Below are 144,179 nucleotides of genomic sequence, written 5' to 3'. Positions count from 1 at the left end.
TCTCCCCTTCTTATCTTTCTGACCTTCTAATTCATTCTTTTTTTTTCCTCTCTATTTTGTTTTTTGTTTCATTTTCTCTATTCCATCTTTTTTATTCTCATTCTTTTGTATTTTTTATGATTTTTTACTCATATTACTTATTTACTTTGCTAATTTTTATACAGTTCCTCTTCTACCTTTTCTTTTTATTATTACTACAATTCTTTTTCTCTTCTCTCTAATCCTAATTTTTTTTCAAGAGAACACAGACAACTGCAAGAATAGAGAATAAGAGGAACCAAGTGTCAAAAAGGAAACTTACCACACACACACACACACCAATATAAAATCCTAGAGGAGGATTGTGGGAAGATGATGACAGCTAACTGGTAGAGCTGAATGCCCTCACAAAAACAACAGAGAAAGAGCCAAAGCTGTCTAAGGGATCTGCTTTGGGGGTCAGTAGACCAGGACAGTGCTACATAACTCCCAGGAGGGTAAGGGACAGAGAGACAAAGAAGCCAAAATGACAGAGTGAGTTACCAAGTCCCCATGGCAGCCAGGAAGGGCTTCCCTCCCCCATGCCCAAGATATTAAGTTGGGTAAAACCCCTGGATCATTGCAGCCAGCTGAGAGGGGAACAGATGTCTTCCTCCCTGTCAGCTATTTTAAGGAAAAAGGGAGGGGAAGTTGAGGTGCTTTTCTTCAGTGAATTTGGCCATCAGAGCTCACTTTGAATCTCTAGAGATTCAACACAGGAACATAGGAGAAACACCTCCTTGGAAAGGTGCTCTGACTAGTGCCATCTGCTGGTTGGTCTGTAAATTGCATGAATAAAATCTCCACACTGTGTATCCAACTCCTAGGTGAAAATCTGCATCCCACTAGTGAATCCCTGGCCTGGTTTTGAAAACTTAAGCAGTGTAATTTTAAAGACTGAGAATAAGTTGAACCAAATATCAAAGAAGAGCTGTGGGGAAAACAAAACAAACAAACAAACAAAAACAATAGGCAAGAGAAAGAAATTAGCCATCAGAGTAAATTCACCAACACATTCAGATTCCTAGACATCAGCAAAAAATTACAAGCCATACTAGGAAACAGGAAGAGATGGGCCAGTCAAAAGAACAAAACTAAATATCCTGAAAAGAATACAGGATTTAATATAATTAATCAATGAGAATCACACAAGTCTCCTAAATCACTTCAAAGAATTTAAAGAAAATATCACCCCCCCCCCCAAAAAAAAGGGTATTGAGAAAACAATGAGGGGAAGCAGTTGTGGCTCAACTGATAGAGTGTCCACCTACCATATGGAGGGTCCAGGGTTCAATATCCAGGGCCTTCTGACCTATGTGGTAAGCTGGCCCATGTGTGGTGCTGCCATGCACAAGGAGCGCTGTGCCATGCAGGGGTGTCCCCTGAATAGGGGTGCCCCACACACAAAGAGTGCACCCCACAAGGAGAGCCACCCCATGCTAAAAAAGTGCAGCCCACCCAGGAGTGGCACCACACACACCGAGAGCTGATGCAGCAAGATGATACAACAAAAAAAGCAACAGTTTCCTGGTGCTGCATGACAAGAACGCAAGTGGACACAGAATAACACACAGCAAATGGACACAGTGAGCAGACAATGGGGGGGGGAGAGAAATAAAGAAAATAAATCTTTAAAAATTAAAAAAAAAAGAGAAGACAATGGGAGAGCATAAAGAACTACTTGAAAGCCTGCAAAGAAAAATGACAGACCTTATGGGAATGAAAAACACGGTGGATGAGATTAAAAATACATTAGAGGCACATAAGAGCAGATTTAAATTGCTTGAAGACAGAATTAGTGATTTTGAGGACAGAACATATGAACTGGAAAAGACAGGAGAACAGAAAGAGGAGAGAATGGTAAGAATGGAACAGAGTCTTAGGGAATTGAATGACAATGCAAAACGCACAAACGTTCACATTATTGGTGTCCCAGAAGGAAAAGAGAATGGAAAAGGGGCAGAAAGAATATGAGGAAATAATCACCAAAAACTTCCCAATCCTTATAAAGGACATAAATATCAATTTCCAAGAAGGACAATGCACTCCAGAAGGACAGAATAAATCCAGAAAGACCTACCCTGAGACACCTACTATTCAGAACAGCAACTATCAGAGATAAAGAGAAAATTCTGAAAGCAGCAAGAGAAAAGCAAAGCATCATATACAAGGGAAACTCTATATAATTATGTCTCAACCTCTCACCAGAAACCAAGGAGGAGAAAAGAAAGTGGTATGATGTAGTTAAGGTGCTAAAAAAGGAAAAACTGCCAGCCAAGACAGTATCTGGCAAAGCCGTACTTCAAAAATGAGGGTGAGTTCTAAGCCTTCACAGACAAACAAAAACCAATAGAATATGTTACCAAAAGACCAGATTTGCAATAGATACTAAAGGGGGTGCTGTGGCCTGAAAAGAAAAAACAAGGGTGAAATATTTGGAGAAGAGTTTAGAAATGAAGATTATTAGGAAGGGTAAACTAAAGGCCAAGAAGACAGACAATAGGTGGTGGACTTGGCCCACGTGGTTAGGGCATCCATTTACCACATGGGAGGTCTGCGGTTCAAACCCCGGGCCTCCTTGACCCATGTGGATCTGGCCCATGCACAGTGCTGATGTGCGCAAGGAGTGCTGTGCCACGCAGGGGTGTCCCCTGTGTAGGGGAGCCCCATGCACAAGGAGTGTGCCCGTAAGGAGAGCCACCCAGCGCAAAAGAAAGTGCAGCCTGCCCAGGAATGGTGCTGCACACACAGAGAGCTGACACAACAAGATGATGCAACAAAAAGAAACAAAGATTCCCATGCTGCTGACAACAACAGAAGTGGACAAAGAAGACACAGCAAATAGACACAGAGAACAGACAACAGGGGTGGGGGCGGGGGGAGGGGAGAGAAATAAATAAATACATCTTTTTTTAAAAAAAAGCAGACAATAAAATGATATGACAAAAGTGAGCCGAAGGACAAAATGGGTGAAGTAAGTAATGCCTTTACAGTAATAGCACTGAGTATTAATGGATTGAACCCTCCAATCAAAAGATATAGACTGATAGAATGGATAAAAAAATATGACCTGTCTGTATGTTGCTACAAGAGACCTCTTCAGATGTTAAGGACACAATTAGGTTAAAAGTGAAAGGTTGGAAAAAGGTATTCCATTATGATAGTAACCCAAAGAAGAGCAGGAGTAGACTAGATAAATGCAAAATAACAATATAGTATTTGAAGAAAAATTACTCAGTGCAATTGGCAAATTGTTCCTGTGATAAGTATTCTGTAATTTTTTTTCATACAAAATAAAACACTTGGGAAGCAGACTTGGCACAATGGATAGGGCGTCTGCCTACCACACGGGAGGTCTGTGGTTCAAACCCTGGGCCCCCTTGACCAGTGTGGAGCTAGCCCACGTGCAGTGCTGATGTGTGCAAGGAGTGCCTGCCATGCAGGGGTGTCCCCCGCGTAGGGGAGCCCCACGCACAAGGAGTGCACTCCATAAGGAGAGCTGACCATTGCGGAAGAAAGTGCAGCCTGCCCAAGAATGCACACTGCACACACAGAGAGCTGACACAACAAGATGACCCAACAAAAAGAAACACAGACTCCTGGTGCTGCTGATAAGGATAGAAGCAGTCACAGAAGAACACACAGTAAATGGACACAGAAAGCAGACAACTGGGGGGGGGGAAGTGGGGGGAGAAATAAATAAAAAATAAATCTTAAAAAAAATAAAACAAAACACGTGCTTTTAATTGAGGAGGGCTGGAGAAGAGATACATTTTTGGATACTTCATTTTTCTTTAATGCTTTCTTATTCATATTCTTTAATTAAAATCATCTATCTAGGTCAATAATGATTTAGCATGACTACTGTTGAACAAGATTTTGAGGTTTTCTGCCTCATAAAATTATGAGTTGGCAAATTGTTATCTACTCTAATTCATTCCGAGATGTGAAGAATTCCCAAATAGGAATTTGATTATCTAGAAAGAATTATGGCCTAAATGGAAATTAAATAAATAAACCAATAATTTATTTTATTTTTAGAGATTATTATATCCAATGGTTAGAGCTGTAATATAAAAATTAGAGTTGTTATAATTAATTTCTATTATATTTGAATTATTTACATTTACAAATGTTCATTGTTATGCTATCTATTTATTATTATTATTATTTTTTAAAGATTTATTTCTCTCCCCTTCCCCCCCACCCCAGTTGTCTGTTCTCTGTGTCTATTTGCTGCATCTTCTTTGTCCGCTTCTGTTGTTCTCAGTGGCACAGGAATTTGTGTTTCTTTTTGTTGCATCATCTTGTTGTGTCAGCTCTCCTTGTGTGCAGCAGCATTCCTGGGCAGGCTGCACTTTGTTTTGTGCTGGGCGGCTCTCCTTATGGGGCACACTCCTTGTGCGTGGGGCTCCCCTACGTGGGGGACCCCTGCATGGCAGGCACTCCTTGCGTGCATCAGCACTGCACATGGGCTAGCTCCACACTGGTCAAGGAGGCCCAGGGTTTGAACCGTGGACCTCCCATGTGGTAGACAGACGCCCTAACCACTGGGCCAAATTTTCAGCCATTATTTCTTCCAATACTCCTTTTGTTCCCTTTCCCTTCTTCTCTCCCTCTGGAATGCCTTTAATGCATATGTTTGTGCATTTCATGTTGTCATTCAAATCCCTGCTGGATTTTTTCCTATCTTTTTATCCATCTGTTCTACTATCTGATTTCAGATGTACTGTCTTCAACATCACTGATTCTTTCCTCTGCCTATTCAAATCTGCTGTTATATGCTTCTGTATATTGTTTATTTCTTGCATTGTGCCATTCAGCACCATCAGATTCATTATCTTTTTATGTATGTTTACAATTTCTTTGGTATGTAGTCCAGTGTCTTCTTAATATCCTTTATCTCTTCTTTTACCTCATTAAGTTGATTCATGATATTTGTTTGGACATCCTTGATTAGTTGTTCCATATTCTGCATCTCCTCCTGTTTTTTAGTTTGTTCATTAGACTGGGCCACATCTTCCTGTTTCTTAATATGGCTTGTAATTTTTTGTTGGTGTCTAGGAATCTCTTTATCCTGATAGGGTTATTCAGTTGCTTAACTTCTCTTTGTACTCCAGGGTTTTATTTTTTTAAAAGAGCACATCATTTTTATTAATACATATTAATAAAGCATACAATTTATTGAAAGTGTACAATCAATGGTATTTGTTATAATCACATAGCTGTGCTTTCATCACATCAATTATTATCAAAGCATTTTCATTATTTCAACAACAACAACAATAATAATAGACAGATAAACAAGAAAATTGCTCAATTATCAATCTCTCATTTCCCCTGCTCTATATAGCTGCTATTTTTTGGCTATTCTTGCACAATTACTTATTTGTTTATTAAGCAGTTTTACTGAGATATATTCATATACCATATGATGTATCCAAAGTGTATAATCAGTATGTGAGTGCAATCTGGCTGCAACATCTGTCACCCCATTGACTGCCAGGGCTGATTCCGTTGATTTGGCTGCCTAGGCAGGTGTCTCCTTCCTCCCTCACCACTACATGTGCATCCCTCCTAAAGTTGCACACTCAGTCAAAGAGGATGACCTTCCCTGCTAGAGGAGGACTGTTCTTCAGTTCAAGGGTATACAAGCAGCTGCACTCCCCTGCTAGAACCTCTGAACAAGCTCTCAAAGTGTATAATCAATGGTGGGGTTTTTTTAGCTGTTAAAAAATCCTTTATTACCTAAATATAAGAGCCAAGACCATAAAAACCTTAGAAAGCAGTGTAGGGAAACATCTACAGGACCTTGTAATAGGAAATGGATTTATGAATATCTCACCAAAAGCACGAGCAGCAAAAGAACTAATAGATAAATGGGACTTCCTCAAAATTAAAGCCTTCTGCACCTCAAAGGAGTTTGTCAAGAAAGTAAAAAGGGAGCCCACACAGTGGGAGAAAATATTTGGCAATCATATATCTGATAAGAAACTTATAACTTGCATATATAAAGAACTCCTATATCTTGAAAATAAAAAGATAAACAACCCATTTAAAAAATGGGAAAAAGACTTAAACAGACACTTCTCCGAAGAAGAAATACAAATGGCAAGAAAGCACATGAAAAAATGTTCCAAATCTCTAGCTATCAGGGAAATGCAGATCAAAACTACAATGAGATACCATCTTACACCCATAAGATTGGCAGCTATGAAAAAAACAGAAGAATACAAGTGCTGGAGAGGATGTGAAGGAAGGGGAACACTCATCCACTGCTGGTGGGAATGCAGAAGGATCCAACCATTCTGGAGAACAGTATGGCGGTTTCTCAAAAAACTAGCCATAGATTTGCCATATGACCCAGCAATAACACTGCTGGGTATATACCCAGCAGAACTGAAAACAAGGACACAAACCGATATATGTACACCAATGTTCATAGCAGCATTGTTCACTATCGCCAAAAGTTGGAATCAACCCAAATGCCCATCAACAGACGAGTGGATCAATAAAATGTGGTATATACACACAATGGAATACTACTCGGCTGTAAGAACAAACACACTACAAACACATGTGATAACATGGATGAATCTTGAGAACCTTATGTTGAGTGAAGCAACCCAGACATTGAAGGACAAATACTACATGACCTCAATGATATGAAATAAACAAGCTGCCCTAGATAGCAAGAGACTGAACGATAGGCTTACAGGAAATCGGAGGGTGGAGGAAGGATATGGCCGATGTCTGCAGGGGTGGAATTTAAGACGAGATGGTGGTAAGTATGAACACAAAGAAGAGATAAAAGGGGGGCAAGGGGTTGCCTTTGGTTGGGGCTTTGCGGGTTTGAGGGTGGCTGGGGAGGGACGGATGGGTAACGTTGCCCAAAAGTGGGGGGAGGGAGGGGTAGCATACGAACACAGGAGAGGGTCAAGTGTTGGTGGAGAGTAAAATGCCGAGAAAATCATATCAAAATATAATAAAGAGGGTTACCTGTTTAGAATGCTCGGAGGGGAGGGTCTGATGCAGGACGGGCTCCTGGGGAATGTCTAAATGCTCATTCTGGGAAACGGACTTTGGCCCAGTGGTTAGGGCGTCCGTCTACCATATGGGAGGTCCGCGGTTCAAACCCCGGCCTCCTTGACCCGTGTGGAGCTGGCCATGCGCAGTGCTGATGCGCGCAAGGAGTGCCGTGCCACGCAAGGGTGTCCCCCGCGTGGGGGAGCCCCACGCGCAAGGAGTGCGCCCGTGAGGAAAGCCGCCCAGCGTGAAAAGAAAGTGCAGCCTGCCGAGGAATGGCGCCGCCCACACTTCCCATGCCGCTGACGACAACAGAAGCGGACAAAGAAACAAGACGCAGCAAATAGACACCAAGAACAGACAACCAGGGGAGGGGGGGGGGAATTAAATAAATAAATAAATCTTTAAAAAAAAATAAATAAATAAATGCTCATTCTGCCAGAGTGGGTGACACCATGGGGTAGAAACCCAAGTAGTGAGAGTGGGGGTGGACCCACATCCTGGGGAGGACTAATGCCATCAAATAGAGGGAACTGTATCCCTCAAGAGAAAGGGTGGCTCCCAGGGCATTGGGGCAGTTGAGCAAGTTAGGCCCTGAACACTATTCCATCTATCTCTGGAAGTGGCTCCTCAAGAAACGGAGGTTGGCTGTCACTGTGGGCACCAAGGTGGAAGGGAAAATGGACGTTAAATGTGTGGAACCAAAGTAAATAGGGGGTAAGAGAGGAGTTTCTTGAGAGTACACAAGGATGGATATAAAACATGTAATATTACACCATAACATATAGGAGATGACAGACTGATAATGTAAACCATAATGTAAAACATAGGATAACTAAAAATGTAAAGAACTGTGTATCCTAAAGTATGCACCACAATGTAAGCACAGATGTCACCTTGTTAGAAAGCTAATGTCTCAGACTCTGTACATCACTTTAAGTAAATATGATATGAATAGGTCGTAAGAGTATCACTGTGGAAGGGAAAAGGTTTTCTGGTGGATGTGTGGGAGTGCTGTATATTATATATATACATTGCTGTGGTCTAGGACTCCTGTGAAGAAAAGCTGAATAATTAGGGGGGGGGGGGGGGAAAAAAAAGATAGGATGTGGAATTTTTTCAAGTCAACATTCTTTATCTAAGTTCTTTATCTAACTTTATCCAAGTTCTTTATCTATCCTTTAAACCCATCGCTATATGCCATTCCCTAGTAAGGGACCATGACATTATATTGGGCTTCAAATTTCGGGGAGTTCTGGATCACAGAGTGTTTCAACAATGGCAATGGAGGGATACTGGTATGGGATACCAATGACAGGTGATATATGGCTGACAGGGAGCTCTACAGAACATATGTCCAGGGTGCATGGTAATGTATGGATATACTCATAGTGGCAACAATTAAAAACCACAGTAGGGGGGGTACTGGGTTCCTGGCCAGTGGTGCTCTGTTGTGGTCCCTAGGGGAGCAGCGACAGTCTCCCAGGTACAGTGGCGGGGACCGGGAAGGAGTGAGGGTTCAACAGTGAGCCCCTGATGCTAATGACTATGCTTGTGAGCTGATAAACCTAAAATAAGAACAAGGCCTAGAGCAACATTGTGCCTGGGAATTCCCTCCTGTCAGCCTTCATGTTACTCAAATGTGGCCAGTCTCGAAGCCAAACTCAGCATGTAAATGCAATGCCTTCCCCCCAGCGTGGGACATGACACCCGGGGATGAGCCTCCCTGGCACCGAGGGACCACTATCAACTACCAACTGATGATGCAACTGGAAAATGACCTTATACGGAAGGTTCAATGCGGATCGGCAGAATATCCATGTCTACATAAAATACCATGACTTTAAAATGCTGTTTGACCTAAAGTAAGGGGGAAATGGAAAGGAGAAATGAGTTTATATGGCTACGAGTTTCTAAAAAAGAGTCTGGAGGCTGGCAGAAGGATTGCCCTCATGCACAACTGAGCAGAGTCAGAGAGACAGATAAAGCAGATACAACCCCCAGATATTGGTTCCTGTGAGGGCTAAAGAGACCCATGGGAGTTATGGTCATGGCCAATGGGGTTAACTACCAGGGCAGATGGCCCCTCTTTGGAAATGGTGTTTATGTGTGATGAACCTGGACTCAGATGGGATCTCCCTTCATAAGACTTTCATGCTAATGTGCTGGAGGTGCAGTTAATGTTGGGGTTTAAGATATATTTAGGGGATTTGAATCTCTGGACTGACAATGTGATAGCCAGGTCCTGAGCCTCAACAGACTCCAGCACCTACAATCTGATCTATTGGACTTACCACACTCAGCTAAGATGGAGTTGAAGAAGGACAACCACCACACCATGGAGCCTAGAGTGATTACAACTGAAAATGGGAGGACTGCATCCAGCATCCATGTGGAATCTGAGCCTCCTCTTGACATAGAGGTGCAATGGACACAACCAATCCAATGTCCACATAGAAGAGGTGGCATTGGATTGGGAAAAGTGGACATGGTGGACGATGGGTATGGGGAAAGGCAGGAAGAGATGAGAGGTGGAGGCGTCTTTGGGACATGGAGCTGCCCTGGATGGTGCTTCAGAGGTAATCACCGGACATTGTAAATCCTCACAGGGCCCACTGGATGGAATGGAGGAGAGTATGGGCCATGATGTGGACCATTGACTATGAGGTGCAGAGGTACCCAAAGATGTACTTACCAAATCCAATGGATGTGTCATGATGATGGGAACGAGTGTTGTTGGGGGGGGGGAGAGGGGGGGGTGGGGGGTGGGGCTGAATGGGACCTCACATATATATTTTTAATGTAATATTATTACAAAGTCAATAAAAAAAATCCTTTATTGTAAAAATGTAAAATAAATAGAAAGATAGATTGAAAGAAATTACAAATTTTAAACAAGAGTGCAAGACCAGGTTAGATTTAATATAATCAATAATAAGAAATAGAGGGCGGTGGACTTGGCCCAGTGGTTAGGGCGTCCGTCTACCACATGGGAGGTCTACGGTTCAAACCCCAGGCCTCCTTGACCCGTGTGGAGCTGGCCCATATGCAGTGCTGATATGCGCAAGGAGTGCCATGCCTCGCAGGGTGTCCCCTGCATAGGGGAGCCCCACGCGCAAGGAGTGCGCCCCGTAAGGAGAGCCACCCAGTGTGAAAGAAAGTGCAGCCTGCCTAAGAATGGTGCCACTCACACGGAGAACTGACACAGCAAGATGACCTGACAAGACAACACGATAAAAAGAGACACAGATTCCTGTGCTGCTGACAACAGAAGCAGACAAAGAAACAAGATGCAGCAAATAGACACAGAGAACAGACAACGGGCTGGGGGACAGGGAGGGGAGAGAAATAAATAAATAAATAAATCTTTTTAAAAAAAGAGAAATACTAAAGGGAGTTCTGCAGGTTGAAAGGGGGAAAAAAAGGAAAGAGGGGGTTGGAAGAGAGTGTAGGAAGGAAGATTATTGGTAAGAATAACTAAAAAGATAAAAATAAAAACAACATATGACATATATAAACCTAAAGAAAATATGTAATGTACGTAATGGCTTAAACAGTAATAACATTGAATGTTAATGAATTAAACTCTCCAATCAAGAGACAGATTGGCAGAATGAATAAGGAAATATGACCCATCTATATGCTGTTTACAAGAAACTCACCTTAGACTCAGGGACACAAGGAGGCTGCAAGTAAATGGTTGGAAAATGATTTTACATGCAAACAATAATAACAAAAAAAGGCATGAGTAGCTTATACTAATATCAGGCAAAATAGATAACTGCAAAACTACTGTAAGAGACAAAGAAGGACAATATATATTAAGAAAAGGGGAAAGCTATCAAGAAGAAAAATCATAAACATTTATGCAACTAATCAGGGCAACTCCAAATACATGAGGCAAACACTGGAAAAACTAAGTGGAGAAAAAAATACCTCTGCAATTATAGTGTGGGACTTTAATATACCATTATCACCATTAGGCAGAACATCTCAACAGATCAATAAGAAACAGAGACTTTGAATAATATGTTAGAGGATTTAGACCTAATAAACATATAGAGAACATTACACCCAAATACAGTGGAATATACATTCTTCTTGAGTGCACATGGATCATACTCCAGGATAGACCATATGCTAGGCCACAGAACAACTCTCAATGAATTCAGAAAGACTGAAATTATACTAAGTAGTTTATCGTACCACAATGGAATGAAGCTGGAAATCAGTAAGAGTCAGAGAACTAGATATGGAATTTAAACAACACATTGTTAGACAACCAGTGGGTCAAGGAAGAAATTGCAAAAGAAATCCGTAACTATCTTGAAACAAATGAAAATGAGAACACAACATATCAAAACCTATCGGATGCAGCAAAAGCAGCAATAGGAGGGAAATTTATAGCCATAAATGCCTATATTAAAAAAATAAGTAAGTGCTAAAATCAAAGACCTACCTGCACACCTGAAGGAATTAGAAAAAGAACAAAAAACTAATCCCAAAGCAAATGGAAAGAAGGAAATAACAAAGATTAGAGCAGAGCTAAATGAAATTGAAAATAAGAAAGCACTAGAAAAAATAAATGAACTCAAAAGCTGGTTCTTTGAGAAGATTAATAAAATTGACAAACGCTTAGCTAGACCAGCAAAGAAAAAAAGAGAGAAGATGCAAATACATAAAACAAGAAATGAGGAAGGGGATCTCACCACTGATTACACAAATAAAGAGTATCATAAGAAGATACTTTGAAATATTATATGCCAACAAGATGGATAATTTAGATGAAATAGACAAATTTCTAGAAACACGCAAGCAGCCTACATTGATGAAAGAATTGATGAACTCAACAGTCAAATCATAAGTAAAGAGATTGAATTAGTCAACAAAAACTTTTTAACTAAGAAGAACCCAGGACAAGATGGCTTCACAGATGAATTCTAACAATTATTCCAGAAAGAACTAATACCAATTCTGCTTAAACTCTTCTAAAAAATAGAAGTGGAGTGCCTAACTCATTCTATGATGCCAACATCACTCAAATACCAAATACCACACCACAAGAAAGGAAAACTACAGATCAATCTCTCCAATGAACCTGGATGCTAAAATCCTCAACAAAATTCTTGCTAATCATATTCAACAACACATGAAATGAATTATACACCATGACCAAGTGGGTTTCATCCTTGGTATGCAAGGATGGTTCAACATAAGCAAATAAATCAATGTAATACACCACACAAACAGATTGAAAAAAAAAACCCATGATCATTTCTATTGATGCAGAAAAAGCATTCAATAAAATACAGCACCCTTTTTTGATAACAATACTCCAATAGATAGGAATAGAAGGAAACTTCCTCAACACGATAAAGGGTGTTTATGAAAAATGCATAACTAACATATTCAATGCAGAAACGCTGAATGCTCTTCCTCTAAGATCTGGAACAAGACAAGGATGCCCACTGTCAGGGTTCTTATTTAACATGTTAGAAGTATTTGCTTGAGCACTTAGGCAAGAAACAGATATAAAATGTATCCAAATTGGAAAGGAAGAAGTAAAAATTTCACTATTTACAGATGACATGATCCTATATATATAAAGCCCTGAGAAATCTACAACAAAGCTTCTAGACCTGATAAGTGAGTTCAGTAAAGAGGAAGGATGTAAGATCAACATGCAAAAATAGTAGCATTTCTGTACACCAATAATGAGCAATCTGAGGAGGAAATCAAGAAAAAAATCTACTTACAAGAGAAACTAAAAGAATCAAATACCTTAGAATAAACTAAAGATATAAAGGACTTGGATGCAGAAAACTATACAACATTGCTAAAGGAGATCAAAGAAGTCTTAAATAAAAGAATATTCCCTGTTCATGGATTAGAAGACTAAACATCATTAAAATACCTGTTCTACTCAAATTGATTTACAGATTTAATGCAATCCCAATAAAAATTACAACAGCATTTTTAATGAACTGGAAAAGCTAATTATGAAATATATTTGGGAGGGCAAGGGGCCCTGAATAGCCAAAGACATATTGAAAAAGAAAAAGAAAAATGAAATTGGAGGAATCACACTACTTGACTTTAAAACACACTTCATAGGGAGCAGAGGTGGCTCATGTAATTAGGCACCTCCCCCCCACTTGGAAAATCCTGGGTTCAGTTCAGTTCCCATTGTGTCCTAGAAAGAGAAGAACAGCACACAACAAATGGACACAGCAAATGCAAATAATGAAGGGGTGGAAAGAAATAAAGAAATTAAAAAAATACTACAAAGCTACAGTGGTCAAAACTGCATGGTTTTAGAAGCCTACAACATACCTATCAATGGAGTCCCAGAAGAACAAGAGAGACGGAAAGGGGCAGAAAAATTATTTGAAGAAATAATGGTAGAAAAAATTCTCCAACTTGATGAAAGACCTATATATACCCATCCAGGAATTTCAATGAACTCCAAGCAGGGTAGACTCTAAGAGATCTAAAACAAGATACATAACAGCAAAATTATCAAAATCCAAAGGCAAAGAGAAGATTTTGAAAGCCAAAAGAGAGAAGTGACTTGTCACATACAAAGGATTTCCAACAAGACTTTCTGTTGATTTCAATCAGAAACCATGGAAGCAAGAAGACATTGGGATGGGATTTTTTAAGTTCTTAAAGAAAAACTCAATCAGGAATTCTATATCTCCAAAGTGTACAATCAGTGGTATGTGGTATAATCACACCAGTTGTGCATTCATCACTTCAATCATAATTACAGAATTTTCATTATTCCAATAATAATAAAAATAAACCCAAAAAATGACAAAACAATGAAACAAAAAATGTATCGCTTCTCAATCTCTCTATGCTTCTTTTGCTGTACATAGCTGCTATTTCCGGCTATACTTGCACATTTATGTATTTTTAAAGCAGTTCTATTGAGATATATTCACATACCATACTATCGACCCAAAAGTATAGTTTAATCACAATGTTGTACATTCATCACCACAAATTTTTTAAAATTTCATTACTCCAAAAAGAAAAACTCCACAACTCTTAATAGTCACCTCTCAATCCCTCTATTCTTACTCAGCCCTACATAACCACTAATCTAATTTAGCCTTTATAAATTGATTTATATGTACATTTTACATAAGTGGAATCATACTTTGTGTCTGGTTTCTTTCACTGAGTGTAATGTGGGTTTTTTTGGATATTAACATCTTGTAACATTAACACACATTTGTTCAGTTTCAAAGAAAAACAGCCTTGTATATGTAATATTACCCATATTCATACTTTACATGAGGTTTTACTATGCTATACAGGCCTATGTTACATTTTTTAGTGTTCCTTTTAGTAATATACATGGCCTTAGACTTTCCCTTTAAACCACTGTTCTACTTATACAATATAGTACCACTAGTTACAAACATTGTGTTGTGCTTTCACCTTTTCTATTTATTTCCAAAGATTAACACACATCCTTTTTACCAATACTGCATGAGTTAACTCTCAGCTTTCCATTCTCTAACCTCATTCTATTTTCAGGTGACCAATATTTACATTATTAACTCCGTGAGATTACACAATATATTTAGTTCCTAAAGGTGCAATCACACATTACTTGTCCTTTTGTGTCTGGCTTGTTTCATTCCATATAATGCCCTCCAGGTTCATCCATGTTGTCATATGCTTTACAACTTCATTTCTTCTAACAGCTGCATAATATTCCATTGTATGTTTATACCACAGTTTGTTTATCCATTTATCCATTGACAGATGCCTGGGTTGTTTCCATCTTTTGGCAATCGTGAGTAAAGGTGCCATGACCATCAGTGTACAGATGTCTGTTCATGTCATTGCTCTCAGTTCTTCTTGGTATATACCCAGCAGTGGAATTGCAGGTTCACGTGGCAAGTCTATATTCAGCTTCCTTAGGGACTGCCAAACAATCTTCCACAGTGGCTGTACTATTCTGCATTCCCACCAACAGTGAATAAGTTTTGTCTGGTTAACAGGAACTTGGGAGTTTTGTCAAAAACCAGTTGGCCATAGAGGTGAGGATTTATTTCTGGACTATCAATTCCATTCCACTGATCAATGTGTCTATTTTTATGCCAATACCATGCTGTTTTGACCACTGTAGCTTTGTAATCAGGCAGGGAAAGTCCTCTCACATCACTATTCTTGTTTAGAATGCTTTTGGCTATTCGGGTACATTTTTCTTTCCAAATGAATTTGGTAATTGCCTTTTCTGTTTCTGTAAAGTAGGCTGTTGGAATTTTGATTGGTATTGGTATTGCATTGAATCTATAAATCAGTTTGGGTAAGACTGACATCTTCATGAATTTAGTCTTCCAATTTCTGAACACAGAATGTGTATAAGTCTTCCGATATGCAGTTGGATTCTGTTTGCAAGTGTTTTGTTGAGAAATTTTGCATTTATGTTCATTGGAGAGATTGGTCTGTACTTTTCTTTTATTGCAGGTTTTTAAAAAAAGATTTATTTATCCCCCTCCCCACCCCCCACCCCCGCCCCCATTGTCTGCGCTCTGTGTCCATTTGCTGTGTGTTCTTTGTGTCTGCTTGTATTCTCATTAGGCAGCTCGGGGAACCAATCCTGGGACCTTCCGGAGTGGGAGAGAGGCGATGATTCTCTTATACCACCTCAGCTCCCTGTTCTGCTATGTCTTCTTATTGTGTCTCCTCTGTGTCTCTTGTTGTGTCATCTTGCTGTGCCAGCTCTCCGTGTTGGCTGGCACTCCTGCATGGGGCAGCATTCCCATGTGGGCCGGCATTCCATGTGGGCCAGCTTGCCTTCACCAGGAGGCCCTGGGCATCAAACCCTGGACCTCCTGTATAGTAAACAGGAGCTTAACTGCTTGAGCCACATCCATTTCCTGTAGTGTTTTTATCTGATTTTGGTATTAGTGTGATGTTGCTTTCATAAAATGTGTTGGGTAATCTTCCGTCCTCTTCCATCTTTTGGAAGAGTTTAAACAGGATGGGTGTTAATTCTTCTCAAAATGCTTGAAAGAATTCACCTCTGAAGCCATCTGATCCATGACTTTTCTTTGCTGGGAGATTTTTGATGACTGATTCAATCTCTTGAAATGTGATTTTTTTGTTAAGTTCTTGTATTTCTTGTAGCATCCGTGTAGGTTGTGCACTTCAAGGAATTCGTCCATTTCATCTAGGTTGTCTAGGTTGTTGGCGTACAGTTTCTCTTATCTTCTTATGATCCTTTTTATTTATGTGGTTTATTTCTGATTTTATTTATTTGTATCTTCTCTCTTTATTCCCTTTGGTAGTCTAGTTAAGGGTTTGTCAATTTTATTGATCTTCTCAAAGAACCAGCTTGTGTTTATTTTCTCTATTGTTTCTTGTTGTCAATTCCATTTATTTCTGCTCTAATCTTTATTATTTCTTTCCTTCTGCTTGCTTTGGGAATGGCTTGCTGTTCTTTTTCTAGTTTCTCAGTTGTTCAATTAGAGTTTTTTAGTTCTTTCTTCTTTTTTTTTTTTTTTTTCCTGTTGCCAGTAAACAGCCTGCCTGGGTGCTTTTCTTTTATTTTTTTATTACATTCAGAAAATATGAGGTTCTTCTTTTTAAATATAGGTGTTTAGGACTATAAATTTCTGAGCACTGCCTTCACTGTGTCCCATAAGTTTTGATAAGTTGTGTTCTCATTTTCTTTTGTCTCAATATGCTTATTAACATTTTCAATATATTCACTGACAATTTCTTCTTTGACCTACTGATTGTTTATGAGTGTGTTTTTCAGCCTCCACATATTTGTGAATTTTCCTCTATCCCATTTATTATTGATTTCCGGTTTCATTCCATTATGATCTGAGAAGGTACTTTGTATAACTTCTGTTGGAATGTCGGCCCGAAGGGTATCGGGAATGAAAGAAAAAGAGAGAAGGAAACAAAGAGAAGGAAAGAGAGAGCTGGGGTCAGGGGGTCTGCAAGTAAAGACTCATCAGACAACTTTATTGTTTACAAGTGGCTCTCTCTATACCCCAGTCTAAGTGAGAACAAGCAGCAACATGCAGTTAACTAGTAGCATTATGCATGATCTAAGGAATTCAAAAAATCTTATCTCAAGGTGCAAAGTCTAAGTGTTCTATTTTCTATCCTGGAGAAAGATCCATGAGCACTTGAGAAGAATGTATATAACCCACTGAGTTTGGTTGCAACATCCTGTATATGTGTTAGGTCTAGCTCGTTTATCATATTGTTCAAGTTCTTTGTTTCCTTGCTAATCATCTTTCTAGTTTCTAGTTCTTCCATCTAATGATGTGAGTGGTATGTTGTAGCTTTCAACTATTATTGTAAATATGTCTATTTCTCTTTTCAGTTTTGCCAGAGTTTGCCTCATGTATTTTGGGGCACCTGATTTCTTATGGTGGGCTTTCCCTTTTATAAATATATAATGGATTTCTGTATCTCTTTTAATTTTTTTTTGCATTTAAAATTTGTTTTATCTGATATTAATTTAGCTAACCCTGTTCTTTTTTGGTTACTGTTTGTGTAGAATATCTTTTTCTAACCTTTCACTTTCAGCCGGTTTATATCCCTGGGGCTACAGTGAGTCTCTTGTAGGCAGTATATGAATGTCTAATTTTTTTTATTCATTCTGTTAGCCTATATCTTTTGATTGGGGAGTTTGGTCCACTCACATTCAATGATATTACTGTAAATGCATTATTTACACCCACTATTTTCTTCTTTGGTTTTCATATGTCATATCTAATTTTTATCTGTCTTTTTACTCTTTTGGTTATCCTTTCTGTTAGTCTTGCCTTCTACACTCTCCTCCAAGCCTCTTTCTTCTGTCTTTTTCTTTCAGATTGTAAGGCTCCCTTGAATATTTCCTGCAAAGGTAGATTTTAAGAAATGAATTCTCTTAGTTTCAGTTTGCTTGTTTATACTTTTAAACTCACCTTCATATTTGAAGGAAAATTTTGCTGGATAACAAATTCTTGGCTGGCAATTTTTTTCTTCCAGTAACCTAATTGTATAAAACCACTGTCTTCTTGCCTCCATGGTTTCTGACGAGAAATCTGTACTAAGTCTTACTGAGTGTTCCTTGTATGTGATGGTTTGCTTCTCCCTTGCTGCTCTCAGAATTTTCTCTTTATCTTTGATGTTTGACATTCTGAGTAGTATGTGTCTTAGAATAGGTCTATTTGGATTTATTCTGATTGGGGTACGCTGAGCTTCTTGGACATGTAAGTTCATTTTTTTCGAGAGCTGGAAAATTCTCAGCCATTATTTCCTTCAATACTCTTTCTGTCCCTTTTCCATTCTCTTCTCCTTCTGGAACTCCTGTGACACATATGTTGCTGTGTTTCATGTTATCATTCAACTCCCTGAACCCCTGCTCATTTTTTTCCCATTCTTTTCTCTCTGTGTGAAAGCCACTGTCAGCCAATAGAGAAGTAAGAACCTGAGATAGGGCAGTGGCAGCAGGCATGGAAAGGAAGATCACAGTCTGACATGGAACTTTCAGGCTGAAAGTGGCATTTAATAGCCCTTAGAGACACAGTGCTAGATACTTGCTCAAAGGCCCCGGCAGTTAGGGGCAAGGCAAAAAGACAAATGTCTAAACAATGAATATTCAGATACTCTATCTGGATTCTACTCTTTTGAAAAATCCCATCCCTAGTTCTGAAAATATTCAGCACACAGATTTTTAAACATCCTAAGGCAGGGTTGGCAAATATTTTCTGTAAAGGGCTGGATAGTAAATATTTTAGGCTTTGCAGGCCATACAATCAACTACTTAACTCTGCCATGATGGAGTAAAAGCAGACATAGACAATATGTATGTGAATAGGCGTGGCTGCATTCCGATAAAGCTTTATTTACAAAAAAGATGGTAGGCCAGATTTGGCACATAGGCTCTGGTTGCCAATTGCCTGTCTAAAACAATGTTTCCCAAACTTTTTCACATTGTGACAAACAGAAAATATTTGTATGCCACCTTGAAGTACACAGAAGAGGCTCTTCTCTCTAGAGGTAACCAGGCCCAGGGGCTTGAAATGGCACCAGACCACTGCTTGAGGGCTGAGGGGCTCAAAATCTAATTACGCCCTGGCTGGGAAGCTGGATCTAAGAATAATAAACCCTTATACAGGACGCTGTCTAGCCCCCTACCTCTATGACATCTTGGCTCGTTTCTCTCAATGCTGATCAGAAGCGCTAAGTGTCCCACATTCTGAAACCTCTCTAGCTGATCTTACTTGTGAGTGATGGCTTTCAGGAGGGGCCAGAAGACAGGCTGAGGAAGAGGCTTCTGGTGGGTAGTTTTTTCCTCTTTCCTCCAGCATCAGCATGGATGTACTTAGCATGCAAGCCATGGATAAACATGGCCTCCAGGGTGCTGCATATGATGTTGGCATCTCCATCTTCACTGGTGACCACTGTGTCCAAGGACACATACTGTTTTTGCAATGCCTTCACTGATCACACCAGCTGCTACTTGAAGACCTAGGCAGTGTCAAATATAAGAAAGTCCTTTAGGAAAAAATCCTATGGAGACCCCCTGGAATTAACTCTTGCTTGTTGGGAAATACATTCATGGCCATAGGAGTACATACATGTATGTATGTATCTATATATTCCTTCTACAAAAATAGCATATATTAATTCTAGAGAATAAAGATAAAAGCAAAGAGAAGAAAATGAAAATCACACACATCACCCAGAGATAACTATTGCTACTAGTTTTTTTTTCCATATCCTTCATCATGTATCTTTTTGTTTTTTAAATGCAATTTCAGTGAACTTATGGTCATATGCATCTCGTGTTTAAATGGCAGCACTATCATAGTGACTAGGCTATGGGACAGATATGACAGCTTCGGTAAATCCATCAAGGACAGGGGTGGGGCTTTCCACCTTACTGATGTGATCAAGGTTTCTTCAGAGAATGCGTTAATCAATGCAGAGAATCAAACACTACCCTAGAACAATTAAGATATCAAGAAAACAAAAGCCATGGTCTACATTAAGAAAGATCCTAGACCTGGGAGTCAGAGACCTAGATTCAGTCCCAGCTTTGTCAGTAATCAGCTGGGTCGCCTCAGACTTTCACTTAAACTCCCTGAGTCTCAATTTCCTCATTTGATAGCAACGAAAAACAATCAAATATTTAGAAATAAACTTAACCAAGGATATAAAGGAACTGTATTCAGAAAACTGGAAAACACTGCTAAAAGAAACTGAAGAAGACTTAAATAAATGGAAAAACATTTCATGTTAATGGATTGGAAGACTGCATATCTTTAAGATGTCAGTTCTACCCAAACTGATTTATAGATTCAATGCAATCCCAAAAAGATCCCAACAGCCTTTTTTGGCATAAACGGAAAAACCAATTATCAAATTTATTTGGAAGGGTAAGGGACCCCAAATAGCCAAAAAGATCTTAAAAAAAGAAGAAAAAGTTGGAGGACTCTCACTTCTGGACTTTGAAGCATACTACTTAGTTACGGTGGTCAAAACAGCATGGTACTGGCATAAAGACAGACACATTGACCAATAGAAGTGAATGGAGAACTCAGAAATAGACCCTCACATCTACAGTAAATTTCTTCATTTGTTAAATGGAAATAGTTTCTGATCTACAGCTCCTGGGAAGGGGTGGGGATTGCACCTTGAGGGCAATACTAGTTTTTTATTCTTCTCTGTGTCCTCAACACTTAGCATTGTGCCTGGCTCAATAAATCTTTGTTAAATGATTATAAAATATACATAAAGTCCTTTGAAAATACAGAATAAAGAACAGTACTATGCTATAATTATAAGTATGTCAGAGTTATATAAGCCTTTGGAAAAGGACTAGAAAGGATTGCACAAAATGTGGTTTGATTTGTTGGGTGATAGGATTATGGATAAATATTTTACCCTTTTATTTTGATTTTAGTAGAAGCAGTAAATACTAATGTTCTTTGAAAAGTTAAATGGTCTTTTATAAGTTTTAGTGAGATATAATTCACATATCATAAAATTCACCCATTTAAAGTATGCAATTCTGTGGTTTTTAGTATATTCACAGAATTGTGCAATCATCACAACAAAGTTTGGAATATTTTCATCACTCCAGAAAGAAACCCCTTATCCATTAGCAGTCACTCCCTAGTCCCTCCTCCCCTCAGCCCCTAACACCAGTAACCTACTTTCTGTTTCTATGGATTTGCTTGATCTAGACATTTCATATAAATGGAATCATCCAACATGTGACCATTTGTGTCTGGCTTTTTTTCACTTAGCATAATGTTTGCAAGGTTCATGACTTTGTAGCATGTATCAGAACTTCATTTCTTTTTATGGCTGAATAATATTCTGTTGAATATTACCCATTCAGTTGATGCTCTTTTGGGTTGTTTCCATTTTTTGGCTATTATGAATAATTCTGCTATGAACATTGGTGTATAGGTTTTTGTGTGGAATATATCCTGCCATAACCCATTGAATGTACTGAGGGAGAGTGTGAACTACAGGGTAAACTATTATCCATGTGATGCAGCAGTTCTCCAAAATGTGTTCACTGAGTGCGATGATGAATGTGCCACAATGATGGGGGAGGTTATTGGCGTGGGAGGAGTGGGAGGGGTGGGGGGTATATGAGAATCTCTTATGTTTTTTAATGTAACATTTTTCGTGAAGTATATATCTTCAAAAAAATACAATTTACAAAAATGATGGGGGTGGGGGGGTAAGGAGTGGGTTAATAGGAACCTTTTATGTTTTTTAATGTAATGGTCTTTGTGATGTATTAACTTTAATTTTAAAAAGTATTAAAAAATAAAATAAAACCAAATATGCAAGAATAAAAAAAAGTTTTTGTGCGGACATGTTTTCAGTTCTTTGGGGTATATATCTAGGATAGAATTGCTGGTTCATATGGTAACTCTCTGTTTAAATTTTTGAGGAACTGTCAAATTATTTTCCAAAGCATCTACATCATTTTAACATTTTTACCAGCAATGTATGAAGGTTCCAGTTTCTCTATATCCTCAATACTGATATTTGTCTGACTTTTTAATTACTGCCATCTTAGTGGGTGCCAAGTGGTATCTCACTAGTTTTGATTTGCATTTCCCTGCTGGCTAATGATGCTGAATATCTTTTCATGTGTTTATAGGCCATGTACGATGCCCATTTACTCTGACAGTGCACAAAAATTACCGAAACATAACTAACTAATGCTTGGGAAATTGTTTCTAACCAAGTGATTGTATCGGCCAAACTGTGTGACCAAATCATGGCCTAAAGGCAGAGGGCTGAAGGTCTAAATGGAAGTCCCTGATCTCTAGGTAAATCTATCTTGAATCCCCACTATTTTTCTGTAAATTGCCTTTTTAAAAAAAAGTAATTTTATTGAGATATATTCACATACCACACAATCTATCTAAAATGAACATTCAATGGCCTTTGTTATAATCACAGAATTGTGCATTCATCACCACAATTAATTTTAGAGCATTTTCATTATTCCAAAAAGAAAAACCACTTACTTCTTAGCAGTCACCTCTCAATCGCTCTATCCTTCCCCTACCATTCTTTTTTCAATCACCAAGAAGATGACCAAGAAAGGGCAGGATCTCCTCAGAGCCTACTTCTGATACAACTTTTTCTCAGTCTAAGTCCTCTCTTTTTGAATAGTGCCCAATCATTTCAAAGTTAGAAAAAGAGCTGTCTCTCTGCACCCCTTCTCCACCCTGGATCCCCCCTTGCTCACCTACCGGGTTGGCAGCCCGGGGGTCCAGTCCATTTTCCACCACTGAGAGCTTTTCCACTTGCACAGCAGCTCTCGCAGATAATCACGTGATACCTACAAGACAGATGGAGGCCAGATGAGCAAGCTCCCTACTTAACTCTAGCCAGAGTTCCACCCAAAAGGTAGCAGAAAGTCGGCTTCTCTTACCCAAACTGCAACTTAAAGGCCTTTTGAATACTCAAGTAAAACCTGGACAGTGGATTATAAAGAAGGACGAAAGTAAGAGGGCTCAGACCTCAGGAGGCAAGAAGTCCTATGATCCATGGGTGGATCTGCCCCAAGGAGTGGGCGGTAAAGGCCCTTTACTCTACATCAAATGCTGGCATAGAAAGTCATAACCCTGTGGGACTAGGGAATGGGAGGGAAATGAAAGGCCTATTTAGACGAGCTGAGGGTGCAGGGGAAATGCTGCAGCTAATTATCCATAGGCACCAGGCAGCAGGGGCTCAGAATTCACATTTCAGGCCCTGGTTCTGCAACAGGCCCTGTGACTCTTGCCCCAGTCCTGTGTGTCTGCAGTTCAAGTGACTCTTGCAACTGAAATAGCTTCTAAAGGGGAGGACTCTGCTCTTCCATTTCTGCTTCTCCTTCAGGTTATGAGGGTTTGCCTTGCATAGCACAGGAAGATGCATCTAAACAGAATCAACAAAGGGTCTAACCTCCACTTTGCCACTAACTAGGTGGGCATGCTGGGGCAGGGTATCAGACTGCCAGACAGAGACTGTGAATGTGTGCGAAGCTCCTCAAACAAGGTGCTCAATAAATGGAACCTATGATCCTAGTGGATGTGGCCACCCACATACCAAATATACAAGCAATACACAGTTAAATCTTTTCTTATCTATTGTTAAAGGCCTCCCTTTCTCTTGCAGGTGCAAGTACTATCCTGAAAAGGAGGTAAAGTAAGGGCCCACTGTAGGACTATGGGGGAACCAGATTCCAGGTTCAAGGATAAAGCCAGCTCTACCAGAGCAGCCTCAGCACAGCTGGCTTCCTCTCCAGGGAAGGGTTGGTTGCTAGAGCCTCTACCTGAGTCTGAGGGGGCTGCTGGCTGGCCTGGTCCCACCCTAGCAACTTGAACATTCACATTTAAACAAAGCTCCAGTGAGCACACTGCTGAGCATCAAGGAAACACCAAAAAAAGGTTATTTGCAGCTCCTGATCTAAAAAATTCATGGCCCTACAGAGGTTAACAAAACCAAAGAATGAAGAATGAATTGTTTCCTTTACATATTTTGCCTTACTTAGTGATTAACCACATTAGGAGTGATAGGGAAATGGAAGCTGAGAGAGATCAAGGAACTTCCCAAGATCCCACAGCTGATAAGTGGCCTGACTCTACCCTGACCCCCAGGAGATGCCAACTCCAGCTCAAGGGAAAAGGTGCAAGTGAATGGGGAAAGCTTTCTGGAAAAGCCAAGTATAAGCTAGGTTCAGGTGGGCAGGGAGGAGTGCTCCTCAGTTGCGAGGCCAGGTGCAGGGGAACATCAAGGCTGGTCTGGCAGGAAAGGTTTATAAGAGAGCAGGGGACTACGAGGTCCATAAAGGACAGAAGCAGGGTGGCCCTAGAACTGGTCGATGCTCTGATTCAATCCCTGGCCTCTGGGGTTGGTAGATGGTAAACAGGACCCTGAGTCAGGACCTCCTTAAGTGAGACAAGCAGAGGGAGGTAGGATCTGCAGAGGAATGCCCCTGCAGGCCAGCTCTGGCAGGACATGACAGACCTCCAGGAAGAGCATTTGCCTTGGATGCAGCCCCTGCCTAAATGCTTTACCAGTCACCACATTCTTTGTTCCCACCTACCTGGGGATCAGCTCACACTTGGACCAAGAGGGCAAAAAAAAAAAGGAGCGTGTGCTTCAGTTAAATAAATGGCACAGACCTATCCCAGAGTCACCCCTGCCCATATGTCTGACCCTGGAGCTTAGGTTCCTTTAAGCTGTCCAAGTGCAGTCCGGGGAAATTGCCCTACAGGCAAAGCCCAGGTTCTCTGGTCACAAGACCCTCAGCCTCAACACCCTCAGCTATTTCAACGGCCTAAAGCCCCTCTCCCTCAGGCCTGCCCTTCCAGACGGAGTCCTCAAGCTCCCTGAACTGCCCTGCCCTAGCCAGTCAGGCCAGGCCCCCAAAACATGGATCTCAACAATCTCAACAACAGCCTGTCCCATTAAGGCCTTATTAACTAATTAATTGAGAATAATATGGTATTAATGGAGAGGGGGTGTTAGTAAGCAAGTGCTCTGGTCAAGACATCCTCTGCTAAACCAAAGTACACTGAAGATAAGAGAGGTCACAGGAGGGCCAGACAAGTAACTGACGCCTAAAACAAAGTGTCAAAAAAGCCACATAATGACAACAGCTCAGAGGAATCCAGAAGAAAGCAGTCACTTGACAATTTGCAAAACAGGACCAAGACCTTGTGATTCACGCCCCAATTTAGGGCATCCTTTTGTTTGTAAGAAGCCAAGGTACTCTGCCTAGTCACATCTGTTCCATAATGCCTCAGGGAGGCAGAAACCAACTCAGAGGCAGGAATCCAACAATCTAGACACAAGAAATCACTGGTGGAATCAGATGCAGCTATGGGCCTTGACTGCTGGTCAGCACTCCATCATCCACCTAAGTCACCCAGGTCCCAAATCAAACATATTATGTGACTGGGTTCACTTTCTGTCCTCAAAACTCTCTGTTAACAAGAACCAAACCAAAGAGAGGTGTGGCTTCAAAGAGACCTACGCTGAAGCGAGAAAGGGGAGAATTTAGGCAACACTACCAAATAACTCTCAAAAAGCCTACCAGGGGGAAAGGTAACTTCTGCCCTTTAGAAAAACTCCAAATCATGTGATACAGAGGCTATGTCTACCTCTACCCCTAAGTATTGATTCACCCTGGAAAATTCTATACCATTCCAATATATACAAGCTTTTCTAATCTCATACTTTAACCTCATTTAATTCTTACAATTGTAAAATGATTCCTGTTTTACAGTTGACAAAACTGAGGCTCATTAAAAACAGGTCCCAGATAAGGCACAGACTTCTCTGGTTTCCTCATTCCCAAGTCCTGTGCCTTTCCACCAGGTGAAACCATCTCAGGTCTTTGACTCAAGGAGTTTCAGGCAAACTAATTACTTAAGAGAGTTTTAAGGATACTCAAAAGCTTCATTTTATCTGCAAGCAAGTAAACCCTAAAACCAACTTGCCAAACAGATCTGTAGCCCCAACCAGCTGAGCTCAGGTCCTTCCCACTGGACCCAAGTTTCAGAGCTATCATTTCTTAAATGTTCCAATACATAGTTAGGAAGGAATTATTCTGGTTGTTTTTCTTCATTATACTGTCTGGCCTTCCATAGAGATTCAATTTTATTTCCTTCTGAAACAAAGGAATAAAAAAAAGAGCAGAATGGCCTAGATGAAACTTACATTAAAAGAAGAAATGGACAGTTGACTTCAATGCTTTCAAATGAGTTTTCAAAACATTCAACCCATCAGTAAACAGCAACTTCTTGTCTTGTCTTTAGGGACTCCTCAGCCATTCCCAACAGCCTTCCCTCTACTGGCTGAACCAAACTGTGTACCTGGCTGTTCAGAACAGCCTGGTGTTTAAGCCATTTAGCTCCAGTACTAATTGATGAGCCATGATTTTCATTTGGAAAAGAATGACAGTTATCAGTATGGAAAAAAATGACAAAGTTATCTTCTGATTCAGAAAGGCAGGTGATCTTCCAGACATGTGAGTATTGAATGAATAAATAGTACCCTCCTTCCACCTGAAGAAAGTTGGATTTCTGGAAAAGTATCCTGTGAGAGGTGGGGAAGACTTAGCCTTTGGAGAAATTAAATACCACCTGGAGGGTTAGAAACTTCTAGAAGCTTGTGAGTCCCAGACTAATGGCTAGTAGGCAAGGGCAGAAATGTGAAGTTGGTGAACACTCAGTATCTTTCTTTCCTTTCTCCTTTCTTTCATCCAATAACACCCATCTCCCCAATATTCCTGTCCCATATTCCATAAGACTCTATCTAGGACCAAATTCTGAATGAATGTAAATTGGAACTTTGCCTGACTGATTCACCATTACATTTCCAGTGCCTAGAATAGTGCCTGACATACAGTTGGGGGGGGAGGGAGGGGGAAAAACACACACACAAACACAAAAACCACTTGCTGAATGAACTGATGAACAAAATAAAAACAAGGCACAAGGCAAGTATTACTGTCTCCATTTCACAGACTGGGAAGTTAAGGCACACAACTTGTAAGTGCTGGGGTCATTATGGAGAGCTTTCCATTAAACCAAGCTACTTATCAGGCTGAAAACCTTTCAGATATATTTCACTATAATGAAGGGCTAGTGAAGGGAAAGAGCATTCAGTTCTTAAAGGAATTAGAAAATAATGATGAAACGGCAAGCAAAGGCAAGGTGTCCCCTTGGGGGCCCTTTTAAGTTGCTGTATAAGGACAGCCAACCCTTCTCAAGCTAGGTGACCAGAATTCAGAGGGAAAGTGCACCAAAAAGACCCAGTAGACTGACTGTAAATTCTGGGCATGGGGCCTGGGTGTCTCAAGAATGTCCCTCCACCTCAGCTACTCTGAGATAACTCAACTCCCTGCATTCAGAGGTAACCCAAAACAGCCAAAATTCAATGTGACAGCACCTGCAAAAGGAGGAAGTGATTCAATGGCCTCTGTACCCACCTAGGCCTCAGGCTCCCCAGGACCCACTTACCAATGCACCAATACCTTTCACATGAAACATCATCTCTGGCACCCATTCTGTACCCTTTGTTCAGTGGGGACTGAGTAGCAAACAGCCCTGGTAAGGAGGAGCACTGGAAGAGGGTCCTTTATAAGTGCCAGGACAATCACATGGATATGGTTCTGTCATCATGACCAACCCCACACAGTGGAACTCTCTGAGGTTCTCCAGGGCCAGAACACCAGCCAAAATGACGTGATGGCTTCCACTGCCCAGGTCAAGTGAGCTGGGTGAGTGACTATCTGTCATCTCCCAATTATGAGCATGATTCCTACTATTCCAGCAGGCAGGACAAGTAATTTAATAGGAATGCTAGAACACAATTTCTGGGGACAGGTACAGGGGATCAGACACCCAAGGAAAACCCCAACCCCCGAGAAAGGGAGGGAAGGAACTCTATTTCTCAACACTTATTTATCAACTGAGGCTCTGCACACACCCAATCAGCTTGTTCAGTAGCCAACTGCCTGGCTCTGAGCAAGCACCTAGATTCAGATGCTGAGGAGAAACTGGTGGGGTTAACACTAATGGCTCAAGTTGAGCTGGGGCTGGGTCAAGAATGAGTATGAAAAGTTGGGATGTGACAGCAGAGGTGAAAAGACCCAGGGACCTTATATTTGAGAAGACTGGGTGAAGGATGGTAGGAACTGGGAAGTAAGAGGTGGGGGCAGTTAAGCCAAGACTTAGGGATAGGGTGTCCACAGGATGGTAGGAAGTGGAAAGATGACTGGAGTTAGAAGATGCAGAAAATATTTTGTAGGCTAGAAAGTCAGGGCCTGAGTTTGTGAGAAGAAGATATATATAAGACCCAGGGTAAGGCTGGGATGAGATTTATCAAGAAGAAAGGGATGAGCTCAACCGGGCACCTACTTTGGTGGAGGGTCTTAAATGAGAGTAGGCCCGAGGTGGGGTGTTTGGGATGAGCAGAACTAGGGAGATGTGAGAGACTGGGATGAAAAGGCTTCCAAATCTAGGTGCTTGCTCAGAGCCAGGCAGTTAGCTACTAACTGAGGTAAGGGCTGGGGTGAGGTCAGGGGAGAAGATGGAAGAGACGACCCAGCGGTGGCCCTGCAGGTCGAAGGCTGGGGGCGGACTTGGGGGGCGTGGGCCTAAGGAGGGACTGGGTGAGGTGGGGACTGGGAAGGGTTGCGGGTTCTGAGGCCAGGCTCAAGGCAGCCAAGGATTTGGGATCACGGAAAGGGCTGGATGCCCATCGCCCGTTTGCATCTCAGCCCCGTCGCCCCTCCGCTGCCCTCCTCGGCCCTGACCCCCGACTCACCAAGGGGAGCGGGTAGGGGGCAGGGGCCACCCGCGGTGGCGGCAGCCCCTCAGCCTCTGACCGGAAGCTGAGGCCTCTCGGCCACTGACAACAGGAAGCAAGCCTGCGGCGCCTGACGCCATCACGTTGGCTTTGTGCTCCGGCCCCGCCCTCGGCACGTGGAGCCAATCGCGAGGTCCGGAGGAGCCGAGGGGCGGGGCCGGCCGACGATTGGTCTCAGGCCGTGGGAACCGAGCAGCAGAGCCTGGCGCGACGACGGCACGGCTACCCTGTGAGGCGGCCCGCCTGGGCCTGGGTCTGCCTGGGACTGGATCCTGGTTTCTGGGTTCCTGACCTCGCTCAGCCTTAGTACCATCTGCCTAACTGTGGAGCTGTGTCTTCGCCTCCCGTGCTGAAGGTTGCCCATTGTACAATGAGAGCAAGAACGCCTGCCCTATTTTTGCCTTCCCTGAGGGCATCAGTGCAGCCCGGCGGGCGGAGCCCGGGCCCAAGTGGGACCTCGCGCCTGGTGGCTTGCAGGAAAAACAAACGTGTTTGACCACACCATATACCAGGGGTGCACCTTGAAGTCCGCCTCAGCGCTCAACTGCAGTAGGCCCCAAGTGACCATACCATGTATCAGGGGTGCGCCTTGAGGGCCACCTGAGCGCTCAACTGTAGTCGGCCCCAAATCCGCCAGCGGTGTGTAAGCTCGAGGGTCCACTTATTCTCGTCTAGCCGAGTAGTTTGTTTTCTTATCCTCGTAAAATATGACGTTTCTCATTCAGGGCAAGGGGCATCAGCAGGCCCGCGCTTGTGGGCACCTTACGCGTCTAACGGGGCCAAAGTATTGGGTGGGTCGGGACCGTGGAGGTACGGCCACATGAACTTCCTGAGGACATACAGGAGGTGGCTAGGAAACAGCTCAGTTCCTGGAAGTTCGCTCTGCTGACCTCAGCCCCTGCTTCTTGTGCTTCATTGGCCTCCCCTGGGGGTTAATTATGAGGCCCACAAACCATTTTTTTTTTAAATGTTGGAAAGAGAGTCTTAACTAAGGATGTGTTCTAGCAAAGAGAGCATAAACCAAAGAAGAAGAGAAGGGAGTCAGGCAATAAGGGCCCCAACCCAGGAAGCAGTGAGGGGAATTCTCTGGAGGATAGCTGTGTGACAGGCCTGGGTGGCCCAGAAGTGGGGGACAGAATGGGCAAGGAACTGCTGTGGACCATCAGGTTTCATTACCATTCATTTCATTTCATTTAGTACTCTTTTACATAAAAGGACAAATAGTGTATGACTGTGTTACTATGAATCAAATATATTGTGTAACATATTGCATGATTTAAAAAAATTTATATGTATCCAGAACATTTAATTGAGAAGTATGTTTTTATTCAACTGTGTTTTCTTTTTTATCGTTTATATTTTCAATTATTAAAGGTACAAAATAAAGGTAAAAAAGAAAAAAATTTAAACCATGTATATGATTTTAAAAAGGCCTGGGTGGGAAGCGGATGTGGCTCAAGTATTTGGGTGCCTGTCTACCACATGGGAGGTCCTGGGTTCAGTCCCAGTGCCTCCTAAAGAAGACAAGCTAGAAAGCTGCACCTGCCACAAGGAGCTAGATGCTGAGCCTGCAACAACGAGCAGACACCTAAATGAGCAGATGCCACAAGCCAGCAGACACCACAGCTCATGAGGAGCGAATTGGGCATTCACCTCCCTTGTGGGAGGTCCTGAGTTTAGTTCCTGATGCCTCCAGGAGAAGGCGAACAAAAAATGAGCAGACAGATGAGAACCACCTGGGGAGGGGGGTTGTAAATAACAAAAATAAATAAATCTTAAAAAAAAAAAAGACCTAGGTGAGAATTCTGCCTCTATAGCTCGTTAGTTGGATGGCCTTGGGTCCCCAAGAACCTTAACTTAAGCCTGTTTCCTTATCTGTACACAGGGGCTAATAACTGGTGTTTGCTAAGGAATGTAAGGGGTACTCGCAGCGGCTTACCTGGCAAACAGTAGGGTTTCCATCTTCCATAAATAGATTGAAGGACATCTCCTAGGCCTGGAGGACAAATTTGAAGATTGAAAACAGAAAGGAACCGTCAGGGGTTAGGGGATGCGTGAGATGTGGTGAAGGCCAAATTCTTGAACCCCACTCTAGAGTGACTCCTTAGGGCCTGGGTGGGACACAGGAATCTGCATTTAGGAATTATTCTCATGGGATTCTGATTCCTGGGTTTTCCCATCCTACTTTGAGTAACTCTGGACAGTGCTTTACATCTAAACTGATGGGCCAGTGGGATGTGTGGAGCCCTCCCAGCACTGGCCTCCAACTGGGCCTACATTGCCTCTTTCCCCGCTATCCTGGTGTTTCCTGTATCTCCCCTTCCATTCTGGCCCTCTCTTCTTAATCTCTTTCATTCTATGACTTTTTAGCCTTCTTTCCATCTCTTGGTCCACCCTCCCTGTCCCTTCACCTGCAATACCTTTTCCCCTACTCACCTGGGAAAGCTTGGTTCAAAAGTTGTGTCCTCTAGGCTCTCCTGTCTGGTCCCATAGCATCCCTTCTCCCAGGATGCATTGCTTTATTCAGCTTTCCAAAGTGGTATGTGGTCCCAAAAGGGGTAAAACAAGATGAGAAGAGGGTGACAAAGCTAGAAGACTCTGCAGAGAGTGAGGAGGTAAAAGAAGACCAAGAAAGGAGGCTCCTAAAGAAGCAGACAAGAGATTTCTCCACAGATCCTACAGAGAGCAGATGCGCAAAAATTCCATTGAACAGCTAGAGGATACTAGGTGTTCTATTGGAGAGTGTGGTAGCTTAAAATTGTTTTATGAACCCCAAAAAGAGAAATATCATGTTTGTAAACTATTCCTCTGGTGTGTGATATCTTTGAATGCATTTAATTCAGTTGAGGGACCTTTGATTAGATGACTTGACAAGATCGTTTTAGGACTTTTGCCTGGACTAGGTTAGTGAGGCATGACTCAGGTTGAGCCTCCGTCCCCTTGCTGGGTCTGATATAAATGGAAACACAGAGAGACTCACTCAGACAGAGACAGAGGGAAAAGGCTCTGTCAATTTTGATCCTGCCATTTGACAGTAGCTGAAGCCCAGGGTAGAGATGAGCCAATTGCCTGATAACTTGCAGCTGAAACCGGGAAGAAAGCAGAGCAGCTGAGCCTGAGAGAAGAGGCCTGGTAAGAGACAAGCCCTACACCTGGTTGATTCAGCTGAGCTCCAAGAGACAGTTATAGTCCAGAGGGGAAGGCAGAGACCAGCGGAGAACACCTGCCCTTGCTTCAACACATGACAGCTAATTTGGGTGAGAAAGCACCTCTTATGATGCCTTGAGTTGGGCTTTTCATGGCTTTGGAACTGTGAGCTTTTACCCCAAATAAATACCCTTTATAAAAGCCAAAACATCTGCAGCCAATTGGGCAGACCAGCTCCCTCCCCCATGGTGGCCCAGTGTGCAGTGGGTGCAGACTGCAGCCTCCTCAGTGTACGAGGCCTGTTGCTTGTACCGGTTGCCCTAAGGAACCTTGGAGACAGCTCTTGCCTGTTGATGGTCCTGCCTGTGACCTTGTGCTATCCCCAATCTAGGCTCCATACGTGTATGCAAGGTGACTTTGGAAAGCCTGAGGGGATGATGGGCCGGGTCCACATCATTCAAGTCATCATGTCCATCCGCACCCAGCTTCAGAACAAGGAGCATGTGATTGAGGTGCTGTGCAGTGCCAAGTTCAAGTTCCCTGGCTGCCAGAAAAGCCACATCTCCAAGAAGTGGGGCTTCACCAAGTTCAATGCTGACGAATTCGAAGACGTGGTGGCTGAGAAGTGCCTCATCTTGGATGGCTGTGGGGTGAAATGCATCCCCAGTCATGGCCCCTTGGACAGATGGCAGGCCCTGCACTCGTGAGAGCTTTGCCAGCACTGCCCTCACCTGACCTGTGCCCTCCAATAAATGACTTCCTGGCTGCCTGAAAAAAAAAAGCCAAAACATGTCTGGTCCCTTGTATCAGCAGCCCTTTGGCAAACTAAAACAGGGAGGGTGGGTCATGCTTGAGCCAAGCCACTAATGCTCTCAGCAGGCTCCCTGTGAACGACTGCGGGGATTTTCTAGACTCAATAGTGCCAGTAATGGCCAGAAACTCCATCTCTTTGCCAGGTAACTGAATTTCCTCTGGATGAGTATACTTGGACAAGTTACTAGCTCCACTCTGCCTCTACCTCAGTTTCCTCATCTATTAATTGGAGAAAATAGGATCTACCTCACAGGTAATTTATTGATTTATTTAATGTAATGTTTAAATGAAATAACACGCATTCAACACACAGAGCTATTAGTGACAGGATATTACTTGCTCTGCAAACAGTCCCTGGTGCACACATGCACTTAGGGGCTCCCTGTAGTAACTGGCCCTCCATGGAATCTGACATCACAGGTTGAAAATCACTCGCCCCTGAGTTGCCTTTTGAACAGAGCAACTTGTACTCTCCTGTCGCCTTTCAGTCTTTCTGCTTTAACTGGCTTGGGTTCAGGATGCAGCCAAGCAGAATCTCCAACCCCTACCTACTACAGGGATTCTCAGACTTGCTCAGGAGGCAGGGCTCTCGAAAGCTGTGGTCATTTTCACAGATCACTTACATCCCTAGGAACAATCTTACCAGCAGGAATTATGGCTGGTGGTGGTGGTGGTGGTTGTTTTTTCCTTTTGCAAAATAAAATCAAAATCACCTGCATGCATTTCTCAGGAAAAAATAAGCTGTCAAAAAATAAGCATGGAGGGAGGGGCAAGATGGTGGTTGAGTGAGTGCACCTGAAAGTCTCTCCTGCAAGAAGCGGCTGGGCAGCGTTGGAAATTCTTTGGGACCAGGCTGTTTTGGGATTTTGCAGGGCAGAAGGTGTCTGGACATCAATTTGCTGGGAAGGTAACAGAGAAAATTCAGGTATAAGATAAAATTGAGGCTCTCTTACACGGAGGTGGGGGCTGCATGCTGGATGGGCCCTCCTGGGGTAGGTAGAGCCGTGGCACCAGCACCGCTGCAGTGATTCCTGGAGGCTCTGCGGTACTGGGGAATTCATAAGCCCTGAGCAGGCTATTGTGGGGCTAACAGGGCAGGAGGCCTTCGCAGACCGATTTGGGGAGACAGACGGGAGTTTTGTGCGAGGCGGGGAATTTTTTATTTCGGACACGAGTAATAGCGCTTCCAGCTAGAGCCCTGCCCCCAAGGCTGGATGCCGATCTGCAGCAACCTTAAATCGATCACAATAAAGAGACGTCACCAGGAGGCTGTTTCAGGGGCCTGCAGGGTGAGAGACGTCTGGAAGCCAATTAGGGGAATCTTTTGCGAGGCGTGGGAATATCGGTTCCGAACACTGATATCGGCACTTCCGGATGGAGCCCCGCCCCCTGGGCCTGGCTGCAGATCTGCAGCGTCATTAAATTGGCTGCAGTGTAGTGGCGCCCCCAGGTGGCTGTTTCGGGGGCTTGCAGGGTGGGGGGTGTACTGAAGTTGAATTGGTGATACAGCCACAGAACAGACCCTAGTGAGAGGGTGAATTGTGGGGTTCTGACACATAGGTGAGAGTTTGCAGATGTGACCACCCCCATAGGGCTGGCACCCAGCTGCGGGGATCCCTGAAGGCTGTGTTGCACTGCGGTGCTCCCAGGCTCCCTTTTAACCAGATTTGAGGTTGTCAGGTCTGTGTCCCCTAAACCCTGGTGGCCCACACCCCAGACACTTGCACCTCTTGAGTCTGCAATATCACAGACTTTCCATCCCTGAATCCACCACGCCCTGAGGTCCATCTGAGGTATTGAATGTCCTAGCCCTCAATGTTTGCGTTTTTTCTTTTTTGTTTTTTTTTTAGTTTTTTTTGTTTTGTTTTTTAAAATTTTTTTTTAAATTTTTTATTTTTTATTGTCCTGATTGCTAACATTGCATTATCTCCTAGTCTTTTCTCTCATTGTATCCCCCAAGGTCTTTTTTTTCTCTCTCTTGTCCCTCATTTTCTTCTTATTTTATTTTATCTTAATTATACAATAGGTGCTGCAGGGAACACCTCACATTTGCTGGGTTTCCTCATCCTCCATTGCCTCATTCTGTGTGAATTGATTTTGGCTACCTACATTATCCCCTTTCTCCCACATCTTGATATCCTCCATCATCTACTGTCTCTCCTATATTCCACTTCTCTTTCTTTGATCCCCAAATTGTCTGATTCTTAATTTCTAATGCCTTTGTTTTGTTTTCTGTCTTTTAGCCACTCTTGAAACTATTGCCTTTCTTTTCTCTTTCCCTCTCTCACGAAAACACCAGCTTTTTAATTCATACCATATTCCTCCCATATACAGTTGACTACCTCATTATAGCTACTCTACCTACAGCTATAACTCTACACAACTTACATGAATCTAATATCCATCCTCCCAGATCTCATATTGTTCCTCTGTTAACATTTATCACCAATACTACTTTACACATTTTCCTTTCTTACACAATTGCCTTTCTCTGGCCCTAATACTTTCCTTCAAAGTGAACACGGCCAGCAATAAGAAATTAGAATAAGAAGAGCAAAGTGACAAAGAGAAGATATAACACTTACACAAAAACAACAGCTAATTAATCCCCAAGACTAGACAAAGAAGCTAAGGAATGGATTAAACCTGTCAAGATAAAATGATGACCAGACAGCAACAAAAATCTACAAACCAAACCAGTAATCAGGAAAACATGGCTGAATCCAATGAACAAACTAAAAACCAGGAAGGGGAGCAGAACTTTGCACAAGTAATTAAAGATCTCAGAACATATATCACAGACAAATTTAATGAAGTGAAGGAAGAGGTTAACAACATGAAGACAACACTTGGAGGGGAAATTGCAGACATACGCAAAAAGATAACAGATATGATGGGAATGAACACCACAGTTCAAGAAATCAAAAATACACTCGCAGCAAATAGCAGCAGATTAGAAGAGGCAGAGCAGAGAATTAGCGATGTGGAAGACAGTACATCGGAAATCAAACAGATAGTAGAATTAATCGATAAAAAGATAGAAAAAATTCAGCTAGGACTTAGGGACCTGAATGACAATGCAAAACGCACAAACATACGTATTATAGGCATCCCAGAAGAAGAAGAGAAGAGAAAGGGGTCAGAAGGAGTGTTGCAGGAAATAATGGCTGAAAACTTCCCAAATCTACTGAAAGAGACAGATGTACATATCCAAGAAGCACAGCATACCCCAAACACCATAAACCCCAACAGGCCCACCCCAAGACATATACTTGTCAAATTATCCAACGCTCAAGACAAAGAGAAAATTCTAAAAGCAGCAAGAGAAAAGAAAACCATCACATACAAGGGAAGCTCCATAAGATTAAGTGCTGATTTCTCATCTGAAACCATGGAAGCAAGAAGGCAGTGGTATGATATAGTCAAGGTACTAAAAGAAAAAAATTTCCAACCAAGAATACTCTATCCAGCTAAAGTAGCATTCAAAAATGATGGAGAGTTCAAAATATTCACAGATAAACAGAAACTGAAAGAGTATGCCAACAAGAAACCTCCCCTTCAAGAAATTCTAAAGGGAGTTCTGCAGGAAGAAAGGAAAAAACAGGACAGGCAGAGTTGGAGGAGAGTGTAAGAGCAACAAAAAAGAGAAAAAGAGAAGAAAAACAAACAAACAAACAAAATATGACAAACACAAGTCCAATCAAAATATGGCTAACATAAATAATTCCTTGAAAGTAATAACACTGAATGTCAATGGATTAAACTCACCTATCAAAAGATTCAGACTGGGACATTGGATAAGGAAATATGACCCATCTATATGCTGTCTACAAGAGACACATCTTAGACCCAGAGATTCATGGAGGCTGAAAGTGAATGATTGGAAAACAATCTTACAAGCAAACAATAACCAAAAAAAAAAGGCAGGAGTAGCTATATTAATATCAGACAAAATAGACTTTAAATGCGAAACAATTGTGAGAGACAAAGAAGGATACTACATATTAGTGAAAGGGACAATCTCTCAAGAAGAATGAACAATCATAAATATTTATGCTCCTAACAAGGGTGCCTCTAAATACATGAGGCAAACACTGGAAAAACTAAGTGAAAGAATAGATGCATCTACAATTATAGTGGGGGATTTTAATACACCACTATCAACTCTGGACAGAACATCTCAAAAGAGAATCACTAAAGAAACAAAATATTTGAACAGTATATTAGAGGAGCTGGATGTAATAGACATATACAGATCATTACACCCAAACACAGCAGGATATACATTTTTCTCAAGTGCACATGGATCATTCTCCAAAATAGACCATATGCTAGGCCACAAAGAAAGGCTTAATGAATTCAGAAAGATTGAAATCATACAAAATAATATCTCTGACCACAGTGGAGTGAAGCTGGAAATCTGCAAGGGCCAGAGGCCCAGGTTTCACACCAAGATATGGAAATTAAACAGCACACTCTTAAAAAACAGTGGGTCAAAGAGGACATCTCAAAAGAAATCAATGACTACCTTGAAACAAATGATAATGATAACACAACATACCAAAACTTATGGGATGCAGCAAAAGCAGTACTGAGAGGGAAATTTATAGCCATAAATTCATACATCAAAAAAGAAGAGCAAAAATTTAAGAACTAACTGCACATTTGGAGGAATTAGAAAAAAAAAAGAACAAAGTAATCCCACAGGAAGAAGAAGGAAGGAAATAACAAAGATAAGAGCAGAACTAAATGAAACAGAAAATAAGAAAGCACTTGAAAAGATAAACAAAACCAAGAGCTGGTTCTTTGAGAAGATCAATAAAATTGACAAACCTTTAGTGAGATTAACAAAGAAAAAAAGAGAGAAGATGCAAATACACAAAATAAGAAATGAGAAAGGAGATGTCACCACTGACCCCACGGAAGTAAAGACTATCATAAGAGGATCTTTGAAAAACTATATTCCAACAAAAATGACAAGTCAGAGGAAATGGACAAATTCCTAGAAACACATAAGCAGCCTACATTGATGAAAGAAGAAATTGATGATCTCAACAAACAAATCACAAGGAAAGAGATAGAATCAGTCATTAAAAACCTCCCAACTAAGAAGAGCCCAGGGCCAGACGGCTTCACAGGTGAATTCTACAAAACATTCCAGAAAGAACTAACACCAATCCTGCTGAAACTCTTCCAAAAAACCGAAACAGAAGGAACATTGCCTAACTCATTCTATGATGCCAACATTACCCTAGTACCAAAGCCAAACAGAGACACCACAAGAAAGGAAAATTACAGACCAATTTCTCTAATGAACGTAGACGCAAAAATACTTAACAAAATACTTGCTAATCGTATTCAACAACACATTAAATGAATTATACACCACGACCAAGTGGGATTCATCCCAGGTATGCAAGGATGGTTCAACATAAGAAAATCAATCAATGTAATACACCATATAAACAGACTGAAGGAAAAAAATCACATAATTATATCTGTAGATGCAGAAAAAGCATTTGACAAAATACAGCACCATTTCCTAATAAAAACACTCCACAAGATCAGAATACAAGGAAATTTTTTGAACATGATAAAGAGTATATATGAAAAACCTACAACCAACATCGTTTACAATGGAGAAATCCTAAAATCCTTCCCTGTAAAGTCAGGAACAAGACAAGGATGCCCACTCTCTCCCCTTCTATTTAACGTTGTCTTAGAAGTACTTGCTCGAGCACTGAGGCAAGAACCAGATATAAAAGGCATTCAAATTGGAAAGGAAGAAGTCAAAATTTCATTATTTGCAGATGACATGATCCTATACATAGAAAACCCTGAGAGGTCTACAACAAAGCTTCTAGAACTCATAAATGAGTTTAGTAAAGTCGCAGGTTATAAGATCAATGTGCAAAAATCAGTAGCATTTCTGTACACCAATAATGAGCAAGATCAGGAGGAAATCAAGAAACAAATACCATTTACAATAGTAAATAAAAAAATCAAATATTTAGGAATAAATTTAACTAAAGATGTAAAAAACTTATACACTGAGAACTATACAAGACTGTTCAAGGAAATCAGAGAAGACCTAAATAAATGGAAGACTATTCCCTGTTCATGGATAGGAAGACTAAATATTATTAAGATGTCTATCCTACCAAAACTGATCTACACATTCAATGCAATCCCAATAAAAATCAACACAGCCTTCTTTAAGGAACTAGAAAAACTAACTATGAAATTTATTTGGAAAGGAAAGAGGCCCCGAATAGCCAAAGACATATTGAAAAAGAAAAATGAAATTGGAGGAATCACAGTACCTGACTTCAAAACATACTACAAAGCTACAGTAGTGAAAACAGCATGGTATTGGCATAAGGAGAGACATACAGACCAATGGAATTGAATTGAAAGTTCTGATATAGAACCTCATATATATAGCCATAAGATATTCGATAAAGCCACCAAACCCTCTCAACTGGGAGAGAATGGCCTATTCAACAAATGGTGCCTGGAGAACTGGATATCCATATGTAGAAGAATGAAAGAGGATTACCATCTCACACCTTACACAAAAATCAACTCAAGATGGATCACAGACCTAAATGTAAGAGCCAAGACCATAAAGACCTTGGAAAGCAGTGTAGGGAAACATCTACAAGACCTTGTAATAGGAAATGGCTTCATAAACATCACACCAAAAGCACGAGCAGCAAAAGAACAAATAGATAAATGGGACTTCCTCAAAATTAAAGCCTTCTGCACCTCAAAGGAGTTTGTCAAGAAAGTAAAAAGGGAGCCTACACAATGGGAGAAAATATTTGGTAACCATATATCCGATAAGAGACTTATAACTTGCATATATAAAGAACTCCTATATCTTGAAAATAAAAAGATAAACAACCCATTTTAAAAAATGGGAAAAAGATTTAAACAGACACTTCTCCAAAGAAGAAATACAAATGGCTAAAAAGCACATGAAAAAATGCTCCAAATCTTTAGCTATCAGGGAAATGCAAATCAAAACTACAATGAGATACCATCTTACTCCCATAAGATTGGCAGCTATGAAAAAAACAGAAGAATACAAATGCTGGAGAGGATGTGAAGAAATGGGAACACTCATCCACTGCTGGTGGGAATGCAGAAGGATCCAACCATTCTGGAGGACAGTTTGGTGGTTTCTCAAAAAACTAACCAAAGATTTGCCATATGATCCAGCAATTCCACTGCTGGGTATATACCCAGCAGAACTGAACATAGGGACACAAACCGATATATGCACACCAATGTTCATAGCAGCATTGTTCACTATCGCCAAAAGTTGGAATCGACCCAAATGCCCATCAACAGATGAGTGGATCAATAAAATGTGGTATATACATACAATGGAATACTACTCGGCTTTAAGACCAAATACACTACAAACACACGTGATAACATGGATGAATCTTGAGAACCTTATGTTGAGTGAAGCAACCCAGGCATTGAAGGACAAATACTACATGACCTCAATGATAGGAAATAAGCAAGCTGCCTCAGAGAGCTAGAGACTGGAAGATAGGCCTACAGGAAATCGGGGGGGGTAGAGGAAGAATGTAAGCTGACATCTACATGGGTGAAATCTATGATAAGCTGGAGGTAAGTATGTGTACAAGGAAGGGATAAAATGGGGGCATAGGGTTACCTTTGGGTGGGGCTTTGGGGGTTTGAGGGGGGCTAGGGATGGGCGGATGGGTAATATTGCCCAAGAAATTGGGGGGAGTGTGGGGCAACATATGAACATAGGAGATTGTCAGGTGTTGGTTGAGAGTATAATGCTGAGAAAACCTTTTCAAAATATAATTAGGGAAGTTACCTGTTTAAGATACTCAAAGGGGATAATCTGATGCAGGACAGACTCCTAGGGAATATCTGAATGCTCATTTTGCCAGAGTGGGTTATACCATTGGGTAGAGACCCATATAATGAGAGTGAAGGTAGACCCACATCCTGGGGAGGACTAATGTCATCAAATAGAGGGAACTGTATCTCTCAAGAGAAAGGGTGGCTCCCAGGGCATTAGGGCAGTTGAGCAAGTCAAGCCCTCAACACTGTTGCAAGTATTGCTGAACATGGCTCCTCAAGAAATGAAGATTGACTGTCACTGTGGGCCCCAAGGGGAGGGGGAAATAGATGTTAAATAGATGGAACCAAAGTAAATGTGAGGGCAAAAGAAGTGTTTCACAAGAGTACACAAGGATGGATATAAAACATGTAATATTACACCAAAAACATATAGGGGACGACAGACTAATAATGTAAACCATAATGTAAAACGTAGGATAACTAAAAAATTTAGAAAACTGTATAGCCTAAAGTATGAACCGCAATGTAAACACAAATGTTACCTTGTTTGAAAGCTATTGTCTCAATATCTGTACATCAATTTCAGTAAATATGATATGAAAAAGTTAAAAGATTATCACTGTGGAAGGGAAAAGGTTTTATAATGGATATGTGGGAGTACTGTATGTTGTACTTTTGAATTACTGTGATCTAGGGCTCTTGTGAAGAGAAGCTCAATAATTAGGAAAAAAGAAAAGAAAAAGATAGGATGTAGAATTTTTCCAAATCAATATGTATTCTATATCTAACCTTTAAACTCATTGCTATATTCCATTTTACTAGTAAGGGAACATGGCATTATATTGGGCTTCACTTTTCAGGAAGTTTTGGATCACAGAGTGGTTCAACAATGGCAGCGGAGGAATACTGGTATGGGATGTTATTGACACGGGACATATGGTTGACAGGGAATTATACAGGGCATGTGTCCAGGGTGCATGGAAATGTTTGGATATACTCATAGTGGAAAAAATTAAAAACAACAGCTGGGGGGTACTGGGTTCCTGGCCAGGGTGGTGCTCTGTCGTGGTCCCTAGGGGAGCAGGGGCAGTCCCCTAGGTGCAACAGCAAGGACCAGGAAGGAATGAGGGTCCAACAGTGAGCCCCTGATACTAATGACTATGCTTGTGAGCCTATACACCTGAAATAAGAACAAGGCCTAGAGCAGCACTGTGCCTAAGAGTTCCCTCCTGACAGCCTCCGTGTTACTCAAATGTGGCCAGTCTCGAAGCCAAACTCAGCATGTAGATGCAGTGCATTCCTCCCAGCGTGGGACATGACACCCAGGGATGAGCCTCCCTGGCACTGAGGGATCACTACCAAGTACCAGCTGATGACGTAACTAGAAAATGACCTTGAATTAAAGGTTCAATGTGGACCAGCAAAATATCCCCGTCTACATATAATAACAGGAGTTTAAAAATGCTGTTTAATGCCTAAAGTAAGGAGGAAATGGAAAGGACAAATGAGTTTATATGGCTATGAGTCTCTAAAAAAGAGTCTGGAGGTTGTCAGAAGGATTGCCCTTATGCACACCTGAGCAGAGTCTCAGAGACAGATAAAGTAGATACAACCCCAGGTATTGGTCCTTTTGAGGGCTAAAGAGACCCACAGGTTCTATGGTCATGGCAGATGGAGTTCACTGCCATGTCAGTTGGCCCTTCTTTGGAGCTGGTGTTTCTGCGTGATGGAGCTGGACTCAGATGTGATCTCTTTTCACAAGCCTTTCATGCTACTTTACTGGAATTGTAGTTGGTGCTGGGGTTTAAGATATATCTAGGGGATTTGAATCTCTGGACTGACAATATGATAGCCAGGCCCTGAGCCTCAAAAGACTTCAGCTCCTACACTCTGATTTATTGGACTTACCCCACTCAGCTAACATGGAGGTGAAGAATGTCAACCATCACACCATGGAGCCTAGAGTGCCTACAACTGAAAGCAGGAGGATTGCATCCAGTTTCCATGTGGAATCTAAGCCCCCTCTTGACATAGATGTGGAATGGACACAACCAAGCCAAGGTCCACAGGAAGGAGGAATACAGTAAGGATTAGAGTGGACTTAATGATATTCTATTCATGAACTATTGTGGTTAACAATCGAGAAAATGTGGCATTGGTGTGGAAAAAGTGGCATGGTGGCTGCTGGGTGTGGGGAATGGGAGGAAAAGATGAGATGTGGAGGCATTTTCGGGACTTGGAGTTGTCCTGGGTGGTGCTGCAGGGACAATTGCTGGACATTGTATCTCCTCCCATGGCCCACTGGATGGAACATGGGAGAGTGTGGGCTACGGTGTGGACCACAGGCCATGGGGTGCAGTGATGCCCAGAGATGTACTCACCAGATGCAAATGGATGTGTCATGATGATGGGGGAGAGTGTTACTGTAGGGGGAGTGGTGGTGTGGGGACGGAGGAGGCGAATGGGAACCTCATATTTTTTGAATGTATTATTTTTTAAAAAATGAATAAATTGAGTAGAATTTGAAAAAAAAAACTACAGCTAGGAAAAAAAAAAGAAAGTAAAGAATGTAAGAAAACTCATTGATTAAACAACATTTTAAGGCTTAAAAAAAATAAGCATGACAGGTGGTTGAGTTTTTCTTTTATTAATTCACTTTGTTGACCATGAGCTAATAATAGCACAAAAATCGTAGTAGAAGCTCAAAAGTTTAAGCTGTGGGGAAAAAATAAAATGTGAAATCATAATATCTATTAATTTGTTTTGTTTGAGGCAAATTACAAAGAGATTGCCCTAGTATACAATAATCTTATGTGAGGATTCCTAATTCTAATTCATTTTTTTTAATTTATTTTTTGAATACTTAATTCAAACACATGAGATAAAACTCAAAAGGTACAAAAGTGTTTATGGTGTTGCACCCCCCAATTCCTTTCCCTGAGACCTTTACCTTTACAAGTTTCTTGTGTGTCCTTCCAGAGGTATTCTGTATCAGAGTTGTCCAAAAGAACTTTCTGTATTGATGGAAATAGTCTATATCTGCACTGTCCATTATGGTAGCCATTAGTCACATGTATTGAGCACTTGAAATGTGGCTGGTGTGATTTAAGAGCTTGCTTTAAATTTCTTATTCATTTGTATTAATTTAAATAACCATATGTAGTTAGTGACTACTGTATTGGACCATGCAATTCCATACATATAATGCATAGCACACACCATACTACATTCTGCTTTGTTCAAGTAGCAATGCTTATATATCTTGGAGATAAATTGTTATATTTTGCCTCCTTTAAAAAAGAAAACTGCTGGGAGGAGATGTGCTCAAGAAGTTGAGCACCTGCCTCCCACACAGGAGGTCCCGGGTTTGGTTTCCTGCACGTCCTAAAGAAAATAAGCAAACCAGAAGCCAAAAAAAAGGAAGCAGATGAGGGAACCCATTTGACTCAGTGGTTAAGTATCAGCCTCCCACATACAAGGTCCTGGGTTCAATCCCTGGTCTTGGTACCTCAAAAAGTGCTACAAAATATCCCCTTGCAGTCCAGTAAGGCAGTCTCTTAACCAGCCTGGAGAACCCAGAGCCATCACTTTTAACAACAAGCTCACAAATATTCACATCTATCACAACCAAGATGCTTCACACTACCTCTAGTTTCCCCACCCATCTATTTTTATCAGCTTGACTTTGAGTAGTGACTTTTGGAGAACTGGGGAAACTATTTATCATGAGCCACTGCCCTAAAATATACTCTCCATCCACATGCCCCTGTGTCTGGAATTCAGTGCTGACATTCTTTAGAGTTAATCATGGCTCTCTTTCAGTGGTTCTTCTTTAAAGGGCAAAGTCTCCTGGAAAAGGCAGATATTTAGGTAGAACATCTGGGGCTGACTTTGCTTTTGCCCTGATGAGAGAGGCCAAGGGGGCTTTGTGGAACAGTGGGGGCCTGATGATGAATCTCACTGTTCTTAAAATTTCCCTTGAGTTCAGAGGATCCATAACTAGGTCTGTACCTTCCTGTTAGGGCATTTCAGGTGATGGGAATCTTTCCAGTTCTAAATGGCCTTTAGAGAAAAAAATGTCACCAAAATGTTTTGGTGTTTCATTCTGTATAAGTTCTTCCTTCTGGGGTCTCTTTGGTGTCAGACAGATCTGTGTACAGATCCCAGCTCCAAATGGCACAGTCCTTTGCATCTTATGGGATGAAGATGTAGCACATTTGGGAGGTCAGTCTATATTTTGTAAGGAATCACATGGGGAGAATAAAGGAATGGCCTACAATTCACTCAGTAATATTTCTTGGACCTGGTACTAGGCATTGTGGGGAGTCAGAGGCTGTGTGGAGAGGAAGGAGATGTGATTCTTGACAACCTAACAGAGAACTGTGATTGAGTCTTCAAATTGACAACCATTACCTTCTTGCTGTGCTTTGTTTATAGGTAACCACTAGAAGGGAGGAACTGGACCCTGGGCACAATCACATACTGGCATAGATAAAATTTTGGTCCCAATTCTTCACTCTTCTCTGTATCCACACTCTTGCTACGTCACATTATGGTAGAGTGTATTTTCCCATCTCCCAGCTTTGACCTTGGCCATGTGACTTGCTTTGGCTCATGGCATGGGGCAGAAACGAAAGTGTGCCAGTTCTGAGCCTAAGCTTTAAGAGGCCTTACAAGTTTCTGTTAGGCCTTTTATGCTTCTGCCTTCACCATGAGTAGAGCTGCTCCTGGGGAGCTGCTGTCTCTTCACCTGGGCCCCAGACTGAATACATATGGAACAGAGCTCTCCCAGCTGGACTGTGAACCTACACCAAGACACAGAGCCAACCCAGCCAGCACAGCATTAAAGCAGAGGCACACCAGCCAACCTGGAGACCTATTTTAACTGGCCACTACATTTGGGAATGGTTTGTTACACAGCATTATTGTGGCAATAGCTAACCAATACATATACTGTTCTTTTATTATATTAGGTTATAGGTTTAGCTGCTGCAATAGAGACCCAAAAGAAGTGTAACAATCCAGTTAGGAAGTCCACGGCTAGTTTGGTGGTTCATGTGTTAAAGACCCAGGCTCCTTCTTTCCCACTGCTCCACCATCCTGTCCTCATCCATGTGAAGTCTTTCTATCGATCACAGGTTTAAGTTTTAATTTCCTTCAGTTCTGCAAACCAGAACACTCCAGAGTGTGGTGCCAGACTCTCTTTCCAACGTTACCCTCTAACACATAAGCCCTCAACTTCACTCTTCCTGCTTCTGGCCTTAGGATTTTTCCTCTTTTTGAATGTGTGCTCTACCCCACCCTCCAGGTCTCAGCCCCAGCACCTCACCCCTTCCAGGACCTCTGCAGCCAGGACTGAGGGAGGCCGGCGCTGCCCAGGAGCGAAGGCCCTGACCGCCGTGGGGGTGGACAGCACTCCAGTGTTCCCCGTGCTGGGACTTCACTGGACACCAGCTCTCTCGTCCCCACCCTACACGGCCCACCCTCTCCTGCAGTCACCTCTCTGCTGACCTCCAGCCCTGAGGAAGGACCTCTGCTTCCCCCCCTCCCTGCCCTCCTACCCTACTTCAGTAGTTCTCACACTTTAGTGAGCATAAAAGGCTGTTCAAATGGGCCTCTGCCTGGAGATTCAGGTGAGGTGGGCATGTGGGTTTAGAGGGGAGGTTTTTAGGAGTCTGTAGATAAGAATTCTGGGGATTTTTTCTTTCTTTTTTTGAAGTACCAGGGCCCGGGGATTAAACCCATGACCTTGTATGTGGGAAGCCGGCACTCGATCACTGAGCCACATCGGCTTTCCTGAGTTGGTTTTCTCTTTTGTTTTGTTTGTTGGTCCTTTCTGTTTTTGTTTTTCCAGGAGACACTGGGAACTGAACCCAGGACCTCCCATGTGGGAGGCGAACGCTCAGCTGCTGGAGCCACATCCACTCCCTCCCAGTGAGGTTTGACATAGAGGTCCATAGACCGTATTTGGAGAAATTGTGTTTTCCCAGTCACATTTTCTCTGGCAGTCCTTTGGAATGGAGGCTGCTTTTTCACTGATGTCGCATTGCTTGCTGCCTGATTAGCCTCTTCCAGCGTGAACAACCCAGAGACAAAGCTAAGGGTCAACTCCAGGTGTTTCTCCAGCACCTCCGGGGAAGAGCGCACATCATCAGCATCCCGTACCTCCTCTGCTTTCCAGCTAGAATGACTTTCTAGGCCTCTGGCTTAGCCAGGTCATCAGCAGGTTACTCCATGTAAGCCTCCCTCATTTATAAAGCCCGGGACACCCACAAGCCTACCAAAAACAGAGGCGGGCCCCAGGACACCTCCAAGCACAGGAGGCTTCATCACCATGCTGTGTGCGGAATATGCTGGAATGTCGGTTGGCTTTTGACACCACTTCCAACCCCTTTTCTATAGGTGCTGGAAGTCTGGGAATCATTTCAGACTTCCTTGCCTGCAGGGTTCTGCCAATAAAATGTACTTGTGTGAGATTTAGAAAGTGGAAGGGAGGTAGAAGTCACCCATTCCTCTGTGGTGGCAGCAGACATGCAGGCTCTGGGGGCAGCTGGACTCCACATCCTGCAGAAAACACCAACCTTGGGACCATGGGACTTCAATGACCACAGCAGTGGTTTCCTGATGCTTCCTGACTTCTGAGCAACTTTGATTCTCTGGACAGCAACTGTGATAAAGTAACCATCCCTCCCCACTGCCAGCTTTCACCACTTCTAACCCCTCCAATGATAAGCACCTAATCGCTGTATAAAATCCCCTGTTGCTTGAAATATCTGAAGTAGTTTCTATTTTCCTGTCTGTGGTAGTTCTAAAATGTGTCCACAGGGGAGCAGATGCAGCTCAAGTGGTTGAGCACCTGCCTCCCATTGTACAAGGTCCTGGGTTCAATCCTTGGTATCTCCTAAAAAATAAAAAAATAAAAAATAAATTGTGTCCCCAAATTCTTTAAGTCTCCCCTCTTCAAAAGTTGGAGCCTAAGCCGCCTCCTTTGTGTAGGCTGGACTTATGCCCTCATTTCTGACTTCCTTTAGGTGGCAGAAGTGGTGACATATGACATCTGAGGCCAGGCCATAAAGGAGAACTGCTGTCTGGTGCTCTCTCTCCCATTCGCTCAGGCTGGAGGAAGCCAGCCATCAGGTGTGTGGAGATTCAAGGAGCTGTAAAAAGGCTGACATGGGGAGGGACTGAGGCCTCCTTCCCACAGTGGGCACCAGTTTGCCGGCATGAGAGTGACGACCTCCCTGGAAGCTAGCCTTCAGATGGCCACAGTCCTGGATCGCATCTTCCTGCCAACCCCTCCTACCCCCAGTTGAGATCTTGAATGCAACCTCATGAGAGCCTTACAGCCATAACTGCCCATGGAAATTGTGAGGAATAAGTGTTTCTTTTGGGGGGTAGCCTGTTACACAGCACCAGGTAACCAACACATTGTCTGATATAGGAGTTGAGTTGGACAGACCTGAGACCCTCTGAGCCAGTATATTTGTTAATGATGGCTTGTGATGGGGGGGACTTTGGCCCTGGACTCTAAATCCTGCCTCTACTCTAGTACTTCCCATGCCAACAACTTATCATGCTACACAGATTTTCCTGGGCACAAAATCCCTTACCTCCTATCATGTAGAGGGCACATAGACCCACATGCATCACTAGTACTAAATGTTACAAATATAAAGGCGGTTTTTGCTTTTTTTTTTTAGGGGGAAGGAACAACTTACAAGCAGATGATAATGGTGCACTCTTATTCTCCAAGCACTCATTTTCCAGCAGAGAGGGGTGTAAGCCAGGCTTAGCTGGAACATGTACAGCATGGCTAGAGTTCCTATAGAGAGTAGATAGGGATCTACCCCAGGGCATTACATGTTTGTAGGGGTTGTGAGGCAGAGAATATCTATGCCGCTAGATATGGAAGCCCCCTGATTCAATGACTTTATTGGAAAGGGGGGGCCTCAGGAGCAGTGGCTGGCATCTGCTTATTCTTCCACCGAGCTCGCTGGCACCTGCTGAGCTACCTCTGTTAAGCTACTAAAAGAGGAAAGGAAACGTGTCTCTAAGGCCACCTGGATTTGTCTCTCCTCCTAGATGACCAGCACTTCACTGACTCCTGTTCCCAGGTTATACTCGGACCTTGTCATCACCTGGAATCTATCATAAAAATCTCAAATCCAATCTTCTCCGAATACAAGCTCTTGTTCTTCCAGTTCTTGTTCACATATATCCACTGACCATGTTTTTCAGTTGTAAAAAGATTTTTGACATTCGTTTGCTCTCGGTTGCTACTTAGTCTGGACCCCCAAATTGATCTCCTGGTGTCTCTACTTCTAGGCCTCTAAAAGTCAAGCTTGGTCATACCTCTCTTCTGCTTGAAACTTCAGTAAGTAGTTCATCACCTGCTGGGTGAAAGTCCCTTGGGGGTCTGGTTCCCTGCTCAGCTGTGCAGCTTCCCACACTGCCTCTCGCTCCTTGTGCTTCCTGCTCCAGGCAGCACCAGCCTGTACACAGTTCAAGAACACCTCAAGGTCTCATGTCTCCCTGCCTTTTTACTCTTGTCTAGAATGCCTTTTCTTTTGTGTGGCTATGAAATTTCTGTTTTTCTTCCAGTTCCCTTCCTTCAAGTCATCCCTTAGACCTACTTCTTTCTAGACAACCAAGAGAGCTGAACCACTTCTTGTGTCCCTGATCCAAGGAGAGGCGACTTTTTCACAGGCTGGCCAGACAATAATTCTGGGCTCAGGAAAAACTCTGCCCCATCTTGGACAAACTGGGTAAAAGAGAATCTCACTCTCGGGATTTTAGTTAAGAATTAGGATAGGGGAAGCGGATATGGTTCAAAGGACAAAGCTTCTATCTACCATATAGGAGGTCCAGGGTTTGATACCCAGGGCCTCCTGGCCTGTGTAGTGAGCTGGCTCACATGGAGTGCTGTTGTGTGCACGGAGTATTGCCCTGCACGGGGGTGCCCCCCACGCAAGGAGTGGCTCATGTAAAAGGACTGCAACCCTGAGCAGGAGTGCAGACTGCCCTGGAGTGGTGCTGCCCACATGGAGAGCTGATGCAGCAAGATGACACAACAACAAAAAGACACAGAGAAGAGACTATGAGACAGCAAACTAGGGAGCTGAGGTGGAGCAAGAGAATGATCACCTCTCTCCCACTCCGGAAGGTTCCAGGATGGGTTCCCTGAGCTGCATAATGAAAATACAATAGACACAGAAGAACATTCAGTGAATGGACACAGAAAGTAGACAATGAGGGTGGCGGGGTGGGAGAGGGCAGAAATAAGAAAAATATATATACATAAAAAGAATTATGATAGGCAAGTATTTGAGACTAATAAGAAATATGCATATTTGAGGTGGTGTTATATATTAAAAATATTATCCAAGTCTCTTTTTATGTGTCAAATTTGACATAAAATAAATTCACTAAAAAATATCCTGGAGCTACCTGGATTCCCTGTCTAGACTTTTGGGAACCAGCAGTACAAGGATTTCTATTCTTGGTTTCTCATCAGCTCCCTGTCATCATTCCAACTTCCTGTTAAAATATAGGGTTTGGGTACCATGGGGTTTTTCTGTTCCTTGGGACCTAACATTGTTAAAGTGCCTAGTACTGTACCTGGCCCACAGTGGGTGTTCAGTAAGTAGTAGCTGCCATCACCACCACCGTCATCGTTGTGTTTGATGCTGATGGCAACCATGGCTTTTCCTTCTCTGTTTCCCTATACCCTGCAGCAAGGCAGCGTAATGGTTAAGAGGCTTTGGAGTCTAATAGCTGTGAGTTAAAGCCTTAACTCATCAGTTTGGGATGTGTGACCTTGGGCAAATTACTTCTATTTTTTGGGCCTTGTTTCATTATCTGTCCAATGAGGATGGCAAAATAAGCCTCCATGGAATTTTGGCCTCAGTGAGATAAGACTGTAAAATGTTGAATCCATCAAGTAAGCAAATAGTAAATGGCAGCAGTAGCAGCTGCTGTTTCCTACTATTATTATTATTTAGTCTTGTGCTTTAAGCACAGTAATATTTGTTGGCTCACCAAAGTCACTACAGAGAAAAACACTTGTTTTTCATCCTCAGGAAGGAACTTAGGGTGACTTGTGCCGGCATCAAGAGAGCAGCTTCAGCTGTGGCCCAGCAGCGGCAAACCCGTAAAGCAGATGAGGCACTGAAGGGGAGCTCATTTTGCTTGGAACCCGAACCAGCAAAAAAATGCTGGGCTCTCTCCCAGCCGCTCTGCTCTTCTGGGGGACTCTGGGCTGCCGTTCCTTGGTTGGCTTCATTCCTCACCTCAGGTTACGGCAGTGCCAGTAAGTTCAATAGGCCGATTATCAAATGCTTATTTGGAATCTCTTTTAGTCACTGTGCTTAACACTGACTTCCTAAATATGATCTATCAATGACTTTTTGCCTTAAGAAAAAAGCCATCCCCTCCTTGCACTCTACCTCACCCCACATGGAGGGGCAGAGGGAATGGAGGAGCCCTTGCGTCTTCTGCAGGTTTTACTTGCATCATCATTTGAAACCATGCAGGTGGGTGCGGAAGGAAGCGGGTAGGTCAGCGGGTTGGTGCTGGGCTGAGCTAGAGGGCGTTGAGTAGCACACACTTGATGGGGGGGAGGGGGCGGCAAGGAGGGAGGGGGTGTGGGGGCAGAGGGGAGCCTAGGTCCTCACCAAAATGTTTTCCCAAAACAGCACCCTTCCAGGCTAGAGGAGGGCAATCTTGGCCATTACTGTTCACATTTTTCCTGTACCCTTATCCCTGCAACAACTCCTTGCTAGCTATACCCAAGGGTTGGGAGAGTTTAATAAGAAAAAGAAAAAAGGCAGTGTGAGTTTTCCAATAGCTTGTAAGGATGGAGGACCTCCTACACCAACACAGGACACCCATTTCCCCCCGGAGTTTGAAGCTTGGGGAAAAGTCAGGACTTGGCCTCACAGTGGAGGTAGACTCAATGACCCCAATATTCTGGCAACCTCAAGACTTTAGGAGAGGGGCCAGAAGGTGGATGTTCCTCTGGCCCATCCACAACAAACAGTCAGTGACTGGTAGCTGGGGGACCAGGGCTACTCCTGCAATGAGGAGAGAGCACCAGAATAAATTGTTTTTTGACTTAATAGTCTATACTCCTAGAGACTGATACAGTTTTAGTTTCCCAAGGACTAACTATATTATGGAAATGGGGGAGAGAAGCCCCTGTTCCTCCTCCTTTGCCCACATTGCCGGTTAGAGGAGTAATGGCTACGGTGAGGAATTCTAGCTCCAGCCCTGCTTTTCATGTCTATGGCCCTTGATAAACACCTTGTTATTTTCATGTAAATACTTAACTATTTACGTTTTAATTCCTCACCACATAGCTAGAATTGGTTATTTGTTTTATACATTTTAATATGAGAAAAATAGGCAATCTTAGAAAATAAAATCTGCAGGTGGCCTGAGGCAGGATGGGTCGCTCTGTGGCGGTATCCTGGCTCCTCCACTGGCCTCAACGCACTGCTCTTCAGCAGGCTCTACAGGCTCCGTCTTCTCCGGTGGGGCGCTGGGCTCCCTGGGAGAATAATGCCAACAGCTTTTACTCTTGAAAGGAACAAGTTTTTTAACCCGTTTTAGAGAAGAAGTTTAAATTGTCCCCGATCATTCACACTGCATCCTTACTGAAAACCTCATCCTCATCTGAAGAGTCCTTGTCATGCAGCTTCTGTGCCGTGTTTTTCTTGCGTGTGGCATTGAGAGGCTTACCCCTAAGCCAAAGGGGCCGCCCTATCCAGAAAAATCCTTCCTAGAAAATAGAAAAGGAAGTATTAATAGTGCACATCTCCTGCTTTCTCTGGGCAGAGTACTGAATGCTCTTTAAGTTTACCTGACTCTCAGGTGTGCATTTCCTTTGCAGCGGAAATCAAACAAAGCCCCTCAGGGGAAAACCCACACACACACAGAGGACGATTAGTGGTTCACGTTGTTTTCCATGTCTCTCACTACAGACATCTCTTGTGTCGGCAGCACTAAATGCTTACCTTGGCCCATAAATCACAACTAGCAAAATCACCAAAGATTTTGGATTTTGTAAACAATTCCCATGCATGCGGGGCTTCCAGGAGCTTTCTGTGTCCATCTAAATGGCCCCCTAATGTTTTGGGGGACACCTCTGCATGTGGCTGGGCATGGAGTATAGGCAGGATTTTCAGCCTCACTCACCCACTTGGCAGAGGCCCTTGTGCAGTGAAGAAACTGCACAGCCACACTGGGCCACCCTCTCTCGGGATATTTTACATCAGTTTCCATCAGACGTAGTCTCTCATGCATCATGTGCTAGAGGGTAGGAAATGAGTGGAGAAGAAGCTTCTTTATCCTACAGGCTGAATCACACCAAGTTCAAAGCCTTAGTCTAGCTAGCAAAGTTACCTAGCTCCCTGATTTTCACACCGCAGGTTGTCACTGACAATCAGTATAAGGTCAGGGCTGGCCTTAAAAAAGCACAACCAAACCAAACAAAAAGAAGCTGAAAAAAACAGAAAATATCAGATTGTGGAATAGGTTTGCTTTAAAAACTGTCTATCTAAGTATATGTGTACTGAGTTGTGACATAAAACGTTTGCTCATGGCCCGAGCACTGTAAAATCAATGGAGAAGTGGGCAAAGGGAAAAGAACCACCCTCTTTCTGACACTCCTTAGTGGTATGACCATGGGGGAAGATATTTTCCCTTTCTCTGTCTCCATTTCCTTATAAAAGGGAGAGACACAAGCTGCTATCTAGGGTCTCTCCTAATGAAAATTCAGTGAGGTTTGAATAAAGGGGATGAGTAGGGGCTTGAAAACTAGTAGGATGAGAAGGGAAGTTTCTGGCCACATTACAGGAAGGACTCGTATAGTTTTCCTTCCATCAGCCTTGAATGAGACTGGTCCCTGACCTCCAAGCCGTGTGGTCTTCCCTGTGCCTCTCCCAGAGACTCCAGAAAGGCCTCTGGCCAGCCTGATGCCCACCAGCAGCAGGAAGAGATGGGCTCAGCTCAAACCTCTCCTCCCCAACCCTTTCCTTCAAGGACTGATGACAGCAGGTGCATCCATGCCGGGCCCTTCTGAATCAGCTTTGGCTGAGGAGCCAATTTTCTAGAGCCAGACAAAGCAGTAGGATAAGTATTTTTACACCTATGACAGTTTCCACACTAAAAAATGAGGAAATCAAAATATATGAGCTCTAGGTTCTTCTCTAGTTTAAAAATTCTATGTTAAAATTTCCAGGCTAATATTTACCTTGGGCCTTTTTCTTCATCTTCTTCTGATGCTGCTCTATGAGAATAAACCTGTTTTGGAAGAAAACATAATCATGATTATCTATCATAATAACCATTCTTTCCAAACCTTTATTCATTCCTTTTATTTATCCTAAGTCTTATCTTCCCAGCTAGATGACAACTTTTTTTCCAGGACAGGGATACTAGCTAGTTTCATAGTTCTTTGGCTCTTCCACAATACCTAGTTTAGGATCTTGAATGCAGGTGGCACTTAATATGTTTTACTGTTTTAGATAACATGCAACATGTAATTCCTAATAAAAACTCATAGAAGTAGCAAAAGAGGGAAACATTCGTAACGTGGTATGGCAGTTTAAGATTATTTATGAATTCAAAAAAGGGAGATTATGTTTGTAAACTGGTCTGTTCCTCTGGGTGTGATCCCCTTTGCTTGTATTAGATTCAGCTGAGATGTCTTTGATTAAAGTATGTTAAGATTAGGGCTTTGATTTCACCATGTCAGTAGAGTTTGATTCAGGGTTGAGTCCCCACCCCCTTGGTGTGCTATATAAACAGATACTCAGTCAAGAAGACACACAGAAGAAGACAAGGAAGAGGAAAGAATTTGGTCATTTTGATCTTGCCATGTGATAGAAAGAAGAAGGCTTAAACAGCTAAAGCCCCAGGAAGAGAGAAGAGCCCTATGCCAACCTGTAGCTGAGAGAGAGGAAGGCTGAACCCTTGCAGTGATCAGCAACAATCTTGCTTCAACACGTGGCAACTGACTGGTGAGAAAGGAACCTTGAGTTGGATTCTTTAGGGCCTTGTAACTTTAAGTTTCTACTCCAAATAAATACCCTTTATAAAAGCCAACATATTTCTGGTACTTTGCATCAGCACCCCCTTGTCAGACTAATGTACTTGATAAAAGTTTCAAAGTCAGAAAGGAGAGAAGGATGTCTGTTATTATTGTTACTATTAGACACTGTTTAGGAGCACCATCAATAATGCAACAAGAAAAACATTAGTACCACCCATGGGGTAAGAAAAATAAATGGAGTAAAAGCATTAGAAAGGAAGAGGCAAAATTATCATTATTTCCATATGAAAAGATGATGACTAACCTAAAAAGCACAAAAGAATCAACCAAATTTTTATTGGAAGTAATCAGAGAATTCAGTAAGGTAGCTGGATATATCAAAAGATCAGCCCACAAACCTCAGTAGCTTTTCTTACAATTAGAAAATGTAATGGAAGTAAGATCCCATTCACGGTAGCAATAAAAATGTATAAAGTACTTAGAAATAAACTGAACAAAAGATGTGTGAACTCAGCAGTAAAACTTCAGAATGACAGTAAGCACGGATTACATGGTGTGAGATGCCATGTTTCTAGAAAGGAAATTTTAATTCCATTCCAATTCCAACACATAGAGAAAATGTTCAAAAACGGCTATGAAAAGTGTGAAAAAGAAGATCAAAGAGGAGGAGCGTGCCCTACCAAATATCAAACTATGTTATAAAACAACTGGTATTAAGTAGGGTAATTCTGTTACTGGAACAGGACTGTCAAGAAAAATGTGTTATTTTAGATCAGTGAGGAAAGAATTAACCATTCAATAAGAGATTTTAAAACAACTGGATATTCATGTGGGGGGAAAGGGGAGTTAGGTTTCCTATCTCAACCACACCCAAACCAACCAAATAAAACAAATTATAGATGGATTAAAAAATATAAATAAAAATACACTGTTACATAAGTATCAGAAGAAAATATAGGAAACTAGTTTTATTCCATGGAGTAGCAAAGTCCTCCCTAACAAGACCCACACCCCATAAGCCATGAGGAGAGGACAGACAGATGGGAGTACGTGAACACACCTCCTACCCGTTGTAGCCTCTGCTTCATTTCCCACTGGATTTTTTTTGGGGGGGGGATGTCTTTTCTTGTTGTTTTATAAAGATGTTTTCATATTAAATATATTATATTATACTATGTCATTGTATGTCAATATTTCAACTATTTCCCACTTGTTTTTGTCTTTAAGGAGGCAAAACAGAGCAGTGGTACGAAGGAGCCCAGGCTTTATGGGCAATGACTCTGGTTCTGCTTTTGGTTTTGCCACTGGAGCCTAAACCGATCTCTTTCATATGTACAAGAAGGATAACAACATTTTCCTTGCAGGCTGGTTTTGAGGATTAAGTTAAGCTCTTAGTCCAGTGTTTGGCATAAATAAGAGGTAAATTTGCTGATGGTGTCAAAGACAAGGTGATCAAATCTATCAAGCCATGGCATCAGGCTTAGAAAGCTCTTTCTCACCACAAGATTATAAAAAGTATTGCTTCTATTTTCTTCTAATGCTTTTATGGTATCTTTTTTATGTTTATGGAAATATGTTTGTTTAAGATGAGAAATACAGATCTACCATTATTTTCCCCCAAATAGTTAGGCAGCTGTTCTATAAACATTCATTCATTTCCCCCCACTGTCAGAATATTAGGAGGTACCATTTCAAAACTCTTAGGAATGCATGGCTCTGTCTATTGCAGACTTTGTATGCTACTTCATATAAATATTAGGTTGTATTATCTTCCATTGTGGAACTGATATAATGCCTTAGCTCTCTTCCTTTGAGACACTATATGGTTCCTGTCCTCAAAAAGCTTATAATCTAAGTGGGGAAAAGGAAATAATGAAAGCATATAAAGAAATACAAATATAAGGTTAAACTACCTATGGAAATCAAAAGCAGCATAGTATTTTATAGAAATGAAAGGTCGTGTGCCAGCTGGAGAAGAGGAAGTTACTGTCTGGGCAATGGCCAGTGATTGACTGTCTCCCTAGAGGCCTTGCCAAGCTAACCCCATACTGGGCCCCAGCCTCCCAGACTCAGAAATCAGACTCTTTTCCTTACCAAAAGAGAACTCACTTCTTCCTGATGGACAGTCTCACCTTATCAATATCACAGGACTGAACAAAAATCAGAATGTCAGATTATGACTTGACAGTATTCAAGATGCCAATACATCTATTCCACAGACAGAACATCTATGCCTACACCATCAGGGAGTTATCTAGCGGCCTACGTGGCACACAATGCCACAGTCAGAAGGCCACTTGGTGAGCAAAGAATCACAACAGAAGGAATCAGCTGATTGCGGCGTTCAGTGGAAAGGACTGAGGTTTCTAGATCCACGCATCTGCCCCACAGGCACAGCCTCCTGTGGGCCCGAGATGCCCCATCTGCTGCTGGCAGCTCCTTCACTCTTGGGCAATATTAGGATGGGCAGTGCGCACGCTGGCCTCTTCCTTCCCTTTCTACTCTTTTACAGAAACTTCCTGCCAATAGACATACTTTTGTTTAGATATATTAATACATTCAGCCAGGTTTTGACTGACCAGGCAGCCGTCTGGTTCTTATGAATCTGTCTGCTCCATCATGTGTTCTGTCTTGGTTAGCCACACTTTTAAAAACTGTTTACCACATTGTTAAGTTCTCAAGGAGGGGGAATGCCTTGCTATGGCTGCCAAGACCTGGCAACAGATCTCAGAGATGGACTAAGACCAGGAGTATTCAGGGAAGGCTTCACGGGGAAAGATGGACTTGAGTTGGCTTTTGTCAGCTTGATAGGACTTTGACAGACAGGGTGAATTAAAGGAATTTTAGATGGGCAAAAGGACAGATGGAATGGGCACGGTGTGCCTGGGGTATGCTGAGGAGCTGCTTTGGCTGGCGTGGAGGGTAGCCATCACATTGGAAAAGGCAAACAGGGTAAAATAGGTTGGATTGGTATGGTAGGGTCAAGATTGTCAGTTTATTGAATCAGACTTGTGATATGCTAGTACCCACCTATTGGGAAAATTAATAAACCCTTGTATAATTGAACAGAAGGAATAGGCTACATGCAGTAGAGTAGCCTGATGCATGAATTTAGTGGCAACATTTTAACATAACCTATTTAGACAATGCCTTACACACTGGAGAAGAAAGATGCTAAATAAATCTAACAGATCTACAAGATAACACTTTCAGGGCAACAGATGTGGCTCAAGCAGTTGGGCTCCCGTTTACCATATAGGAAGTCCAGGGTTTGATGCCCAGGGCCTCCTGGTGAAGGCAGGCTGGCCCACACAGCAAGCTGGCCCATGTGGAGTGCCAGCCCACATGGGTGTGCCACCGTGTGCAGGAATGCCAGCCCACATGGGAGCGCCACCCTGGGCAGGAATGCTGCCCCACGCAGCAGTGCCAGCTGATGTGGAGAGCTGGCACAGCAAGATGATGCAACAAGAGACACAGAGCAGAGACAATAAGAGGTGTAGCAGAACAGGGAGCTGAGGTGGTACAAGACAATGATCACCTCTCTCCCACTACGGAAGGTCCCAGGATCAGTTCCCAGAGCCGCCCAGTGAGAATACAAGCAGACATAGAAGAACACGCAGCAAATGGGTACAGAGAGCAGGCAACTGGGGGGAAGGGGGGACAGAAATAAATAAGTCTTTTTTTAAAAAAAAGATAACACTTTCATCCTTTTACTGTGTCTTATCTCCCCAGCCTGACTGATAGCTCCATGAAAGCAGAGATTATATTGCCTCTCATTGTTTCCCCCAACAAGGAAATGAACCAGTGATAGAATAAAAGTGATTGTGAGTTCATCAGTAAGCTGACAGTTTTGGGTTGAAGAAATTTTGCTATCATGTCAACTCTGGCCTTCCTAAACTTAACTTCTCAAAGTAGTCTTACAGCTTGTTATCTTGGTTTTAATTCCACAGAGATCTCCTGGGAGTAGGATTCCTTCCTGTAAAAATTACTGGAATATACTTTGCAATAAATGAACAAAGTGTACCTCAGTCCTAATGACTGAAGAGGAATGCCAAGTAGTAGTAGCAGGTGGGACAGTGGCTTTGATTTTTTAGTTTGTGGGTTCTGAATCTGTTATAAAGACAGGATGTAATCCAGATACCTGAATTAATTGTCCTTATCTCAATGAGACAGAAAATGATAATCAAAATCATCACTACCACAGTAACGGATATTGCCAAGATGAGTTTGTTGTTATAGCCATATCCTGGAACTTCTTTTGTGGGCTGAAAAAAAGGGAAGAACAATTTAAAAACAACAACAAAGCAATGGAAAAGACGAAAGCTATCTATTTAGCATCAAAACCCCATTCTTCCACGTGAATCTAATTTACAGGTTTTTAAAGACCATACCAAATCAAATGTGTTAAGCAATATTATTGAGCACTCTTCTATAATTTGTTTGTGTTTTGGGTGCTCTTCTCATCCACCCTAGGAATAGTGGCACCATTCTGTAAATGAGCAAAGCGGTAGGATCACTGTCGGTCAAAGTTACATAGCCGAGACAAGCATGAAAGAGGAGCCTCTGGGCTTCCTGCTTGGGTGCTCCAATGGCATAACCTAAACTCTGATGGAAAAGTCTAGGACTCATGCTTCTGGACTTATCCTCACCTCACTTAATCTTTGCCCTTTTTGTTCACTCTGGACTTCTGTGCTCTCATAGATATAGTTCTCAGTTTTCCATTGGTCTGTAACCCAGTCTGCCTTAGACACCTTTACTTCTTGTTGTTCACTGAGAAGCTTCATCAGAAGGCCTGATCTGGAGATGAGCTTTGCACAGGCCAGTTACACGTGGCGCTCAGAGCAGTCCATTTTCAAAGTCTGGTTAACATGAGAAATGAGCTTTCTCACATCATTGTTGGGGATGAGAGACTGTAGTTGTTGGTTTAGCTGAGTTTCAAATTTATCACCTGAGGAGAAATGAAGTGGAAGAGTGGAGCCCTTGGCCTTGGGGGGTAAGTCCGTGCCAAGGTGTGTTTCATTGTGTTTCATTGGTTCGTTTAACAGTTAGCATTAAGTTGTCTACAGTCACAGCAGAATTTGCAGTGCTAGAATTCCTAAAGGCAGGGGTTATAGAGGCAGTCTTTGGTATCACAGTCGTATTTTCTGCAGAAGTGTTTTCTACAGAAATATTTCCTGCAAAAGTGCTTTTTTGCAGTAACTGTTTCTTTAGCAATGTTTTCTGTAGGAGATTTTGAAAGACCAAATACTTCTGAAAAAGGATTTTCCTGAGAATTTCGTTCTCCTGAAGATGAAAAAACCTCTCCTGAAGGGGAATTTATGAGGCTTCTCATTGCAGAGAAAGGAGGTCTCTTTCCAAGCATTAGTCTATTGAAGGAACCTTCCTTTCTGAGCTTTTGACTTGGTCTGGCCTTGAGTGTTTTGTGGATTACACGAGAGCGAGCTTTATGAAAGAGGTAATTTTTTTCTGGAATATGAGATTGGTTTAGGAGACTTCATGTGTTTAACTCTAGCTTTTGCATCTTCTAAAACAAAAATGGTGTAGGCTAAGTCTTTCAATTTGTTTCTAACTTCAGGTGGGGCTCGTAGAGGGATGGTGGTAGAAGGCCTGCCCTTTGAGTATTGTTTCAAGAAAGAGGAGACTGCTGCCTTATGGTTCTTTATAAATGAAGGCTCAGTGTGGAAGGAGTTTCCCACCAATTTCCTTGGCCTCCGCACCATGTGAAACTGCTCCAGTTCCCTTGGGGTGGGCTTCCTGGGCATTCTTTCTTTGGTGATATTCTCCACAATGCCTGGGCACCCTGTTTCCTCCTGATGCTCTGGTCTCCCATTTCTTTGAAGTGCCTTTTCTGGATGCCTCTTGGTCCCTCGATGACTCTGTTCACTCTCAACAGCCTTTTTCCTACACTTGCTTTCTGAATCTTCACCAGACTGTTTTCCCATGTATGGGCAGTTTCCAATCTCTTTTGAAAGATCTGGCATTTAAATTTGGTACCTAATAAGTTGGAATGCATATGCATGGCAGTTTTTTCTTTCTTTTTCACCTCATCAGTTTTTTCTTGAATTTCTGCATCTAACAAACTTTCCAGAAAATAGAGTTTCCTTAATTTATTTTTGTAAATAGTGTTGTTGGGTGCATTCTTAAGAGGGAGGTTCCTTGTGTTGTTTGTCAAATGATTCAGGGGATTATCTCCCTCTTGCATATTTGACAAAAGCAGCTTAATGAGTGGTAATAATGTTGATTCTACATCTTCCAGACTTCCCTCTGAGAAATAAGGCAATATGGAATTCAGTGTACTAATAACATCACTGTCATCATTGAAGTCCAGCTGTTTGTTCGTGGAAGCTGACAGACTGATGCCATTTTTGTCTGAGGATGCTTGCTCGGGCTCAATGGTCAGTTCAGTACTGGTATTCTTCTTCCAGGCTCGCAAAGCCTTCATGAAGGCTCCTTCTGCATCCACTAGAGATGCTTCCTCATCTGCCAAAAAAGAAGACACTGCTTTTGATAACAAAAGACGGAACAGACAGCTCTTTGTCAGGCCACATATTGGGATATGTATTGTCCTAGTCAAGTAAATTAGAAGTCAACAAACATTTGAGTACCATATAGAGAGGAGAGAAATAAACCCAAACTTAAACCTATGACTGGCAACAACATAAGGCGAAAAAGATAACTTTTGAAGAAGTAGTTACCAACTCAGAACATTCTATAATATGAAATACAGTAACTATATTTAGGATTATTCTATCGGTCTCCAAGGGCTAACTGCCCAAGGCTCAATAAAAGCCTTGAGCTGGGAGAAAAATACTGCCCCAGTCAGCTCCACCCTCTACAGATCTGCTTGTCTCCTCTTGTTCATATATACCTCAGATGAGGAGGGAGGGGAAGGCTTTTTCTCCCACCTCCTCAGTGTACTCACATTCTTGCTGCCATCATAAATGACCACTAGGAAAGTCAAATCTCTGAGGGGAGCAAGCGTGGAGCTGCTGAAGCAGAGCCCCCTTCCTCCCCACCACAGGACCTCATTGGACATGCCCTTCTCCACCGACTCACCCAACTCCCTCCTTTGGTCTCTACTCCCATTTATTTTAGCCCTCATGACAGAGGGCTCTACACAGATAAAAACACTATGTCCTCTCTGGTTGTCTCCTTAGATTTGGGCAGGGATCTGGGAGTGTAGGTTAAGAGATTTTTTTAAAAAAGAGATTTAAAATTTTCCAGATTGCATGCCTATGTGGAATGTTCAACAAATCTATGGAATAATAGAGATTTCTGGATAAACACTTCTTGAGGTCATGAAATGCAGAAGGAAAAAAAAAAGCAACTTTTTTTGGATGCCTACATTGCTTTTAGCTCATTTCTAATATTTCCAGCTCTACTTGGGGGATCATATAAAGCTTTTATCCGTCAGACAGTCAAATGTACTATTGTGCAGATAGGTTTCTTTTCCAGAAGAATTAAAAGTACTTTTGGTGGCGATGCAAGCCAAAGAAAGTGAGGAGCATGGGAAAGGAGGAGCATGGGCTTAGAGAGAGAACCACATTGTAGACAGGAAACCTGGACCTTAGGCTGCAACACTTAACACCTTTGATCTTGTTTTCCCCCATCTGTAAAAGGAGATTAACAATGCCTGCACTGCCACCTCTGGAGGAGAAGGGAATCATTGATGGAATATGTTTTTAAAAAATAAGCAACACTGTCTTTATATAAGTAGCAAAGCGTCATTATTTATTATTTGCCCCTGATCACTGTTAGAGACCTGTATTCAAGCTATCTGGACATTAAGGAAGTCATGTTTTGGAAGTCTTGAAGTTAATGCCAATAATCCTTATATAAAGAAAAATAGTTAAATGCACCTGAGTGCTGTGTGAATAGAAAAGCTTGAGATGCAGAGCAAGTTCAGAGTTGGACACTCTAGGAATGGAAGGACCTTCCCATCCATTACAAAAGTTGGTTAAGAGACGAGAAACTCTTAAGTTCCAAATAAAACTTTTATAAAGCAGCATCACTTGTTCTCTTTTATAAAATTGCAAAAACAAAACAAACCAAAAAACAACAAAAATGCATCTACACCTCTCCTATAAGGCAATGGGTACTTGAGACATAATGCATATGAAATCATTTTACAAACTGTAATACACAATATGAATAGGTTATCATTTTGGGGCAAGGCACCAAACAGAGAGCATGGTATGCAGTATGTGACCTATTGTTAATTTGTTTCCCCTTCCTAATATTTTCTCTTGTTCCTTTATGTATGTGCATTAGTTACATTTTTAGTTTACTCTCAACCAGCCTGGGAATACGACCTTCAGAAAGAGTAATTTTACAAATTGAAGAAGTTGAGCTCTGAATGTTTGATTGAATAAATATAAAGCATTTACATCCTTAGTTTAAAAATTTGTCATTAGGCAATTCAGACTCACCACAACGTGTTGTATTTGTCACACATTCACTGTCACAACGCAGCTTGACTGTCTTGCAGATAACCTCTATATTATTTTTAAATTGGCAGAGGCAACAGGACATATGACTCAGTAAAATCCTATAAACAGAAACAAGGAGAATTAAACTAATGGTAAAGGGGTTCCTTGAGTAGGGAGAAGTGGCAGGCCACGGCCACAGGGCTGGGCAAGAAGGGGTTCTTGGGCATATGGCCTGGAGAGTTGGGGGGAAGAGTTGGTAAATTGCTGATCTTAAATATGTGGTAAATAAATAGGAAGGAGGACAGCACAACAGAAGGGTAGAATGGCAGGGGGACTGCGACAGCTAGAAGAGGGGAGGTAAGGACTAGAATTGGGCTTATAATGATCTGTAGTTTAATTTAGAAGTATTTCTTTTCAGTCTAAAAGTCTCACTGTGGGATGAGAGTACACAGGAAAGGGTGGACATCAACTGGAGTCCCTTTTTAAATTCCTTCTGGAGTCCCTTTTTAAATTCCTGGTTGTGAGGGGTAAATATGGAAAATATTATGGGCATACAAATCAGTTTAGCTTACCTTAACATACATTATGTGACTAAACAATAACAGAGATAACAGAGATCTCAGTGGCCAAATCTGGACAATTTAAGCATTTGAAAGAATAGTGATGATATTATGGTATAACATAAAGAAGAATCCATGAATTCATAATGATATCCAGAAAAGGGAAGAATGCCAGTGAATAAACAAACATACAAGGAATACTTCAACACAGACTAACAGAGACTGGATTTAACCTCCCACTTGAAGCACTTAAAAAAAAACACACAGAATATGTGAAACAATGGTTTTCATGGCATTGGACATCAGGCAATGAAGAATAGCAATTCTCAAGAGATAGGAAATAAAGGAAGTGAGCCCTGTGATTGCCCTAGTTTAATGCTTTGAGAGAGTTTCCAGGCCAGGGTGCATGAAGGAGAAAGTCTGGTAGAGACTAGTGTACTCCCTGATTGAGGAAATGGAGCCAATAGTCCAGGAAAACTAGAGCGACTAGAGTTTGCAATGTAGAGTACTAGAGAGAAAAAAGCCGCACAGAGAAAGAACTCTGGAGATACGTAGAGGGATCTCTTAAATATTCGGTGACATACTGATCAGAGCATGTGTGCGATAAAGCTACTGGAGGCCAGGAAAAGAAGCACCCAAAAGGACTAGAGAAAAGAGTAACTGGATATCATGCAAGCCCAACTGGAAAACCTCATGATTCATGGCATAGTGGGTACTCAGAAAGATCTTGCCTCTTTTGAAGGGAATAATGAGTTCTAGACTAAAGGCTACTCTGTGGCCCCACCTAACAAATCTTAAAAGCTAGATCTGAAAATAAAAAATAAAAAATAAATTTAAAAAGCTAGATGTGAAAGGATAAAATTGTTTCCAGGTATCTTAACTTCACCCAAGACAAAGCTCGAGTATATTTATAAGAATATAAAAGATGTAGAGCACCCAACATCTGGCATCAAATAAAGAATTATCAGGTATGCAAAGAAGTAGGTAAATATGGCCTATAATTTGGAGAAAAAGCAATCAATCAAAACCAATATAAAACTGACACAAATGTTAAAATTAGCAGGCAAGTACATAAAACAGTTATGGTAATGATAGTCCATATGTTAAAAAATCTAGACTATAGATTGAACTTGTTAAACAGAGGCATCAGGGATATAAAACAGACCCAAACTGAACTTCTGCTTTTAGATAAATCCATATTATTGAAATACATTCATAAAGCATACAATCCATCCAAAGGGTACAATCAATGGTATGTGGCATAATCACATAATTGTGCATTCATCACTTCAGTCATTATTAGAGCATTTTCATTATTCCAATAATAATAACAAACAAAAAACAGATAAACCAAAACTCATCCCCTCTCAATCTCTTTATGCTTCTCCTGCTTTAAACAGCTGCTATTCTGTTTCTGTCTCACTAGCTTATTTGTTTATATTTTGTATTGATGGAGTCAAGCAATATGTATTACCTTGTATCCAATTTCTTTCCCTTAGTAAATTTCCTTTTTTTTTTTTAACCCTTACTGAAAGGTTATTAATATATTACTATATACTACTTCCACAGTTTGCTTTGGTTGTATTTTTGCCTGATATTAACATCTTGTAACATTAACATACTTTTGTTCAGCTTCAAAGAAAAACAGTCTTATATATGGAATATTACCCATATTCATATTTCACATGAGTTTTCATTATGCTATACAGTCCCATGTCATATTTTTTAGCTTTCCTTCTAGTAATATACATGACTTTAGACTTTCACTTTCAACCACTCTCATACCCATAAAATAGCACTGCTAGTTACAAACACTATGACGAGTTTTCACTTTTTCTATTCCTTTCCAATGATTAACAACCTTTTTTTTTTTTTTACCATTTCTGCACAGATTGACTCTCAGCTTTCCATTCTCTAACCTCATTCGATTTTCTGGTGACCTATATTCTAGTTATTAAAACAGACCTAAAATGAACTTTTAGAAATTAAAAACTACAATGTCTAAATGAAAACTACATGGGATAGGATTAATGACAGATTAGCTATTACAGAAGAAAAGATCAGTGAACTTGAAGGCATAGCAATTACAAACTATCCAAAATGAAAAACAAAGAGAAACAAAGCAAGAGTAAAAAAATAAACAAACAATATTTATTCTGTTGTTATACAACAACTTCAAGAGCCTAACATGTATGTACCTGAAGCCTGTGAAGGAGAGAACACATAAGAATATTTGAAAAAATAATAACCAAAAATTTTCCAAATTTGATTAAAACTATAAACCCACAAATCCAAGAAAGCACAATGAACTCTAAGCATAAGAAACATGAACAAAACTACACCAGGTCACATCACAATCAAATTGCTCAAAACCAGCAATAAAGAGAACCCCTTAAAAAGCAGTCAGAGGAGGGGGTAAAAGATACGCTATGTACAAAGTAGCAAAGATAAGGATGACAGTAGATTTCTTGATGGAAATAATGCAAGCCAAAACTCTGGAGCAACATCTGTAAAATACTAAATGGGTGGGTAGGAGGGAGGACAAAAACAAAAAACAAACTATTATTGTAGAATTCTAGACGAGAGAAAATACCTTTCAAAAACATAGGCAAAATAACAACAACAAAAACACCAGAAAAAAAGAAACAAACAAAGAAAAACTAAAAACAAAGGCAAAATAAAGACTGTTTCAGACATACACAAGCTGAAAGAACTCATCACTAGCAAACCTGCACTGTAAGAAATGTTGAAGGAAGTACTTTAGGAAGAAGGAAATGATATCAGATGGCAATATAGATCTACAGAAAAGAATGAACACATCGGAAATGCTAGCTACATAGGTAAATAAATATACAAGACTTTTTTCTTATTTGAATGGCCTTGAAAGTTAATTGATTAGTCCCCACCCAACAAGGGGGTAAGGACACAACATCCTACTGATGTGGCCCAATCAAAGCCTTAATCATTATGTAATAAAGTAAAAGTGAAACCTCTGAATCCACTATAATTTAATATGCCCAGAAGAACAGACCAGTTTACAAACATAATCCAATATCTATTTTTGGAATTCATAAACAAAATCAAACTGCTACATGAATGTACAACATTGTGATTACACAAAAAGTCATTGATTATACACTTTGGATAGATTGTATGCTATGTGAAGATATCTCAATAAAACTGCTTTAGTATAAATAAATATGTAAGAAGAGCAAGGAATAGAAGCTATGTACAGAAGCAGAAGCATAGACAGATTGAGAGGTGATAAAATTTGTCTGTTTTTTGTTTATTATTATTTTGAAATAATGAAAATGCTATAATAATGATTGAAGTGATGAATGCAAAACTTTGTGATTATGCCAAATACCATTGATGGTACATTTTGGATCGATTGCATGCTTTACTAATATGTATCAATAAAATTGATTTGTTTTTTTTAAAGTTAATTGATTATTTAAAAAATAATACCGTGTTTATAACACATGTAAAAGTAAAACATAAAAACAATAGCACAAAGGCCAGGAGGGGAGAAATGTAAGCATATTATTGCAAGGTTATTAACTTTTTTGGCATTTAAAAAATTTATTGAAGTATATCACACATACATAAACATATATAAACAGTAAGGGCATAGGAATAGTTGTGAACTTACGAAACAAACATAAGGGACATCATACCTCACCCTACCAACAACATCTTATTGCAAGGTTCTTATACCATACATGAAGTAGTATAATATAATTTGAAGGCAGACTGATAAGTTAAAGATATATATCATAAATGATAAAGCAATCAGTAAAATAACAAAACAGAGTTATAACTAATAAATCAACAAAGGAGATAAAATGAAACGAAAAGAATCTAAAAGGAAGAAAATAAAAAAAGTACAGAAGGAACAAATAGAAAACAAATAGCAAAGAGTATATTTAAAAACAACCATTTGAATAATTACATTAGTATAAATGGTCTAACTACTAATTAAAAACCAGAGATTGTCACATTGGATAGTTAAGCAAAATCCAATTATATGCCACCTACAAGAACCTTTTTTTAAACATTTATTTTATTCATTTATTTCTCACCCCCTCATTGTTTGCACTTGCTGTGTGCTGTGTCTTTAGGAGGCACCGGGAACTGAACCTGGGACCTCTGATGTGGAAGGGAGGCACCTCATCTCTTGAGCCACCTCTTTGTTGTATCTCTCATTATGTTTTCTTCTTGTGTCTCTTGTTGCATCAGCTTGTTGTATCAGCTTGCTGTGCCAGCCTGTCATGCCAGCTTGCTGTCTTCTTTTGGAAACGCTGGGACCCAAACCAGTGATTTCCCATGTGGTAGGCAGAAACTCAGTTGCCTGAGTTACATCCACTTCCCAAGAACCTTCTTAAATATAAGATTCAGATAGATTGAAAGTAAAAGATTGAAAAAAGATATGCCATGCTAACACTGATCAAAAGAAGGCTGGAATGGCTATATTACTATCAAAGTCAATGTCACAGTAAAGAATATTATCAGGGAAGAATTAAGGAGGTTATTTCATCAGGATAGAGGGGTCAATAAATGAAGACATAACTATCCTAAAAGTTTATGCACTAATAACAGAGCACGAAAATAAATAAAGGAGAGAACTGTGGGAAGAAGGTAGAGTAGAAAGCTCCAGGAATAGTCCCTCCACCAAAACAACTATTGAACTGGTAGGACTATCTGAATCAACTAGTTGGAACTCTGGAATCTAGTGGAACACTTGCATCATCCTAGGAAAGAGCAGGAGAAGAGGCTGGTAAATTGTAGTAAAATACTGGTGAATTTTGCCTTTCATGTAGTAGTCACCATCCCCCAGCATCCCCAGTTCTGTGGCAGGCAGCACTCGGTATAGCAGCCCGGGCTCCTGGTGCAGCTTGCTGGTGCCAAAGTGGTCCTCCAAAATCTGTGTGTGTGTGGTCTAATTGCTGATCAATGCTTTTGGTCAGCTACTTCAGATTGCTGGGGGACTGGGACTGAGCATAGCCATTGTTCTAAACCCTCTCAGTCTAAAAGCAGCAGTGGAGTCCTAAAGAGGCAGTATCTGTTTTTTGCCTTTTTCTTTCTTCCTCTTTTATCTCTCCATTCCCTTTTTGGGAGCAAAAGTAGTTTGGAAAAATCTCAAATTGATAGTTGAAACCCTCAATAACTAGAAATAAATAATCTAGGCATCTCAGAGAGTGGGAGAAATAGATTTCCAGAGTTATAACTACAAAATACTCAGAATGTCCACTTCTCAGCAAACAAATTACAAATCACACAAAGAAACAGGAAAGTATGGCTCATTCACAGGAAAAAAATGGCCAGAAACCAACCCCGAGGAAGCTCACACATTGGAACCATTAGTCAATGATTAGAATCATTAGTTCAATGAGCTAAAGGAATCCAATTTTTAAAGAACTAAAGGAAACTAAGAAAACAATGCCGAACAAAATAAATAGAGAGAAATTATTAAAGGACAAAGCATATTTTGGAGCTGTATAGCATAGTAACTAAAATAAAAACTCATTTGACAATTCAAAAGCAGATTTGAACAGGCAGAAAGGATCAGTTAACTTGAAGATAAGACAACGGAAATTTTCCAGTGTGAAGAACAGAAAGAAAAACTAATAAAGAATAATGAACAGTGGGACCTGTGGGATGCCAACAAGCATACCAACTTATGTTGGAGTCCCAGAAGGATAAGAAAGAGAGAAAGGAGCAAAATCTTTGAAGAAGTATTGGCCAAAAGGACCCCAAATCTGTTGAAATACATGAATATACACATCCAGAATACTCAACAAATTTCAAGCATGGTAGACTCTAAGAGGACTGCACCAAGATACGTCATAGTAAAATTATCAAAATCCAAAGAAAAAGAGGATTTTGACAGCAGCAAGAGTGAAGAAGTACAAGGGATCACCCATAAGATTGAGAGAGGATTTCAAGTAGGAAACAATAGAGGCCAAAAGACAATGAGATGGCATATTTTAAGTCATCAAAGGAAAAAAAAAAACCTGTCAAGCATGGATTTTATATCCAGCAAAATGATATTTCAAACATGAAAAAGAAATGAAGACATTTACAGATAAACAAAAAAGGAAAGAGTTCATTACAGAAGACCTGTCCTACAAGAAATGAAAGGGAGTCATTCAGGTGAAATAAAAGGAACATCAGACAGTATGTCAAAGCCATAAGAAGAAATAAAGAATACTGGTAAGGGCAATTACATAGGTAAATATAAAATCCTGTGTTATACTTTTGGTTTGTAAGTGCTTTATCCTTCTATAGGATCTTATAGACAAATGTATAAAATAACATTTAAAATCTATGTTATTGGACATAGATGTGTAAAGATTTAATCTGAGACAATAATCATATAAAGGGAGAGAGAAATGTTTATGAGTAGAGAGTTCATATACTACTGTAACTAGGTTGGTACTAGTCGAACTAGGTTTTATTAGTTTAAGATGTTCATTGTAATCACAAAGATAAAGACACAAAAAACTAAAATATTAGAGAAAAGGAAAGAGAATCAAAATGGTACACTATTAAACAACAACTAAAGAAAAAAAGGTGGTAGTGGAGAAATTGAGCAACCAAAAACATGGTAGTGGAGAAATTGAGCACCCAAAAACATGCAAAAGACATACAGAATGCAGATAGCTAAATGGCAGAAATAGATCCTTCCTTTTTAGTTATTACCTTAAATGTCAATAGTTTAAACTTCCCTATTAAAAAGCAGATTTTGGCAGACTGAATGAAAAAACATGATCCATGTAATTCTGTCTACAAGAAACTGACTTTATGTACAAAAACACAAAGAGGTTGAAAGTAAAAGGGTGGAAAAAGATATTCTATGCAAACAGTAATCAAAAGAGAGCTGGACTGCATCAATACCAAAGATGTATTGTGTTACTAATAGGGAGATATGGAAAAATGTGTGAAATATGTGCTAAGGACCATAGCACATGATGACATTATCTCATAATCTGTAATACATGTTCCACAATGGTGTGTTGTGTTGTTGAAGGTTTGTTGTATGGGAATTCTACACATGTGCATGATTGGTTTGTAAGTTCACACTTCTGTAACAAAACTATATTAAAGAAAAAAAAAAGAGAGCTGGAAGGGGTGAATGTGGCTCAAGCAGTTGAGTCCCTGCCTCCCACATGGGAAGTCCTGGGTTCAGTTCCCAGTGCCTCCTAAAGAAAAACAAAGCAAACAATGAGCAAAAACAAAACAAAACAATGAGCAGACAACAAGGAAAAACAACAAACAGACAGTGAGCAAAAAAACCAATGAGCAGAAGACAAGCACAAACAATGAGCAAACAAATGAAGGGAGCCAACTTGGGATGGAATAAAAAAAGAGAGAAGACACAGATTACCAGTATCAGGGATGAGAGTGGTGATATCACTATGGAGTCTTCAGGCATTAAAAGAACAATAAGATGGGAAGAGGATGTGGCTCAAGCAGTTGGTTGCCCACCTACCACATGGGAGGGCCTGGGTTCGGTTTCCAGTGCCTCCTAAAGAAGACGAGCAAGACATCAAGCTGGGAAGCAGATGTAGCTCAAGTGATTGGGCTCCCGTCTACCATATTGGGGGGTCCCAGGTTCAGTTCCCAGGGCCTGCTGGTAAAAGGCGAGCTGGCCTGCGCTATGGAGAGCAGGCCTGCGCTGTGAGCTGATGCAACAAGATGACACACACACACACACACAAAAGAGACACAGAGGAAAGACAATGAGAGCCACAGCAAACCAGGGAGCTGAGGTGGCTCAAGCAATAGAGTGCCTCTCTCCCACATCAGAGGTCTCAGGATTGGTGGCTGGTGCCTTCTAAAGAGAAGATGAGAAGACAGGCAGACATGGGAGAATGCACAGCGAATGGACACAGAGAGCAGACAGCAAGCACAGGCAGCAAGGGTGGGGGGAGAATAAATAAAATAAAATAAATCTTTGGAAAAAAAAGACAGCAAGCTGATGCAATAGACTGGCACAACAGGATGACACAGAGAAGAGACACAATGCAGAAACACAATGAGAGGCACAGCAAAGCAGGGAGCAGAGGTGGCTCAAGCGATTGGTGCCTCCCTCCCACATAGGAGGTCCCAGGTTCAGTTCCAGTGCCTTCTAAAAAAATAAGACAAGTACATATCGAGCAGACAAGTACAAGCAATGAGATAGGGGTGGGAGGAGAAATAAATAAAATCTAAAAAATAGATAATAGGAGAATATTATAAAATAGTTTATACCAATTAATTCAATTCAAGATGAAATGGACAAAATCCTTGAGAGACAAACTACTAAAATTTACTCAAAATTAAATATGTAGCCTAAATAGGCCTATTAAAGAAATTGAATGTGTAGTTATAAACCACCCCCCCAAAAAAAAAACACCAAGCCCAGATGACTTCAATTTGAATTCTGACAGAATTTAAAGAAGAAATGATATCAATTCTGCACAAACATTTCCAGAAAATTGAAGAGGTGGAAATACTTTCTAATTCATTTACAAGGCCAGCTTTCAAACTGCACAAAGACATTACAAGAAAAGAAAACTACAGATCAATATCCTTCATGAAGAGTTACAAAAATTTTAAATAAAATTTTAGTAAATCGAATTCAACAACGTATTTAAAAAAACATACAACATGACAAGGTAGGGTTTCTCCCAAGGATGTCAGGTTGGTTTAATATTAAAAATCAATGTGATTTGCCATACTCACAGACTAAAAGAGAAAAACCGTATAATCATCTCATAATGCGGATAAAACATTTTTAAAAATCTAGTATCCATTTCTGATAAATCTTAGCAAACCAGGAATAGAAGGAGACTTCACTAACTTGATAAATGACATCTACAAAAAACCTACAGCTAACATCAGACTTAATGTGAAAAACAAAATGCCTTCCTTTCAAGATCAGAAATAAGGTAAGATGCCTGCTTTTTTTTTTTTTATGATTTATTTAATTTATTTATTTCTCCTACCCTCTTGTTGTTTGTGCTTGCTTTCTGCTCTCTGCCTACATTCATTGTATGCTCTGTGTCCACTCATCTTCCCTTTAGGAGGCACAGGGAACTGAACCTGGGACCATGGGGGAGAGAGGTGCTCTGTCACTTCCTTGCTGTGTCTCTCACTATCTTTCCTCTTTTGTGTCTCCTTGTTGCATCAGCTTGTCGCATCAGCTTGCTATGCCTGCCCATTGTGCCAGGTCGCTGCCTTGTTCATCTTCTCCAAGAGGCACTGGACACCAAACCCAGAACCTTCCATGTGGTAGGCCACCACCACCACCACCATCAGGGCTAGGGATTGAACCTGGGACCATGTATGCGGGAAGTCACTGCTCAACCACTGAACCATGTCAGCTCCCCTGAGTTGGTTTTTTCATTTGTTTGCTTGTTTGTTTTGTTTTTAGGATGCACTGGGAACCAAACCTGGTACCTCCCATGTGGGAAGCAGGCGCCCAACCACCTGAGCCACATCTGCTCCCAAGATGTCTGCTTTTACCACTTCTAGTCAACATTGTATTGGATATTATAGCCAGTGCAAAAAGACAAGAAAAAGAAAAAAGAAAGAAGCAAAACTTCTACATAGACATGTCTATGTAGAAAACCTGATGGAATCTACAGAAAAAGATACTAGAATAAGCTAGCTTATCAAGATTCCAAGATACAATATCAATAGACAAAGATTAATTTTATCTCTAATAGTAGCACCAATCAGAAATTGTGCAATTTCAAAAATACTAATTACAGTAGGGATAAATCTGACAAAGGTGTGAAAGACTTGCATACTGAAAATTACAAAATATTGATGAGAAAAATTAAGGAAGACCTCAATAAATGAAGAGGTATAATGTGTTCATGAGTCAAAAGATTCAGTATTTTTAAGGTGTCAGTTCTCCCCATATGAATCTACAGATTCAAAGTAATCCTAGTCAAAATTCCAGCAGACTTTTCTGCAGAAACTGACAAGCTCATTCTAAAATTCATATGGAAATCCAAAGAACAACGAAGTTGGAAGACTAGCACCACCTGATTTCAAGACTAACTTTGAAGCTAGTTTCAAGACATTGTGGTATTGACATAAAGATGGACAACAGATCAAAGGAATAGAATATAAAGTCCAGAAACAGATCACACAGATATGGAAAACTGATTGTCAATAAAGATTCAAAAGCAGTGGAGAAAGAATAGTGGTTTTTTTTCAACCAACAGTGCTGAAACAAATGAATATCCACATGCAAAAAAGTAAGTTTCAATCCATGCCATATACAAAAACAAATTAAAATTGGATCACAGATATAACTGTAAAGCCTAAAATTATTAAACTCTTGGAAAAATCATAGGAGAAAATCATTGTAACCTTGAGTTATGCAAACACCAAAAGCACTATCCATAGAAAAAATAATAATAAATTGGGCATCATCAGGATTAAGAACTTCTACTGTTGAAAGAATGAAAAAACAAGCCATAAAATGGGAGAAAATATTTGCAAACTACATATCAGAAAAAACACTTGTTTCCAGAATATATAAAGAACTTTCAAAACTCAGATTAAGGGAAGCAGGTGTGGCTCAACTGATAGAGTGTCTGCCTACCATATAGGAGGTCCAGAGTTCAAATCCAGGGCCTCCTGGCCTGTGTGGTGAGCTGGCCCACGCAGGGCACTACAGCGTGCAAGGAGTGCAGTGCCATGCAGGGGTGCCCCGCATAGGGGTACCCCACACACAAGCCCCACACTGAGCCCCTCTGCACGAGAAAAAAAGCACAACCCACTCAGGAGTGGTGCTGTACACACAGAGGGCTAACGCAGCAAGATGATGCAACAAGAAGAGACATAGATTCCCGGTGCCGCCGAGAATGCAAGCAGACACAGAAGAACACACAGTGAATGCACAGAAGAGAGCAGACAACAGGGAGTGGGGGAAGGGGAGAGAAATAAATAAATCTTAAAAAAAAACCTCAAAACATAGGCAAAGGATTTGAAGGCTAAAAATGGCAAGTAAGCACATGAAAAGATGCTCAAAAACATTAATCTTCTAGGGAGATGCAAATTAGTTACAATGTGATACAACTACACACCTATTAGATTATCTAAAATTAAAAAGATGAAGCCTAGCAGGAGTTGGCAAAGATCTGGAGAAAATGGAGCTCCTATACCGCCAATGGGGATGTAAAATGGTACAACCTTTTTGGAAATAGTTTGACAGTTTCTTAAAAAGTCAAACATACACTTACCATGTGATCCAGCATTTCCACTTCTGGATATTTACCTGAGAGAAAGGTTCATAGAAACTTTATTTGTAATAGACAAAAACTGGAAACAACCCAAATATCTATCAACAGGTAAGCAGATAAAGTTTGGTATATCTATATAATGGAATACTATTCAACAGTAAAAACAAATGAACTATTGATTCACATAACCACATGGATAACTTCCAAAACAATCATGATAAGTAAAAAAAGTGAGTCAAAAAAAAAAGAGGAATTATATAAAATTCTAGAAAACACAAAACAATTTACAGTAATGGAAAGCAGATCAGTGGTTACATGAGGAATGAGAGGCACAAAGAGGGGCTGGAGGGAAGAATTACAAAGTGATTTGAGCACACTTTTAAAGTGATGGATATGTTCATTATTTCAATTTTGATGATGGCTTCAAGCTGTACACATATGTCAAAATCAACTCTTGTAGGTCAGTTATCCCTAAAAAAGGTGTTATAATATAAATTATATTATTGGGACAAAGAGCTATACAACTATGCAAATTCTGAAGAAAATATAGGAGAAAAATCTTTGTAACCTTGATTAGGCAAAGATTTAATAGATAAGACACACACAAAACGCACAAACTGCATAAGAAAAAAAGCTAAATTAGAGTTAATAAAAAGTTAAAACATCTATTGTTCAAAAATACTTTTAAGAGAATGAAAATGACAGAAGAGCCACAACCTGGGAGAATATATTTACAAAATACATATCTAAGAGAAAGAACTTACATACAGAATATATAAAGCCCCTTTACAACTCAATAGTAAGATAAGGTATCCTATTAAAAATTGGCAACAGATTTGAACAGTAACTTCATTAAAGAAGATAAGGATGGTAAAAAAGCACCTGAGTAGTTAACATCATCAGCCATTAGAGAAATGCAAATTAAAACCAAGGTGCCCTACTGTGACACACCTAACAGGAAGGCTGAAAATTTTTTTTAAGTTAAAAGACTGAAATATAAAGTTCAGATGACTATGTGGAGCAAATACAGCTCTCATACACTACTGGTGGGAATGCAAAATGGAACAACCAATTTGGAAAACAGTTTAGCAGTTTCTAATAAGTGAAATATGCACTCAGCACATGACACAGCAATCCACTCCCAGGTATTTACTCCCAAGAAATGAAAGCATATGGTCATGAAATAACTTGTTTGTGTTTACAGCAGTTTTATTCATAGTGGTCCCCCAAACTGGAAACACCCAAATATTCAACTGATACACAGATAAACAAATCATAGCATATTCATACAACTGGAATAATATTCAGCAATAAAAAGGAGTGAACTATTGATATATGCAACAACATGGATGACTATCACAAGGATTACGCTAAGTGAAAAAAGCCAGACACAAAAGGCTGCATACTATATGTAAGACATTCTGCAAAAGCAAAACCATAGGGACAGAAATGAGATGGATGGTTAACTGGGGCTGGTGGTAGGAGGAAGGGATTGCCCACAAGTAGGCATAAGAGACCTTTTTGGGGTGAATGGAATATTCTGTATCTTGATTGCGGTGGTGGTTATATAACTATGCATTTGTCAAGTCATAAAATTGTGCGTTTTTAAAGTGTGACTATTATTTTACGTAAATTTTACCACAGTGAACTTGACATGGACAATAATAAAAACAAACATAAGAAAACTACATGAAAATAAATCTAAGAACAAATGGCTTACAATATTTCCAATGCGAGGGTCATCATGAGGATGTTCTCAATTGTTGTGACACTTGTGTTCTTCCCATGTCTCTGAAGGAGAAAGCCCAAACATTTACAATATGACCCTAAATACAAGTATTCTGTACTTAAAAAGATAGTAAGTCATGAGATAACTTCAACTTTGGCTTCTCTGTAAAATAAGCCAGCTCAAGAGTTTATATTTCATCAAAAACAATTCCAGAGTTCTTATTGAAGAAATATAAGTTTATTTGCATAATCAAATCAATGACCTTGGCACTGAACCTATAGTTTTTACCATTATCCTACCTGTCATTCTCGTATTGCATTCACCTCTCTCAACTCCTTGCTCCCTTGTAATAAGGCATACCTTATTCACCTCTGCATTCTAGGATAAACAATATTCGCATATATATTTACATGTACCATATTCACACATGTTCTTCAACACTGCTCTCTTTCCCTGCTGGCTGTCTTGCCCATTATACATCCATTTTAAATCATTTTCACAGCCAATAACTTTTTACAATAACCCAGTTAAAATGAAAATTATGACATTTTAGCCTAAATACTTAGTAAAATATTTAGTAAAATACTTACTCTACAATGAAAGTAAAAGAACAGAAATCATCTCATGACCCAAGAGATTTTTGCAGTACTTACAAATATTTTAATACTGGCAATTTAAAAAACGTATGAATCTTCAACAGTTGTCAGAGGATTACGACTGAGAATTCTGAAAAATGCAATGGAGTTAAAATTATATGCATTTTCAATTACTTCCATGAAAATTTATGTTCATATTTTTGGTATGGACTTGAAGGTAAAAAAAAAAATTCAGGGAGCAGGTGTAGCTCAGTGGTTAAGTGCCTGCTTCCCATGTACGAGGTCCCAGGTTCAATCCCCAGTACCTCCTTAAAAAAATTCATTTTCTGTCTTTACCTACAAATCACCCTTAGAATCCACAAAGCATTCTTCCTCTAGAGGGAACTACCTAGGTCTCTGGAATATAAAGTGGAGAAGAGAAAGAGGAAAAAAAGAAAAAAAGATGGATACTATAGAAAAAATATGCCAAAGGATTTTTCAGGTTGACAACCCTAGAAGTGACTATGCTGGAAGGAAACCCCAGTCATAGGAAATACTATTTCTAGTATCCTCCATAATTCAAGATGCTTTCCCCTTTCAATCTTTAGAACTTAAAAATTGTCAAGGTTTAATCCACTCAACTGAAAAAAAAAAAAAAAGGACCAAATTCCTTGGCTCTGGAGCCAAAGAAGAGATAAATCTAAGAAGGGGAACTGGTGAAACCATAGCTCCCATCACATACTCTCCTATGAATTCTCATCATCAAAGCCCTTGTTACATTGCAAGTTATTATCCGTTTACTTGTCAATTTCCTAGACTGTCAGTTCCTTGAGGGCAGGAACCATGTTTTATTGGCACTATCATCTCTGTACCTGTCATAGTGCCTGATGTTTGCTAGGCATTAAGTAAGTATTTGTTGAGTACATACATAAAATTTTATTTATATATCAATAAAAGGAATAAATTCATTTTTACACAAATTTTTATTTCAAATCCTGAAATAGATTTTATTCTCGTTCTTAAAGAAAAAAGCAGAAATGAAAAGAAAATATACCTTTAGATTATCTCTACTAAAGAATCATTGGGGTACTTTTGCAGACCATCATAAATATAGTAATTATTACAGCTAATATCTATTGGACTACCAGGCACTGTAATTATCATTTCACATTTAACCCTTACAATAACCTTATGTAATATATTTTACAATGACTCCATTTTACAGATGAGGAAACTGAGGCACAGAGAGGGTTTATATAACTTGTTCTAGGTCACCAAGCTAGTAAGAAGCAGAGCTGGTATTTGAACTCAGCTCTGACTCCAAAGCCTGTGCTTAACCTGTATGAAGAAAATAAGGTTTAAAATAGCTGTTATTTTAACCTTAACATTGAGCGCTCTAAATATAGAAATACCTTTTAAAGTTTCACCTGCCCACTGGGGAGACGCTCATGGATGATTACATTTTCTCTTTTGATTTATTTTCCCTAATTTTCTCCCACAATTAAATATGTAATTTGTCCATAGTCACTGAGACTGTAGGAATTTAAAAACATAATGTAGGTAATGTCATTGAAAATGACAGAATACTCTGAAATTCACCCCTCCATAAATGTAATGAAAAACTGTCAAAAAAATAGAATCAACTCTTTCAGAACTCTGGGAATGGTGAATGAAGAAAATGGTTGAATTTCCATAAAGACAGTGAGTTTATGGTGTTTTAACTTTTCCTAGACTCATTCCCTGCTCTCCAGCTCAGCAGAAACCTTGAAAAATAACTGCCCATGTGCCAGTACTAGAGGAAGCAGAATGTAGATGGAGCTCTTTCAAAGCCTAATTCCCAAAGGATTGTCATTAATTAACCTGTCTGGTGATTCCTTGGAGGACTCCAATAGAAAGGCTTGTCTTAATTGACCTAACTGGTGGCTGACTAGTGCTAAAAGCCCCTCCCCAGTGAGTGTTTTCTAAAGAAATAATTATAGGAAAAAGGTTTTCACATCATAGCTGCCTAAAACAATGGAGAATACGGCAAACAATAGCCTACCTGAAAAGTATAAAAAGGAAAAGCCAAGAAATGAGATATCCATGGAGGATTTGAAAATCTGGGACATACTCCTTGGAATCTAGAAGACCATCAAATTCAATCCAGAAGGGTGGTGAGCATGTTCAGGGAACACTTGAGAAATTCCTAAACTTTAACTTTGAGAAACTGTGCAAGCAGTAAGTGAAGATTAAGGCAAAGCTGTAAAATGTCTGGATGGTGTTGAAGGCAAGCCTCAACATACATACAGAGCCCATTGGCAAAGACTGGGAGACTTTTAGAAAATCTCAGTTCAATCACTAGTTGACCACTAAGATAACAGAATAAAAATAGCAATTGCCACACACAACAAATAATACAGACTTTAAAAAATTAGTTCAGAAAAGTTACTAAACAACTATTACAACAAGAAGCAACAACATCAAATCTGGGAGAAGAGAGAATCTGATTTCCAGAGTTGCTACATTATATTATTCCTTGTTATTTTTTATTTTTTCATTATATTATTTTAAATGTCCCATTTTCAACAAAAATTTATGAGACATGCAATGAAACAATAAGGCATGGTCCATACAAAAGGCAAAAAGCAATCAATAGAAAGTGTCCTGAGGATGCCTAGATATTGGACTTACTAGACAAAGACTTCAATTAGCTATTTTACATCAAACAGATTTAAAAAAAAAGCAACTTCCAAAAAAACTAAGGGAAAGCAAGAGAATGATGTTTCATCAAATAGAGAATGTCAATAAAGAGATATAATTTATATAAAAAAGAATCAAGTAGAAATTCTGGAGTTGAAAAATACAACTGAAATGAAAAATTTACTAGAGATCAACAGCAGATTTGCACAGGCAGATGAAAGAATCAGTAAACTTGAAGATAGATAATTGAGATTATGCACTCTGAGAAAAATATAGGAAAAAAGAATGGAGAGAAATGAACAGAGTCCAGGGTCTGTTGGACATCATTAAAATATTAGCATACTCATAATAGGAGCCCCAGAGGAGAGTAAGGGCCAAAAAGAAATAATGGCAAAAAAAACTTAAGTTTGATGGAAAACATTAATCTACACATCCAAAAAGCTCAAGGAACTCCAAGTAGGAAAACTCAAAAAGATCTACATCTGCACACATCATAGTCAAACTGTCAAAAGTCGAAGATGAATAGAAACTTGAAAGCAGCAAGAAAGAAGTGACTCATCACCTATAAAAGATCTTCCATAAGATTAGAAACCATGGAACCCAGAAGGCACTGAGATGACAAAGTGCTCAAGAAAAAATTTCCATCAACCAAGAATTCTGTATCTGGCTGAAGTATCCTTCAAAAATGAAGGCAAGGGAGCAGATGTGGCTCAAGCAATTGGGTGCCCACCTCCCACATGGGAGTCCTGTGTTTGATTCCTGATGCCTCCTAAAGAAGATGAGCAGATGCCACAAGGAGCAGACACTGCAACCAGCAAGATGAAGCAAAGAGCAGACATCACAACCAATAGACATGCAATGACCAGATGCTGCAACCAACAGATGCCGCAACTGCCACAACCAGCAGATACCACAACCATCAAGTGGTTCATCAAGGAGCACTTGCCTCCCATAAGGGAGGCCCTGGGTTCAGTTCCCAGTGCCTCCTAAAGAAGATGAGCAGACAATAAGCAGACAGATGAGGGAGCCATCTCAGGGGGTAGAGGTGGGAGTGGGGATAAAGGAGAGAGAAAAAAAAAGAAATTAAGACATTCCTAGATAAACAAAACTGAAAGTTTATTGCTAGCAGACCCGCCCTACAAGAAATAATAAAGGACTTTCTTCAGGCTGAATTGAAGGACTGTGGCTAGTCACTTGAATCCACAAGAAGAAATAAATAGCATCAGTAAAGGTAACTACATAAATAAATATAAAAGACATGCGAATTTGGGATGTGGATATGGCTCAAGTGATTGGGCTTCTGCCTACCATATGGGAGGACACAGGGGCCTCCTGATTTAAAAAAAGGTGTGCCTGTACAGTGAGCCAAGTGCCCATGTGGTGAGCCAGTGCCTGTACAAGTGAGCCACACAGCAAGATGATGACACAACAAAAGAGAGACGAAGGGGAGAGTCAAGGCAAGGAGCAACGGAAACTAGGAACTGAGGTGGTGTAAGTGACAGGGAACTTCTCTCCACATTAGAGGTCCCCAGGATTGAATCCTAGAGGAGGAAAAATGAGAAGATGAAAAAGACAAATTGACACAGAAGATCACACACTGAATGGACACAGACAGCAAAAAACAGCAGAGCAGGGGGGAGGGGAGGGAAAAAAATTAAAAGAAGAATTTTTTTAAAAATTAAAAAAAGACATGAATGTGTTTTTTGTTTGTAACATCTTTTATCCTTGTATTTGGTTTAAAAGATAACTACATTAAGCAGTAATTATAAATCAATGTTACTGGGCACATAATGTATTTTTAACAGTACCTGTATAAAGGTAGAGTGGAGCTATAAAGGAACAAAGAGTCTGTATACTACTGAAATTAAGTTGCTATTAACCCAAACGAGAATGTTATAAATTAAAATGTTAAAGGTAATCCCCAGGGCAACCACTAAGAAAATAACTATATATATATATATATATATATATATATATATATATATATATATATATATAAAATGAAAGAAATTAGGGAATTAAAATGGTACACTAGAAACTAACACAAAGGAAGGGAGTAATGGGGGAATAGAGGAAAACAAAAGGCATATAAATAAATAACAAAATGGCAAATGGAAGTCCTACTTTATCAGTAAATATGTTAGATACAAAATGCATTAAACTTTCAAATTAAAAAGGCAGCAATTGGCAGAATTAAAAGGAAAAAAGGACAATGAAACAATAATAGCCGAAGATTGCAATATTTCATTTTCAATAATGGATGGAACAACAAGACAGAAGATCAACAAGGAAACAGAGGACTTGACATACTCTAAACTAGAATAAACAGATACCTATAAAACACTTCCACCCCAAAATTGCAGAATACACATCCTTCTCAAGTGCACATGGAACATTTTCCAGGATAGATAGCATGTTAGACCAGAAGATAAGTCCCAATAAATATAAAAGAATAGAAATTATACAAAGTATGTTCTCTAACCATAGTGGAATGGAATTAGAAATGAATAAAAGAAAGAAACTTGGAAGATTAGGAAGAACCTAATCTTCCACTTGAAGTAACTAGAAAAGAGCAAACTAAATCCAAAGCAGCAGAAGGAAGGAAATAATAAGGTTTAGAGCAGAAAAAAAGTGAAATAGAGAATAGAAAAATAGTGAAAAACCAGCAAAACCAAAAGTGGGTTCATTGAAAAGATTAACAAAATTGACAGACTGTTAGCTAGACTGACCAAGAGAAAAAGAGGGAAGACTCAAATTTCTAAAATCAGAAGTGAAAGGTACTATCAACCTTACAGAAATGAAAAAGGTTATAAGGGAATACTATGAACAATTGTATGCCAACAAATTAGATAACCTAGGTGAAATGGAGAAATAACACAAATTACCGAAACTTCAAGCAGAACTAGAAGATATGAACAGCCCTTTCAGCATTAAAGCCTTTAGGATTGTCATTGGGCTCTGTGCAAGTAAGCTCCTCCACCTCTGCATCTCTCCCTGCATCTCTCCACTTTCCCCCAAGTCATTAAGAATGTAGCCAAAACAATTCAGCAAAGTTTGTTATCCTTCCCCAATATTCTAAGTTCTCTAACCCTTCACTCTTTTTTTTTTTTCCTTCCCTCTTTCTTAACAGCTCATCTATGGCCTTGCACTCATCAATTTTTGTTTCTTCTCAACTAGATAGCCCTCTCCCAACTGATATCAGTATCCTAGTGAAATCAAAAATGGGGCTACTCTATTTTACCCTATTTTCACCCTCAATTTTTTTTTTTTTTGGAGGTACTTGTGCTTGGGAAACAGATGCTCAACCACTGAACTACAACTGTTCCCTGCAACACTTTTTTTAAAAGATTTATTTTTTATTTATTTCTCTCCCCTGCCACCCCATTGTCTGCTCTGTGTCCATTCACTGTGTGTGCTTCTGGGTCCACTTGCATTCTTGTCAGCAGCACCAGGAATCTGTGTCTCTTTTTGTTGTGTCATCTTGCTGCATCAGCTCTCTGTGTGTGCAGTGCCTCTCCTGGGCAGGCTGTGCTTTTTTTGTGCAGGGCATCTCTCCTTGAAGGGTGCACTCCTTGCACGTGGGGTTCCCCTACGCGGGGGACACCCCTGCATGGCACGACACTCTTTGCGCGCATCAGCATTGCATGTGGGCCAGCTCACCACATGGACCAGGAGGCCCTGGGTTTGAACCCTGGACCTCCTATATGATAGGCAGTTGCTCTATCAGTTGAGTCTAATCTGCTTCCCTGCAACATTTTTATTAGCTTCAAAGTCTGTCCCAGAGTCAGAGTTTAAGAAATATTGTTCCAAATAATTTCTAAAGTGTATACTAGAAGAGAACTTAAATATTTTCTGCATAAGCCTTTTGCTGTAGAACAATGGGGCAGATTAAAGGTAGCTCACAAAACAAGGGAACATTTCTTACCTGTTATTTTCTTTTATTTTCTCCAGATTCTTCTATACAGGGGCAGACAGATAGGCTATGTTTCCTTTCTATTAACTGAGGAGACAGAGAAGAATTGAGGACTGAAACATGTCATCACTGTCCTGACTGTACTGAAATCCTAACAGCTTTAGCTGAAAAACTGTCCAAAGCAGGCAGTGAAAAATAAGCTTAAAACAGGACAAACTCAAACTATCTATGCTAGAATCCCAAAATAGGAAGGAAATCTGGTTCCTTGGAGAAGGTAGTCAAAGAAATAAGCAGAGTGTGCCAGATCCTGTTTCAAAATGTTTCAAAGTACTTGGGGATGGAGTAACCCCTTTCCTTTATTCATCTACATAGGTCCATGGGCCATGAGAACATGACTTCCCACGAGAAGCTCCTCAATACAAGACCCCTAACGGAATCATGTAAACCCCTTCTCTGGGGCAAAGTCTGAAGAATCTGAAATGGTGAGCCTTTATTTCATTCAAAGTTCTGAGAATAACCTTGAAGAAGACTCCTTGGCTAGGTTATATAAAGAAGGAGTGAGGAACAATGGAAAAAGCAAGGGCTCTGGAATCAGGCAGACCTGGGTTTGAATTCTGGCTCTGCCACTTTCTGAAGTAATGAACAGGTCTGAGCCTTACCTCATACTGTTTACCTCACCAGGTAGTTTGAGGATTAAATGAAAGAGCATGTGTAAAGCACAGCACGGAGCTGGGCATAAAGTAGGTACTCAATGGTAATGCTATCCTATGTTTACTAGCCAGTGAGCAGAGATCTTGGAAATGCCCATAGATGGTGTGATCAGGCACTCCAGGAGCATGAGAAGCTCATAGGGAAATGGAGCTCTCTGCTCTAAAGGTCCTATTTAAGTATGAAACCAACTTTGAGATACAATGAACAAAAAGCCAAAGTGTTAATACTTGGCTCCAATTAGAAGGGAATGCAGAGCTGCAGAGAACACTATTTGCAAAGCTCTTAAGTGGTTCTGCCCCTTCTTAACAGTGGAAACTCAGACAAGTGACACATCTCTGAGTTTCAGTTTTCCCATCCTCAAATTGGAGATGTTGATATCTGTATCACAAGAGTTGTTGGGAAAATGAAAATGAAATAGATATGAGCTAACATGTATTGAGCACTTACTCTGTGCCAAGCACTATTATAAGAGCTTTATGCAGACTGTCTTACGTAGTATGATAAGTAAAAGTATTTAGTATAGTGCCAGGAACATAATAAGTACCTAACAAATATAGGTTTTAAAGAAACTTTATTGGGCAGAGAAAGAATTACTAAGCTTCAGAGAGAAGAGAAGTTACCTTGCTATACAGGTGGGAAAGAATAGGATGTGCGGTTGGGAGAAGAAAAGTATAATAGTTGCTGGGTATGACAATCTTAACACTTCTCAACTATTATAAATCAAACAGCTACCCTAAACCCCTCCAGAGGACAGACCCGAGTTACCTTCATCTTTAATGTTTATGCCTTTCTCAATCTGAGAAGAAGCTGCCAGGATTCCAGTACATATCAACAAGTGATGACAACATCCTGAAGTATATAATCTCTTGTGCGTCTACAGCTATCTCATGGAAACTGATGCCAGCTGACTGGGGAGCATTAGGGCATCTCTGTGAAGGCCCCTCAATTTGCCTTCACAGTGTGGCCATGCCTCCCTCATTAATAGTGTCAATGGTGGGCAAATAATTCAGTAAGGAGAGGCTTGGCTTTTCCTCTAATTCTCTCTAAGTGCTTATGTTCTTGGCCCATTACTGATGTCCATAGACAAGCCAGCATGTGAATACATTATATCTGAATAATGTATACAGCCTTTCTACATTGTACAGTCCTTCTATTTTTAAAATCATGGAGCTTGTATTGTTAGAACCAATAAACTGACTAAAAGAAAATTTTAAAAAATTAAGCCAACAGTCTGGATCGGTGTAGGGGAATGAATGAGAAGCACTTTAAAGTCAGAAAAAAGTATACTTAACATTTAGGATTAGCAATCACTGCTGGTTTTCCATAATATATTTCATTCCTGATTTGCTCTGAAAAAGATAGGATTACCACTACCACTCAAAAAATGGTAGTTTACTAAAGAGCTTGGCACAACTTTGAGGTGGATTTCAGACTCAGAAAAGAATGACTCTTGGGAAGCGGACTTGGCTCAAAGGATAGAGCATCTGCCTACCACATGGGAGGTCCATGGTCCAAGCCCAGGGCCTCCTTGACCCCTGTGGAGCTGGCCCACATGCAGTGCTGATGCATGCAAGGAGTGCCGTGCCACATGGGGGTGTCCCCCGTGTAGGGTACCGCATGCACAAGGAGTGCCCCCCCCTAAGGAGAGCAGTCTAGTGCAAAAGAAAGTTCAGCCTGCCACGCCTGCCCAGGAGTGGCACGGCACACATAGACAGCTGACACAGCAAGATGACACAACAAAAAGAGACACTGATTCCAGGTGCCACTGATAAGAATGCAAGCAGACACAGAAGAATACACAGTGAATGGAAACAGAGAGCAGACAACTGGGGGGTGGGGGTGGGGGTGGGAAGGGGAGAGAAATAAATAAAAATAAATCTTTAGGAAAAAAAAAGAATGACTTATCCACACTTCTAATTTGTCAATAACATCTAGGCTTCATTCAAGAGATTTACTTGGTTATAATTACCTGGAACCCAGCGGTGAATCTGGGTTTTAAGGGGTCTGCTGTTTATCTAATTTGTGAAATCCTTTCTAATAAAAAGTGCAGAATTATGAAAACCAAAATTGCTAGGGTCACCTCCTAGGACCTTGGAAGGGGCCTATGCAAGTGAGGGGCCCTGCAGCTTAAATTTCATTCAGTTCATGATAAATCCACTTCAGCTGGGATCTTTTTACCAATTTTTTAAAAGCAGGGAATATATTGTTTTAACTTATAAACACCCGAGTACTATGTCGTATAGGTCATAAAATGACAACTCAAGGGGAGCCATCTCTTCTTGGCAACTTGCCTTTGGAAAGTGATGCAGTAAGACTCATGTCTCACCTACAGAAAACATTTCCTGAAGCAAATTAGTTTTGTCTCTTAGAAAAATTTGACCAAAAACAGAGGAGCGCAGCCCCCAACACACACCTGGTGTATTTGACCATTATTCCAATCTTTTGAAAGTAGCTCTCAATTAGTTTTAGGGCTAGAGCTCTGTTCAGATCACGTGACATGAGTGTTAATTTATTTCCTGTGCCAGCTAGCTCTAATTCTCTCATATTTAGCAAATGCCTCTTTCTGTTGTTTAAGATGAACACAGAAACCCGAGAGAGCCACTCTCGGTGTGAGTCTTTACTAACCCCCCACCCAGGCCCTCCTTTGTCATCCTCCTACCCTGTTGCCCTGCCGCATGGATCCTACCAGGGCTCTCCTATATTTCCCCATCAACATCTATCTCCTCCCTCCAATCTGAAAGTTTTTGGGGATAAAGTCTTTGTCCTATTCCTCTTTGTATCCCCAATACTTAGTACAGGGCCTGGCACACATTGGGCACAGTGCTTGGTGAATATTTTTGAATGAATTCATTAAATATTATCAATTGTGATTCCATACTTTTTTTTCTTGTGTTGCCCATACAACTATATGGATTGTATGTAAACTTGGATTCTTATGAGGGATTCGCAGCGCTATAAAATAATCAGTAAAGGTTGGTGAGTTTAAGACATCTGTACTGAAGCTACCAAAACTTCTTGGTGGGGGGAACCTAATGATCCTGCTCTCTGGTGTGCTGGCAAAAGGAAAATAGACCCTCAATTTGTCTTTCCCCAAGTTAGGCACCAGCAAACTAAAGAAGTGAGGGGAAGGCAGCTACAGATGCACCCTAGGCACCTCCATCTAACCTGAAAGGAACTGAGTGAAGCTGGAAAGCTGGGTTTCTGAACCACAAGACAGGTAGACAGTTTTTTCCAAAGTCACGTTTAGAGGAGGAGGATTTTCACCTTTAATTTAAAACCCCCTTTTAAATTGAACATGGCCATTATGATTTACTTTAGTGACAGAAAATTCAAAGAATTTTGAAGCTGAAAGGGTTACAACCCACACTTCTGGTTTGAAGAGCAGTCAGGAAAGAAAGTACTTGGAAAAGGGCTAGAGCAAAATATTTTCTTTATGAACATTTTCACACCATAGCTTAACATAGGCACCATCTTTCTCCATGTATCAAAGATTCCTATGGTCTACAGATAATTCATAACTACAAAGATATATACTTTTTGAAAAAATGTCCTGGGCGATTAGGGAGAGAAGTGCTCTGTTCCAAGTTTTCAGGAATTTGCTTTGTTTTACCATGTGAAAGAAGTTGATGGCCAAGGAGAACCCTGATCTTTTGCTCTTGGAGGACTTTGTGCCAAGCTTTGTTCTCTGCAGCTATATATCACATATATTTATGCAGTTAAAAATTTTGCATGTGAGCTGGAATCAAGTTTAAATTAAAAAGTGGAATTTTGAGGACATTCACACATCTGAATATCATCCTTGGGATTCCCATGGCAATGTTAATTTGAATGTTACTTGCTTGATGACTTTCATTGCCCATGCCAAAGATCAATACTAGGGAAAGGAAAGCATGAATTAGATGAGACTTCTGGCCTTTTTGTACCTTAGTTTCCTCAGTTTGGAAAAAAATAAGAAGGATCTTAAGACATACTTTTCAGAGTGTTTGTATGGGGCTTACTTACACCCAGCTAATGATACTGTACTTTTACCCATAAACAATCTTTTTACATGTATTCACCTTCTATTTCACATACAACTTGTGTAAAAACTGCATTCCATGCCAGGCCTGAAATGTTCCAAAGCTGAATTCAGTGAGTAAATTGCAACCAAGAGTTCTACAAAAAAAAAAAAAGACACAAGCAAAAGAAAAAAAAGATATTCTTTTCAGCACATTCATTCTTTGGCTGTGATCCTAGTTTTTATATGATACAAGATAACCTCAAGACTACCACCATTATATTGCTGTGTAAGATATTGACTTATTATTTATACATTCTGATTTGCACATATGGTATATTAGGTACAAAACTGTAAATGCTCCATAAACACTTGTAATAAATATTTCTCTTTATTTCTTTATTTCTCAGTCTTGGCACTATTGACATTTTGGGCTGGATAATTCTTTATTGTATGGGTTCTACTATGCATTGCAGGATGTATAGCAGGCTCTCTGGCCTCTGTCCAATAGATGGCCAGTAGTACACTCACAAGTGTAACAATCAAAAATGTCTCCAGACCTTGCCAAAGGTCCCTTAGGTGCAAAATTGTCCAGGCTGAGAACGACTGCTCTAGAATGATTCACTCCAATCTTTGTAATAATGCCAGTCTTTGCAAGAAATTAAAAGGATTTGCTGTATAATTTTAGTAGCTTTTCACTATAAATTTTAATCATATTTCAAAATGAATAGTAAAGAGATTTATAATTAAGTTTTATAAAAATTCTAAATATAGTGAAGTTATATTTGTAATTTACACAAACTGCAAAAAGGGTAGTGGTTCAAATGTGCATCTTTCAATAGACAGTATTTTATTGCAGGATAAATCTTTAGGAAAAGGAAAAGGAAAATATTGCCTCAGTTAGCTATTAGATATCTAACTAGTAAGAATAAATGCTGGAGTTTAGAGGGATAATATGGAATCAGTAGTTTTTGTCTAAACTCTAAACCTTAACAATTGCTACCTGATCCTTCTGGGGCTCTTAATACTCTCCCCACCTCTCCTACAGTCTTGCCTTCTGATCTTGATAAATAAAATATACAAGTATAGATCTAGATAGATCTTTCCTGAGAGTAAGGGAATTGATTAGATGAACTTTCGTAGTCTCATTAAATTCTAGATTATGAGCTCCTTGAAAGCATAGTCTAGGTTTTGCTCATTTGCATTGCCTGCCATGTTTAAAACTAACACATGGACATAAAGCAAACTCATGTATTCATGAAATGACTAAATAGCTGGCGAGTAAGTACAAGGACAGTGACTATTTTTTTTTAAGAATGTAGTTTTATTACTTCATGGCGCCATCTTCTGCACCTCTGCTTGTTCTTCATTAGGGCCTGGTGACTTATGGTGAGAGCTTATGTGTTTGTATCCCCTGCGAGACCGTGATTTCCTAGAAGGGTGGGAACCCTGTCTTACTCGTCTTTTACCTCCAACACTGGGGCATAATGCAGCATAATTTTTAAAAACATTTTCATTGGTTGGCTTTTTCTAATGAATGAGAATAAATATGCCAATGTGAAATAATTAGCTTACAAAGTAGAAGCAATGAAAGACGGCTACATTGAGCAGTTGTCTCATTTGCCCAGATGCTGGAGGTGCCCAAGAAGACCTAGCAATAGCGGCAGTTCCCCTAAGGCCCGAAAGGCTTGCTGACTCAGAGGACTCTCTTTAGTGTCCTGGGCAGTTCTTTATACCCACCTTCCCTTAAGCCTTCTAAATTTGCAAGAGGAATTTATTTGCTAAAGAGTATCATGAATTAGTTTAATAAGGATTAAAGACAGTTCTGGACTGCGCAAAGATAAAACTCACACTTTCATAGCAAAGCTCATCGTCTCTCCTTATCTCTAAATAGATATGAATGCTAGGCAGGTATTCCCTCCTTAGCAATGGGGCTATAGAGATTTTTATTTGTAATTAGCAGTTAGGAGCATTTCTGATATGCTTACTTAGCATAAACGTTTCCAACTATACCTTTAACTGTCATTTTAAACATCAATTTTTATACAGTATAACAATTCCTGCATTGAAATCCTTAACACCAGTTTGTTCTCTTGGTAGCTAAATATGCTCTTAATAACATCGTTTACATAATTCATCTGCTTGAGTAAATAATATTTAAATGTTGATCTAATTCATATTAAATTGTCAAAAAATTCTGGGTTAATGGCATTCAAATTAAGTATGTGTTCCGTATTTTCTTGTCCTTTAAGCAAAATCTGAGGTTAACTTTAATTCTTCTCATTCTACTAAATCAACTTTTTCAAACATTTTCTATAAAAACCAGATAGTAAATACAGTAGGCTTTGCAGGCCATATATGGTCTCTTTTCTTACTTTTCTTTTTTCTTTTATAACTCTTTAAAAATATAAAAACCATTCTTAGCTTACAGACTGTATAAAAACAGACCGTGTGCCAGATTTGATCTGTGGGCCATAGCCTGGAATATAAATAATGTTACATGGACTTATAAATCAAGGTTCATATGGGTGTCTATAATTACTCAGATCTCATTACCAATTTCCCTCTATAACTGAAATTTCCTTCTATTTGTAGCTTGTCTATATAATTAACATTGAAAATTGAAAATGCAAAGGAGGTATTGAATGCTAGAGATGGGCTGGGACCATACAGATTTACAGAACTGTAGGATTTTACTGCTGGATTATCTAATTCACACCCCTTATTCATTATATGGATAATGTATGATGAACTAACTAACTTACAAATATTGGAGGGATAGCAGGCCTTCAAATGAATCCTTAGGTAATTCACTCAAATAATTGTCACTGCGAACTCTGGAAAGTGAACAGGTTATTTCTGGATCAAAATGCAAATTGCAACTATGTGCTACACAGCACTAACTCCCATATACAGGGGAAACCTGGGTTATGTTGCCACCTAAATATTCTAATTCTTATTTAATTCAGGGATGTGATGTCTGCTCTGTTTTTGTTCAACCCTTTCTTCTCATGCCTTCCTTTGGGTCCACCTCCCTGCTCCTCCCTCCACCTGTGAAAAACACACTTACTCCACCTATTCTTCCCACCAAATCCTATATTTAATGCCTAACGCTCTACATTACAAAGGCCCTGTTAGAATGCAACTCTGGGTGGCACCAAGATCTGCAGAACTGCCATTTCCTCCTTTCTTTCCTCAAACCTCATCACAGAAGTCCAATGTGGACCTATGTCAGGGCTGCAAGCGAAGCCATCTGACTTTTTTCCCCATTAAAACTTTTTTTGAGAACTAAAATGTGCATAGACTGCATATAACATAAATGTTAGGTTTAATAATTACAGTGCTTCCAGCGTGCCCCTTTCTAGTTACAACCCTTTCTCTGACCCCTGGAGGTAATCACAATCCTGATTTTTTATTTCCTTGTTTTTTAAATATAGTTTTAAATATAGTTTTACCCTTTATATGTCAACAATAAACAACAGTTTAATTCTGCCTTTTGAACTTTAAATAAATGGAATCATATTATATGCATTATTATATGCATTATAAAATAATGTTGAGTACATTGACTTGCAATGGAATGTATTATTTTCACTCAACAAAATGTTTGTAAAATAATGTTGGTACATGTATAGCTGAGGTTGGTTCATTTCGATGCCTTAATGCTGCATGTCCAATAAGGTAACCATTAGACACATGTGGCTATTGAGTGCTTAGTGTAGCTAAGGAATGGAACTTTTCATCTTATTTATTTTAATTATTTTTAAATTTAAATTAAAAAAACTGATAATTCAGTTATTGGAAAACCTCTGAGTATGTTTGGAATAACTTGGGTATGCAATGCTACTTTTTCAACTATAAATTTTATGAAATATAAATAAATACAGAACAAGTTTTATGATGAAAATTTAGCAAACAAATTATGATTTCAAAGACAACATGGAAAAAGCAATGTAAACTCTATCATTAATCATTTTTATATTGATTACATAGAGTAATGATAATATTATGGATATTTTGAAAGCAGTATAAAAAGAATATAGAGGGAGTAGATGTGGCTCAAGTGATTGAGCGTCCACCTCCCAGAAGGGAGGGTCCTGGTGCCTCCTGAAAAAACAAAAACAAACAAACAAAAAAGCCCTCTTGTATTTGGGCCTCTGTTCTTGCCTTCTGTGCCCTGCTCTTGCTGTTTTTACCCTGCCACAGTCGCCATGCAAGTAAAACCTGGGCATTTATAATTTATAATGGGGAATTATAATCTGTAAACCAGCCTGCTTTATCACTTTTCAGCCTTCCTCTCTACCTGGGACCCATAATCTGTTATTTTCTCCCATTTCTCTTCCCTCTCTACCTTAATAAAGTACTGGCCTAACTCACTAAAAAACAAAACAAGGGAAGCAGATGTGGTCAACTGATAGCGCATCCATCTACCATAACGAGGGTCCAGGGTTCGATCCCCAAGGCCTCCTGACCCATGTGGTAAAATGGCCCATGCGCAGTGCTGTGGTGTGCACAGAGTGCTCTGCCATGCAAGGGCGCCCCTGCATAGAGGTGCCCTCATGCAAGGAGTGCACCCTGCAAGGAGAGCCACCCCACATGATAAAAGCACAGCTTGCCCAGGAGTGGCGCTGCACACAGGGAGAGGTGTCATCAGCAAGATGATGCAACAGCAAGAAAAAAGAGAAGCATTTTGCCAGTGCCACCAGATACAGCGAATGGACAGAGAGCAGACAATGGGGGAAGGGGAGAGAAATAAATAAAATAAATCTTAAAAAAAGAGAATGTATTTAATTGAATTAATCAATTGTATTAGTCAAGGTTCCCTAGGCAAACAGAATCAACAAAAGATATCTGTCAATAGTATGCAACTTTGTAACAGTCTCTCACGCATCGGTGGGGATGTACAAGTCCAGGTTCCGCAGGCAGGCTGCAACCAGGGACTGCAATGAAAGTCCATTGAAGGTTCTTGATGAGTTCTGGGAAACGTTGGCTGCCACCTGTAAGGAGCGCTGTGCCACACAGGGGTGTCCTCTGCATAGGGGAGCCCCACATGCAAGGAGTGCACCACGCAAGGAGAACCACCCTGTGCAAAAAAAGCACAGCCTGCCCAGGAGTGGCACCGCACACACGGAGAGCTGATGCAGCAAGATGACCCAACAAAAAGAGACACAGATTCCAAGTGCCACCTGATAAGAATGCGAGCGGACACAGAAGAGCACACAGCTAATGGACAAAGAGAGCAGACAATGGGGGGAGTGGGGGAAGAGAGAGAAATGAATAATAATTTTTTTTTTAATTTTAAAAAAGGGCGAAATTATAAAAAACAATTTACAAAAAGAAGAAATGAATGAAAGAACAAGCAGGATAAAATTAAGTGGGAAGCAGCTATTTGAAACATATGTCATAATCTTGACATGTCCGATATCTAGTTCTTGCAGGATGCTGGAAACAACGTGGAGGTAGATGAATATTTTTTCCAGGAAATAGATGATTTGGAGCTGGAGGATAATGAAGATAACCCAGATCATAATCCTGCCAACCCAGAGAGTGACTCGACTGACTGATAAACTGTCCCTATCTGCAGAGATGCTTGACTGCCACAGCATCTGTGGCTATGCTGACAGAGTTTTAATTTTCCTTTTGTTTTTCCAAGAAAAAATGATTTTCTTTTTGGGGGGTAGGGGTGGGGGTTGAACATGGGACCTTTTATGTGGGAAGCCAGAGTTCAACCACTGAGCCACATTGTCTCCCCTGAGTTGGTTTTTTCACTTTTTTTTTTTTCAGAAGCATACTCTTCTGATAACTTTCAACATTGAATTTAATAAACTGACTTTAAAATTTGAAAAAAAAAAAGAAATGAAGACTCTGGTAAATGTAACTACATGGGTAATTATAAATGCTAATACTGTTTTTTTATTTGTAACTCACCTTTTCACTTCTTCCAGGTTCTAAAATATAAATGCATAAAAAGTAATGATGCATTTATAACTTTGGTCACATAATGTATAAAGACAAAAACAACACAAAGGTGGGGGACAGAGAGGTACAAGAACATAGTTTGTGTATGCTATCAAAGTTGGTATTACATAAATGAGATTTTATAGATTAAAATGTTAAATTTAAGCCCATAGTAACCACAAAAAACATCTGAAAAATATTTCCAAAAGGAAATAAGGGACTCTAAATGGGTCACTACAAAAGAACAATTAAATACAAAAGTAGGCAGTAATGGAAGACTTGAGGGACAAAAATGTATGAGACTTAGAAAAATGAAAATAGCAAAATGACAGAAGAAAGACCTGCATTATCTGTAGTTACTTTAAATATGAATGAGTGAAATTCTCCAGTCAAAAGGCAGAGACTGGCAGAATGGGTAAAAAAAAGCTGGACCCAAGTATATGCTGCTTATAAGAGACTCACCTTAAATTCAAAGACAAATGAGGGTTGAAAAGTGAAGGATGGAAAAAAAAATCCACGTAACAGTAACTAAAAGAGAGCTGGTGTGTCTATACTAGTATCAGGTAAAATAGACTTTAAGGTAAAAGGGACAAAGAAGGACACTATATATTAATAAAAGGGTCAATTCATCATGAAGATATAACAATTTGAAACATATATGCACCTAACAGCGGAGACCAACAATATATGAGGCAAATATTGATAGATTTGAAGGGAGAAATAGAAGGTTCCACATTAATAGTAGGAGAATTCAATATAGCACTTTCAATAATGGATAGAACATCTAGACAGAAAATCAATAAGGAAATAAATAGACTTGAGTGATACTATAAACCAATGAACTCTAACAGACACATATATAAAGAACACTTCATGGAACAACAGCAGAATACATGTTCTTCTCAAGAGCATATGGATCCTTGTCTAGGATAGATCATTTGTTAGGTCACAAAACAAGTCTTAATAAATTTAAAAGATTGAAATCATGCAGAGTATCTACTCCAACCACAATGGAATAAACCTAGAGATCAATTGCAGAGAGGGAATTGGAAAATTCACAAATATGCAGAAATTAATATACTCTTAACCAATGGATCAAAGAAGAAATCACCAGGGAAATTAGGAAATCTCTTGAGACAAGTGAAAAGGAAAATACAACATACCCAAACTTATGAACTGCAATAAAGGCAGTATTCAGAGGGAAATTTATAGCTGTAAATGCTGGAAAAGTAGGCCAACTAAACCCAAACCGAGCAGAAGGAAGTAAATCGTGAACATGTGAATGGAGAGAAATGAAATAAAGAGTAGACAAATAACAGAAAGACTTAGTGAAGCCAAAGGTTGCTACTTTGAAAAAGAAGAGCAAAGTTGGAGGACTCCTACTTCCTGATATCAGAACTTAATACAAAGCTACAGTAATCAAAACGGTGTGGTACTGGCATAAGGACAGGCATATGACCAGTGGAAAAGAACTGAGATTTCAGAATTAAACCCTCACATCTATGAGTCATTGATTTTTTTTTAATTAAAAAATGAGAGAAAGGGAAAGTACACACCCAAGACATGGGTGCAGGTATGCTCCAGGCAAGAAACGCACAACATGGGGCCCCAGGGTAGACATTTTTAAGGCCTTTCCTCCTCCTCCTTTCCCATATTAAGGAGGAATTTCAGCTGTCTGCTGTCCAGATTGGTTGCCTTTCTACCATGGTGACTCATGGATTTTTGACAAGGATGCCAAGTTCACTCAATAGGGAAAGAATAGTCTCTTCAGTAAAAGGCTCTGGGATCACCGGAGATGCACTTGCAACAGAATGAAAGTGGACCTTTACACCATATAAAAAAATTAACTCAAAATATATCAAAGGCCTACATATAAGAACTAAAACCATAAAAGTCCTGGAAGAAACCGAGGAATATCTTGAGGACTTTGTGTTGGGTAATGGATTCTTAGACTTTATACTGAAAGCATGAGCAACAAAAGAAAAAAATAGATAATTTGGAATTAATGAAATTTATAAACTTTGGTGTATCAAAAGGCAAGTGAAAGGACAACTTCCAGAAAGGGAGAAAATATTTGGAAACCATATATCTGATAAGGGTTTACTATCCAGGATATATGAAAAAACCTTTTACAATGTAATAAGAAAAAGACAAATAACCAATTTTTAAAAAAGGACCAAGGACTTGAATAGACATTTCTCAGGACAAGATATACAAGTGGTCAAAAAGTACATGAAAAGAAGCTCAACATAATTATCCATTAGGGAAATGCAAATCAAAATCACAATGTACCACTTCACACCCACTAGAATGCCTATTTTTTTTTTAATGGAAAATAACAAGTTTTGGCAGAGATGCAGAGAAAGAGGAATGCTTGAGCATTGTTGGTGGGAATGTAAAATAGTGCTGTCTCTGTGGAAAACAGTTTGGCGGTTCCTCAGAAAATTAAGTATAAAATTTCCATATGACCTGGCAATCCCATTTCTAGGTATATACCCCAAAGAAATGAAAGCAGGAACTTGGAAAGAATCTGTACACTGATGTTCATAGCTGCATTAATCACAAGAGCCAAAAGGCGAAAGCAGTCCAAGCACTCATCAGTGGATGAATAGCTAAACAAAATATGTTAACAATATACAATGGAAGGTGAAGAAGGTCAACCACCACACCAGGGAGCCAAGAGTGCCTACAACTGAAAGCAGAATTGCATCCAGCATCCATGTGGAATCTAAGCCCCCTCTTGATATAGATGTGGAGTGGACACAACCATTCCAAGGTCCACAGGATGAAGGAATAGAGTATGGATTAGAGTGGACTTACTGATATTCTATTCATGAACTATTGTGATTAGTAATTGAAGAAATGTGGCACTGGTGTGGAGAAAGTGGCCATGGTGGCTGCTGGGGGTAGGGAGTGGGAAGAAGAGATGTGATGTGGGGGCATTTTCGGGATTTGGAGTTGTCCTGGGTGGTGCTGCAGGAACAGTTACTGTACATTGTATGTCCTCCCATGGCCCACTGGATGGACTGTGGGAGAGTGTGGGCTATCATGTGGACCATTGACCATGAGGTGCAGCGGTGCTCAGAGATGTATTCACCAAGTGCAATAAATGTCTCATGATGATGGAGGAGGTTATTGTTATGGGGGGAAGAGTGAGGGGAGGAGGTGGGGGGGATAGGGGGACCTCATATTTTTTTAATGTAACATTAAAAAAATAAATAGACAAAAAAATGTAAACAAAAACAACCATACAATGGAATGTTATCCACCCATAAAAACAAAAGATGTTCCGATACATGCTACACCATGAATGAACCTTGAAGGCATTATGCTGAGTGAAATAAGCCAGACACAAAAGGACATATATTGTATGGTCTCATTGACATGAAATAACTATAGTATGCAAATTCATAGTGATAGAAGTGGATTTCAGGGTACAAGGGGTAGGCATGGAGGTGGAGAACCGGGACTTAATGCTTAATGGGTACAAAGGTTCTATATGGGATGATGGAGAAGTTTTGGTAATGGATGGTCGTGATAGTATAGCACATTATGAATACAATCAACACCACTGAATTGTGTATTTGAATGTGAGTAAAACAGGAAATGTTATGTTGTATATATGCTATGGCAATAAAGATGAAAATAAAATATAATTTAAAGATATTTAAACTCATAATTATGAGAATACTGATTCAGATGGCATCACTTTTATTAACCCATCAGGTCAGGAAAAGGATGGAGACTATAAAGTGGTGGAAGAGTGGGGAAATGAATGTTGCCATGTCCTGGTGATTGGAGTGTGTGTTGGTACATTTTTTTGGAGAGCAACTAAAATTTTATATTTACATAGTCTTCACCCAACAATTTCATTCCCGGGTGTCTATTCTCCAGAAACACTTGCCCATGTTCACAAAGAAGTACGTAAAGGATGTTCATTGCAGCAATGCACATCATAAGGCTACTGGACACACTCTAAACATCCGTCAATATGGTAATCATTAAATAAACTGTGATACAGCAATACTATGGAATACTATGCAGGAATTTAAATGAATGGGGTAACTCTCTGTAGACTGGAAAGGAAAGAAATCTAAGACATCAGGAAGTGAAAGAATCAAGTTGCCGGATGGTACAGTTTATATAGGGAAGAGAAAAAACTGCATAATGAACCTATTGTAAATATGTATGTAGGCAAATGCATGAAAGAAAGTCTGGAAAGACATAAACCAAACTCAGAGTAACAGTATTTCAGGGGTGGGGGATTAAGAGCCGAGGAGGATTTTTACTATATCTGTTATTTCATTTGTATACATTGAGAATATAATAATCTATTACTCGTATAATGAAAAACAAATTTAAATGGCCTCTTTCTTATTTTGAAGATGGTCTACCATATATATTTGTAAAATAACCATTAAGTTGCAATCAGTAGAGGTCGAATTTGGATATAGAGGAGGGAAAATACCTTTTCTCAGAGGTATGGACCTCAAAACTCTGGACCAAGAAAGGTCTTACAATGCAATTAGTTTTCTGTAGTCACATTTGGAGAGAATATACTCACAGTTTCTTAGCCCAACGATATCCCTTCCATATATTTTCATCAATGTAAGAAATAGAGTTTCATTGGAAATTTCTGTGAAGAAACACATTTCATATCCTTGAATAAGTAGGAAAAGAATGAAAAGACTAAGTGTAAAGAATCATGGCAATCTCATGGGAAATAATTTAAAAGCAGAAAACACCAGCTTTCCAATTTCTACAGTGGTCAGCTTCCAAATTTGCACAATTAATAAAGAAATACTATGGGATCAATAGCACAAATGATAGGGCCATCTCCTCAGAAACGTTACTTACTATTAGTCCAATTTCTTCTCCTTTGTCATTATAAACAAATAAGTATAAAGAAGCCACATGCCAGGAAACACCAAAATTTTGGCTAAGTGCCCTCTGCTCACACCTTTCCAGGTATCAGGATGGCAAGGGCAATTAGAAATTGGAGAGATTATGTATTGATGCCTAAAGATCTCTTAGACATATTGCTCAGAGAAAGTGCAAATCACTGAGCAAGGAGTCTAGTATTACCTAATTAGGGGGAAAAGTACATAAGAATACATATACGTATGTCAATGCAAAGGAAAGAGATCTGTAGGAAGGACACACAGAAAATGGTAACATGAGTCATCTTACGTGTGGTATGGAGGAAGGCAGGAATGGGAAGAAGGGGCAGAGGAACTTTCACTTTCACTTATCCCACGTACTTGTGACTTTTTTTTTAATGCAGTGGGACTATATCTATGAATGACACATGTCGAAGAGATGTTTAAATGCCCGAGGTTCAGTTGTGACCACTAACTCCATGGAGGACTTTGAATCTTTACCTTTAGCTCTGTTCTCTTCCTTCAGCAACAACTTATCTGAGTTTATAAAATCAAAGAGGTGACACACTGTTTTTCGGGATGCCGGAAATAAGTCATGTTATATGTTATATATATTTGGTTTGCAAGTTCACAACTATTATACACTTATCGTTTATGTATGTTTATGTGTGAGTGATGTATTTCAATAAATTTTTAAAAAAAAAGAAAGAAAGAAGTCAAAACAGACACTTGTCTGCCCATCTGCCCAGTGGACCCTTGCACTCAATCAGGAGCCTTCTTGTTGCTTTATGCTCGCATATAAAAGAAGCCTAAAGCTGAACTCATGTCCCTCAAGCTGGCTCTGCTTCCTGACAGCTATATTTCCATCTGCTGATTCACGATCATTCTCCTAATTATCCACTGGAGTCATATTTGTTCTGTTTTGTTTTGTTTCATAGTTGGTTTTTCTTCTTCCTGTTTACCCTGTCCGCAACTCCTAGAGTTAATCACCAAACCCTGTCCATTCTCCCTTTACAGTTTCTTTTCATTCCTACCACAACCACTTTGATTCAACTCATTCTCATTTATCCTTAGCTTTTGCTAGAACTTTCTACTTGGTCTCCCCAAATCAAGATTTCTTCTCTCTAGATTGTTCTACATATCGATTTAAAAATAATCTTCCTATTTTAATAATTTCTCCTACATGAAAACATTCAATAGCTCTATATCTTGTAGCATAACTTTCAAACCCCTATAGCTGATACTCAATATTTTTCATAATCTTATCTTTCATTGCTTCCTACCCCAACTCTGCAGCCAGAGTAGTCTTCTAAATTCTGATCATCCCTTCAGCCTTCGCCTAGTTATACTCCCTATTTTTCTGTTTACCAAATCTTAGCCCCTCTTTAAGCCCAAGCTAAGGTTTTCCCTTGTACATGCAGGATTTTTTTACCTGCACACCATGGCGATTACAGATTTTGGTGAATTACAGCATCTATGGTCTGCATCTATTTTAGTATATCACTTCCCTTTTTATGCCTATTCCCTTTCTTCTCACCTATCATTGTCAGTTCCTGAGACAATGTCTTATGCTTCTGTGGCTCCCGCAGTACCTAGCGCTAGGTTGGGCACTAACAGGTGCTATATATAGAAAGTCAGGGACAAAGACAAGCATTACTGAGTGATCGAATATTAATAATAGCTAACATTCACATTTATGTAAGGTATATGATGTATTACATGTATTAACTCATTTAAATCATGCCACAATCCTATGAGATAGTAACTACTATAATCTCAATTTTGCAGCTAAGGAAACTGCATCACAGGGTTCAATAACTTGCCCAGGGTTACAAAGCTGATAAATGAGAGAGCTGGGTACAAACCCAGGCAGCCTGACTTCAGAATTTCTGCTCTTAACCACTTTGTTGTATCATCAGCAATGAGGTGGGGAAAGGGACATGCTTCTGTAAGAGGATGGAGCAAAAAGGGGAGTAGAGCAGAGATTAAGGCATGAAATGGGATGCTAAAAATTATGGGTAAGGAAAAGAATAAAGGCAATCACAACTGCAGAACTGGACAAAGGGGCACAATAATAAGAAGGAGAGTTGCAAAGAAAAGATAGAAATAGACAGTTAAGCCGATGTCGGTTGGGGAGATGAAGCAGGCCCAAGAAGACCTTGAAGAGGCTGCTATGTCTGCTTAAGAGGCAGAGTGTGGAGGCCAGAAGAAGAAAGGCAATTCTTACAAGATGGTGAAGGTGCCGTTGTAGGTGCTGGGCTCTAGCACAGGGACTCTGTGGAGCCTCTGCTGCAGGCTCAAGCCAGCACAGGCCAGCGTCTCATCTTTGCAGATACAGAGCTTACATATGTTGACGGTCGTGGTGACATTCTGTCCATGTTGCACAGTTAAACCCATATACTCCTTTTCTGGGCTGGGAGACTGTTGCTGATGCGCAGTTAAACACATCTGTGTCTGTTCTGGAGGGTAATTTGCAGTGACAGTCTCTTCCTGTTGCATAGGTAAACCTGCCCATACCTGTTCTGGAGGGTAATCTGTAGCAAAAGTCTGTTCCTGATGTGTAGGTAAACCTGTCCATGCCTGTTCAAGGGGGGGAGGCATAATTTGTAGAATGCACCGATGAATATAGTGTAGATGGAGGGACAACACCTGCTTCAGATGACCTTGGGTGCTGAGTGATGGAATGCTCTATATCCAAAGGTTGAACTATAGTCAGGTCCGGATGCAGAGCCTGAACCTGGTTTGGAGGAGGAAGTTCTACCCCAGGCAGGGAATAGGAATGTTCAACCTCCATTATGGGTTCTGGAGTTATGGTGACCTCCAGGTCCTTTGGTTTAAGTGTGACACTGGGCAAGTTTGGATTTGAATGCTGAACTTGATCCTGCTTGGTTGGAGGAGGTTCAACCTCTGTATTGGGTTCCAGAATTATGGTAAGTTCCAGATCCACAGGTTTAACTGTGACTGCAGTCAGGTTTGGATTCTGAACCTGAATCTGGTCTGAAGGTGGAAGTCACCTGAAGGTGTGTTGGAGGAGCTGTAGTCTTCTGCAGGGCAGTAGAATCTTCAATTTCTGTAGTAGATTCTGGATTTATGGTAAGCTTCAGATCTGAAGGCTGAACTGTGACACTGGGACAAGCTTGATTGCTGAGCTTGCACCTTACTTGTAGGCAGAACTGTCTGCTCCTGAAAAACTGGAGGTTGCGTTTCTGCCTCCTTAGAAAGTCCTGGAGGCTGAGTTTGCGACTCCTGCTTGGTTGGAGAAGGTGCAGTCTCCATAGTGGGTTCTGGAGTTACAGGAAGCTCCACGTCAACAGGTTTAACTGTGACTTCTGTCAGGTTTGCATGGGGAGCCTGAACCTGTTCTGAAGGTGGAGGGGTCAGCTCAGGGGGCTTTGGAGAAGAAACTGTAGTTTTGTGCAGGGTTGTAGAATATTCAACTGCCTTACTGGTCTCTGGAGTTATGGAAAGCTCCAGATCCACAGGTCTCAGTGTGGCTTCTGTCAGGTTTGGATGCTGAGCTTGAACCTGATCTGAAGGTGGAGGAGTCATCTCAGGAAGCTCTGAAAAAGGAGCTTTAGTTTTGTGTGGATCTGTAGAGTATCCAACCTCCTTAGTGGGTTCTGAAGTTCTAACGTCCCAAGAGGATATGCAGGAGGTGCTAGGATTACCTGCTGAAACAAAGAAGATTCCACAACCTCTGGAAACTCTGAAGTCTGAGCTGGGGTCTCCTGCTGAGTTGGAGAAGATACCACCTCCTTAGAAGGCTCTGCAAGCTGAGCTGAGATCAACTGTTGGACAGGAAATGGTTCCTCTTTCTCATTGGGCTCTGGAAGGTGACCTGGGGCCTCTGCAGACTGGAGAAGGTTCTACTTCCTTAGGGGGCTTTGGAAATGGAGCCGAGGGTTTCTGCTGGCCCAGAGGAGGTTCATTCTCCTTCGGGGGTTCTGGAGTCTGAGCAGGGGCAACTTGCTGAACTGGAGAAAATTCAATTTCTTTAGGGGCTCGGGAATTATGGTAGGCTCCAGATCCACAGGTTTAACTGTGAATGGATGCTGAGCCTCATCCTGACTTTGAGGTGAAATTGTCACCGCTTGATGCACTGGATGTTAAGCTATACTGTTTGTAGCAGGCTCTGGAAACTGAACTGGAGACTCCTGCTGGACTGGAGAAGGTCCAGTCTCTATAGAATTTTCTGTAGGCAAAGATAGAGACTCCTGCTGGGTTGCAGAATGTTTCACCTCCTCAGCAGGCTCTGGAGGAACAGCTGGAGTCACATATTGAACTGGAGAAGGCCCACCTTCCTCAGTAGGCTCTGGAGTTATTGTAACCTGCAGATCCACAGGTTCAAGGGTGACACTGGGTAAGTTTGAATGTTGAGCTTCATCCTGACCAGGAGGCTGAAGAGTCACCACCTGATCTTTTTGTGGCTCTGGGGGTTGATCCTGAGACTCCTGATGGACCTGCTGAGTTGGGGAAGGTGCTATCTCCTTAGGGGACTCCAGAGACTGAGGCAGTACTACCTGCTGGACTAGAGATGGTTCAAACTCCTCAGGGGGCTCTGGAGACTGAGCTGGTGTTATGGTAAGTTGCAGATCCACCGGTTTAACTGTGACATTGGGGAATACTGGATGCTGAGCTTGAATGTGACCTGGAGGTAAAATTTCCATCTCATGAGGCTCTGGAGGTTGAGCTGGAGTCTCAACCTGGGCTGGGGAAATTTCAACCTCAGTGGGCTCTGGAGTATAAAAGTAAGACTCCTGCTGGATTGGAGATGGTTCAACTTCCTTAAGGGGTGTTGGAGGCTAAGCCTGAGACTCCTGTTGGTTTGGAAAATGTTATTCTCCCTTAGTGGGCTTCAGAGGTGAGGTATGAGCCTCTTGACAGGCAAAAATTCACCTTCCTTGAGGGGAACGGGGGCTGAGCTGGTGTCACCTGTTGTACTGTAGATGGTTCTACTGTCTCAGGGGGCTCTGGAGGGTAACCTGGGGCCACTTGTTGTACTGGAGAAGGTTCACTCTCCTTAGGAGGCTCTGGTGGCTGAGCTGGGACTTCCTGCTGGGTCATAGGTGGTACAACCTGTGTAGTGGCATCAGAGCCACAGGCTTAACTATAACATTGGACAATTTTACATGCTGAGGCTGATGCAGACCTGGAGGGTAAACTGTCATCTCATGATGCAGTCCGGGGTGAGTTGCAACCTCATTAGGGGCCACTGGTGGCTGAACTGGGGACTCTGGCTGGCCTGGAGAAGCTCTGAGCTATTCATTGGGTTTTATAGGCTGAATTGTGGAATCCTGCTGGATTGTGGATATTCAGCTTCTGCAGGAGGTTCTGGAGGCTGAGCTGGAGCCTCCTGCTGCATTAGTGATAGCTCCAATTCCCCTGCAGGCTCTGAAAGCTGAACTGACTCCTCCTGTTGATCTGGAGAGGGTTTATCCTCCTTAGGAGGCTCTGGAGGGTGAGTTGGAAGCTTTAGTGGTAGACCTAGGGCCTCCTGCGGGGTTGTAGAAGAAATCTCCTCAGAGTTATCCGCAGGGTGAGCAGGGACCTCCTGCTGGCCTTTGGAAGGTCCACCTTCTTCTGAATGCTCTAGAGGTTGAGGTGGGCCTTCCTGTAGGATTGGAGAAGGTTCAGCTTCTTCAGGGGGTGTTGGTAGTTGACCCGGGGTCTCCTGCTGGCTTAGAGAAGGTTCAGCCTCTTTAGTGGGCTCTGGAGTTATGGTAACCTGTAGATCCCCAGTTCCAAGTGTATCACTTGGCAAGTTTGAGTAATGAGCTGGACCCTGACCTGGAGCTGGTGTTTGAGTTATAACCCCCATAAGGGGTTCTGGACCTGTACTCTCCTGTTTGAGTGGAGAAGGTTCAACTTCTTCAGGTAGCTGCAGAGACTGAGCTGAGTCCTCTTGCTGACCTGGAGCAGTTTCAAACTGTTCAGCAGGCTCCAGAGGCTGAGCTGATGCTTCCTGCTCTACTGGAGAAGATTCCACCTGTTCAGATGGCTCTGATTGTTGAGCTGGGCTTCTTTTTGGGTTGGAGAAGGTCCATTTCCTCAGAGGGCTCTGGAAGTTGAGCTGGGCCTTCTTGCTGGCCTGGAGAAAGTTCACGTCATAAACGAGCTCTGGATGCTGAGCTGGGACCTCCTGCTCTGTTAAACTTCCAGCACTAGTGGCTTCTGGAGTTATGGTAAGCTCTAGATCTACAGGTTTAAGTGTGACACTGGGAAAGTTTGAAAAATGAGCTTCATCCATATCTGGATGTTTAACAGTCACCACAAGATTCCCTGGTAGTTGATGTACAGCCTCCTTTTCAGGCTCTGGAGGCTGAGCTCAGGCCTCTGGCCAGAATGGAGGAGGTTCAGCCTCCTCAGGGGCCTCCAAGGGCTGTGCTGGGGCATCCAGCTGGACTGGAGGAAGTTCAGCCTCCTCAGGGGCCTCCAAGGGCTGTGCTGTGGCATCCAGCTGGACTGGAGGAGGTTCAGGCTCCCTATAGGCTTCCAAGGGCTGTGCTGGGGCATCCAGCTGGACTGGAGGAGGTTCAGCCTCCTCATGGGCCTCCAAGGCTGTGCTGGGACATCCAGCTGGACTGGAGTAGGTTCAGGCTCCCTATGGGCTTCTAAGGGCTGTGCTAGGTTCTCTGGCTGGCCTGCAGTAGGTTCAGCCCCTCCAGGGGTGTCTGAGGGCTGGGCTGGGTTCTCCTTCTGGGCTGGAGTTGGTTCTATTTTCTCAGGGGGCTCTGGATGCTGAGCTGGGGCTTCCTGTTGGGTTTGAGATTGTTCTAGCTCCTCAGCAGGCTCTGGATGCTGAGTTAGGATTTCCCACTCATGTGGGGAAAGTTCAGCCTTTCAGGGGACTCCGAAAGCTCATCTAAGTTCTCTAGGAAGTCCAGAGGTAGGCTGTCTGGAGGAATAGCTAGGGCCTGATTCTGAATGCAGTCTAGCATTGGATCTGCCTCTAGGAGCTTTTGATGGTGAGTTAGGTTATCATTCAGATCCAGAAGTGGAAGAGCAAACTGATCAGGCCCTGGGGGCAGCTCTAGAGCTGAATCTGTGTCCAAGAGTGGAACCAAAGGCTCAGTGAACTGCTGAGGTCGGGCCAACATAGGGGCCAGAGCCGAGGATCCCAAGTAGTCAAAGTCTCCTGGCTTAGGTGGGGGTGTAATCACACGGGGTGGTTCAGGTGGGAGACTGGGGGAGGGTGTAGACCCGGGCTCAGTGGGCCCTGGAGGGTGGGAGGTCACCTGACTTGGGTCCAGGGAGGACCCAGAGCCTGAGCTGCCCGGACCAGGAGCCGCAGCGGATGCAGCGTGAGGAGCTGTGGGGCCCAGAGGCGCAGCCGGGACATGACATGCGGAGGCTCAGGGCTGCAGCGACCCATGCCAGTGGGGCCCCGGCGCCGCGCTCAGAGCGGGGAGTCGAACCATTACCGCAGCCTGTGAGGTGCGCGCACCTTAGTAACCACGTGCCCCTCCCCCACCTCGGACTCACCCTTTATGACACCTTTGTCACGCCAGCTTTATTTAGCTCGGGCTGTGGTCCGCTCCACACCAGCGTGAGCCCTTGTCCTAGAAGCACTATGGCTTAAGGATCCCTTCCCCCAAGTGGAGTCACCTGCTGCCCTGTCTTGTCTCCGCTGTGAGGCAGGATTTGGGCCAGGCCCTGGTTCCCCCACCAACACCCCAACTCTAACTCGAGTAGCGTGAGCAGGGACGGAGGCAGTGCTTGCCAAGAAAGCAACGGAACACAGTGTCTTTTTTTTTTTAAGATTTATTTTTTAATAATTTCTCTCTCCCTCCCCACCCCACCCCACCCACCCCCGTTGTCTGCCCTCTGTGTCCTTGCTATGTGTTCCTTTGTGTCTGCTTGCATGTCAGCAGCACTGGGAATCTGTGTCTCTTTTTTGTTGTGTCATCAGCTCTTGGTGTGTGCGGCTCCACGCCTGGACAGGCTGGGCTTTTTTGTGTGGTGCAGCTCTCCCTGCAGGGCGCACTCCTTGCGCGTAGGGCTCCCCTAGTGGGGGACCCCCTCCGTGGCACCCCCTGCGTGGCAGAGTACTCCTTGTGCACATCAGCACTGCGCCGTGGGCCAGCTCACCACACAGGTCAGGAGGCCCTGGGTTTGAACCCTGGACCTCCCATGTGGTAGGCGGACGCTCTCTCGGTTGAGCCAAATCCGCCTCTGCTAGTCTGTTTCCGGCAGCCTGAACTCTTCTTCCTCCAAGCTGAAATCGGAAAGACATTCTTCCTCGCCTTGGCTGTACTGCTTCCAAGGAAAGTAACTGACCTGCAAAATGAGCACCTTTTAATGTAGCAATTTCTCAGTAGTCTCTTTATTCCACATTTGATTATTAATCCACTTTATAATAAAATGGTAGAGGCAACCAATAATTAGTGATGACTCCAAAATTTCTGTAGGAATGGTTTTGGGAGATGGGCAATTGAGTCTAGGAGAGTGCACAGCATTTTACATTGGCAAAGGAAAACTTCCCCAATCCCATCTTTGCTTAACACAGCCATTAATCTAGAAAAGGGTAACCCCACTTTACAGAGGTCTACCTTCCATATGCATATGGAGAAGACACTTAGGGTGATAAAATCAGCAAATCATTTTTTTAAAATACTACTACTAGCACCTCAGTTATTTACTTTACAACCCTTCTTATAATCATTGTATTTTGTTTATTAGCTAGCACAACTCCTAGCAGGTAAATTCCAAGAGAGAAGGGGTTTCATCTTATTTCCAGGGCCTAGCACATGGCTTGGCAAATAGTTATGACTTCAAATGAATCAAATGAATTGATTTCCAGATTGACTTCATTTAGGGATGGATCTTTGGTTATACTCAGGTGTCTGAAATCGTTATATCTCAATATTGAGTCCCTTTCTTTCATTTCACAGGAGTCTAGACTTCTTAGAGTCCAGTCTTGGATAAGCTTGGAAGTTTCCTTGACTGGTTTTATTTAAATTGAATTAAAATAATGATTGTACATGGAAAAATCTTCAAATACTTTTCCAGAACAGAAGCACCTTCTCTTTCTCTGCTTTCTCCCCTTCCAAATAAAACTCTTCACAAGTCTGGGGTGAGTTAAAAAATCAATACTCTAGCCCCCAAACTAAGTTTCCATTGACATATAAACATATTTTCCTGCTCCTTTTTTTTCTTATATTAAAGAAAGCATCCCATAGGTAGTAAATAATGAGCAGTTTCTTTTAGAAATGACTGGCACTTTAACCTCTAATTAAGAGAATTCCTATAATTGAGTTACAAAAAAAGTTTCTTCAGCAAAACATTTCATTTCATAGAAGATACATGCGAGACGCTAAGAGCGTCAAATAAGGTAATATACCTTATTTGAAAGGATTGTTTTCAAAAGTGTGGCATAATCACACTTAAGGTGAAACTTACTTTGCTCCCAAATCTCTGGGATCCTGTTAGAAGGGAGTTCTAAAAGGCCTGTGTTCAAGCAGCCAAGCATCCCTAAGTCCTGGAAGGGAAAACTAAGTCCTCTCCTGGGTCCACAACTGTAAGAGTACTCTGGGGTCCTCAACCCTGCCCTCCAAATTTCAAATAAGGGGTCAGAGCCAAATGCCAGGGCTTCAGGAAAAGCTCAGAATACCTTGCACTCAGAAGCAGTTTCAGAGTTTCACATTTCCCTAAGGATGAGAGAGAGCTGACTGTGCATATTGGAGTCTTCCAAATCCTGCCGGTTGTTTTGAATTATACTATTTATATAACCCTTGATCTTTTATGTATCCACATACTTGAACTAAATCCTGTAGTTCTTCCTCGGTTCTGGCACCTATGATCTCTTCACTGGGTCTGTATTCCACAGCTATTTTACCACTTTCTGAAAAAAATTAAAGGATCAATACATAATTATTCTCATTCTAAAACTTTCTGTATACAATGGAAACACCCAATAATAATGCATTATTTGGTTGTGTTTTGTTTTGTTTTGTTTTTGACGTACCAGGGCTGGGGATTGAACCTGAGACCTCGATTGTGGGAAGCTGGCACTTAACTACCAAACCACATTGGCTCCCCTGAGCTGACCTTTTGTCTGCTTGCTGTTTGTTTTATCTTTTTAGGAGGCACTGGGGACAGAACCCGGCACCTGCCATGAAGGAAGCAGGCGCTCAACCACTTGAGCCACATCCACTCCCCTATGCATCCTTTTGATTTCTAAAAGCAGAAGAGCATCTTTCCTAGAAGTTTCCTCATTTCACACTTGTTTTTTCCCCCCTCCCTGAGATGGCTCTCTTGTCTGTCCGCATGTTGTCCTCTCGCTGTGTCTGCTTGTTTTCTCTACTTGCTGTGCCCACTCATATTCTTTAGGAGGCTCTGGGAACTGAAATGGGACCTCCCATGCAGGAGGCAAGTGTTCAACTGCTTGGGCCATATCAGCTCCCCGCTTGCTGCACTGGCTCATTGTATCTACTCATCTTCTTTTGGAGGCACCAGAAACTGAACCTGGGACCTCCCATGTGGGAGGCGGACACCCAACTGCTTGAGCCACATCCACTCCCCTTCACGTTTGTATTTTATGATAACCAATGCATTAAACATAGGAGCTAAGTTAGGAATGACATAGGAAGTAAAAACTGGGAAACAAAAATGTTCAATCATATGATTAAATAGTCAGGCATTAGGTAGGGGTCAAGCTCAAAACAACTGGGATAGAAATCATTGGACTAGAGCAGACACGTCATATTATAAGCCAGGGGCAAGGATACTCACTGGGAACCAAGTCTACCAGAACAGTGAAGAAAGCTCTGGAGAGAGAGCATTTGAGCACTTTATTGGCCAAAACTTTGGTACTTCATAGACAAAACAACTTTCCTAAAGGCAAACTAAAGCCACAAGTCTTTTTAGTCTAAGGAGTGTTGAATGTGTACAAGGGATACCTTAGCATATTAGAGAGAGAGAACACAATCATTTGGTTTGGTTGTTACTCAGAGTTGACAGTTGATGGAGACTCTACCTGAAGACCTGGGAAGTGAGAACGTCACTGGAACGGCTGCCTAGGCTGGAAAGCTGAGACCAATCCAGGGCCACCTCTTAAAGCAAATCAGGTTTTCTGATGACTCGGCTAAGATTTCTCACTCTCTAAGCCTGCAGGAGCGATGAAGCAGGAGCTATGAAGCAGGGGACCTATTCTCTCTGGAGACTCTGCTAATAAAGTTTCCTTTGGGCACAGCCTGTAACACTAATACCACTACAGAACTCAAATGGGAACAGAATCAATGCCTCTCAATATCAGAGCCACTTTGAAGGGTGTGAATAGGCTGATGTGAAAGCAGTTGATTATTAGATAAGAAACCTATCCCCAGGTGAGGCACAGGTGGTGTCAGAAATGAAAACTGAAATTGAATTTATTGAAATAATAAATTATAAACTCTCTCTTCAGCAAGAAAACAACATTGATAGTCATAGTAACAGATTTTTTGACTTATCATGTTCCAGGTATGGCTCTAAGCTTTTTACATTCATTATCTCATTTACTTATTTTTTTAAGTACTGGGGCCAGGGATTGAACCCAGTGCCCTCAAATGTGGAAAGCTGGCACTCAATCACTGAGCCACACTGGCTTCCCTGAGCTGGTTTTTTCATTTGTTTTGCTTGTTGTTTGTTTTTGTGCTTTCAGGAGGTACTGGGAACCAAGCCCAGGACCTCCCATGTGGGAGGCAGGAGCTCAACCTCCTGAGCCACATCTGCTCCCCTCATTTACTTTTATTTTTTTAAAGATTTATTTATTACCCCCCACCCCCATTGTCTGCTTTTTTGTGTCCATTCGCTGTGTGTTCTTCTGTGTGCACTTGTATTCTCTTCAGGCGGCACTGGGGATCTGTATCTCTTTTTGTTGTGTCATCTTGCTGCGTCAGCTGTGTGTGTGGTACCACTCCTGGGTGGGCTGCGGTTTCATGCAGGGCAGCTCTTCTGCGCAGGGGCCACTCATTGCGTGGGGGGCACCCTTACTTGGGGACATCACTGCATGGGCTGGCATTCCTTGCTCACAGCAGCACTGTGTGTGAGCCAGCGCACTACCTGAGCCAGGAGGCCCTGGGTATCGAACTCTTGGACCTCCTATGGTAGGCAGATGCTCTATCTGTTGAGCCCCATCCACTTCCCATCATTTACTTTTAAAATATCCACACGAGGTAGGTAGTATTACTAACCCTATTTTTGCAGATGAAGAAAGTGAGGCTTAGAGATATTAAATACCTTCACACCTCTCTGGCTATAAAACCTGAATATGCATATAAACTCTGAGATAGAGCTAAGACTCAAATTCAGGTGTCCAAAGCTTATGGTCACTATAACATTCTGCATGCACTTGAGAAAGAAGACCAAGATCAAATACTTACTTTCTGTTTGAACTGAGGCAAGTCATTCTACATTTATAAACTGGGCACAATATTTATTGTCACTTTTCTCACAGCTGTCATGAAGAACAAACCTGAGACTTTTTCTGTGAGAGAGTTTGCTGAGTTAAAGTATCACCTAAAATGTTTTATATATACCCATATTTTCAAAATAAGTTGATTTCTCATTGAAACTTAAGTATTCAAAGACAATCAAGAAAGTCTTACCCAAAACCACAATCAACAGTTTCTGGAATGCATCTGACAAAGCCTTCTGAATGGCAAGCTTCTGGGTTGTCTTCCTTTTCATAAGGAAAGATAATTGCCCTAGATCCAATCCAAACAAAAGGACTTAAAATTCCTATCTGAATAATTGACTTTTGTTAAATGTTTATAAAAATCCACGATTTTTATATCACATCTTAGTGATTAAGGGCAGGCACAGCACAAGCGTATGGCTGAATGACTCTGTTGTAGGTACATCCTGGCAGAGTACATTTCTACTTCTCTATTCTGGCAGTCCCAGATGTATGAGAAGGGAGACACAGGCCAGGAACTTAGCACATGTCTAACACCACCCACAGATTTCAAAATGACAAAGCTGCACTCCTACGGGCTCTTGTCCCTTGTACATCAAGAGCTAGAATCACACATCAAGATACTTTGGTGGAGGTGCAGATGATCTGGCCCCTCCTTGGGCATCACCTCTGGAGCCCAGTCCACTCCACTTGCTAACAGTCCTGCCTCTGACTTAAACTCTTAGGCTTGAGTGCCATGTATTCTAGAAAAAAATTAGAACCAATTTGTGTACTGCTCAGGGTAACTATACTGGACTGCTTCTGATGAAGCTCTTCCATAGGAGGAAAAGGACTGAAAGTTTACATGCTTATATAGGTTTTTAGATGATTTTGTTCGGGTAACTGAAGGTTGCAAGAGATCTGTATGTGAAGGGCTCTTTTAGCACAAAGCAAGTTCTTAACCAAAAGCTTGAAAAACATTATTCCCCTCCCCAAGCTTCTTGGCAGGAGGTCAGCTCTAAACTTTTAATGAAAGTTTCTGTCAGGTACTGCCTAAGGATTAAGGTAAAAAACCCGTATTGGAAGGCCCAAGGCAGAGTTTAGTAAGCAGATGGTCCTATGATACACCTGAAAAGATGAGTTTAAGAAAGAAAAAATGACAGGGTCCCCATGCCCACCACTCCCTGCCCCTCACCCCCATACTCCACCCCAACCCATCCTGGAAACAGACCTTCCTCCTGCTCGTGCAAAGGCTCCTGGGCCATGCCAACTCCAGGACTCCTGCACTCATATGCTGGCAGCACCACTTCCAAAGCACAGAAGAACTTCAGGCTTTGCTTTTGAGGAGGTACCGCGATATCTTCATTTTCTCTTTCTTCAAGGTCAGAAAGATCCTGAAGCTATTAGGATTCTAAATTAAAGTTCCTTCAAGGATCCCAACGTAGACTTCAAAATGTTTTGTTATTAGAAATGAAAACTAAACTCCACGGACCTCAGCTAATAGTTGAAGTATCCTACAGCTTTAAAACTGAGTAAGATTTGTGAATGAATTACTGAAGACAACCACTTCTTTTTATATACTATATAAAAATTGGAGAAAAAAATTATAGACACCATCATCCAAGTCACTGAAATTATAGGTTACCTCTAGGTGGCAGGCCAATGCTGAGATATTTCTTCCTATTTTCCTCTCATAGTAGATCTCCCACATCTCCTCCCCCAACCCAATTCAATGCTACTCTCTAAAGTCTAGGACTTCACAGAGTATTGAATGAAAGTCTGGTTAAAGAAAACCTACAAAGTTTACCTTGATGATCCTCTTTGACCATCCATTGAAACCAAAGTAGTAATTTGCTAGTTCTTGGCATCGGGAGCTATTTAGGGCAAGGGCCTGATGTTGAAAAGCCGTACGTCTGGTTCCAAAACGAACCTAAAGACACAAGAAATAGACCAACAAATATCACAGCCTGCCACAGAGAATTTAGTTTGGATACACCTGAGATTTATCCATACCAATTCAGAGGATTGTGAAGACAGAACGTTTTAAGTACTCGAGTTAGTAGTAAGTCCAACATAAATGTTGTTTATTATTATTAAGCTAGAGTACTTTTCTCCATCTTTCCAGGGTCTCTGATTAATAGGAAGGTTTCCCTGCTCTCTGGTGGTGAACAGTGATGATGAAAGCAACCAAGGAAGCCTGCAGAAGCAAATTATAGGGTTGCGGGTGAACAAAGAAAGTAAAATTGTGAAACAAGAAGACAAACATGGGCAGTTGCTAATAAAAGTGAACTTTTAATTGTTTTGCTTGCGAGTGATATGTATAGAGGTATGTGTATTCCTCTATAAAAAATGGGCAAAGGAACTTGAATAGATGTTTCTCCAAAGAAGATATACAAATGGCTAATAAACACACAAAAAGATGTTCAACATCAGTAAGCATTTAGGAAAATGTAAATTAAAACCAGAACAAGATATGCTTCACACACACAAAGATGGGTATTATTTTAAAAAAAAAAAAAAAAGGAAAATAAGTGTTGGAGGAGATGTGGAGAAATGTGGAATACCAGTGCATTGCTGGTGGGAATATAAAATAGTGTAGCCTCTTCTCACTGTGGAAAGCAATAGGGAATTTCCTCAAGAAGCTAAACATATAATTACCATTTGACCCAGAATCCCACTGCTAGGTATTTACCCAAAGAGAGTGAAAATAGGGCCGCAAAAGAATACTTTACCTAAACGTTTTTAGTATCATTATTCACAATAGCCAAAGGTATGGACAACCAAGTGTCCATCAACAAATAAATGGATAAAAAAAATGTAGAACATTTGCACAATGAATTTAGTCATAAGAAAGAAGTTATGAAGCATGCTGCAATATGGAAGAAACTCAAAAACATTTATGTTCAGTGAAATAAGCAAGATAATATGGACAAAAAGTCTATGGTAATACCTACAAGAGATGAGGAGAAATAGCAAATTTCTAGAGACAGAAAGCAGATTAAAGGTTATGAGGGAGGGGAGTGGGAGAGAGAGAGGGGAAGGTTTAAGTCTTCACATCCAGGAGCCCTTGCCTGATAATATGACTTGAAAAGCAGGTAAGATGGACCCACTGCCAAGATAGGACCTCAATCTGCAGCAACCCTCTCCCCAAGTTACTAACCCCTATTAGAAGAAGGAATACACATACCTCTATACAAATGACTAGCAATCAGAACAATGAGACGTTCACTTCTATTAGCAGAACAATGAGAAGTTCACTTCTATTAGCAGAACAATGAGAAGTTCACTTCTATTAGCATAGAAGTTCACTTCTATGAGAATGCAAATAACTCCAGTGTTAATTCTCTAACTAATTTACACATTACCGTGTATTTCTTATATCACTAGTTCTTTCTTTTTAGGAGGTACTGGGGATTGAGCCCAGGACCTTGTACATGGGAAGCAGGTGCTCAACTACTTGAGCTACATCTGCTCGCCACTAGTTATTTCTTAAGTGTCTATTTCATTTTTAAATAGAAGTATATGAATATATTTACTGTAAAATTTCAAACAATACAAATAAAGCATTATTTATTTATTTCTCTCCCCTTCCCTCCCCCCAACCCATGGTTGTCTGCTCTGTGTCCATTTGCTGTGTGTTCTTCTGTGTCCACTTGCATTCTTGTCAGTGGTACCGTGAATCTGTGTCTCTTTTTATTGCGTCACCTTGCTGTGTCAGCTCTCCATGTGCGGCTCCGCTCCTGGGCAGGCTGCACTTTCTTCACGTGGGGCAGCTCTCGTTGCAGGGGCGCACTCCTTGCATGTAGGGCTCCCCTACACAGGGGACACCCCTGCATGGCACAGCATTCCTTGCACACATCAGCACTGCGCATGGGCCAGCTCACCACATGGGTCAGGAGGCCCTGGATTTGAACCCTGGGCCTCCCATATGGCAGGCAGATGCTCTATCAGTTGAGCCAAACCCACTTCCCAAAATAAAGCATTTTTTTAAAGATTTATCTTTATTCCCACCCCCCCCCCCCATTGTCTGCTCTGTTCTTCTGTGTCTCTTTGTATTCTCATTACGTGGCAACAGGAACTGATCCTGGGACCTTCCAGAGTGGGAGAAAGGCAATCGTTCTCTTACTACGCCTCAGTGCCCTGAGATGATCTGCTCCATCTCTTATTATCTCTCTCCTGTATCTCTTTTTGTTGTGTCATCTTGCTGCGCCAGCTCTCCACATGGGCCATCACTCCTGCGTTGGGCAGCACTCCTGCACAGGGCAATACTCTGTGCAGGCCAGCACTCTGCACAGGCCAGCACTCCACATGGGCCAGCTTGCCTTTTCCAGGAGGCCCTGGGTATCGAACCCTGGACCTCCTATATGGTAGATGGGAGCCCAATTGCTTAAGCCACATCCAATTCCCAAAGCGTTATTCTTTATTAATTTGTTTATACATCTCTATTACTAGTTTATAAGTTTCTTAAGAGCCCGAGGGTACCACATCTTATTTTCTCATTCTCAACAAGCACAGTTCTTGGCATATAACAAGGGATTGTCTGTTTACTGAATGAATGAAAGAATGAGTAAATTTTTTTAAAAAATTACTTTTCCCACCTGAACCTGCTTGCTAGGAAGGAGAAATGAAGACTGATTTTTAAATGTGGAGTGCGGCAGAGGCTGGCCTGTACAGTGAGTCATTGTGAAGCTTTTCTGGACAGAGAACTTCAGAAGGGCTGGGAGTTCCTAAGCAGTGGAGATAGTGGGACCTTGGATAACCTTGCCACAGTTCAGACTGGAAACCATTTTCCTTCTTGCTGCTGAGAAAAAATCTCTCAGGTGCCTCAGGTCTTCCCTTGATTTTATTTTCAAATGTTATTTTTCTTTTCTGTAGTTATAAAAGGCAAAAAGGTAGGAACTACGTGGATTTGGTAAAATATAAAAGAACAATTGAATTAAACTAGATAGCAATTTGGGGGATAGTAACCCAAGCTTTGCATTCAATCACTCGATCAATCTGACATGAACACCCTTTCCTCTCATCTATATTTTGAGTTGTAGAGCATTTCCTTAGCACTCTATCATTGATGGGCTTTATGCTGGGAAAATCTGAAATCCTAAAGTGTATGAAGGGGTTTTAATGTCCAAAGAGCACTAAAAACTCATTATTTACAAACTGGTACCATGTAAATTTTTCATAATCTTTGCAGTAGCATCTGTAATATCTGAGTAGCTACATGAGATGATCATAGGTCACAAGCAGGAAGATCCTAGTTTGCAACTTAAAGAACATCTGACAGGTAATCATTTCATTCACAGGGAGTAAAGCCAGGATTGAAGAAGGTGTTGAACAGGATATAGAAGGGGAAGTTTTATACCTGGAGTAACTCTAAGGAGAGTTCTCAAATAAGATCAAGGTTAAATCAAAGAGGAAAGGAAGATGGACAAGAAGAGGCAACAAGGCCAGTGGAAAGAATCAAAGAGCCAATCAAAGACATACAATTATAAGCCTTTTCAGAAAATTAAGCCTCACTCATTTAGAAAAACTGAAATGTCCTTAAAAAGGAAAGGTGGTTTAACTGAGACATTGAGGCATGTAAAGAGATATAGTTCTGGGACTCTGGGAAAGTGAAAATGATGGGCATGTTGATATGGAATATGGTTTCTACAGTGCATTAAAATATGTTTTGTCTATCTTCTGGAAACTGAAGAGGGTTCTGAATAGTAATGATGATGATGATGATGACAAAACATTTTTTATGCCACATAACTGCTAAAAGAGTCACTATCAAACACTTTAAACCCACATGAAAGTAAACATAAGCAAGACTCTTGAAAATTTCCCAAATTTAGGGTCAGTATAGAATGACCTGGGGTTTAGCATCGGTAAATTTCTATTTGACCTCTAGCTCCAACAATTAACCATCCTGAATCCCTTCATCTAAAAGAAATGGGAGAGTGGAGGATCAGTGTAGTAACACATCTGAAAGCATTTTGTAAATCAATGAATTCACACTTCATTCCAGTGGGGCTAGGAATTCCACGTTCAGACCCACCTTCACTGGAGATTTCTGAAAAAGCAGCTTCTGGTCGCATGCCTTTTGGGCTCTGTGAGCATCCCTTGCTGAATAAAACTTGATGATGGCATAGTAACCAGGACCAGCCACCGCAGCATTTGGGAAGACACGGATTGAATACAGAAGGCCAAACTGAGAGAACACTGTGAACAGAGAATGCTGTGGGGTGGTCCCACACCGAGTAAGTGCATAGAAGGTCAGGTCACACCTAGGAAACAAAACCGCATATTCCCTTAAATTCCCCAAGCAATTCGCCACAAAGGGTACAAGCCAAAACACCTGTCGTTTCACGAATAAGTTTTCCTCTCAGCTCCTAAAACCTCGGAAGCATTAGAAGGTAGCATGTGCTGGTTAAGTTACCTCTCCGAGTCTCTGTAAACTATGCTGGGGCTAGTTAAATGCTGGGATACCCTCTAGAACTAATGTTCCTCTTCCCGTGCATTGAACGCGGCCTGAAACTGACGGAGATCACAGGCGGGGGAGGAAATGGGAAGTAATGAGCACGGGTGAAAGTGCCAAGGCAGTACTCCCGGACTCCCAACACCAGGCTTTCTTCTACCCTCCCTCCACCCTGGCCCCGGCTCACATGCAAGGCCTCGGTCGTGGGCCCAGAGCTCAGCTCCCACACCAGCAAGGTTTTATCACCCTCGGAGGGAACCGCGAAAGGAACCAACTCTGCCATGTCATCGCTACTGCGCGTGCGTGGCTGAGACTCAAGCAGCAATGCGCCTGCGCAGGGCGCGCCCGCGAAGTTTTAAAGGAAGCCCGCGCGAGGGGTGGGGCTAGCCCGGCGTGGGCGGGGCGTGAGCGGCTCCTGGCGGGTTCTCAGCTCCCTCCGCTGGCTGACGTCGGCGTCTAGTTCCCATCCTCCCCCCACCCCCCGAGTTTCACAGAGTTTAGTGCTTTTATTAAGCTGTTATTTTCAGGGTAGCAGCTAAGGGCGGGTTTACAGGATCAAAGGGGACGGACAGACCTCTTAATGGAAGCCGGCTTCATATTCTCCTCTGGAGAAGGGAGAGGCCTAGGAGACTAGTGTTAGGTAGTACTCGCTCCTGAGCTTTGAAGTTTTCCAGGAGCGGTGTCAGAAATGGCCACTACATGATACAGTTCTTTGACTCTAGAGTGTTCTCAGGAGTTTTAAATATGCAAATCAAGGTATAATTCACTAAACCATGAAACGTCTGGCATGAAGTCCTTAAAAAGAATTCCGAGAGTCCTGTTGAGTTGCTGCAAACTGTATATATGTGTGTGTGGTATGGGATGATGAATTTGGAAAACCAAAAGGGGGTCTAAGTAAGGCGTTAAAATTGAAGCTGGTGGTGCCTGAGAAGGAACATTCTAGGCGTCCTGAGTGGGCTGTTTGGCAGAGTAACATGCTGAGAGGCAACGCGTGTGGATCGGAAGACTTTCTCTTCATCCTAGACCGTCAGAGCCAGAAGGGTCCTTGCAGACATGCCTCTTGTGGTTTCTAAGAAATGGCCTTGGAACTGTAAGGTTTTCCCCTAATCAAATTCCCATGATAAAAGCCAACCCATTTCTGGTACTTTGCCTAAGCAGCCCTTTATCGAACTAAGACATGGTCTGTGATGAAGTTTTCACTAGTTTTCAGAAAAAACTTATTTTAGAAATAAGAAAAAGGTAATCAGTTTTAAAAATAGTTCATAAAGCAAAATCGATTCCATTATTTTATCCTATGATTATGACCTCCTTAAAATTTTGGTGATACACGTTTTTTTCTTTTATGAAGAAATACTGATAAATAGGTGATTGTTGTTTTGATTACTACTCTTATGAGGAAGTAAAATAATTAGGAAATCTTACCATGGTCTTATTTTCTTGTTTATTTTACTGACCTGTGAATGGAAAAGTCTGGGACCCACTGAGAAGTAAAACTTCTCATTTTACAGCTGAAGTTTAGTTGAGGCCCAAAGGTAAGGTCATGAGTAGCCCAAGCTGATATCCCAGTTTGTTCAGACACTGCTAATGATGGATATGAGAAGGAATTCCTCCAACTGCCCCTTTTCTGCCTTTGTCTTTCTCTAAAACCAAGTTCTATTCCACTTCAGCATACTCTGAGAAAACTGATTCCTCTCCAGTGAGTCCATTCTAAAAAATCTAGATTCTAGCCCGTTCTCCCACAACACTCCAAAATATTGGCACATGGCTCCATTTTCCTCATCCCATCATGACTTTCTCCATCTCAAAATCAGATCCTTAGCTCAACTCATTATCTTCTTCTGAAGAATTACTCAGATCACAAAACTGTATCAAACCAATATTAGATTTTACTAGTCATTTCATTATCCATTGTAATTAGTCGTGTATATCTCTGCTTCTTCACCTAGATTATGAATGCTTAAAGAACTATAGTTATGTTTTATCTTCCTTCTTAGTACATTTCTACCATATTTGGCACCAAATGTATGTTGAATTCATGTCTACATTAACACATTCTTTGCACAGGGAATGCTTTAATAATTCAAAAATTATAGAAACTTTATCGTGGTCCCCTTGGTTTGCAAATGACAGTCAGGAACCCAAGGCCTGGGCCTGGGTGAGAACAAGAAGGAAGTCCAAGAGAACCATTTATTCCTGGTGCTCTGGTCAATTTGGAAGTTGAAAAGGAAGAAAATTTATTCGTAAATGGGAAAGGGAGAAGATAACAGGAAGGGGAGGCAAGAGGAAGAAGAAACAAAGAACCTCCACTTGAGGAAAAGAGTCCTGGAATGACTCTGCCTCAGGCCTGTGCCCCTGTTTCATCACAGGTGACATCCTGTCATCCAGTAGGTGAGTAGCCGGCCTAAGCAGTGCAGCTTCCATTCTACCTGTGGAGAAAAGAGATGCCGTTCTTGCTTCCCACTTAGTAGCTTCTTTCTCCACACATATAACCTAGCTTTTGATGAATTTTCCATGCAGAACAACTTCCAGAATCCCCTTCATTCCTAGCTCTCTGGTCTGTCCTCGGTTCTTCCTTCAAATTTCCCTCATCCCTGCTGTTTGTCTTCTTCCCCCGTTCATTATGTTTCCACATTTCAAACCCTTTTCTCCCTCTGAAGGGGGAAAGCACTGTGTTACAGGACTGTTACTTTAGAAATCCAAGGTGCAACCATTGACTCTCCTACAAAAATATCAGCCCTAAAATCAACAAGCTCCCTTAATTATCATGATGTTTCAGAGAGTGCAAGGCCCTTAATTCTTTCAATCCTCACGGTCACCTTTGGAGGCAGCCAGAGCAAATTTGTATATTCAGTCTGAAGTTCAGAAAAGTTAAGCAACCATCCCAAGGTCCATAATTGGTGAGCTGACAGATTTGGGGTGTCTGCCTGGATGATGAGCAGCACATTCATTTACAGAAAATTTTGCAGCCAATAATGGAGAGAGGGCCCTAGTGTCAGCCATGAAAGTATTCCTCATCTCCTTCCACACCCACAGCTGAGCGGACTGAGGTGGGGAACAACTGGTTCAAGCTCAACCAGTCAGATTCTCTATCCCAGGAGCCTGGACTGACCCTGAGTCTAGCCAGTCTCTGGTTTAGAACTTTAGACCACAAGCTTGGAGAATCCATGGTTTGTTCTGTGGACAGGGGTACAGAGGAAGCTGGCCTGCAGAGAGTGGTGAAGCGGATGCACCAAGAGAAGCAGAAAGCTGCCATGGAAAACTTGCTGACAGTTTCCAGCCCTGGTTCTGTTCTCTTCCTGAGGCCCAGCTGTACTGGTGTGAGACACCTTGTCCTCACAGAATATATTTCCCCCAGCCAGATCAAGTCGGTTTCTGTTACTGCAATCCTGAGTTTTGTTAAACATACCAGAAAATAAAACAGATCCCAGGCTTACTGACTCAGAGTTTCAAGCCCTTGCAGGCCACACATTTTTTTCTAGACTGTGAAAGGGAGTGCCCACCAGTCATTGCCTATTGCCCCTTTCTCTGCCATGTCCTCCTCCTTGGGGCTCTGCATGCTAACTAGGTCCCACAGTGTCCTCACCAGTTCATTCCCCCTCCTCCAGACACAATTCTTTTGGCACAGTTGATGGCTGAGAGAAGATTGGAGTTCAGCAGTTCTGAAAGCGAGAAAGGGAATAATTGAGAGCACAGAGAGTCCCAAAGGCTGAGGCAGAAACTGGTCTTCCTGCATAGGTATCTGCCACAATGAGGCTGGGTGCTTCCAGATTAGGCAAGGTCTCCCTCCCAGGGGCCCATTTAAACATCCTTGCAGTGGCTGGTGGAGGTTGGGGGTCCAGGCTGGTGGGGGAAGAAGGCTGAGATTACCATACTTCCTAGCCAGGGAAGATGGTGGTTCACCCAAAGTTTGGGGGTGGTCCTAGGGAGAGGAAATGCCAAAATAGGCAGCACACTGGCCAAAGTAAAAGCCCTGCCTAATAAGTGGACTCTCTAGACAAGGAGCCCAGGGATGTTAGAGTATGCAGGAGCTGGGTGGGGAACAGGGAAGCATGGATTCTGTCAAACCTCCTGGATCAGCTCGGAGGTGGGAAGCATGCACTTGGCTTTTGGTTGGGCCGTTAGCTGAAGACAGTTCTACTTAGTGGTTACAGCTGTGCTTCAAGGCTGCTGTCTGGTATTAAGTACTGGTTCTGTCCAGGAGCCTTGGTTTGCTCATCTGTAAAGTGGGAATTATAATAGTTTCTACTGCATGGAAAGTTGAGAGGATGAAGTGAGCTATGCCTGCAAGGTGCTTAATACATGATATACTCTTAACTGGTTGGCTGCTGCCTCTGTTCTGCTACCGGTGGTGGTGCGTAGCCTTTCTGGAACCTGCTTGAGGATGCTGCGAATCTCCTAACTGGACAGGCATAACCCTCTGCTCAGTGAAAGATGTCCTGATTCTTTGGCCCTCCCCTTTGGGGGGCATTCTCAGACTGTAGGTGGGAAGAGAAGATCTGTGAGTAGAACTGGGTCTTCCCTCTCATCTCTCGCACCCTGGAACCCTGGTCAGACCTTGATAGTCCACATGGCAAAGGTGTTCTGAATGACTCCGGTAGTCGTTGCCCCAGTAGTGGCTGTTGATCTGGAATATGCCATAGTCGAAGCTGCCATTTGCATTTTCATTTGCCTTTGATATGTTGAAGCCACTTTCCACAAAAGCCAGGCACAACCCTTAGATCAAGGAGAAGAGGATCAGGATTTAGAGGAGGCCAAGCTGAAGAAGAAGGGAGAAGGAGGAGAAAGGGGGTGTGCAGTCGAGAGGATGGACGAGGGAAGTGGATTTGGCTCAATGGATAGAGCATCTGCTTACCACATGGGAGGTTCCAGGGTTCAAACCCGGGGATTCCTGACCTGTGTGATGAGCTGGCCCCTGCACAGAGCTGATGTGTGCGAGGAGTGCTATGTCACGCAGGGGTGTCCCCCGCATAGGGGAGCCTCACGCATAAGGAATGCACCCCATAAGGAGAGTCGCCCAGCGCAAAAAAAAGTGCAGCCTGCCAGGAGTGGCGCTGTACACACGGAGACATGACGCAACAAAAATAGACACAGATTCCTGGTGCCACTGATTAGAACACAAGCAGAAACAGAAGAACACACAGCGAATGGACACAGAGAGCAGACAACTGCGGGGGGAGGGTGCAGGGAAGGGGAGAGAAATAAAAAATAAATCTTAAAAAAAAAAAAAAGAATGGGGCATGGTCCAAGAGCCCAGAGGACTAGAAAGAAACATTCCCAGGAGCGCCTCTCCTCTGACCCATCCACCTATCCACGCTCCATCACTACAACCACTCATCCATCCAAATACCCAACTATCGTTTCTGCACTAGTGAGCACCTACTGTATGCCAAGGACTGTGCAAGGCCCAGTGAGGGACATTTAGCTGGGTCAAACACTGATGCTACCTATAGCAAGGGGCCTATAGAACAAGAGGGAAGGTGTGCATGTCCCTAAGAAAACACAAAGTGGGACAGGAAAAAGTGCTGCAAGACAGATGTGCACAAATTCTGGGTAAGATGGAGAGATCCCTCCCATGGGGGAGGATAAAGCATTTGCCCTGGCTGCTCTATGTCCCCAGATATTTGAGTGACCAGGTCGCTCATTTCATTCAGCACTGCTCAGTGTCACCTCCTCGGGCCTTGCCTGCCTTCCCTGTCTAGACCAGCATGGCCCTCCACTCCCTCTGCTTTACTCTTCTTCACACCACTTATGGCCACCAGGTCATCCTTTGTTTATTGCAGTTCTCCTCCCTGAGAAATTGAGCATCATGAGGGAAAGGACTTTGTTTATCACTCTACCTCCAGAGTCTAAAACAATTGCTTAGCATTTATAAGTGCTCAGTTAACAACTGTTGAATGCTTACAGAGTGTAGGGAAAGGCTTCTTGGAGGGGGCTGCTTTTTAAATTTGACTTTGAAAGAAGGGAGAGAAAGAGAGAAGTGGCCAGGCAGGGTGTGAGGAGGCACGGGGTATGTGTATTCCTCTATTAAAAATGGGCAAAGGAACTTGAATAGATATTTCTCCAAAGAAGATATACAAATGGCCAATAAACACATGAAAAGATGTTCAACACCACTAGCCATTAGGAAAATGTAAATTAAAACCAGAACAAAATATACTTCACACCCACAAAGATGGGTATTATTTAAAAAAAAAAAAAAAAGGAAAATAAGTGTTGGAGAGGATGTGTTGCAATTTGGAATTCCAGTGCATTGCTGGTGGAAATATAAAATAGTGCAGCCACTTCTCACTGTGGAAAGCAATAGGGAATTTCCTCAAGAAGTTAAATATATAATTACCATTTGACCCAGAATCCCACTCCTAGATATGTACCCAAAGAGAGTAAAAATAGGGCTGCAAAAGAATACTTTACCCAAACGTTTTTAGCATTATTATTCATAATAGCCAAAAGGTACGGACAACCAAGTGTCCATCAACTGCGGCTGGGGCGGCTTGCACCCCGACGCTGACGGGGGGGTTTGGAGGGGTCAGCTGGCTGCAAAGGCGTCTGAGGCTGCGGCAGACAGCCTCAGAGGGGCTCTCAGGCGTGGAGGACGCGCGGCGAGGGGAGAAAGAATGCCGCGGAGACCAGGTCTGGTACGCAAGTCCGGTTTATTGCGGAAGGGGACATAGCTTTATAGGGTTAGGGACTGCGTGGAGGGATTTGATAGGTGCGGGCGGGTACTGCTTCCTGATAGGTGATTGTAAGTGGTTGCTAGGCAGAGGGCTGGCGGAGAGGTTTGGAATAGGGGAGGGGAAAGGGGGAGTGAGAGCTGGCCGGATGTTGGGCTAGGCGGGAGATAAAAAGGGGGAGGGCAGCGCCAGCCAGCCGTTAGCAGCAAAGGCCTAGCCAGGTGTGGTCACTTTATCCAGGCCCAGTGGGCAGTGGTGGTATCACTTCTTGCTGCACCGTTCGCTACTGTGGCAAGCCGGGCGCCCTTCCTCCCACAATCAACAAATAAATGGGTGAAAAAAAATGTGGTACACCTCAAAGGAGTTTATCAAGAAAGTGAAAAGAGAGCCTACACAATGGGAGAAAATAGTTGGTAACCATGATAAGAGACATATCCTGCATATATAAATAATTCCTATATTTCATAATAAAAAAACAAACAACCCATTTTAAAAATGGGAAAAAGATTTGAACAGACAATTCTACAAAGAAATACAAATGTCTAAAAAGCACATGAAAAAATGCTCAAAATCACTAGATATCAGGGAAATGCAAATCAAAACTACAATGAAATACCATCTTACTCCCATAAGATTGGCAGCTATAAAAAAAAACAGAAGACTACAAGTGCTGGAGAGGATGTATAGGAATGGGAACATTCACCCACTGCTGGTGGGAATGCAGAAGGATCCAGCCATTCTGGAGGACAGTTTGGCAGTTTCTCAAAAAACTAGCAATAGATTTGCCATATGACCCAGCAATTTCACTGCTGGGTATATACCCAGTAGAACTGAAAACAAGGACACAAACAGATATGTGCACACCAATGTTCATAGCAGCACTATTCACTATTGCCAAGAGTTGGAATCAACCCAAATGCCCATCAACAGATGAATGGATAAATAAAATGTGGTATATACATACAATAGGATACTACTCAGCTATAAGAAGGAATAAAGTACAAACACATGTTATAACATCGATGTATCTGAGAACCTTGTGTTGAGTGAAGCAACCCAGACATTGAGGGACAAATACTACATGACCTCACTGATATGAAATAAGTAAACCAAGCTGTCTCAGAGAGCTAGAGACTGGATGATAGGCTTAAAGGAATTTGGGGGGTAAAGGAAGGTCGTGAGCTGACACCTACCTGGGTGAAATCTATGATAAGCCAGAGGTAAATATTTGTACAGGGAAGGGATAAAATGGGGGCATAGGGATAACTTTGGGTGGGGCTTTGTGGGCTTGAGGGGGGCTAGGGATGGGAGGATGGGTAATATGACTCAAGAAACTGGGGGGAGAGTGGAGGGAACATTTGAACATAGGAGATTGTCAGGTATGTGGTTGAAATTATAATGTAGAGAAAACTCTTCAGAAAATATAATACGGACGGTTACCTGTTTAAGATGGTTAAGGGTTAGGGTTAGGGTTAGACCAGCAGAATAGCTCTGTCTGCATAAAATACCAGGAGTTAAAAATGCTTTTTGACCTGAATCAAGGGGGAAATGGAAAGGACAAATGAGTTTATATGGCTATGAGTCTCTAAAAAAGAGCCTGGAGGTTATCAGAGGGGTTGCCCTTATGCACACCTGAGCAGAGTCCCAGAGACAGATAAAGTAGATACAACCCCAAGTATTGGTTCTTCTGAGGGCTACAGAGACCCACAGGTTTTGTGGTCATGGCAGATGGAGTTCAGTGCCTTGTCAGTTGGCCCTTCTTTGGAGTTGGTGTTTCTGTGTAATGGAGCTGGACTCAGATGGGATCTCTTTTCACAAGCCTTTCCTGTTACTTTACCAGAATTGTAGTTGGTGCTGGGGTTTAATATATACCCAGGGGATCTGAATCTCTGGACTGACCATATGCTAGCCAGGCGCTGAGCCTCAACAAACTTCAGCTACTACACTCTGGTTTATTGGACTTACCCCACTCAGCTAACATGGAGTTGAAGAAGGTCAACCACAACACCATGGAGCCAAGAGTGCCTACAACTGAAAGCAGGAGGATTGCACCCAGCATCCATGTGGAATCTAAGCCCCCTCTTGACATAGATGTGGAATGGACACAACCAATCCAAGGTCCACAGGATGGAGGAATAGAATATGGATTAGAGTGGACTTACTGATATTCTATTCATGAACTATTGTGATTAGTAATTAAAGAAAATGTGGCATTGGTGTGGAGAAAGTGGCCATGGTGGCTGCTGGGTGTGGGGAATGGGAGGAAGAGATGAGATGTGGAGGCATTCTTGGGACTTGGAGTTGTCCTGGGTGGTGCTGCAGGGACAATTACTGGACATTGTAGGTCCTCCCATGGCCCACTGGATGGAACATGGGAGAGTGTGGGCTATGATGTGGACCATTGACCATGAGGTGCAGCGATGCTCAGAGATGTATTCACCAAATGCAATGAATGTCTCATGATGATGGAGGAGAATGTTGCTATGGGGGGAGTAGTGGGGTGAGGGGGATGGGGGGTATATGGGGATCTCATATTTTTTTAATGTAATATTAAAAAAATGAATAAAGACAAAAAAAAAAGATAGTTAAGGGGGGGCATCTGACACAGGGCAAGCTTCTAGGGAGAGTGTGAGTGCTCATTTTTTCATAGTGGGTTATATCATTGGATGGAGACCCATACAATGAGTGAAGGTATACCCACATCCTGGGGAGGACTGATGTTCTCAAACAGAGGGAATTGTATCTCTTGAGAGAATTGGTGGCTCCCAATGGGTTATGGCAGTCAAGTATGTCAAGCCCTCAACATTGTGGCAAGTATCTCTGAATATGGTCTTTCAAGTAATGAAGATTGATTGTCATGGTGGGCCCTGAGGGGAGGGGGAAAGAGGTGTTGAATACATGGAATCAGTGTTTAACTGTGGGACAATGGAAGTGTTCCACAAGATCATGCAATGATGGATATAGGTCATGTTAAATTACACCAAAAATGTATAAAAGTCTATAGGCTAAAATGTAAACCACAGTGTAAAACATAAGATAACTAAAAATTTAGAAAATTGTATAGTCTAAAATATAAACCATAATGTAAACCAAATGGAACCATGTTTGAAAGCTATTGTTTGAATATCTGTACATCAGCTGCAGCAAATATAATATGAACATGTAAAAAAATCATTGCTGGGGAAGAGACAAAGGGTTTGATGTTGGATATGTGGGAGTACCATATATTATATATGTGAATTACTGTGATCTAAAACTTATGTGAACACAAACTTAATAATTAGAAGAAAAAAAAGAGAAAGGATGTAGACACTGAGGAAGAAATAGAAGAAATTGCCTTGCCACTCTACATACAGGGCAACACCTATAGCAGTGATGGAAGGCAAAATGTCAAAAACAAAGCTTTTTCATTTTTTCATTTTTTGATACCCCAATTTATTTTTCCTTTATTTAATTTTTTCCAAATTACTGTGTATTCTATATCTAACCTTTAAACCCATCATTACATTCCATTTTACTCTTAATGGAACCTGGCAATATATTGGGCTTCCTTTTTGAAGACGTTTTGGACCACAGAAAGGTTCAACTATGGTGGGGGAGTAGCACTCGTGTGGGGTGTTTTTGTTTGGGGACACGTGGTTGGGAGGGATTTCTCCAGGACATGTATACAGGGTACATAGGAAGGTTTGGATATTTTCATAGTGGTTTCAGTTTGGAAATGACAGCTGAGAGAGTGCTTAGTTCCTGGCCAGGGGAGCTCTATCACATTCCCCAAGGGAACAGCAGCAATCCCCCAAGTGCACTGGCAAAGACCAATAAAGATGGATGGTCCAACAATGAGCCCTTGATACTTGATGGCTCCGATTATGAGCCTGTGTGCCTGAAATGTGAACTAGGCTTAGAGCTGTGGGGTGCCTAAGAGTTACCTCCTGAGAGCCTCCATGCTGCTCAAATGTGGCCACTCTCTAAGCCAAACTCAGCATGTAGATGCATTGCCTTCCCCCCAGTGTGGAACATGACTCCTGGGGATGAGCCTCCCTGGAGTCGAGGGATTACTATCAAACACCAGCTGATGATGTATCTAGAAAAAGACCTTGAATAAAGGGATCAACTCAGACTGGCAGAATATCTCAGCCTACATGTAATATCAGGTGTTAAAAACTGCTTTTTGACTTTGGAAAAAAGGGGGAAATGGAAAGGACAAGTGAGTTTATATGGCTATGTGTCTCCAAAAAAGAGTCGGGAGGTCATCAGAGGGGTGATGCTTATGCACACCTCTGCAGGGTACCAGAAACAGCCAAGATAGATGGAAACCCAGGTTCTGGTTCTCCTGAGCGTTACAGAGACACACAGGTTCTATGGTCATAGCAGGAGGCTCTGGAGTTCAGGGCCATGTCAGTTGGCCCTATTTTGAAGATTGTGTCCCCGAGTGTGATGGAGTTTGACTCAGATGTGACCTTTCTACACATGCCTCACCTGTTACTTTTACCAGATCTGTGGTTGGCGTTTGGGTTGGTGTATACTCAGACCTGAATCTCTGGACTGTCCATGTGATGGCCAGCCCTGAGCCTCAGCAGACTTGTGGCTCCTACCCTCTGGTTTGTTGGACTTACCCTGGCCAAAAGTTGGATTTAACCCAAATGCCCATCAACAGATGAATGGATAAATAAAACGTGGTATATACATACAATAGGATACTACTCAGCTATAAGAAGGAATACAGGATGGAAGTTTAAGATTTTCTTGTTTATTGTGTGGGTCTCCACCCACTGAGATAACACACTATGACAAGATGAGCACTTACATATCCCAGAGAAGCACGCCCTGGGTGTGCCCTATCCCATATATCCCCCCACACCTGATGCCCTACATCAATAACCCGTCCCGGCCATATTTGCCACAAGAACATTCCCAAGCGACAGTCTCCCAGGTACAGTGGCGGGGACCGGGAGGGAGTGAGGGTTCAACAGTGAGCCCCTGATGCTAATGACTATGCTTGTGAGCTGATAAACCCAAAATAAGAACAAGGCCTAGAACAACTTTGTGCCTGGGAATTTCCTCCTGTCAGCCTTCATGTTACTCAAATGTGGCCAGTCTCGAAGCCAAACTCAGCATGTAAATGCAATGCCTTCCCCCCAGCGTGGGACATGACACCCGGGGATGAGCCTCCCTGGCAACGAGGGACCACTATCAACTACCAACTGATGATGCAACTGGAAAATGACCTTATATGGAAGGTTCAAGGCGGATCAGCAGAATATCCATGTCTACATAAAATACCATGACTTTAAAATGCTGTTTGACCTAAAGTAAGGGGGAAATGGAAAGGAGAAATGAGTTTATATGGCTACGAGTTTCTAAAAAAGAGTCTGGAGGCTGGCAGAAGGTTTGCCCTCATGCACAACTGAGCAGAGTCAGAGAGACAGATAAAGCAGATACAACCCCCAGATATTGGTTCCTTTGAGGGCTAAAGAGACCCACGGGAGTTATGGTCATGGCCGATGGGGTTAACTACCAGGGCAGATGGCCCCTCTTTGGAAATGGTGTTTATGTGTGATGAATCTGGACTCAGATGGGATCTCCCTTCATAAGACTTTCATGCCAATGTGCTGGAGGTGCAGTTAATGTTGGGGTTTAAGATATATTTAGGGGATTTGAATCTCTGGACTGACAATGTGATAGCCAGATCCTGAGCCTCAACAGACTCCAGCACCTACAATCTGATTTATTGGACTTACCACACTCAGCTAAGATGGAGTTGAAGAAGGACAACCACCACACCATGGAGCCCAGAGTGATTACAACTGAAAATGGGAGGATTGCATCCAGCATCCAGGTGGAATCTGAGCCTCCTCTTGACATAGAGGTGCAATGGACACAACCAATCCAATGTCCACATAGAAGAGGTGGCATTGGAATGGGAAAAGTGGACATAGTGGACGAAGGGTATGGGGAAAGGCAGGAAGAGATGAGAGGTGGAGGCGTCTTTGGGACATGGAGCGGCCCTGGATGGTACTTCAGAGGCAATCACCGGACATTGTAAATCCTCACAGGGCCCACTGGATGGAATGGAGGAGAGTATGGGCTATGATGTGAACCAATATATATGAGGTGCAGAGGTGCCCAAAGATGTACTTACAAAATCCAATGGATGTGTCATGATGATGGGAACGAGTGTTGTTGGGGGGGGGAGAGGGGGGGTGGGGGGATGGGGTTGAATGGGACCTCACATATATATTTTTAATGTAATATTATTACAAAGTCAATAAAAAATAAAAAAATTAAAAAAAAAAAAAGAACATTCCCAACATTGTAGTTTTCATCACAGACCTGCAAATCCCCAGAATTCACATGCTCCTTCCCCCAACCCTCCCCCCAGTTCCATGGATAGTCCAACAGAAGCCCCTACCCTACTCCCCTCACAGACCAGCACCACAGAACCTAATCACCTCACTGCACCACTCTAACACCCATCCACTGCCCAACTACACCTTTCCACTTTATCAAAGATTTTTCCCATATGGGCATAAGCTCACAACCCTCTACTCCCTTTCCTGTCTCCTGATGACCTATCTTCCAGACTCTAGCTCAGTGAGTCTGTTCAATTTGTTTGAATCATATCGGATCATGTGATATTTGTCCTTCAGTGCCTGGCTTACTTCACTCAATGTAAGGTCTTCGAGATTCATCCATGTTATCCTGTGTGTTAACGCTGCATTCCTTCTTACATCTGAGTAATTTTCCATTGTATGTATATACCACAGTCCATTTATCTGTTGATGGACATTTGGGTTGCTTCCAACTTCTGGCATAGTGAATAATGCCACTATGAACATTGTTGTGCATAAATCTGTTTGTGTCTCTGTTTTCAATTCAGGATATATACCCAGCAATGGGATTGCTGCATCATATGGCAGTTCTAAAGTTAGCTTCCTGAGGAACTGCCAAACTGTCTTCTGCACGGCTACACCATTCTGTATTCCCACCAGCAGTGGATAAGTGTTCCCTTTCCTCCACATCCTCTCCAACACTTGCAGTCCTCTGTTTTTTAATAGCCGCCAGTCTAATGGGTGTAAAATGATATCTCACTGTAGTTTTGACTTGCATTTCCCTAATAGCTAGTGGTATTGAGCATCTTTTAGTATGCTTTTTAGCAAAGAAAGACAGACCATTACATCAGGCCCTTGATATTGATGATTGTACTTATGAAGCTTTTCTTGTGAAATTGAAATTTAGCCTACTATTACATATTGCCTAAGAATTGCCTCCTGAAAGCCTCCTTGTTACTCAAATATGGCCTCTCTCTAAGCCAAATCAGCATATAAAAGCACTACCTTCTCCCCAGCATGGGACATGACTCTCAGGGATGAGCCTCCCTGGCACCAAGGAATTATTACCAAGTGCCAATTAGCAATGCATATGGGAAAAGATCTTGAAAAAAGGGGGAAATATTAAGTACAAATGAGTTTTTATGCTAAGAGATTTCAAAGTGAGTAAGGAGGTCATTCCAGAGGTTATGCTTATGTACCTCTCAGCAGGTACATATCATTGACTGCCACAGTAAACAATGCCTCAAATGGTGGGGCTCCTAAGGGCTCTAGAGATATCCAGATACTATAAGCAGGGCAGACAAGCTCAGGTACTCAGTACCCGGTCAGTGCACCTTACTTTGGAATTTATGCTCCCCAGTGTAACAGAATTAGACTCATTTATAGTTTTCCTACACAAGGCTCTTCTGCCCCCTTTCATTTGAACCTATAATTAGCACTATACTTGTTAAATATATGTCCCAGAGATTTAAATCTTTGGTCCGTTCATATGCTGGTTGAGCCTTAAATCTCAGCAAAGTTGCAACACCTACTCTCCAGTCCACTGGACTCACCCAGGACAATTAACAAGGAGATGATGATGGACAAAGCCCGTCCCAAGGAACAGAGAGTGTTTTCAACTGCAAGCAAGATAGTTCCATCCATCTGCCCCATGGGATCTAAGCCCCCTCTGAATTAGAAACAGAGTGGGTACCACCATCCCCAAATCTTCAAGATTTGGGAATGAACAATGGGTTAAAGTAGACTTATTATTATTCTAGCTGCAGGGTAAATGAAGACAAAAGGCCCTTTTCATGAACTTGAGGACCTGGAGTATGGACAGATTGAACAGGCCAATGGCCCAGTCCTTGAAGATAAGAGCATGGTGAGAACGTTCTTGAGAATTACATGCACAAGCATATTCCTGTAACATTTCTGTAGCTGTTTCAGGCACTACTGTCCCTGCTACCCACTGCTGTAATACATTTACAAGCCTCTACCCCTGAGAGGTGGCACAGAGCTCCCGCCAATCTGCCACCATCAGGTTTGTAAGTAATAAAGGCATGTCTATTCCTGCTGGGCTACCATGTGGTTTCTCTAGAATATCAAATTATTTGGTCAACCTTCCTGGGCTTGACCTCCTGCTTTACAATTGGCATAGTCAGCAGGATATTCCAGGGTCTCCTATGGGTGTAAGAGCCACAGATAGCATGGCAGTCACAGGGAATTGTATGGGGGATATCCCAGGGTGACCCCATTCTTCTATGTGGTTTGAGCTGGCTCACCTCATAGACACTTGGGGTCCTGTGTGTGACTTGGGGGATGCCCCATATATCCCTGTAGGATTAGTACAGTTTGAGAAAAATGTAGAAGGTATCTTCAAGGTAATGAAAGAACATGTGGCTGTGGCTGCAGCCTTGAGAGAGTGCTCTGAGAAATGGCTGGCTGCTGAATCCCGTGTGTGCCGGGTAAAAGAGGAGCTTAAATTAGAAAGAGAGCTCAGACTAGTCCAAGCAGATCAGAGAAAAAGTAGCATTTAAAAAACTAAATGATTATATATAAAGAAAATGGGCAACATGCTCTGGCTGCTGCTGTTGCATGGCCTCTTCTCACTGCTTTACCAGAGCACAGATAAAGAGTTGGAAGTGAAAGTGTGACAACTTGAGGAAGGCTAAATCACAAATATAACATACCTTACAAGCAGAAGTGCTAAATAGAGCACTTGTCAGTGAAAACATGCTTGTAAGAAAATATTCTGCTAAAGAGTTAACTGGCATAAGGACAATATTCTGGCAGCAACTCCACAAACCCCCTGCCCCCTTGATGGCACGACTGTGGGCGAATGGGGCTGATAGAATTAGTTAAACTTGTGGAGAAGTAGAAAAACTTAGCAACATTAATGTTCTCTGTTTTAGTTCCATGCTAATTCTAATTGAGCCTGAATAGCCACATTGATAAAATTGGTGCTGTTAACGTTTAGTAACTTTTGAACTGGACAACTCTATGAAAGTAAAAGAGAGAGAGAAAAAAATAGTAAAATTCTGGCTGCTTTATAAGTCAGCAATTAAATGATGGTTTAGTACTAACAGCAGCCAGCCTCCCCTGCCAGCTTGCCTCCAAAAAACTGTTTCTAGCCGACATGGCTCAGTGGTTGAGCTCAGTGCTAGCTTCCCATATGCACAAAAAACTGTTTCTAGTATTGCATGCTACTAAGTATTTGAAATAAAGAAAAGTTATATTTTCATATAACCAACTTAAATCATTATTCTAACAAGTTTGTTAGTGTTAATGGTAATCATATGTTGTAAGAGGTTTGCTTGGAAACAATTTCCAAAATTATTTTGGTAACTTAAGTATGGAAGGTATATAGAATGTGTTGTTTTCTTTTTATTAAGGGAAAAGGAAGTAATTTTGTCCTAAGATAAACTAACTAGTTATTAAGAAAGAATAAAATGTGGGACAAAAGCTGAACGGATACAGAAAGTGCAGAAGGTTCATGGAAAAGGAATTTTTGTGGTCAATGTTAAGTAAGATTTGATGGGTCTATCTATCAAGTTTTAAAAGCTTTAGTATCAAATATTATAGTATAATGATGCAAAACTAAAATTTTATTCTTTCTCTGTTACTGTAACAAAGTTTCTTAAGTCATTATCCTGTTTTAATAAAAATTTAAAAGAGGTTTTCTCCTGAGTAATTAGTATGCAAAGAAGAAAGTCTGTCTTATAAAAATAGCTTCTTGTACTTTAACCTTATCATGTCCTTGGTGGTTTAAAAAAAAAAGGAGTTTTCTCACTTTTAAAAGAACATAATGTTCAAACTTGACAACTTTCACATTTTGCTTTCTCAAAGTCAAATCCTGAAAAGTATCTTATTTCAAGCTGTTATAAAGGATCTGTTCTTTTACTTGGAAAAAAGTAAGTACTAAAAATAGTTAAGTTCATTTGATATGTTATAAGTTGAATGGAAAGTATTTGAAACTGTTCTAAAATTAAAAGGAATTTTCTGACCTTCTGTTAAAGTTGTATTGTAGTAGCAAAGAAGTTGGGTGTACGCGGTATCGAAGGCCAGGACACGAGAACTCTGAGGAGGAAGTTGATTTATTTCGACCGCCAGACTCGGTGGACTCCTGTCCTCATAAAAACCAAGCTCCAGATAGAATTTTTGGGTCCCTTTTATATAGAGGAAATAGGAATAGGGAGGCAAATGGTGCTTGTATGCAAAAGGACTTTTTGTTAGTTTCTTCAAGTGTTTTATCTGAGTATTGGATAGGTTATTTCCTCCAGGTAAGCTTGAATTAGCGCATATCCCCCACATTCCAAGTCAGCTTTTAGCATCAACCCCCCACATTCCAGCTTACATCCTTCCTGCATATCCAAAGCCTACAGAGCTTATACTTCTCAATTGGCTTTCTAGGCATATTTGGATATAAAATAAGTTTGGATTTGTGCACAGACTATATTAGTATGAGTAAAATGCTCATATAAATACTTAAAAATTGTATAAGATTCCTAGAAATTTAACAACAATTTCTGCATAATATTAGATAAAAGTATCATGTTTGTTATACATGATTTTAATTATTTTGAAGATGTTATATGTGACAGAAGCAACCTCTTAGCCTGGGAATCAAGAGGCTGATGCTCTGGCTCCTCTCGCCTGACTGGCCCCACCTCTGCTGAAGCAGCAGCTCTGTGACTACATAGAGTGGCCACTGGGGGCTGTCAGGGGTGGCGTTTGACAGTAACTTATCATAAAATAAATTAAAGTAATATTGTTGCTGCATGCAGCAGTCCCAAATATTGCTAGTTTATTGTTAAGAAATTAGTACCCAGTGAAGTCACCATCACTTTGTTTTAGATCTTACTAACTGCTTTCTTTAGTATCTCCTTAGGCAAGTCAAGCGAGTCTGCATCCACCTTCCTGTGGAAAAGCCAACAATGGACTTTTACAGTGCTTCCCCAAGGCTACATGCAGAGTCTAACCATCTATCCTGGCCTGATGGCAAAGGATCTGGCAGTGTGGAAAAAACCTGTGGCTGTCACCCTTTCTCATTATATTGATGGTGTTATGTTAACCAGTAATTCTTTTTCAGAATTAAAAGAAGCAACAAAGACAGTGGTATCTTATCTTCAGAGTCTGGAACAGACAAGCAATTATAACAAGCTACAATGTCCTGTCTGCTCTATCAAGTTCTTAAGCGTTGTTTGGTTGGGTAAGACAAAAACTATACCCTCTGTTGTAATTGATAAAATGCAACGTTTTCTCACAATAATGGAGTTTGTGGTATTTTGGGCTCCTGGAGACCCTTCAATCCTCATTTAGCTCAGATATTAAAACCATTGTATGTGTTAATGGGAGTAGGAGGACCCCCAGCAGGTTGTTTTTAAGAAGTAAAAAGGGCAATAGCACAGGCTCAAGCAGTAAGGAGGGAGGGACCCTGACTTACCCTGTGAACTGGATGTGGCAAGCACCAGTATTGGCTTTGGGTGGGGCTGTGCAAAGGCAACATTCTAAACAAACACCCCTTGGGTTTTGGTCACAACTGTGGAAAGGGGCCAAATTATGACATAGAGCCTTTAAAAAGCAACTGTATACATAATACTACACCCTGTTGCAAGTAGAGGGCTTACTCCAGTAATGTCCAGTCACTCTGAAGACTGCCATCCCTATCCAGGGGTGGATTGCAGATACTAGAAACAAGACAGAAACAATGGACTGTTGTGAACGCCCCTCTTTGAGGAAGAGATCTGTGGAAGAACATCTGGAACACCTGCCAGCCATGATAACTGTCTATCATGTTCCCACCCATTACTCTAACACCCCTCTTGGGAATGTTGAGGCAGATGCCTTTGTGAAGATGCAGAGCCATATCATTGAGACCTGAGAAGCAGCAAGTGGCTCCACCGGAAAAGCAGACACTGTGGCTACCAGACCCTGTGGTGCCTAGCTCAGCAGTTCCAGCTGCCTGTTATTCACCAGAAACTCATGAACATCACCCATGAGTGTCCATCGTGCTCACTCTGATGACTGCGACAATTTCCTTACTGGAGAGAACATATTGGCTGAGCACAGACTCCAATAGCACGATGACAAGTGTATTACATTGGCTCCTTCCCACTCTTGGAAGGAACAAGGTATGCTTTCACTGCCACACACCCTATATGAGATACCAGCCCAAATTGACAGTGACCAAAGAACTCCATTTACAGGCCACTTCATGCAGTCTTGGACTATGGACTAGGATACTGTTTGGACATTTTATGGAAGGGATGAATGGGCTTTTAAAAGAACAAATAATAGGCAATAAAAGATCTTTACAACAATGGACTAAAAGGCCTTATTCAGCCTTAACCCTTTAATTCTGCTGTGGCCTTTGCCCCAGTCAAAATGCTAACAGCAAGATTGAGATACAAGTTAAAGGCCAGCTGCCCTACAGCCTAAAAAGGGGAAATAATAATGATCTGTATTTGCCTATGCCTCAAACCATACAAACTGCAGGAAATATGGTCATTTGGCCATGGTACTGGCCTATGCAGTCTCACTGGTTGGGAATCTTATGCCCATGGGAAATAAGATCATCCAAAACATTGTTGTAAGACCGCAGTTTATACAAAAAAAATGCCAGTAAAAATCGTTATTAATAATCAAGGATCTCCTATTCTCACTGCACCCTATGTATATCTACGTGGACTCTTGTTGTACTTAAAACATTGCTATAATGTCACTAAAGAAAACTCAGAATTTAAAAGGGGGAAAATGTATGGTATTAAAAACCTCCTCATGAAACTCCCTGAATTGTGTAATTTCATTGTCAAACTTTAATGTTCAATATTGCATATGTATTACTCCTATTATTCTGCTTTCTTGTATACTGCTGCTATAGAATCTAAATGCAATGTATTAATGCTTTGACTGCTCAGATATTGCAGAAGATCTATGGGCAGATTGTATGGTGGAAAGAGCACTGGGGTGGAGCATGGGGTAAATGAAAACAAAGTGCCCTTTCTGTGAGCCCTGGAGTGTGGAGGGTTGAACTGGCCAGCAGCCCAGTCCTTGAAGATGAGTGCAGTGAGAAGGTTTTGAGAATCGATACTCAAGCACATTCCTGTAGCATTTCTGTAGCTGTTCCAGGCACTGTCCCTTCTCCCCCATGCTGTAGTACCTTTATAAGCCTCTACTCCCGAGAGGTGGCGCAGAGCTCCCCACGATCTGCCACTATCAGGTTTGTAAGTAATAAAGGCATGTTTACTCCTGCTGGGCTCTCTGGTTTCTCTGGAATATCAAATTATTTGGTCAGCATTCCCAGGCTTAATCTCCTGTGTTACTCTAGCAATAGAACTTTTATCATTGATATAAAGGCAGTGGCTGCCAAAGGTTCTGAGGGGAGGGAGAGGGAAGAATAAGTATAACATGGGGGCATTTATGGGGCATTGGAATTGTCCTGCATGACATTGCAATGACGGATACAGGCCAGTATATATTTTGTCATAATATACAAAATTGGTTGGGACAGAGTGTAAATTATAATGTAAACTATAGTTCACAGTTAGTGTTGTAGAATTTGATACTAGGTTCAATTATTTGCGTATAGAAAGACCAGGACTCAGGAATGATTTTGAGGAGGAAAAATGGTTTATTGATAGCCGGCCAGACTCGGGAGCTTTCTGCTTCAAACCTGAGCCCTGAACAAGAATTTTGAGTTCCTTTTATACAGAGAGGAAGGGTCAAATGGTCCTTTTGTTTCAGTTCTCAATAGGCTTGAATTAGCATATATCTTCCACATCCTAGGTTAGCTTTTAGCATGGACTTCATACATTCTAGATAAGCTTTTAGCACATTTGGTTTGCATTTTTCCTGAATATTTAAAGTTTATAGAATTTGCGTTGATAAACTGTTTCCTGGGAGTGGAGTCATTGCCATGGTTACCGAGGGCAGGACTGCAGCCTCTTACCGTCCCACACCCACAAGTCACAGACAGCTTAGGTTATCTACAAAGATATGAAGAGCCTCCCACCCATAGCCCACATCATTAGTAGCAATCCTTCCACACTAATGAAGGGTGTTGTTGATGTGAGAAAGTGTGCAAGCGGCAGAGGTGTGGCTTATGGGAATCCTCTATATTTTTTACATAACATTTATGTAATCTATAGCTTTTTTTTTAAAGAAGCAAACAAAACAAAACAAAACATGGGGTCTTGCAACTCAATAGCAATTTATAGGAGAAATTGCAGCAAATTCCAAGCAGCTGCAGATTACTTTGCTCTTGCACCTTCTTCCATTTTTGTGGTCAGCTCTAGGGTCATAACCAAGTGGAGGCTGAAGAAGGAAGGAGAGGCAAACACACACACTCCTGTACATTACTGAGAGAACAAGGCAGAGCTTTCCATTTAATTTACTTGTATTTATGTCTCAATTTTAAAGATGTCTTCATGTTGGTTCTACATATTTCTTGTATTTATTTCTTTTATTTTCCTTTTTTTTTTTGATATCTTTATTGGGGAGGAGGTCCTGTTCCTTGTCAATTGGAATTTTTCTTTCATGGTATTTTCTAAACTGATTGCTTTTTGTATATAAGAATGCTACTGGTGTTTATGTATTGCTTTTGAGACCAGCTCTTTTATTTGGAATAGCCAGTTGAATCTCTTGGATTCTGTAAGCAAGAAATAGAAAATTACGTTCTTTGCAAACATTGATAGTTTTGCTCCTGCTTTCCAATGTTTGTGACTCTCATATGTTTCTCTTGCTGATGGCATTGGTCCCTGGATCCACTGGTTGACACTGCAGATGATGCCAGAGGACTGAGGCAATAACAAACATCTCCGCATCTTTACTTGTCTCTGCATCTTTACTGATGGCGCAGAATTGGTGATGCTGGCTTTGGAGAGAGAGCAAGAGAGAAATCAAGGACGACTCAGGTATTTCTATTTTATTAAGGGTTATTTTAAAGTCATAAATAGATATTTAATATTGTCAAATGCTATTTTTCTATAAAGAAGATTATAATTTTTCTCCTCTGAGCTATTAAAATGGTTAATTATATTAAAATAGTTCCCGTATGAGTCACTCTGACATTCCTGGGGTCAATTCCAGTTGGTCATGTTATATTATTCTTTTAATGTACTTATGCATTTTATCTTCTACTGTTTTATTTAAAAATTTTTGCATCAATATTTATAAATGAGATTGGTATATATTTTATTTTCCATGTGTGTTAAACCTTATCAGGTATAATACTGATATCATGTTGACCTCATAAAAAAATTGTTCAAGAGTTGCCTCTATATGCCTTTTCAATGTGTAGGATTGGAATTACCTGATCCTTGAAGGCCTGAAAACATTCACCTGTAAAACCATCTGGATTTGTCCATCATTTGGGCATAGGTGTAGGGAACCAGAAGGAATATTCCTTGGCAAGATTCTCAAATCCTTCCATGGTTACTTTTTAAAAGATTTTTATTTCTTCTACAGTAAGTTTTGAGTAATTGATATTTTCCTAGACAATCATTGGTTTTATCTCAGTTTACAAACATAGCTGCAGAGACTTTTGTCAATGCTCTCTTGTGATTCTTTTAATTGTCTATTTATCTAGGAACATTTTCCCTTTGCATTTCTTATTTTTGATCCTTGGGCTCTCTCTCCTTTCACTTGAGTAGACTGGCCGGTGGTTCACCTCTTGTATTTCCCTCACCTTCCCTAGCCCCACAAAAAATTCAGTCCTTGCATTTATTTACCAGTTTCACCGTTTCTGTTTTCAAATTCCCTAATGCCTGCTTTTACCTTTATTATTTTATTCCTTCCTTCCTTTTTCACAGAGAAAGGAGGAGGCAGAGAGAATGAGTGTCGTGTCTCGCCCCCCTCCCGCCCAACACCCGATGCTGTACGCGTGAGTGATGAGGCTTGCCTTCCTGGAGGACAGGTGAAGACACAGGTGGACCTTGACCTGGAGGAGCCTGTGCAATGGAGAGATAGGGGCTGGGTCCTGCTGAGTGTTTCTTCAGGAGGATGGGGGAAGAGGCGAGAGGGGATAGGAATTACAAAGAGGCAGCACTGGACGTTTGCCAAATGGGATGTCTTCAGTGCCCCACCCATGTCCCTGGCACTTGATGTCCCTGAACCTACAGCTGTGACTTTTCCCACTGCCTGATGGCACAGTGCCTGGGAGTTGGTGATGCTGTAGGGATAGATGGGTGTTGGTGAGTGATTCTCTCACTTCCTCACGCCTCAGGTGGGACAGTGCCCACCAGCTTCCAGGGATCCCCCGTGGGTCTGAGCCCCGTGAGCCTGCACTGGGAGTCTGTACCAGATTCCTTTCCTTCCTGGTCTCATTTCCCACTGCCCTACCACTGCATGCTGGGATCCCCTTCCAAATAAATACTCGCACTCAAATTTAGTCTCAGGGTCAGAGTGGTGGACTGAGCTGTGTACCCCAGCTGGCACATATTCTTGGTCTTGGTCCCCACTCTGGTGGGTGTGGCCCATTGTAAATAAGATCTTCAAGACATTGTAAATAAGAGCTTTAGTTAAGGTGTGGTGCAACTGAATCAAACGGGCTTTAATCCAGATTATCAGAAGCCTTTATGAGCAGAGGTACTAGTCTGGTCACTAATGACTAAACCAAAAAAGTCCTGGTGGAAGACACTTGCCTTTCTATTCTTTACTTTAAAAAAAAAAAGTGGAAGCAGGTTATAGAGCTGTAGTTATAAAAGGTGTGAATTTTTTTCATTTTACTCTATTGGATGATTACAATATTTTGCATATGGCTGTGTCTTAGTTCCCTAGGGCTGCCGTAACACACTGGGTGGCTTAGAACAACGGAAATGTATTGTTTCAGAGTTCTGGGGGCTGCGCTACCTCTCTGCCTCCACAGCCTGCAGGGGAGACGCCGTCCCTGCCTCTTGCTGACTTCTGGTGTTCCGCAGCTTTCAGTGGCAGCACATCAATCTCTGCCTCTGTCACATGGCCTTCTTCTCCATAGGGTTTCTGTTTCTCTGTCCAAATTTCTTTCTTCTTATAAGGATGCCAGACATATTCATCGGCCAAGGGACCACCCTATTCCAGGATGAACTTATCTGAACGTATTCCATCTGCTACAACCTTATTTTCAAGTAAAGTCACAATCTGAGGTACTAGGGGTTAGGATTTCAGCATATCTTTTGGGGAAACCCAACTCAATCCATAATATCTTGGAAGGAGTTGAAAGATTTGGACAACGTTGCTATAGCAAAACTTTTCCATTTCCATTAGCTAAGATTCTTCAAATATAAAAATGAAAGAAATAGAGATTTGATAATAAATCTAATCTCATTCGGGCAATAATAGCCTATCATGGAATCATGAAAAAGTTAAACAAAAGCGCTCCATTCATTTCATTGAGAGATGTAGCTAAAATGAAATACCCATTACTTTCAGCAATCATATATTGATTTCTTGATTATTGTTAAATTGTTTTGTTCGATAAGCTCTTAATAATTGTAATGCAGTAGTTTATGAACTCTAACCTTTGGGGCGCCTGGGATTGGACCATTGGTTAATATTCCTTGCGATGCTAACTCAAGGAATTTATAGGAGTACACAATCCCATGGATTCTCCACCCTCTCCCTGTGCTGTTTCCAGTTTCTGCTTGAAATCTCATTTTCACCTCCTTACACTCCTTTTCCAATGTCCTTCTGCCAAAAGGCCTCTCCTCGTTTCTGTGTGAATCAGGGGTTCTCGGCCCTGGCTACACATTAGAATTAGGAGCATGATTTTAAAATGCAATCCTGGTCTCCACCCTGGGCCAACTGAATCAGGAGCCCAAAGAAGTCTCCCCCAGCTGATTCTAACGTGCAGCCAAGATAAGAAGGACTGGCATTAATAGACTGGTCACATTTGGTTGGGAAGCCATTAACGGGGAGGGGTTTCTCTCTCTGTAATATCTAGGCTCCTTCCCTGGTCCCCCAGTCCACAAGTAGGAAGGATAAATGCCACCAAATTGGCTCTCCCTTCCCAAGTTTCACGCTTGGTTAAGAGCAAACTCGGCAAAAACGAGGCAGTTCTGCTAGCAACCAGCAGATGGCAAAAGCGGGCACCCGAATCCTGTGCGCCTGGCTTCCGGTTTCCACACTGAGCGGCTTCAGTCCTCTGTCGCTGACCGGTTTGCTTCTCGGCAGCTGATGGGTACCCTGACTTGGCCACCTCGGGATTTCAGATCCGAACCACACGGCGGCCTGCCAGCTCTAGCCCGTTCCACCCTGCCCAGGCCTGCAGCTAAAATAAGACATCCCGTATGCCCTGGGCTGCCCCCAGTGCATCGAGGCTCCCCTTGGGGCCAACCGGACAGGGACATGGACTCCCATGTTCTCTTACAGCCTGTCAGCTGTTTCTTGGGTTGGAAGAATGTGTTCCTCTGCTGTCCTCCCACAGCCCCTCCCCCTCCTGGAGAGACATTTCTCTTTATAGCATCATTGTGTTTAGAAAGAACCTTGGATTTCAATGTCAGCCAGAGTTGGATTCAAATTGTGACTAACAACCTCTACTAGGGCAAGTTGCTTCACGTCGCTGAGTTCCAATTTCCTCTTGTGAAATAACGTTCACCTGGCAGGGTGATAGGAGGCTGCAAGAGCTCGGCACATACACTGCTTGGAATGAAGTAGGGGTTCCGTACACAGAACTTTAAGAATCTCACAGACATCAAACCTATTTGGATGCATAATCTCATTCTGAGCCTCGCAACAGTCCCTTCAAATGGTTGGAATGTGCAGAATGAGCATTATTATTCCCACTTTGCCGATGAGAAAACTGAGGCTGAAGATGGTTGAGTAATTTTCCAAAGATCATATAACCAGTAAGTGGCAGAACTGCAGCGAGTGACCAGGAATGCTGGTGCCAAAGCTAGGGCTTCCCCACTATGCCACATTGCCTGCATTGTCACCTAACTT

At 41.4% G+C, this 144,179-nt stretch overlaps 1 protein-coding gene, 1 non-coding gene and 1 pseudogene across 3 annotated transcripts; 1 reads left to right on the top strand and 2 right to left on the bottom strand.

The window, feature by feature from the left end:
• The first annotated feature begins 32,272 nt into the window (after positions 1–32,272).
• On the top strand, positions 32,273–32,403 carry LOC111765855 (small nucleolar RNA SNORA70). Its single transcript, XR_002798081.1, has one exon. It is a non-coding gene; the product is annotated as a small nucleolar RNA SNORA70 (small nucleolar RNA).
• A 19,689-nt stretch (positions 32,404–52,092) lies between these two features.
• On the bottom strand, positions 52,093–101,849 carry LOC105746791 (leucine-rich repeat-containing protein 37A3-like; annotated as a pseudogene).
• Positions 101,850–107,263: 5,414 nt separating this feature from the next.
• LOC101447464 (RAD52 motif-containing protein 1) lies at positions 107,264–118,590 on the bottom strand. Of its 2 annotated transcripts, none has more exons than XM_058284671.1 (7): positions 118,470–118,590; positions 117,863–118,042; positions 113,633–113,755; positions 113,057–113,225; positions 112,037–112,135; positions 109,208–109,293; positions 107,264–107,729 (listed from the first exon to the last, which is right to left on the bottom strand). In XM_058284671.1, the coding sequence occupies exons 1-7, from the start codon at positions 118,563–118,565 to the stop codon at positions 107,628–107,630; spliced, it is 855 nt and encodes a 284-aa protein (XP_058140654.1). In that variant the 5' UTR covers positions 118,566–118,590; the 3' UTR covers positions 107,264–107,627. The 2 variants fall into 2 exon arrangements, with proteins under 2 accessions (XP_058140654.1, XP_058140655.1); XM_058284672.2 differs by having other exon boundaries at positions 117,863–118,091; positions 118,470–118,573.
• Positions 118,591–144,179: the final 25,589 nt, after the last annotated feature.

The sequence above is a fragment of the Dasypus novemcinctus genome, chromosome 21 (genome assembly GCF_030445035.2).
Source record: "Dasypus novemcinctus isolate mDasNov1 chromosome 21, mDasNov1.1.hap2, whole genome shotgun sequence".
Classification (NCBI taxonomy): Eukaryota; Metazoa; Chordata; class Mammalia; order Cingulata; family Dasypodidae; genus Dasypus; species Dasypus novemcinctus.
The sequence above is the reverse complement of the archived record's forward strand: the minus strand, read 5'-3'. Positions and strand labels throughout refer to the sequence as shown.

Excerpts from the sequence above, each read along its gene's own strand:
- LOC101447464 (XM_058284671.1), bottom strand. The coding sequence starts at position 118,565 with ATGGCAGAGTTGGTTCCTTTCGCGGTTCCCTCCGAGGGTGATAAAACC. Across the intron at positions 112,136-113,056 it reads TTTGCACGAGCAGGAGGAAG|GGCAATTATCTTTCCTTATG; the intron begins GTCTGTTTCCAG and ends GATTGGATCTAG. Across the intron at positions 107,730-109,207 it reads AACTACAGGATTTAGTTCAA|GTCAGTTACTTTCCTTGGAA; the intron begins GTATGTGGATAC and ends CTCATTTTGCAG.